This window comes from Coregonus clupeaformis, chromosome 24 (assembly GCF_020615455.1).
Source record: "Coregonus clupeaformis isolate EN_2021a chromosome 24, ASM2061545v1, whole genome shotgun sequence".
NCBI lineage: Eukaryota > Metazoa > Chordata > Actinopteri > Salmoniformes > Salmonidae > Coregonus > Coregonus clupeaformis.
The window spans coordinates 24,805,472-24,927,367 of NC_059215.1; the positions used below are offsets into that span (position 1 = coordinate 24,805,472).

The window sequence follows — 121,896 nt, forward strand, 5'->3', positions numbered from 1 at the left end:
CCTCATGTGGCTGGAGTGTGTCAGCAGTTCCTGCAAGAGGAAGGCATTGATGCTATGGACCGCCCGTTCCCCAGACCTGAATCCAATTGAGCACATCTGGGACATCATGTCTCGCTCCATCCACCAACGCCACGTTGCACCACAGACTGTCCAGGAGTTGGCGGATGCTTTAGTCCAGGTCTGGGAGGAGATCCCTCAGGAGACCATCCGCCACCTCATCAGGAGCATGCCCAGGCGTTGTAGGGAGGTCATACAGGCACATGGAGGCCACACACACTACTGAGCCTCATTTTGACTTGTTTTAAGGACATTACATCTACAGTGGGGAAAAAAAGTATTTAGTCAGCCACCAATTGAGCAAGTTCTCCCACTTAAAAAGATGAGAGAGGCCTGTAATTTTCATCATAGGTACACGTCAACTATGACAGACAAAATGAGGAAAAAAAATCCAGAAAATCACATTGTAGGATTTTTAATGAATTTATATGCAAATTATGGTGGAAAATAAGTATTTGGTCAATAACAAAAGTTTCTCAATACTTTGTTATATACCCTTTGTTGGCAATGACACAGGTCAAACATTTTCTGTAAGTCTTCACAAGGTTTTCACACACTGTTGCTGGTATTTTGGCCCATTCCTCCATGCAGATCTCCTCTAGAGCAGTGATGTTTTGGGGCTGTCGCTGGGCAACACAGACTTTCAACTCCCTCCAAAGATTTTCTATGGGGTTGAGATCTGGAGACTGGCTAGGCCACTCCAGGACCTTGAAATGCTTCTTACGAAGCCACTCCATCGTTGCCGGGCAGTGTGTTTGGGATCATTGTCATGCTGAAAGACCCAGCCACGTTTCATCTTCAATGCCCTTGCTGATGGAAGGAGGTTTTAACTCAAAATCTCACGATACATGGCCCCATTCATTCTTTCCTTTACACGGATTAGTCGTCCTGGTCCCTTTGCAGAAAAACAGCCCCAAAGCATGATGTTTCCACCCCCATGCTTCACAGTAGGTATGGTGTTCTTTGGATGCAGCTCAGCATTCTTTGTCCTCCAAACACGACGAGTTGAGTTTTTACCAAAAAGTTCTATTTTGGTTTCATCTGACCATATGACATTCTCCCAATCCTCTTCTGGATCATCCAAATGCACTCTAGCAAACTTCAGACGGGCCTGGACATGTACTGGCTTAAGCAGGGGGACACGTCTGGCACTGCAGGATTTTAGTCCCTGGCGGCGTAGTGTGTTACTGATGGTAGGCTTTGTTACTTTGGTCCCAGCTTTCTGCAGGTCATTCACTAGGTCCCCCCGTGTGGTTCTGGGATTTTTGCTCACCGTTCTTGTGATCATTTTGACCACACGGGGTGAGATCTTGCGTGGAGCCCCAGATCGAGGGAGTTACAGGTCTGTGAGAGCCAGAAATCTTGCTTGTTTGTAGGTGACCAAATACTTATTTTCCACCATAATTTGCAAATAAATTCATTAAAAATCCTACAATGTGATTTTCTGGAATTTCTTTTCACAATTTGTCTGTCATAGTTGACGTGTACCTATGATGAAAATTACAGGCCTCTCTCATCTTTTTAAGTGGGAGAACTTGCACAATTGGTGGCTGACTAAATACTTTTTTTCCCCACTGTAAGTTGGATCAGCCTGTAGTGTAGTTTTCCACTTTAATTTTGAGGGGGACTCCAAATCCAGACCTCCATGGGTTGATACATTTGATTTCCATTGATAATTTTTGTGTGATTTTGTTGTCAGCACATTCAACTATGTAAAGAAAAAAGTATTTAATAAGATTATTTCATTCATTCAGATCTAGGATGTGTTATTTTAGTGTTCCCTTAATTTTTTTGAGCAGTGTATATATATACAGTTGAAGTCGGAAGTTTACATACACTTAGGTTGGAGTCATTAAAACTTGTTTTTCAACCTACTCCACTAATTTCTTGTTAACAAACATCATGGGAAAATCAAAAGAAATCAGCGAAGACCTCAGAAAAGAAATTGTAGACCTCCACAAGTCTGGTTCATCCCTGGGAGCAATTTCCAAATGCCTGAAGGTACCACGTTCATCTGTACAAACAATAGTATGCAAGTATAAACACCATGGGACCACGCAGCCGTCATACCGCTCAGGAAGGAGACGCGTTCTGTCTCCTAGAGATGAACGTACTTTGGTGCGAAAATTGCAAATCAATCCCAGAACAACAGCAAAGGACCTTGTGAAGATGCTGGAGGAAACAGGTACAAAAGTATCTATATCCACAGTAAAACGAGTCCTATATCGACATAACCTGAAAGGCCGCTCAGCAAGGAAGAAGCCACTGCTCCAAAATCGCCATAAAAAAGCCAGACTACGGTTTGCAACTGCACATGGGGACAAAGATCGTACTTTTTGGAGAAATGTCCTCTAGTCTGATGAAACAAAAATAGAAATGTTTGGCCATAATGACCATCGTCATGTTTGGAGGAAAAAGGGGGTACTTGCAAGCCGAAGAACACCATCCCAACCGTGAAGCACGGGGGTGGCAGCATCATGCTGTGGGGGTGCTTTGCTGCAGGAGGGACTGGTGCACTTCACAAAATAGATGGCATCATGAGGAAGGAAATTATGTGGATATATTGAAGCAACATCTCAAGACATCAGTCAGGAAGTTAAAGCTTGGTCACAAATGGGTCTTCCAAATGGACAATGACCCCAAGCATACTTCCAAAGTTGTGCCAAAATGGCTTAAGGACAACAAAATCAAGGTATTGGAGTGGCCATCACAAAGCCCTGACCTCAATCCTATAGAAAATTTGTGGGCAGAACTGAAAAAGCGTGTGCCAGCAAGGGGGTCTACAAACCTGACTCAGTTACACCAGCTCTGTCAGGAGGAATGGGCCAAAATTCACCCAATTTATTGTGGGAAGCTTGTGGAAGGCTACCCGAAACGTTTGACCCAAGTTAAACAATTTAAAGGCAATGCTACCAAATACTAATTGAGTGTATGTAAACTTCTGACCCACTGGGAATGTGATGATAGAAATAAAAGCTGAAAGAAATAATTCTCTATACTATTATTCTGACATTTCACATTCTTAAAATAGAGTGGTGATCCTAACTGTCCTAAGACAGGGAATCTTTACTATGATTAAATGTCAGGAATTGTGAGAAACTGAGTTTAAATGTATTTGGCTAAGGTGTATGTAAACTTCCGACTTCAACTGCATATATATAGATATATTTTTAAACAACAGATTAAACACATTTTGGCCAAGGGATCCATGGAATAAGTTTAGAGGGTGTAATACAAAAAACTACAATACAAAATAATATTATTAATCTGTATGTTCTTAATCCAGGGCAACATATGGCCTGGGACGCTCACAGGGATATTGGTATCCACAGTATCAATTTTTCAACTATTTTTCAATATTTTTCAGTTGGTTGGTCATAGTAAAACTCCTTGTATGCTATTTTATCTCACTCGAGTTGTGTTCTAAGTATGATGGGGTCCCTGATAAATTTGCTATCACAAAAGGGGTGTCCCTTTCCCCAAAATGTTTGAGAACCCCTTGGTTAAACGACCTTCAGCGACAGCACAGGTTGAAAGATAATTGAAAGGTAGGTTTAAAAAGTGGAGTCAATCACAAGGGATAGGTTTTAAACGCCTTCTGTAGAGTAGGCTATGCATGAATAAGACTGCCAGCAAAGCTACTGAAAAGTGCTCGCTCAGCTTCAACTGTCTGTTTGATCTGTTTCCAGGCAGGTTCCCGTACGTCTAACTCAAGGACTTAAATATTTAATTTGAGGGAAATGAATAACATCCAGGATTCCTAAAATGAATTTTAACTCTGTCAGTGAAAGAATTATGAAAATGTATTCATGGAGCCAAAGTTAAAGGGAAATTAGAAATATTTTGAAATAATGACAATACATTGATACATTTTTATTTATCAAGATAGATATGCTTTTGTGCAACGAATTCTTATATCCATTATAAGGATCAATAGTTTTTTATGTTCAAGCTAGATATGAAATAAGTACCAACACTAAAAACTAGTTTTTTTTCTTACGTTACTTTTATATAAGCCAACAATATGCAATTCCTTAGGGTAAAGAGCCGCTGACCAATTGCCGCTGACAAATTGTAAATTCATCTTTTTGGCATTAAAATTCCATCAAGCACTCAGGAAAGTAAAGCTTTCCCAATCCCAAGACAAGCTTCAAGCGATTGTTATCAATGACTCATACTCTCATTATACATACCCCATTAATGACCATAGAGAAAAGAACTGGAACAAATAATTAGGCTCCTCACAGACATCCAGTAGATCCATTTAATGCAGTATTTTCCATGTAATGTAGGATGTTGTGAGTAGACATAAGCAATATAACCCACAGAGAAAAGATAGTAAAGGCAGTGTTGTCTATTGGTCACAAATGCTTTGATTCCTGTGATAACACAAAGCTTCCCATGCTGTGTCTGTTGCCAACCACCCACTCTGATTGCTGCCCAGCAGCCTGCAGTGATGTTTCAAATACACTCATTACTGGCTGACTCAGATGGTGACGATAACACGCAACAATATAATGTTTCTAACATCCTGTTATATGTATTATCTATCTATGAAAATATCAAATTAATAAGTATCGCTCCTCTCCCAGCCCAAGTCACAGTACGATCTTCAATCGCAATTATCTTTTGACAGACATGAATATTATTGGCCTATGGCTGGGTGTGAAAATTGAAGCAGAGAGAGGAGAGGCAAATAGACTGAGGTGGCATTTGACATGTGAAATGAGGGGAGCAGCTAGGACGGGTATGTGAGTGACCTCCATTCACCCTAATGACTTTATAAATCTAATCCTTAAATCCATGTCTGTGGCCTTCAGTAAGTTAATTCAGTCTGTGGGGCCTAGCAGCCTTACACAGTCCTCTCTCTTCCATGAGGGGTGAATTCCAAAGTCATATTTGAGGAGTTGTGTTAGGAAATAATTAATCTTTGAAAAACAGAGCTTCTACTAATAACAACAATGAATTTCACCCAATCATCAAAAAAGTTGCCTCAAACATGATCATGAGGAGTCCCAAATCATAGAGAAATATTGTTCTTAATTAAAAGGGCAATCTGCAGTTCAATCAATAACAAAGCGGGAACCCCACCACTGTTTAATGTTCTGATGGGGTACTACAGTTGAACTAAGCTCATGAGGTATTATATTCTTGAAGAATCAATGGGTCTACGTCATTGAATTAAAAGTACAAAAATGGAGGTACCTAACGCAGGTGTACCTTTTATTTAATTATATGTCTAAAATGGGCCTCAAGATCTCTTAAAGAGAGATAGATTAGCGGTGTGTTTTGTCTACAAAGCTAGGCTAATATGGGTGGACGTTCTGATGTCATTTCGTCACTACCAAAGAGAGATTAAGAGTGCCAGACCTGCGCCAACGAGCTTGAAAAATTCCCAAGCAAGGCATCATAGCAGTAGGTGTGGAGGACTGAAGGAAGTGACACCTCTGTGTGGTTTCACTGCTGTCTCACACATATTGGCGAAATCCTCATATTGCCTTCCATTGTCCAACCAGAGCGTTCACAATGACCATTCTGTGGGGGGCTTCCACTTTCTCCCAGCCAGTTCATGTCTTGCCAAAGGGGAAACAAACAGCCATTGTACTGAGGTTCTGCTGCTGGCTATAGACAGACCCTGTTTATAGACCCATCAGTTAATTGTGGTTTTGCCACAAGTATGACCTTACTCTTGAGTTCTGTTGAGATGATTGCCACTTTTCACAGAAAGGGACCATCACAACACATAGTTGTATCTTTGCTTAGCTGACATTTTGATTTAGGCTAATTGTATTGTGGTATTATTGATGTCCTGCTACAATATGTTAGGATACAGCAGTCTCAAACGGCTACTCTACTCCTGAAAGAGTAACCATGACTAACATAGTCATTAACCATTAACTTAAGCTCAGGTTCATTCAAACACATTACATCATTAAATGTATCCGGCTCCACAAGCCCTGTTGACACCTGATATCAATTCAAATGTGTATGTGACAGAGGGTGGCCTGTCCTTTTGTCTCCCATTCTAGTTTGTTAACCCTGTGATGATTACATGTTGAAATGTGTATGTGTCTTGTATATATTTTATAGCATTTGTATCTTATGTGTGAATTTTGCTGTGAAATGTTTGTCTTATCCGACTTGCCACAACTGAAGTTCAATCTGGGAAAAATAAAGTTACTCTATTCTATTCGTAGTCAGCAAAAGCAATTGGAGCACTGAGACGCCTTATCTTAGTGCTCATTCCGCTGTCTTTTGTCTGACTTATCTGATTGCACCACATCCTCTTAGCCTGTAGGGTGTTACCTTAATATGAGAGAAAGTGTTGATTAAATAGAGCACACACAACCCCCTTTGTCATTTGGAACCTATTCTCACACCATGTCATGCATGTTATAATTAAAAATCTACACCAGTCATGTGGGGTGAGGTGGTGACAATGAGGGCCAGGCAGGCAATCAGAGTAGGTTTGTGTCTTAAATGGCATTCTATTCCCTTTATAGTGCACTACTTTTGACCAGAGCCTATGGGCTCTGGTCAAAAGTAATGCACTATAATGGGAATAGAGTGCCATTTGTGATGCATCCCTAGTTGGCTCCTGGATGAAATGGATCAATGTTGTGTCTTTGATGAAGGTTGTGCAGTGTGAGAGTCAGCTCTCTCTCTCTCTTTCTTTCTATAGTGGGGGAAACTCAAATAGAAAACCATCTTTGTATTGGTCTGTATTAGTAACATGAACAAAGGATATTGGGCCAGATCCTGCTGATAGATGTGTTCACCTGCTGTGTTCTGAAGCGAACAAAACATCAAAGGTTGAACACAAAGGTAAAAGAAAGGTTATGAGAAGGAATATGGCCTCTCAGTAAATCATTAGTGAAGACAGGTGTGTGTGTGTATTTATTTAGGCCTGCTTTACTTACACAGATATTGTAACAGCTGCCCTATTCAGTTGTTTCATTTGATTTATCATAAACATTAGAGCTTCCTAGAACATTGCTTCTACATCTGCATTGCTTGCCATTTGGGGTTTTAGGCTGGGTTTCTGTGTAAGCATTTTGTGACCTGCTGATGTAAAAAAGGGCTTTATAAATACATTTGATTGATTGATTAGGAACTAGGCTATAAGCAAGTCTTATTGTAGGCCTAATAAAAAAAAACAAGCATATCATTCCCAACAATGCATCCCCTCCTCGCTGTGGTCCTAGTCATGACTGTGTCACCAGCCTGGGTGTCACTCATCCTACCAATAGAAGTCATTTGGCCCTCGCCCTCTGTCTGAGCTAAACTAGCTGCGAGCACTCCCACAACAACAGTATTGACGTCACTAGCCATCGGTCCAGTTGGATATGGCTGCAAAACTGCAAGAGAGAGCGAGCGGTGATAGAAGGGAATAGCAAAGCGGCGCTGGGGGCGGCCATTTTAGGAGTATCACGGTTGCCGAATACATCTTCTGAAATTGTTTTTCTTGAGAGAGCTATATATTTTATTATAGGCGAGGATATAAGAAGGTTGTTTTTATTGTCCCTTGTTGTCAATCGAATTTGGGATGCAGATCAGAAGGTATAAACATTTTGCATCCGTTGTCGGATTGGTCCTCGGACTATTATGTGCGGTGGAGGCAGCTAAAGGTAAGCCAAAGACGAGGGTTTATCTCTGTATTGTCTGTCTATATGTTCGGGCGAACGAACTCCTTCCATGTAAGGAAAATTAAGGCCAATGCTCTGTCTTGCCTACACATTGTTTACTATAAAAGGCTACAATTAAAAACTCAGATGATATGGCATTCCTAAAGGATGTATCTGGTCAACCTACTGATTGCCATAGCGGATGGATGTCGCTCACTACAAAGTAGGCTTTTCGTCTGTGTCAATGCATCACGCGACACTGTAGCTATTTGATCAAAAATGCAATCAAAACCAACTTAAATTGTTTCCATTTAGTATCGTCACTGTAATTTCAATTAGTATCATGAAATCATGAGGGGGCATTATATCTGTATGGATGAACGAGGTTGTTTTCCCCCTCTGCCTGACATCAATGCTATTTTGGGTGCCCAGCCATTGTAGGCTTATCTGCATAAAAACAATTCAATTTGCAAACACACACTTTGGCATTACATTTCATATAGCCCATAACTAAAAATGTTTTTTAAAAACTTATCAGAGACCATACTATGGTTATCCTCTAGAGCAGGGTTCTTCAATCCTGGTCCTGGAGGGCCGAAACACTTCTGTTTTTCATCCTCTCCTTCTAATCAGGGGCTAATTCAGACCTGGGAAAACCAGGTGAGTGCAATTAACTACCAGGTAGAAATAAAAAACAGAGGTGTTTCGGCCCTCCAGGACCAGGATTGAAGAACCCTGCTCTAGAGGCTTCCCCTTGTCTGCTTCTTTCACCTGTTTTTATTGTTCAGGGCCCGGTTTCACAAAAGCATCTTAAGGCTAAATTCATCGTGAACTTAGCCTTAAAATGCTTTTGGGAAACCGGGTGCAGAAGGCTACGTAGCACTTGTGTAACATGGATAATGTTTTTTTTAAATCTACTTTACCCCAAAGCCCTGAATTTAAGTGCTTGTTTAAATGCTTCAAACACATTGTTAGGCCTATTTAATTTTATTTAACCAGACAGATTTATTTGATTCGGTAGCCTAATAGTTTATCTACGCTGCAGGCGCACAAAGTCTGATCGTTGCTTGTTAACTACGCATTGCAGATCCTCCTCACAAGCACCATTTGTAGCTGGGTTTAAAAATGAATGTGTTATCATCACAGGCTTAGCAAAATCCCTATTATACTAATAGTACAATGCTGCAGGTGCATCAGCGGTCCTCACTGAAATGCCAAAGATATGATGGATGGATTAGACACAAGAAGAAATAGTTTGCCAACACTGAATGCCTTTGCTGCAGGGCAGTCCACGTCGCTCCAGTAGTTCAATATTGAAAGATGAAGACCTCTCAGTATCAATGTATAGGCTACATATCGACCTTTTTCCAGTGACCTCTCAATGTGAACGCTCCAAATGTAGCCTACTTTTCATGTTAAGGCACGTGCGCATCAGAACAGTACACAACATGCGCTGTTAGGCGCAACACTGGAGATGGAAATGTATCATTTTTTCCCACGGCACACCCATTTTCAAGCTCAAAACGACAGGCTCTGAGTAATAGGAAAACGTTCATATTCGTCTTCATTCTTTTAGCAAGGGTCATATCAATTTAAGATCCGAAGATGTCGTATAGTGAAGGCTCCACCAGCGACTCTTGTTCTTTGTGATAACTGTGTTGCCATGTCAGGTAGCTGAGGATGCATGACAAGAGGCCACCATTGAAAAGCAATAACGTCCTTTTCCGTGATTGCATCAAATTGTAGCCTATCCATGTGGTGACTAAGTAATTTAATTACACAGTCTAGACATGATTTGAATACCATGCAAATAACGGAGTAGCCTATTCAGTATTTGAGACAATAATGGATACATTTAGCTAAAGGCTAGTTTGTGCTTTACAATTTACAATTAGAAAATACAAAAGGTAGGCTATGCTTTTTCTTCCATGATTATTGATTGATTAGCCTATGTCATCATTGTAAATACTGATAAAAAATGTTTCTTTGGATTATGCTGTATGGATTAAGGTCAAGTGCCTTGCAAAAGTATACATCCCCCTTGGCGTTTTTCCTATTTTTTTGCATTACAACCTGTAATTTAAATTGATTTTTATTTGGATTTCATGTAATGGACACACAAAATAGTCCAAAGTGGTGAAGTGAAATGAAAAAAATAACTTGTTTCAAAAAATAAATAATGGAAAAGTGGTGCGTGCATATGCTATGAAGCCCCTAAATAAGATCTGGTGCAACCAATTACCTTCAGAAGTCACATAATTAGTTAAATAAAGTCCACCTGTGTGCAATCTAAGTGTCACATGATCTCAGTGTATATATACACCTGTTCTGAAAGGCCCCAGAGTCTGCAACACCACTAAGCAAGGGGCACCACCAAGCAAGTGACACCATGAAGACCAAGGAGCTCTCCAAACAGTTCAGGGACAAAGTTGTGGAGAAGTACAGATCAGGGTTGGGTTATAAAAAAAAATATCAGGCACTTTGAACATCCCACGGAGCACCATTTTAAATCCATTATTAAAAAATTGAAAGAATATGGCACCACCACAAACCAGCCAAGAGAGGGCCGCCCACCAAAACTCACGGACCAGGCAAGGAGGGCATTAATCAGAGAGGCAACAAAGAGACCAAAGATAACCCTGAAGGAGCTGCAAAGCTCCACAGCGGAGATTGGAGTAACTGTCCATAGGACCACTTTAAACCATACACTCCACAGAGCTGGGCTTTACTGAAGAGTGGCCAGAAAAAAGCCATTGCTTAAAGAAAAAAATAAGCAAACATGTTTGGTGTTCGCCAAAAGCCATGTGGGAGACTCCCCAAACATATGGAAGAAGGTACTCTTGTCAGATGAGACTAAAATTGAGCTTTTTGGCCATCAAGGAAAATGCTATGTCTGGCGCAAACCCAACATCTCTCATCACCCCGAGAACACCATCCCCAGGGTGAAGCATGGTGGTGGCAGCATCATGCTGTAGGGATGTTTTTCATCGGTAGGGACTGGGAAACTGGTCAGAATTGAAGGAATGATGGATGGCGCTAAATACACATAATTCACAAGCATTTCGCTACACCCGCTACAACATCTGATAAACACGTGTATGTGACAAATAACATTTGATTTGATTTACAGGGAAATTCTTGAGGGGAAACCAGTTTCAGTCTTCCAGAGATTTGAGACTGGGACAGAGGTTCACCTTCCAGCAGGACAATGACCCTAAGCATACTGCTAAAGCAACACTCGAGTGGTTTAAGGGGAAACATTTAAATATCTTGGAATGGCCTAGTCAAAGCCCAGACCTCAATCCAATTGAGAATCTGTGGTATGACTTAAAGATTGCTGTACACCAGCGGAACCCATCCAACTTGAAGGAGCTGGAGCAGTTTTGCCTTGAAGAATGGGCAAATCCCAGTGGCTAAATGTGCCAAGCTTATAGAGACATACCCCAAGAGACTTGCAGCTGTAATTGCTGCAAAAGGTGGCTCTACAAAGTATTTACTTTTGGGGGGTGAATAGTTTTGCACGCTCAAGTTTTCAGTTTTTTTGTCTTATTTCTTGTTTGTTTCACCAGAAAAAATATTTTGCATCTTCAAAGTAGTAGGCATGTTGTATAAATCAAATGATACAACCCCCCCCAAAATCAATTTTAATTCCAGGTTGTAAGGCAACAAAATAGGAAAAATGCCAAGGGTGGTGAATACTTTCGCAAGCCACTGTAACGTTAGCCTATAGAGGACCTTCAGCCCAGTACCAGGCAGTGTATGACTCTCTTTTGGCATTCTGTGTTTGGATAGTGCACCTGCCTACTTCCCAGCTCTTATCAGGAAAGCGACCTGTGAAATCCACATCTTGCTGTGAGCTTCTCTTTGTCTAAAGGTCAATTGCCTCGATGCAATGCATCAACAATAATTGTGTTCTGTTGCATGCTTGTGTGAAAAGACCATTTAAACAATTCGCATTGCTCATTCAATCAATAGATTTGTGTTTTTAACACTGTGTTGTTTCAAAGGTGTTTCTATTGTGTCCACTGGAAGGTCCTTTCTTGACTTATATAAATATCCTCAGAGTGTATGGGTATGATGCATTGGCATGATATGGCAAGCGTAGAGATCCAATGATGGCAGGCCTGGTACTGTCTCCTAGTAACCAGTTATGTTATTAATAAAGTAGGTTCACACATTCAAACGTGTCACTACTGTATGCAAAGAGAACACAAAGTACTGGCTTTTAAGGTCATCATTCCTAAGATTATATGGACAGGGGGAACCTGATCCTACATCAGCACTCCTACTCAGGCTGTTATTGAATAGGGGCCCAGACACCACTCTATCTGCAAGCATCTCTTGGTCTATCCTAATTTTAGGCGCATCCTTATTTTAAGTGGCCAAAATTACGTTTGCATAAGCCAAGCATAGCCAGTCTGTCAGCCTGGGGGACAACATGTGCCTCTTCCGCAAAAATATACTCTGTTCAAATTTCTGAGGCACTGGTCTTTCCTCAATCATTTGACTCACGGGGAGAAACATAGTTTATTGAAGGAGTTGTACACTTACATGATTGGAATGAATCCTGCTTGGATGGGTTTAGATTATGATTGATAATGGCACATTCATACTGTGGGATGTTTTCTAGCTTTCTGATGTTACCACACAAAGTGTATCCAGCCAATCGCTCCCCATATGCCTCCCAGTCAAATGCTTGGCCTGCCTGAGCAGAGCTCTGCATGATGATGCATGGGCCTCAGCCTCTATACACAGACAAAGAAGGCCGGCTGCTAGGATATCTCGGCAGCTCATTCATCATCCAATTAACAAATTGGGTTCCCAGCTTTCTGTTCAGTGGAGTTAACAAATGCACATATCATTATTATATTAAAGATCATGTGCGAGTGTTCCCAGGCCTGCTACTTGCTTTGCCTGCCATTCATTAGGGAGACATGTTGTTTTAACTTATTGATGCCTGTGGATTGTAGTCTACAGACCTAGCACTGATACAGAAGGTTGGTTTGATTACAAAGGGTAAGAGTGAAGACAAATTCCATGTTTTGTAAACGTGACAAATGCAAACCCTTAAAATGCATTTTCTATATTTTTTGAAGTTGTGTTTGAAATCGGTGGACAGGTGCACCTCAGAGGCCACAGGTTGTTTTAAACACCAAGGCCGGTTAGCCCGCATGGTCTAAGTGTGCTAATAGTAGTGGTCTTCTTATCACAAAATAGTAAGCAAAAAAGTCTGTGACGAATGAATGCATGATACACCAGGAATCTGTTGTCGTAAACTAAACATTTTGTGGATACTCGTATAGATAACAATACCCACATTTCCCCCCTATGATATTGTTACATTTAGTTGCGTACCATTGTTCAGCACTGAAACCAGGATTACAGGTTTGTTTTCCTAGCAAACCAAATTTGGCTGGTATCGATGGCATTATAGGTCAAATATGAAATATAAAGGAGAGAGATATTTACTGTTATTCTACTCTATTAATGAGCACAGCTCTTTGTTCCTGTACTAGGCCTAGGCTGTAAGGTTCGTTGAATGTCATTGCTTTCAGCTGGGAACTGGTGAAGAAAATGCCACCTACCACCAAGTGATTTTGTTTGGTATATTTTGTGATTTTCTTCAAACATCTATCCCCGTGACACAATTTCTTGTAAAGCCATCTATTATCAAACTACATTGCTGGAAGAAGCCCTGTATTAGCCTACAGTTTAAAGTGCATGTTCATTGTATGTAGGCTATACAGATGGTGTATCGAATATGGTCACTACTCACCAATTCCTGTGATTTCCCTCACAGGAATATCACCTATCTCCCTCAGATCACAACAAAACATTAGCCTTTTTTCCGTAAGATAATGATAATGCCTTGAATGGATTTCTCACCCCCTTCCTGCAAAACTATTCTTGCCATATAATGAGGCCCCTGTCTCAAAGTTAACTCTTGAATCGTTGCCTCATTTATTCATAGAATTCACAGTGGAACAAAGAGCTTTTGGGCCCAGAGTTGGAATTGGAACGTCACAATGCGGTCACTGTTAAAAGCCCCCCAAGAATACGCGAATGAGATCATCTTCAGAAAGTGCATAGTTTGAGCATTTCGATTTTCTTCAGTGTGCCATTTTTTTGCCAGAGAAAAAGACAACCAGTGACAACCAGCTTTAAGTAGGCCTGGTGGTGACTTTCTTTCGACTGGTCCCTTTGGCAGCTGAATCGAGTCAGTGACCTGTTAAGAATGGGTCATTCAATTGTGAATATTAAATCATTCTTCGTCACACTCGGTCAGCTGGCCGTGTTGTTGTGTCTACATTCACAGAACATACAGCGGAACAGCTGATGCATAGATTAACATAAATATGGCAGTCTGGGAATGTATGAAATTTAGATTTCATTCAAATAATTTATTTGCCATGGTAAAGTCACAATCTGTAGCTTTGTCTACAAATGTGAGTGTTTACATTTCCCCATTCCCATCCCTCAGCTTTCCAAACGAAGTGACAGGATCAGGCTGTTGAAATTGCAGATGGTGCGTTCAAGAAATTTCGGTTCAGTTACAACACTTTTAGGCTACATCAGCATGACATTTGATCATGGTGAACAGTACAGGAAATGTAGGGTTTTGGAATAAAACAAGCCAACAGAAACTCCTATGAAAGCTATGGTATTGAAGAATATAATCAATGGATTTTCAGAATGAATTGCTGAATGGAAAGCCTAAGGCGTCAAATATATTGACCGTAATGAAAAGAAAAAATGACGCCTCCTGATCTTGTCACTAACAATCCTTAACAGTGTCCTAATGATGAAACATTTACAGTGCTTGGTAATGGTGAAACCACAAGTTGCCATTTGTGGCCCTTGTAACATAAGCAGAGGTGTTTGGTTGTAATTTGAGCCATAAAGCAGAGGCACTGCCTTATCTGGTGTGGCATCTCTCGCCCTTCCCAGAGCTTCTTTGTTACTAGGGAGAAATATAGCCCTCTGGAGCTTTGTGTTTGAACACATGAATACCAGAAGCCGTCCTGGGAAACGGGTAACCAGAGAACCCATTTACCTGCTGCAGTCACACATCCACAGGTCTCACCGGCCTCCGCCCCAGTCCCTGCACATGACTGCAGACTCCTGCAAACTTTCACTCCCTCACTCTCACTGCATGGTCTCTTGTGTGTCTCTCTTTCTCACAGAGAGGTGATTGAGTTACATTCAAGCCCTCAATGCCCCCACCCTCCACCACCCACCTTCTCAGAGAATAATGGCCTTGTTGTAGCGGTGGATGGTGGTAGGGTTGATTGGTGGAGGGATGGGGGGGTGATTGTGATTGCTCGGTGGACAAACAAACGTTGTTGCCTGGTTAGGGTGCTTGATGAGAGGCTCTCCTGTGTTTTGTGTGAGCAGGGATATTTAGGGAGTGGGGCCCTGAGGCCTGGGTTTGCCCAGAGGGCTCTAGTGAAGACTACGACGGCTTCCCCAGAACAGTTCACGCTCTGTGGCGGAGGCGGCTTCTGTCAATAAGCACAGCAAACACAGAAGTGTGCCCCCAATGTTTTGGACTGTGGACAGATTGAGTCCATTGATTACCCCATGTCAATAGAATTCAAAGGTCCACCACTCCTCCGTGTTGTAGGTTAAGTCATGCCTCGACTTGAATTTGGATTAATCGAATACCATCACGTTTTGTCAACCTTGTCTGACTGGTGTTTCCACTAGATCATTTTACCTTAGACATAACACTAAAGGCGTCAGCATGCTTCAGTTTGGTGAACCGAACGAGTGTGCTCGCATACTCCCTTAAAATACCTTCGCATGAAAAACAAGAAAAAAGCGGCAATAGTACTTTTTGTCCATTTTGAGACGTCGTAGCCAGTCCCTAAAAATAGTCATAATTAATCTATGATAACTCAAGTGTCATTCTTTTAGATTTTTTTGCGGAGGAGATCTAAAGTCGCGCAATTTTGCATCTGACTAGGATGTTTGGTGCAGAATTCTCAAGTGAAACAATGTGCATGAGGACAAGTCGTCTTCTCGTTGAATGACTACAGGCACTTCATTGAAGAATGCCTACTGTTGACCAATTGGCAACGATGCGGCGTAGACTTTGACTACCGACTTCCGCTTGCCTTGAGAGAAAAAAATGTGTGCCCGAACCGCCGAAAAAAAACCTTGCCGAAGTCCAAAACATCATAATATATGCACAAACTGTTTTGGCTGGGAAGCATGCAGACGCCTTTAGTCTTTGAAGCAACACACACAGGAGTCAGGGCTGGTGCAAAGGGGGTTATGTGTTTTGTTTTTCTGAACATGCACCTGATTGCATCATCTCTATAAGCGTTCAACACATACAGTGTTTATAGAACCACTTGAGTCAAATACCGTGGAGTGTTCTAAAGTTGTGGGGAGAGCTGTTGGTTTCAATTGAGCTGGAATGCAATGGAACTCCATTTCCTTTTAGATGGGGAAAAATAAAATCTGTTAGCCATTAGATTGCAGCATGCACTGTATAGCTCCACCAACAACTACAACAGCCTAATTCAACTCCTGCCTGTTTCATTAGTACACAACAACCACTGAGGCTCCCATTACCATCTGATATGAGTTAATCTGATCATCACAGATTGATCATCTGATATGGTGATGCCGCAGTCAGGAGCACAGTGCTGTACTTCTCCTCTTAGCCCGCGGTGGCCCAGCGTTATTTTATCTGCTTAGGCCTGTTGCTGGGCCAATAGTAAAGGCTATGGACAATAGGCTAATGGACACGTGCAGAGCAGAGCGCTTCAGCAGTGAGACAGGGAGATAATGGGAGTGCATCAGCTCCCTGTTTAGAGGTAGAGATGTCACAGTGGTAGCTAGCATGGGGATACTACTTTGTGTAGTGTGTGTGGGCGTCCCATTGTAATGCGGGATTACCAGGGCCTATTGTGGGCCTGTAATTCTCACAGGAAGTATTTGAGCACAGTTAAGAGGTCAAACCATACTGGGATCTTTTCAATAAAGAGAATGCTGCTTAACAGGTCTGTGGTTTGTTGTGGTCCTTTTGAGTAGCCTACATTTTACTGCCCTGCCTCTTTTTGTACAGTACTTCTGTATTGGGAACTACTACCTGTATACACATTTGGAGCAGCAACTGATGCCATTTTCCCCAATGTTATCATACCATAGGATCAGAAGCTATCATTTTACTGTAAAAACAGTAGCACTCATTCTAAACAAACTGTGTGATTGTCAGCATGGTTGTAACAAATGTGCTGAGAACTATGTTGCTTGACAAAGACTTGCGAGGTCTGTGACCTGCTTCCGCCTAGAAGAATGCTCTGGTTGGACACCCCTTCAAATTAGTGGACTCTGCTATTTCAGCTACACCCGCTGCTGATAAGTTTATAAAAATGAGCACACTGCCATGCAATCTCCATAGACATTGGCAGTAGAATGGCGCCACCTTTCCAACAAGTCAGTTCGTCAGATTTCTGCCCTGCTAGAGCTGCCCCGGTCAACTATAAGTGCTGTTATTGTGAAGTGGAAACGTCTAAGAGCAACAACGCCTCAGCCGTGAAGTGGTAGGCCACGCAAGCTCACAGAATGGGACCGCCGAGTGCTGAAGCGCGCAGCGTGTAAAAATCACCTGTCCTCGGTTGCGACACTCACTACCGAGTTCCAAACTGCCTCTGGAAGCAACATCAGCACAAGAACTGTTCGTCGGGAGCTTCATGAAATTGGTTTCCATGGCCGAGCAGCCGCACACAAGCATAAGATCACCATGCGCAATGCCAAGCGTTAGCTGGAGTGGTGTAAAGCTTGCCGCCATTGGACTCTGGAGCAGTGGAAATGCGTTCTCTGGAGTGATGAATCATTCTACACCATCTGGCAGTCTGATGGACGAATCTGGTTTGGCGGATACCAGAAGAATGCTACCTGCCCGAATGCATAGTGCCAAGTTTGGTGGGGGAGGAATAATGGTCTGGGGCTGTTTTTCATGGTTCAGGCTAGGCCCCTTAGTGCCAGTGAAGGGAAATCTTAACGCTGCAGCATACATACATTCTATACTATTTTGTGCTTCCAACATAGTGGCAACAGTTTGGGGAAGGCTCTTTCCTGTTTCAGCATGACAATGCCCTCATACACAAAGCGAGGTCCATACAGAAATGATTTGTCGAGATCAGTATGGAAGAACTTGATTGGCCTGCACAAAGCCCTGACCTCAACCCAATCGAACACTTTTGGGATGAATTGGAACGCCAACTGCGACCCAGGCCTAATCGCCTGACCTCACTAATGTTCTGGTGGCTGAATGGAAGCAAGTCCCTGCAGCAAGGTTCCAACATCTAGTGGAAACCTTGACTGGTACTGTGTATAGACTCGGGAGAGGCGAAGGTTGATAGCCATGTGTCAGAGGATACACCGTACAACTGGCAACCCAAGTCAGCATGCATGCGCCCGGCCCGCCACAAGGAGTCGCTAGAATGCAATGGGACAAGGACATCTCGGCCAGCCTAACCCTCCCCTAACCCGGAAGACTCTGGGCCAATTGTGCGCCGCCTCATGGGTCTCCCAGTCGCGGCCGGCTGCAACACAGCATGGGATCGAACCGGGGTCTGTAGTGATGCCTCTAGCACTGCGATGCAGTGACTTAGACCGCTGCGCCACTCGGGAGGCCCAAGGATATTTTATCAGGATATTATCAGGCTACAATGTTTTTATTTGTTGGCTTTATGTAGGCTATTTTTACATAGTTGGCAATAGAAGTTACTTTGAGATTTGTATAATTTTTCATTTCAATTTAGGTACAATTTAGATTAACCACATGACAATGATTTTGGGATACGAATACCTTATTATAAATTAAACTGTTCCATGAAAATGTGCATATGAAAATCATAACTGGCATGCAGATCGGCAGAAATGGTAAGATAAATTGGCACTCGACATGAAAAAGGTTTAGACAGTAGCCAATAAGCTATTGTGGCTATTTGAGCATAATGTAGGCCTACCAACAAAACCAATGGAACAAATCCCATAACATTTTCACATGGAAATAGCTTTTGATTTCTATGATATAGCCGACAGTAGCCTATATGTGGTGTTCAATGCAGGCCTACATTGCATGAGACTTTTAAAAACTTAACTCCACATTGCTGACCTATACTTATCTATAACTGGGCTAATAACTCGCTAATTAGCAAAGAATATCAACAAATGTGCACACGCGGCTCTGCGCTCTGATCTGAACTAATCTGCAAAGCGCATTCACTCGCAGGTGATTGAAAGACCGCTCATGGGCTACCCCCGCCAATAGAATTCTACTTCATTGCGCTACAACAATATCACAGACTCAATCTTACAAAGTTAGATTTGTTTTGGTTTGTTGCATTGAAAAGGGGCTGATATAATGTTGATTCGATCACAGAAAAAACTTTGATCTATATAGTGCAAACTAATGGGGTGAACTCAGTGAAGTTCAATCTCTTGCTTCTCTGCGCGGCATGGCATTTCTTCTGCGCGACAGTCCTGGAGGATGTGCGCAGTTTAGAGAGAACATTACTTGTCAGAACACACAATGAAACCTGCATAGGAAGGGAAAGGCCTCAGCTCCCTAGCGTAGAGCCTTCACTCCTTTATTTAGGGGTCTTGCTAGTCGCTGAACTTGTGAGTGAATGAAGCAGGGCTCTTTGTCAATTCATCTCTCCTTGATTCCTCGCATAATCTCACCTCATCTCTCCTCGACTCCTTCTAAAAACACATTGGAGAAGAACGCATTAGGCGAGGGACCTTCTCCTCCAATATGGTTGGGTAGGAGCCGAGGAGATAGGATGCAAGAAATCGCAAGAAGACCAATTGAGATTAGCCCAGGAGCATCCCATTATAGGATTAGGCCTAGATGTCTGTAGGTTTACTGTACATGATGGGTAACAGGATTGCATACCAGGTACAGTACAGTGTCCTGTGCACTGCACATGCAAGTGTGTATGTCCACTGCAGGCTTTACATATTGTTGATATCACACATAACAGGTGAGTTAGTGGTGGGCTGGGGGGGCTTTAAAGTGGATTCATCCTAAGGGCCCTCTATGTCCACAGGGACAAGCCCGCATTTGCTCACAGAATGCTCTAGGGTTAGTGGACTGTTGTCCCACTGTTATTGCCTTGTCTGGAAGTGACTGTGCTATTTTAAAATCAAAGTTTATTGGTCGCGTACACAGATTTTCAGATGTTATCGAAGGTGCAGTGAAATGCTTTCTAGGGCAAATACGTTGTGCTCCAGTGTGCACTGGAATGCTGAAGCAAGCAAATGCATTTGTCTTTGTGAGACAGTGGGCCACATCAAGCCGTTTGGGATCTGAATTCCTCCTCGCTCTTGGCTTCGAGATAGTTAACCCCTACACATGCACATCATACACATTATTCTAAGCCATCCACATCTCCCTACCCCCATTTTATTATCTTATCTGTCTGGCTCCATGATTAGGGCCTAGACCCATTAGTTGGAGTTAATTAGCCTCAGTTGCATTGTCTATGTCTTGCAAAGCACTTAGAGAAGTCTGACTAACAGTAAGACAATTTGTTTTGGTCATGGGGTCTGCTAGTGCTCAGTATTTTTTTGGGGACAGCAGATTTAGAAAAATGCTGAGTAGATCATGTGTTAAAGCTTTTATACCAGTGGAGGCTCCTCAGAGGAGGAAGCTAGTGTGTGTGTGTGTATATATATATATATATATATATATATATATATATATATATATATATATATATATATATATACTACCAGTCAAGTTTGGACACACCTACTCATTCAAGGGTTTTTCTTTATTTAGTACATTATAGAATAATAGTGAAGACAGCAACTATGAAATAACACATATGGAATTATGTATTAACCAAAAAAGTGTTAAACAAATCAAAATATATTTTATATTTGAGATTCTTCAAATAGCCACCCTTGGCCTTGATGACAGCTTTGCACACTTTTGGCATTCTCTCAACCAGCTTCATGAGGTAGTCACCTGGAATGCATTTAAATTAACAGGTGTGCCTTCTTAAAAGTGAATTTGTTTAACACTTTTTTGGTTACTACATGATTCCATATGTGTTATTTCATCTTTTTTGTCTTCACTATTATTCTACAATGTAGAAAATAGTAAAAATAAAGAAAAACCATTGAATGAGTAGGTGTTTCAACTTGATATACACACAGTGCATTTGGAAAGTATTGAGACCCCTTGACGTTTTCCACATTTTGTTACGTTACAGCCTGAATCTAAAATGGATTAAATAAAAAATGTCCTCATCAATCTACACACGATATACCATAATGACAAAGAGAACAGGTTTTTAGAATTGTTTTCCCAATTTTATATAAAAAAACAGAAATACCTTATTTACATATGTCACGCCCTGACCTAGAGAACTCTTGTTGGTTGGGTCAGGGTGTGAGTTTCAGTTTGAGATCTATGTGGTTATATTCTATGTTGGAGATCTAGTATGTGTATGTCTAGTTTTGGCCGGGTGTGATTCCCAATCAGAGGCAGCTGTCGCTCGTTGTCTCTGATTGGGGATCATACTTAGGTAGCCTGGTTGCCTACCTTAGTTGTGGGATCTTGACTCTGGTTTGGCTTGTTTGTGTGTAGCCATTGTGAGCTTCACGTTACGTTGCTTTTGTTGTTTCTGTTGAGTGTTTTTATTTGTTCTAATAAACATGTACGCATACCACGCTGCACCTTGGTCTGACCCGTCTCTCAACGACCGTGACAACATAAGTATTCAGACCCTTTGCTATGAGACTAGAAATTGAGCTCCATTGACTCCTGTTTCCATTGATCATCCTTGAGATGTTTCTAAAACTTGATTGGAGTCCACCTGTGGTAAATTCAATTGATTGGACATGATTTGGAAAGGCACACACCTGTCTATATAAGGTCCCATAGTTGACAGTGCATGTCAGAGCAAAAACCAAGCCATGAAGTCGAAGGAATTGTCCGTAGTGCTCCGAGACAGGATTGTGTCGAGGCACAGATCTGGGGTAGAGGACCAAAAAATGTCTGCAGCATTGAAGGTCCCCAAGAACACAGTGGCCTCCATCATTCTTAAATGGAAGAAGTATGAAACTACAAAGGCTCTTCCTAGAGCTGGGCGCCCAGCCAAACTGAGAAATCGGGGGAGAAGGGCCTTGGTCAGGGAGGTGACCAAGAACCCGATGATCACTCTGACAGAGCTTCGGAGTGCCTCTGTGGAGATGGGAGAACCTTGAAGAAGGACAACCATCTCTGCAGCACTCCACCGATCAGGCCTTTATGGTAGAGTGACCAGACAGAAGCCACTCCTCAGTGAAAGGCACACGACAGCTCGCTTGGAGTTTGCCAAAAGGCACTTAAAGGACTCTCAGACCATAAGAAACAAGATTCTCTGGTCTGATGAAACCAAGATTGAACTCTTTGGCCTGAATGCCAAGCGTCACGTCTGGAGGAAACCTGGCTCCATCCCTACGGTGAAGCATGGTGGTGGCAGCATCATACTGTGGGGATGTTTTTCAGCGGCAGGGACTGGGAGACTAGTCAGGATTGCTGGAAAGATCAATGGAGCAAAGTACAGAGAGATCCTTGATGAAAACCTGCTCCAGGGTGCTAAGGATCTCAGACTGGGGCGAAGGTTCACCTTCCAACAGGACAACGACCCTAAGCACACAGCCAAGACAATGCAGGAGTGGCTTCGGGACAAGTCTCTGAATGTCCTTGAGTGGCCCAGCCAGAGCCCGGACTTGAACCCGATCGAATATCTCTGGTGAGACCTGAAAATAGCTGTGCAGCGACACTCCCATTCCAACCTGACAGAGTTTGAGAGGATCTGCAGAGAAGAATGGGAGAAACTCCCCAAATACATTTGTGCCAAGCTTGTAGCGTCATACCCAAGAAGACTCGAGGCTATAATCGCTGCCAAAGGTGCTTCAACAAAGTACTGCGTAAAGGGTCTGAGTGCTTATGTAAATGTGATATTTCAGTTTTTTATTTCTTATAAATTTGCAAAAAAATTCTGAAAACCTGTTTTTGCTTTGTCATTATGGGATATTGTTTGTAGATTGATGAGAGGAAAAAACAATTTAATCAATTTTAGAATAAGGCTGTAACGTAACAAAATGTGGAAAAAGTCAAGGGGTCTGTATACTTTTCGAATGCACTGTATGTGTGTGTGTGTGTGTGTGTGTGTGTGTGTGTGTATGTATGTGTGTGTATACATACACAAACAAAAAAACAAGAGTATGTGGACACCCCTTCAAATTAGTTGATTCTGCATAATAAAATTGGTTCATAGAGGCATTTTCGATATGTTCCCCCTTTTCTTAACTCTGGCTGACGTGGGTGATGTAGACAAGGATCACATGCGTAAATTGATGGGGTTATATCTGAGCCAAACTCTGCTCAAATTTGAGGATTACTTCCCTTCACAATGTGATCCACGCTCGGGAAAGCAGTGGATGTGTAATCCATCCACCAGCACTGAAGAGACTCACATCTTGTCACTGGTTCTTGAGGATAAACTATTGGAGCTACCTGTGACCAAGGCTTGCGCGCTCGTTTTAATGAGATGCCTTTCCACATTCTGGCTGTTCAGCAGTGGAGAATACCTGCTACTCAGTGAGATGGCAGTGAAGACGTTCATCCCCTTTCATTCTACCTACTTATGTGAGACCGGCTTCTCCTCTCTTGCTTCAACAAAATCTAAGTATTGCTGCACACTGGCTATTAAAAACACCTTGAGTGTCCCTCCTCCTTCTGTCCGAGGTTTGACCTGTTGGTGTCAGAGACAGGCACACCCGTCTCAATGATTAGGTGAGTCAAACATCTTGTACTATTATTTGTTTATAAAGATTGTTGTTACATTGTTTTTATTGACAGCCCAGGTAATGTGATATGACTAAATTATGTTTTTGTTTTGTCATTTATAGACAGACAGCCCCTGAAGACAGCCCATACAGACAGACAAACTAGACAGCCCTTGAAGACAGCCCATGAAGAAAGCACAGAGAGAGACACTGCCCATGAGTACAACACAGACAGACAGGCAGGCAGGCAGGCAAACAGATAGACAGACAAACCATGAACGAAGCAAAGTAAATAAATGATTCATTAATTTAGTGTAAAGTAAAAGAATCAATGAAAGAAAATGTTTTTATAAAGAAAATGTATATATTTCTTACCAAAGCGGTCCCCAGAGGAAGGCCATGCCTTGCTGGTCCCTGGCACAACAAAGTTTTGAGAAAGGCTGGTATAGACAACAGTACGACGTCAACGCTTAGGAAGGATGGGAGGTATTACCTGAGCGGGGCTGGGTCTGTCTATGAGTCAATATCTTACTGCGGCCTTGAAATATCAAGAGAGGGTCCAGGCTCCTAGATGGAGTCCATCATCTCTGTAGAGCATCTTTTGTTTCCAAAAAGTGTTGAAATTGTCAATAAAAGTTAAGCCAAAAGCGTGGCAGTACTCTTTAAGCCAGATTTGAAGTGCTAAGAGGCTACTCAACCTTTCGCAGCCGCTACCCAGCAACGGCACGGGGCCAGAGATAATCGGTGGCTTTTCAGAGCCTTTCAGGGTGTAGATCAGCTCAATAAAATCCTGTTTCAATTCACTTATATATTTGTCCTTATCAACTCATATCTGAATAAAAATGCAATAGGCTTTCTTTCCACACTCCAGAGTATCAGAGCGGTCTTGTGATCTGCTTTAACCGGTTAGCTGTCTGTAGAAAGTACCGAAGTTGAAATTAACCTATTTTTGTTTTTTATTAACAATTTATTCCTTAGTTGTTAGTAAAAAACAAAAATAGGTTAATCAAACTTCCATTTGATTTTCCAAACCCAAAACCCCACTCTGGTCTGTCGAGGCTGCCTCGCAAGGCTTTCCCGGAAGTATTGGCCAGTTGGAACTGGGTTTGAAAACTCTGTGGTAATAACAAACCATTAGCACTTGCAGGCACAAATAATTTGAAATGGTCCAATTAGTAGCTAATGTCAGGAAGTGAAATAACTGCCTCATTTGTGCAAATTGGGGCTCAATTTGGATGTTGTTCTTGCTGTCACGTGGCATCAATCTTCGCAGCCACTGCACAACAGATTTAAACACTCCTGCGATTTTAAAATGTTTCCTTTTTTTAAAACAATATCCCAAGTATACAGTAATTTACACACACTTAAAGCGCAGCTGAAACGAAAAGCCAACATCTCTGGTTGAAAACGGCCTATGTGACATCGATATGGGTCTGAAACATTTATTCTAGTGTCAAAAGTGTAAATAGGATGGGCTATCCAAAGTCTATCCAACTTTGCCACAGTCGCACACCAGTGGGATGAAGCTAATTGGCGAAAGAAGTTGTCTGGCTTGCTAGCCTAGGCTACTTTCAGACACATTACCTGGTTAGACTGTTTCAAGTTATCTAGAAGGGTGAACTGTGTACTGTTTTGTCAGAGTGAATGTGCAAACGCTTCCCATGTGCGAACACAAGAGACGCCCACATCAAAGCACGCCCCCAAGACCCAAATCTCATTCTCTGTCGCATTTCCTAATAAGGAGGAAGGAAACCGAGGCTAAATCAGTCAGTTCAGCCCCCCTTTAAGCGGGAAAAAAAGTTTTCAATTAAATTACGTTTTTAAGACAAATGCAAACTTCAAGGAGTAGGCCATTCAAGGAGTTGGTCTGATGGTCTAATGTGATGTCATCGACCTCCCCCCCTTGCTTGCACGAACAATGGAGGAGGAAGAGTAAAGGCCCATCCCCCACATGTGCCATGTCATGTCATACCTGGATGTGCCTTTTGTTAAGTAAATTAGGTGATAAATAAGGTGAAAAGGAGTGCCATTTTAACTGTGAGCGGATGATAAAGCTGTCTTAAGGGGCTCAACATCAATTTCACACGGCGCACTCTAAACGATGTGTTGAATTTCACACTTTAAATGGGATCGTTTTAGCTTAAGCACATTTTATAGAAGATGGGGGTGTGTGTGCGTGCGTGTGTGTGTGATTGAAACTAGTTTTCAATGACATACAGTGGCTTGCGAAAGTATTCACCCCCCTTGGCATTTTTCCTATTTTTCCTATTTTGTTGCCTTACAACCTGGAATTAAAATTGATTTTTGGGGGTTTGTATCATTTGATTTACACAACATGCCTACCACTTTGAAGATGCACATTTCTTTTTTTTGTGAGACAAATAAGAAATAAGACAAAAAAATAGAACTTAAGCGTGCATACTTTCACCCCCCAAAAGTCAATACTTTGTAGAGCCACCTTTTGCAGCAATTACAGCTGCAAGTCTATTGGGGTATGTCTCTATAAGCTTGGCACATTTAGCCACTGGGATTTGCCCATTCTTCAAGGCAAAACTGCTCCAGCTCCTTCAAGTTGGATGGGTTCCGCTGGTGTACAGCAATCTAAGTCATACCACAGATTCTCAATTGGATTGAGGTCTGGGCTTTGACTAGGCCATTCCAAGACATTTAAATGTTTCCCCTTAAACCACTCGAGTGTTGCTTTAGCAGTATGCTTAGGGTCATTGTCTTGCTGGAAGGTGAACCTTTGTCCCAGTCTCAAATCTCTGGAAGACTGAAACAGGTTTCCCTCAAGAATTTCCCTGTATTTAGCGCCATCCATCATTCCTTCAATTCTGACCAGTTTCCCAGTCCCTGCCGATGGGGAAAAACATCCCCACAGCATGATGCTGCCACCACCATGCTTCACTGTGGGGATGGTGTTCTCAGGGTGATGAGAGGTGTTGGGTTTGCGTCAGACATTTTCCTTGATAGCCAAAAAGCTCAATTTGTTTGGAAAGCTCAATTGTTTGGAGAGCTCCTTGGTCTTCATGGTGCCGCTTGCTTGGTGGTGCCCCTTGCTTAGTGGTGTTGCAGACTCTGGGGCCTTTCAGAACTGGTGTATATATATACTGAGATCATGTGACACTTAGATTGCACACAGGTGGACTTTATTTAACTAATTATGTGACTTCTGAAGGTAATTGGTTGCACCAGATTTTATTTAGGGGCTTCATAGCAAAGGGGGTGAATACATATGCACGCACCACTTTTCCATTATTTATTTTGTAGATTTTTTTTGAAATAAGTTTTTTTTTTCATTTCACTTCACCAATTTGGACTATTTTGTTTTTGTCCATTACATGAAATCCAAATAAAAATCAATTGAAATTACAGGTTGTAATGCAACAAATAGGAAAAACGCCAAGGGGGGATGAATACTTTTGCAAGGCACTGTAGCTTGGGGAGTCATGGCCCGTTTCCACATTTTAGGTTGCCACTTGTTTAGTTGGGAAAGAGTCTCCTTTGACCTTCTCACTCTCGGCTGCAAGAGTAACTAACAACTCCTTCTGAATATAACATCTCTTTTTACTCCCATCTAGCTGCAGGATGGATTGTGAGCAATGCTCAATTAGTATTTTATTGTTCTTTATTCAGGCAATTACTATCTCATCTCACTGTAAGTCACCACACGCCCCTTTCACATGTATGACTCATGTCTCTCACACATTGCAGAGCAACTTGATACAAGGTTCAGTAACACTGCCAGAGATGGTTAGCTCGTGAATGACCATGTTCTGCGGTGTCTGTACCAGTGGGCTGGCAAATAGGGTAGATTGCTTGCTGGTTTGAACATTCTGGACCAGCTAATGAAGTGAAATTATGTTACATGAAGTGAAAAATACATTTACCCACTAAGTTTCCATAGAATAAACACTATAGTTGTTTACACAAGACATCTATAATGCATTTGATAACAGTAGTGCTTCACATACTAGAAATAATGGCGTAGTGCTGTGATATAAAACAAATATAAGGCTATCCCATCTAGTTAGGACGCCCAAAAGTTAGGCTGTTCCAAATTATGGTGTGGTTGAGCAGCATGCCCACATGTGACCTAACTTATCCCTCTGTTGGGTTGTGATTCTGTGGAGACTAAAGCAGCTTATCTAGGTAGTCTGGTCTTGCAATCTGTCTATAGACAACCACCACACTTCAGGTCATGTGAGACATGCTGTTAAGGCGATTTCAGAGCTCCATCCATTCTGATTCACAGAAAGAGCCCAGCACTGCCAGCCTTTAAAAACCCCATTAGGTCTCCCTGAGCCATATATTTAGATTACACATTGAGGATACAAAACATTAAGAACACCTGCTCTTTCCATGACATAGACTGACCAGGTGAATCCAGGTGAAAGCTGTGATCCCTTACTGATGTCACTTGTTAAATCCACTTCAATCAGTGTAGATGAAGGGGAGGAGACGGGTTAACATCAACCCCATCGAACATCTTTGGGATGAATTGGAAAGCCGACTGTGAGACAGGCCTAATCTCCCAACATCAGGGCCCGACCTCACTAATGCTCTTGTGGCTGAATGGAAGCTAGTACCTGCAGCAATGTTCCAACATCTAGTGAAAAGCCTTCCCAGAAGAGTGGAAGCTGTTATAGCAGCAAAGGGGGGGACCAACTCCATATTAATTGCCATGATTTTGGAATGAGATGTTCAACATACACTACATGGACAAAAGCATGTATCTCTTGAACAGGACACCATTCAGTATTTCAGTGCGGTCTCATTCAGGTGCCTAAGGTTGAATAGCTCGTTCTCCAATGATTTGGTGGGGTGACATAACAAACAAATACCACAGGAATTTATAACCCTAAAATTGTATGGAAGAATGTAAAGAATATACATCACCAAGAGCCGGGCGTCATGTAATTTGATATTTTTTATGTGTTATATAAAGGGAAGACATATTTTTGTTGTCTCTCAGCTCTTTACAATATGAGTTCCTTGAGGGTGAGTTGTTAGTAATAGAAAAATGTAATGGTTGTTTCCCATTCCACCAATTACTATGCGCAACCAAATGTTTGCACAGAAGAAAATGTAAAAGCTAAATTGTGTTACATTTTAGATGGGTAATGGGATTTGCCAGTCTAGGCCACATGCAAAATGTAGGTAGGCACATTTTCACTAGGCATAGATACACTGCTACTTTGAACTACCTTGAAAAGAAGCATAGTGTTTGGTTTGTTTATATGTTATGGGCAACCTATGATTTGGTACTTTTGATTAAGCTGTTACTATACACAGAATGTAGCCACAACAAGACCGGGTCATTCTTACAGTGAGGGAAAAAAGTATTTGATCCCCTGCTGATTTTGTACGTTTGCCCACTGACAAAGACATGATCAGTCTATAATTTTAATGGTAGGTTTATTTGAACAGTGAGAGATAGAATAACAACAAAGAAATCCAGAAAAACGCATGTCAGAAATTTTATAAACTGATTTGCATTTTAATGAGGGAAATAAGTATTTGACCCCTCTGCAAAACATGACTTAGTACTTGGTGGCAAAACCCTTGTTGGCAATCACAGAGGTCAGACGTTTCTTGTAGTTGGCCACCAGGTTTGCACACATCTCAGGAGGGATTTTGTCCCACTCCTCTTTGCAGATCTTCTCCAAGTCATTAAGGTTTCGAGGCTGACGTTTGGCAACTCGAACCTTCAGCTCCCTCCACATATTTTCTATGGGATTAAGGTCTGGAGACTGGCTAGGCCACTCCAGGACCTTAATGTGCTTCTTCTTGAGCCACTCCTTTGATGCCTTGGCCGTGTGTTTTGGGTCATTGTCATGCTGGAATACCCAGCCATGACCCATTTTCAATGCCCTGGCTGAGGGAAGGAGGTTCTCACCCAAGATTTGACGGTACATGGCCCCGTCCATCGTCCCTTTGATGCGGTGAAGTTGTCCTGTCCCCTTAGCAGAAAACACCCCCAAAGCATAATGTTTCCACCTCCATGTTTGACGGTGGGGATGGTGTTCTTGGGGTCATAGGCAGCATTCCTCCTCCTCCAAACACGGCGAGTTGAGTTCTCCTCTGAATCATTCAGATGTTCATTGGCAAACTTCAGACGGGCATGTATATGTGCTTTCTTGAGCAGGGGGACCTTGCGGGCGCTGCAGGATTTCAGTCGTTCACGGCGTAGTGTGTTACCAATTGTTTTCTTGGTGACTATGGTCCCAGCTGCCTTGAGATCATTGACAAGATCCTCCTGTGTAGTTCTGGGCTGATTCCTCACCGTTCTCATGATCATTGCAACTCCATGAGGTGAGATCTTGCATGGAGCCCCAGGCCGAGGGAGATTGACAGTTATTTTGTATTTCTTCCATTTGCGAATAATCACACCAACTGTTGTCACTTTCTCACTAAGCTGCTTGGCGATGGTCTTGTAGCCCATTCCAGCCTTGTGTAGGTCTACAATCTTGTACCTGACATCCTTGGAGAGCTCTTTGGTCTTGGCCATGGTGGAGAGTTTGGAATCTGATTGATTGATTGATTGCATCTGTGGACAGGGGTCTTTTATACAGGTAACAAGCTGAGAGTAGGAGCACTCCCTTTAAGAGTGTGCTCCTAATCTCAGCTCGTTACCTGTATAAAAGACACCTGGGAGCCAGAAATCTTTCTGATTGAGAGTTGGTCAAATACTTATTTCCCTCATTAAAATGCAAATCAATTTATAACATTTTTGACATGCGTTTTTCTGGATTTTTTTGTTATTCTGTCTCTCACTCTTCAAATAAACCTACCATTAAAATTATAGACTGATCATTTCTTTGTCAGTGGGCAAACTTACTAAATCAGCAGGGGATCAAATACTTTTTTCCCTCACTGTAGGTCAGGACACTTGAACTTTAGTTCAACATTTGTTGAGTTCCTTATTTTGCAGTCTTCCTGTCAGATCAATTAATCTATTACCTCTCTGTCAGGAATTTCCTATCATGCCCCATGCCCGTCTCTGTCAGAGTCGGCCACAGTCATCGTGTCAGTGATGACATCACCAACACCGAGCTAGTCACTCTGCTGATTCCTGAGTGGCTCCATATTTACTTTAAGAGAGTGCGATCCCAGTATCCCTTGCTCGAATCAACGCAGGTTTCTAATCCAGCCCAAATGTGTCACTCGCTGCAGCTTTTTCTGCAGCTGCCAGCTAAAAGTGAATCCTGTCTGCAGCTGGGGCCGTGTCCCGGGCCAACAGACTAGAGCACAAAGCTCTAATGAGCCAGACTGCTGGTCCACACAGTTTCTGCTGGGACTCAAGCTGCAGGAGTCATTGGCCCGATGACAATGCTGTCAATCCTCATCCACTTACAGTCTGGCTAAGTCAATGTTTCCCCTACCATCACTTGGCATAAGCGGGCACTGAGCGATGCACCCCCACCTGGCTTTGGTGCTCTTTGCCGAAGAATTTGGCTTCAATTGGTAGAAACTGTGTCAGCACCTCTAGATTTGCTGCAAGGGCCTTTGCACAATTGTGTATGTATGCGTTGATGTCTTTTAGAAAAATACATGAGTTGTGTAGCAAAAGCACGGGCAGGCTTTGTTTACGGGACCATGACGGAGGTGTAGGTGGGTGGTAGAAACTCCCAGGAGGCAAGGTCCAGCCTAAAACTAGTCACAAGTTAAAGTACATTGTTTGAGCCCCATGTGCTCTCTCTCGCTCTCTTAATTCAAAGGACATGGGAAACAGGTTTACATTTCCAAAGCAAGTTGAATAGTTAATAACAAAAGTGGCATAAACAATCAGAAATTAAAAGTAAATATTACATTCACAAAAGTTTCAAAAGAAGAGACATTTCAAATGTTTATTACTGGCTATGTACAAATAGTTGAAGTACGAAAGGGAAATAAATAGACAGATATAGTTTGTATTTACATTTTTACATTTACATTTTTAGTCATTTAGCAGATGCTCTTATCCAGAGCGACTTAGTGCATACATTTTCATACCGGCCCCCCGTGTGAATCGAACCCACAACCCTGGCGTTGCAAACGCCTTGCTCTACCAACTGAGCTACACAGGGAGCAATGATGTTTGTTCTTCACTGGTTTCCCTTTTCTTGTGGCAACAGGTCACAAATCTTGCTGCTGTGATGGCACACTGTGGTACTTCACCTACCTAGTAGATGTGGGAGTTTATCAAAATGTGATTTTGTTTTCAAATTCTTTGTGGGTCTGTGTAATCTGAGGGAAATCGGTCTCTCTCAGTATCTCTGCCGAACTGAAGGTGTGTAGAGAATCCTGTGCCTGAAGGCTGGCTGATTACTGGAATGTCTTCAGGTGTGCCAGTTCAGGACTAGATGATTGGGAGAACGGCCCACAGTAGCCCTATAGTTTCAACTTTCGGGTCAGGCCGCGCTACTTTTAATTTGCCCTAAGGCTTTTACCTCTGTCCCTGAATCAGGTGCTTCAAAACCCTGTATGATTTTCTTCTAAAAATGCATTGCAGCTAATTTTCTCTCTTTCTCTCCTCTATAGTTAATAAGCACAAACCATGGATCGAGACGACTTATCATGGCATCGTAACAGAAAATGACGACAAAGTACTTCTGGACCCTCCACTTATCGCCCTGGACAAAGACGCCCCACTGCGCTACGCAGGTGAGAGAGGAGCGTTTTCTTCTACTCTATCCTGATAGGTCCTTTTCTCTGAACCCCTTGATTCATGGATTCTGTTTTTTATGTACCATAAAAGGCGAAGATAACAAATATAACCATTACAGATTCATTAGATTTAATCATTTGTCAATATCCTAAGTGTACAATGCTGCAAGTCAGAAGTTTGCTAGCGAGCAGATGTTGTAATTTATCGTTTTTCATTGGTTACTCATGCTTCTTTGCTCTTCATAAACTTTTCAGTAGCGAATTGGGGATGCAGTAGCTACACATGATACAATGTTAGGATTCATAGGGAATCTATTTACTTGACATTTCTATATGATCTTAAACCCAATTTGACCTCTGCAATATGTTAGTATGTGAAGAAGCATCAAGTTAATCTCTTTATTTTACGGCCGAGCTATGTCATCTGTGCTGCTTCTGCAAAGTCCAGTCATACACTCTACGTTAATCTACGTTAAGTGCACCACCCAGTTTATGTTCCAAATCTTGCCAGCGGAGAAATTGCATATTAGATTTGTTTTTACCACACAGTGGTACGCAGCTGGTCGCCATATCCACCATAAGGATCCTTTCATATCCAGATCAATCAGAAGTTTCCCTTTAATGTTTATCACAGACGAGAGGCACAATTAAACTGAGATGTGCCAAGGCAGCATTAGGGCACTTTTTTTAATCACACAAGAGATTGACTTTGGCTGCGGTTCAAAGCGCTGTGGCATTGGGAATAGCTTTTTTCCCCTCCATCCCATTCATTCTGTGATCTTCAGTACTCCCTACACAACTCTCCCATGTCCCTTGTTGTGCCCTTGCCCCTTTCTTTTTATCACACATTAAGTGAATTTACTGTACTTAATCAACTGAGATGGGTGTGCCGTTTTTCCTCAGAGAAAACAACTAAAGAATTCCACAAATTCTATTCCTGTTATATTCTAGACTAGAACTTGACCACAATGAAATGGTCTGTCTACGCCAAATTGTTAATGTATTTGATTTGAACGGCAGGGTGCACAACACAGCCCAATGCAAGGGTGGACCAGCCCAATAGAGAACTCAACGTGAAGAGGAATCAAAATGCCCATTCACTGCACAACGATGGGTTCCTCTTACAGTAGTAAATTGGAGTTCAATGGAGCGCTCTACGCTGTCCTTTCTTCTTTGTACGCCACTCACCACTTTGATGAGGAGGGCAGGGAAAGTGGACAGCGTGTCCCAGCAAACTGGCCCTCCCAGGAACCGACAATCTGGCCTCACGTGGCAGCCGGGGTGACTATCAGTGGCTTGCCAAACCTCGTTCTGCCAATCCCCCTCTGTGTACAAAGTACAAACAAGGCTCACTGCAGAGTGTCACGAACCGGCTCAAGTTCGTAACAAAAGGGAGACACGTGGAGACAAGGAATACTCAAAGTATATATTTATTAACTAAAGTAAACTAAATCAAATAACAATGGTGTGTGTAATCAGTAGTGTAAGTGAGTGTTTGCATGCATAAATGTAATATGGAAAAGTATCTGCCTGGAGAGAGTCTCCTCAATGAATGTGGAAGAGGTCCATTTATGCTGGGACACACCCGGCCCAGGTGTTTCCCATGTAGCTGACGACCCTCCCAACTCCGCCCACCGGCATCCTAATAAGGAAACAAGAGCAAAGAGAGAATACGGCAGACAGAGTGGGAGGGTCGTCACACCCCCCCATAAGACCGGGGACCAACAAGGACCCCGGACCAACGTACTCAGCCCCGCGTCCCAAACCGACAAATTGTACATGTTCACACCTCCACTTGCCCCACCCATCATCCTCCTCTCCAGACCTCAGCAACCTTTACACAGGAAGCAACCTTTAAGAGGAAAGAAGAACCCAAGACTAGGAGGGGACAAACAGGAAAGATAGAACATGACAAAATCAAACAATGGTCGGTCACATCAATATTCATGAACAGGGCGCACGAGAGAGCGCATCAGCAATCACGTTCGAAAGCCTGTTGACAATGAGAAGACCATACGTACACAGCCTTAGCTTTCAGCAAATCTGTCAAGGGAGCGACCACAGTAGAGAAGTTCATACAAAAACCACTATAATACCCAATCATTCCCAAGAAACGCATCAGTTCCTTTTTAGTAGTTGGTAGTGGAAAAGCATCAATAGCTACCACTTTGGCCGAACAGGACGCACTTCACCCTGCCCAACCACCTTTCCAAGGTATGTAACAGTCGCCTGAGCAAACTCACATTTAGCCAAATTTATCGTGAGGCGACCCGCAGTCAGACGTCCGAACAAGGCTTGAATACGGGACAGATGTTCCTCCCAAGTATCTGCATATATCACTACATCGTCCAGATAAACAGCGCACCCGGCCAGACCAGAGACAACCCTGTTCATAAGTCGCTGAAAAGTGGCAGGCGCATTACGCAGTCCGAAACTCATAACCGAATACGAGTACAGACCAAAGGATGTAATAAAGGCAGAGATTTCACGTGCCCTACTCGTCAGTGGCACCTGCCAATACCCCTTTAACATGTCAAATTTGCTCACAAACTTAGCTGCGCCGACTTGATCAACGCAGTCCTCCATCCGAGGAAGAGGAAATGAATCCGGCTTAGTGACATCGTTTACCTTACGGTAGTCCGTACAAAATCTATTTGTTCCATCCGATTTACTGACCAAGATACAGGGAGAAGCCCAACTGGAGAAAGAAGGCTCCGCTACCCTACTCTCCAGCATGCACCCGACCTCAGCATCCAGACAACGCAGTCTCTCTGAAGAAACTCCACAGAACCGTTGACGAATGGGGTCAGCATCTCCAATGTCAACATCATGTTCTATTAAGTTTGTACGTGTAGGTGTATCAGAAAACAACCCTGGAAATCTCTGAATCAAACCAACCATATCTTTCCGCTCATCAACAGGTAGATGAGTAAGAAGGCTATCTAAAATCTCCAGTGTCTCTGAATTTTTCAATCTACCCTGCAGTATGCAATCGTCAGGACCAGAAACATCTTCCTGCTCCTGCACAGACCTAGCATGACCAGCACTCAGGGAATAAACAGTATCAGCCAAAAGAACAGCCTTACCGTCCTCTGTAGACTCCCCCTGTTCAGTCTGAGGAACGTGCATAATAGGGTTTTAACAAATTTACATGGCACAGTTGGTTTGCTTTCCTCCGTTCTGGAGTGGCAACTAGATAATTTTGCTCAGTGTACTGGCGCACCACTGTATATGGACCTTGAAGCTTGGCTTGAAAAGGAGAACCAACAATTGGCAGCAGAGCCAGAACCTGATAACCTGGACTAAAGTGACGAGGCTCAGCTCGGCGATCATATATGCTCTTCATCCTGTCCTGTGAAGATGATAGCTTCTCTTTAGCCATTTCACCAGCGGCATACAAGCGTCGCCGAAAATCACCCACATATGATAACAGGGACTGAGGAGGCTCGGGGAGACTTCCAGTCATCCTGGAGAACAGATAAAAGCCCACGCACCCGATGTCCAAACACTAGGTCATTTGGGCTAAAACCCGTGCTCTCCTGTGAAACCTCCCTAGCTGCTAACAATAACCAAGGCAACCCCTCCTCCCAATCCTTTTCCATCTCAGTACAATAAGCTCTCAACAACGACTTAAGTGTTTGATGGAAACGTTCCAGTGCTCCTTGACTTTGGGCATGATAGGCGCTAGACAAGTTGTGTTTAATATGGAGTTGTTGGAGAACCTGACCAAAGAGATTAGAGGTGAAATTAGATCCTTGATCACTTTGAATGACCTTAGGGATTCCAAACAGTGAGAGAAACTGAGTCGAAGCTTTTAACACAGCCTTAGTCGTGATAGACCGGAGAGGATAGGCAGCAGGAAACCTAGTGGTCTGACACATCACAGTCAACAAATAATTACTACCCTTTCTAGAACGAGGCAGAGGACCAACACAGTCAATAATCAAATACTCAAAAGGTTTACTGAGTACAGGAATAGGGAACAGTGGTACCGGCTTAATAGCTTGATTAGGTTTACCAGTTAATTGACAGGTGTGACAAGTTTTGATGAAATCAGAAACATCCCTCTTTAATCTTGGCCAAAAGAAATGTCGTAATATACGATTGTAGGTTTTTCTCACACCCATATGCCCAGCAACGTCATTGTGAGAAGTTGTTAGCACCAACTCACGAAGCTTAACTGGTACCACCACCTGACTAATCGCCTCCCCCAGAAAACAACTACCATGAGACATCCACTTTCTCATCAGGACCTCCTCTTGGAGAAAATAGCCCTGTGCGACATCTCCCAACTGTTCCACAGGCACAATTTGGTCCCGCAACTCTTCAAATGTAGGGTCAGTCCGTTGCGCCTCGATTAAATCGGAGCGGGATATAGATAACGGGATAACAGGGAAAACAGTAACCGACTTCTTTGTGGTATTCTCGTTAGCCAGTTCCGTGACCAGGTCGTCATGGATCATAGAACGCGTCACTGCACACGCAGAAAACACCTCTGGGAAATTCTGCGCACTCTCATTAGGAATCCCTACAATTGACGGCTTAGTGGAAACCGCTAAAGATGGAAACGCGATAGGCCACACACGCTCCCCAGCCAAGTTATTTCCAAGGATCACGTCAATACCCTCAATAGGCAATGAAGGACGCACCCCCACAACAACCTCACCTTTCACCAGTCCACAATCCAACATCAGTTTATGCAATGGAACTGACAGTGTTCAAACCTATTCCCCTAATTAGAACACTATTCCCCGAATCAGTCTCCGCAGAGAAGGGTAACACAGATTCCAACACAAATGATTCAGAGGCACCTGTGTCTCTTAGGATCTTTACTGGCACTAGGTTCTTACTTCCTACCATAGACACAAAACCCTCCGTAACGAAAGGTAAATAGTCGGGATCAATGTAGCCCTTCACATGGCTCTGGGCATGAGACAATGCGTCAGGAGTGAACTGATGTGGAACAGGCGCTGCTAACGCTGCAGGCCTCGATTTACCATAAGCACCTGTACTGAATTTACCCCTAGACCTAAGAATCGGACATTCATTTTTCCAATGACCTAATTCTTGACAGTAGTGACACTCTTGACCAAAGTCAGTTTTACCACGGGTATCAGGCTCAACCCTAGTTGAATGAAACTCTGCCCGGGAACCGAAGTATCTCGGCGAGCGAGGCCCAAATCTCTGCGAACGCCCCCACTCACTCCGAATACGGGGTTCTTCAAAAACATTTTTGTGAGTCAACACATATTCATCTGCCAAAACCGCAGCTTCAGCGACAGTCTTTATTTTTCGTTCGTTAATGTACGTCGCTATACGATCAGGGATTGTGTCCTTAAATTGTTCTAACATAATCAGATCACACAGCCCTTGGAAAGTCATAACTGCAGAGGCAGAACACCAGCGATTGAACTGTGAAGATAATATTCGCGCAAACTCAACATGAGTCTGCTGATCATCCCTTTTTAAAGTTCTAAATCGTTGGCGGTAAGCCTCAGGGACCAATTCGTAACTCTGTAACACAGCCGTTTTAACCTTCTCATAACTAACACGGTCTGCTACACTAAGAGCTGAATATGCTTCTTGCGCTTTACCAGTCAGCACACACTGCAACATCAAAGTGCGATCAGAATCAGGCCAACTCCTAGCGTCAGCAACACGCTCAAACAACGAAAAGAATGTCTCCGGGTCCTTTTCATTAAACTGGGGCAACAACCGTAAATTCCCAACAATATCAAATGTGTCTGGATTACGACCAAAAGAGGAACGACCCCTAGGTAACTCTGGATCCCCTTCCCAGAGCAAACTCTCCCCTGAGAGCTTTCCTTCCCTAACCAACTCTAGTCGCTCTTGTTGCAGCTTGATTTTAGCACGCTCCATATCCTGTTTAAATTCCAATTCCCTTTCATATTTTACCCGATCATGCCCTAGCTGTAACAGAAGCAGTTCTTTCTGCTGTTCAAAAAGAAGACTACTATGACTAACCGATGGAGCGGTCATTGTAACATATCGGGGAGACAACTTGTCCTCAGCAGAGACTGCCCCAGTGGTAACATCCAGAATACCACTCTCCATCAAATTGGCCTTCAATATTAACCTAATATAATTTTTTAGACGTTTATCACTAATTTTAACCTTGTAGTGTTCAGCAACCTTCAACAGCTGTTCTTTAGTACATAATTCTAACAGTTCTTCTGATGGAAAGCGAATGAACTCGGCTACATTAGACGCCATAATCAGGAAAATAAATAAATATATATATATCATAATAATCTTGCTCAACCCCTCTGCTGAGCACACCAGACACAAGAGAAATGACAATCACACCGAGTACCACAGAAGAGAGCTGGGATATGGAGCTTCCCCAAAACCTACAATAACTCAACCCTAGTCTTCGTGCAGATTCGCGGTGGGTAATTACGCACTGTAGCCCGCTGGCAAGGAATTAAACCCCCCAGCACGCTGGTAGATTCCCCCAAGCCACGGATGTGCCCCCGAGACAACTGCTCAGTCCACAGACACCACACAAAAATAACAAACATTTAACCATGCCCAACGTATCCCAAAACAAAACACGTCGCTAAGCCTATCAGGGGAAAAAGCTATAGCTCCGGGTAGAAAATGTCACTACCCTACCCAATCTCCCACTGAGGTACACAGCCGATTGTACTCACCTCCTCAGACCGATGTCCCAACAGCGAGTCGAGCAAGAGTTTCCAGGCTGGGCTGGGACTGGAAACTAACCAATGTACTCTCTCCAACGCAGTACACAACCCAAAGGCAACCAATACTTGGCCTATCAAACGCAAACAAACTAACAAAATTTACAAAGAAAGACCCTACAGAATTGGACATTAACTCCACGTTCTCCCAAACACAACCAGTTCAAGATCCCGGACGAGCCCCCACTTGTCACGAACCGGCTCAAGTTCGTAACAAAAGGGAGACACGTGGAGACAAGGAATACTCAAAGTATATATTTATTAACTAAAGTAAACTAAATCAAATAACAATGGTGTGTGTAATCAGTAATCAGTAGTGTAAGTGAGTGTTTGCATGCATAAATGTAATATGGAAAAGTGTTGAGAGGTGCCAAAGCAAACAACCAAAAAGGCCACAAAAATACCACAACCAAAGTCAAAGTATCTGCCTGGAGAGAGTCTCCTCAATGAATGTGGAAGAGGTCCATTTATGCTGGGACACACCCGGCCCAGGTGTTTCCCATGTAGCTGACGACCCTCCCAACTCCGCCCACCGGCATCCTAATAAGGAAACAAGAGCAAAGAGAGAATACGGCAGACAGAGTGGGAGGGTCGTCACAAGAGCCACTGTACTCGATGGGCAGGACGCTGGATCCAGGGCTTGAATGTCTGTGTGAGAATGGTATGGTGCTATACGTCATTGGTGTGTGCATGCTTCGTTGTGTCAGTCTGTCCATATGTGTACATGTACGTGTGGGTGTGTTCACTGGTGCAGCGATGGTAGGTTTTTAAGCTGCAGGAAGCTTGAAAATGAGCACAGCAGCCATAGAAATAGCCAAGCCCGGAACTACATTACAGGGACACAATCAAGGACTCCTGTAGCATTTAGCCACAACAACATTTGGGTTACTTATTCCCTGATGTGACTGAGTAGTAGGGACATCTGTACTGGACATTGGAGTATGATGCAGTATGGACATTTTGCCTTAAGATGAGATCAATTCCTAATTTTATTCCAAGACAATGAGTTTATGACAGTTTAATTGATCTGGTTTGTTTGTCTGCTTAGTGTACCATTGATACCATTACCAATATCCCCCTGTTATTTTGTATGATTCCTCTTCCTTGAAATGTGATTAGTCTTGACAGGAACTCCTGCTGCTGAAGGGGGAGATGAGCTAGCCGAGCTCTCTGAAATCTGTGTCTACATCAGAAAAGGGGGCTGTAGCATAACACGCAGCAGTGCAGTCAGAACAGCTGCTGTAAGAGCCTCTGTCTTTGCCATTTAGGAAAACATTGGGTGAAACATATATTTGCGAAAAATCCTTTGACTCCCCCTTTGTGAATTTCATATTCTCACATATCCCTAAAACATAGAATTTGTGTTACCACAGAACCAATTAAGTCACAGATTGATCTGCTAAACATCCTTTGACTACCCCATTGTGGAGTTCACGTTGTCACATATCCCTCAGTTCAGATGTCAGCCTATTCTTACGAAATCCGCCATCGATGCCCTTTGTATTGCCGGTCAAGGGGCCTAGAATCAATACACATTGTGCTGGGATGAGGTCTTGTAGAAAATGTTGGGGGCTTGTAGCCAGAGCCGAGGGCCAAGGCACACAGGGTAGGCTGTGGGTGGAATTTCCCGCACCCCAGCTATGTTGTCATTAGGGCTGGGGAGAGCATGGGGTGGGGGAGGCCCAAAGCTTCCACCGCATGATTGGTCCTAAACAGCAGCCCCTAATGGGAAATCCATTTCTAATTGTCTAGGTGAAAAATAAACAGACAGCTCACCGCACGAGAGGCCAGGAACAGGTTGTAAACAATCAACCAAGCAGAACCGGCCCAATGTTAGCTGACCCAGGAGTAAGCTGTGAAGTTGTATCTCAATGCTCAGTGTGAAATACTGTACGTTAGCTTTTGGTTTTCAAGTAGCACATTTTCTGTGAATACAGTCTAATGCCGATGACATAAGATAGTTTTGATGAACTACGTTTTTATTCAGACTACAAAGTAATGAGTAAGTAGTAAGGTAACATAACTGCCTAACATGTCTGCTGAGATGAATGCTGTATTGTTATTACTGTGTCCAAACCTTCGGACATAGGCTAGTAAGCTACAGTATCATCCTAAATTATTTTGTTTTCTCTGGCATTCATCAGGAAATAGGGTTGGGCAGTATCCAGATTTTCATACCGTCATACTGTTTCTGTACCATACCGGCGTATACGGTATTATCAAATGTGCACACAAGGGGTGCTATTTAAAATTTTTATAATAATAATAATTGTTATTCTAATTATTTTTGACGCACAAAACAATTTAGGCAACATGGATCTTGATCCAGGAGGGGATTGAATGTCTCTGCTGTAACCAAGAAGCTTGATCTTGACATCTAGCAACTTAGCTAGCATGTTAGCAAACCAAATGCATAGCTGGAGCCCTGAGCTGGATATACAAAATGTGTGTATATATATATATATATATATATATATATATATATATATATATTTTACGGTATTGAAAGTCATATCGTAGATATTTCGAAAATACCCCGCTATACGGTATAAACAGTATATCGCCCAAGCCTACCAGGAAATGCAGAAATATTTTTCAGGTTATTGTTGCCTCTAAGCATGTCATGAGAAAAATTGTAAATCTTTGGGCAGTATAACCTTTTTCTGTAATGTTTCTTTGTAACCTCCTTACTTTTCCCCTAAGGAAGAGGGCTTTTTGGGCTGTGTATTGATTTGCACGTCAAATTTGAATCCAAATTCTCAATGTGAATGTGTATCCATATATGGCAAAAGTATGTATCTTGCCCTCTCTAACCTCTGAACTTCAACTTTTCTTCTGACTGACCTGGGTTGATCTTCTCTCCCTTCTTGTAGAAAGTTTTGAGGTGACCTTCACCAAAGAAGGTGATGATGGGCTCTTTCTCCTGCCTTGTGCTCAGTTTTTTATTATTAACCCACTAACGCAAACTAGCATCCACAGAAACTCCTGCCATGCTCTTTAATCTCCTCCCCATTTGTTATTGTTCAACTTTTACTTTTCTCTCACCCCAAATTTTTGGAAAATACAACAACTGGATGAAAAGTGTGATGTGGGGCTGCGTGTACTTAGAAATATCTGTGCATGAGACATCCATTGTAGTTTGCAGACCCTAACAGTATTTCAGCCACAATCAGGGAAAAGCTGCTAAAGTCAGGAGTTGGTCTCAAAGATGTCTAAATCATTTTGGCAAATTCATCATTAACAGTCAGCCAAGACAGATATCAAAACCAATTTGAGACAATTACTTTAAATGAAAAATTCTGCCTTAAGTTGACTATTTATTAAGAAAATACAACCTGGTGAAACCCATGCTAAATATTGGGAAATTAAATTGGCATTTGAATTTAGGTAACCCTTTTTTGATAATGACATTTTTGTCATAGTGTAGTATTATGTATGGACAATAAACAGCATGCCAATATTGTCTTCATCATTGGTGCTTCTTGAAAAAGAACCAAATTGAAAGAAATGTGCAGGTATGACTTTTCTTTTATATTAAAGATGATTTTCACATAATAACCAGGACTTATGATCATGATTTTGACCCACTGGCAATTTGTAATTTCTAGATTTTTTTCAAAGCAAAGTCGCTGAGATTGTTCATTTAAACTCTCGGTGCTGTGAGGTTTCTGTTGTTGCATCTTTTCCTTAGTGGAATACTTTTTTCCACCACTAATCTCTTCCATTAGCATGGCTGCAGTTGTCATTTGATGTGGATGTCAAGCAAGTTGATATTTCTAACCCCAGTTCTCATCCAGTACTTTTGTTTGACTACTGCTATTGTACTGGTTTGATCCTCTATGATTTCATTTTGTATTCATTTCTAAATAGTTTGGGGCGCGAGGCAAAATTGCACAGGAAGACTTCCTTCACTCCAAAATGAACTTTTAATGGATTATTTTAATTTGTTAATTTTGTTTTTCTTCACTGTATTAGGTTTAGTGCCATTTGATACCGGACCACTTTATCATAATCGTTTCACATTACTTCTACTGTAAACGTTTAATATTTTGATTTGGGTTTCCTTTTCTTTTTCCTCTGTTCACTCCTTCTGTTCTTCTGAATTATCCCTGTAATTTATAGCCTGACAGTGAAATACGCTGATTTGAGATCTTACTCCGATATTTGCACTCCCTCTCCGTTTTGGTTTGATTAGTTTAATTGCTGTGATGTAAAGTACTCCTGTGAAATGCCTGTCTACATCTTTCTTGGTTTCAACCTGCATGACTGAATGCGATGTGATCAGTCAGCCCACTATTATGCTAAATGTCCCCCCTCCCCCTCCATCCCTCTCCCCTCCCCTCAAGTACTCACCCATACAGCAGTGCTTCTGGCTTCCTCCACAGACACCCCCTGCCCCCAAATGTACAAATCCCTGGCTGCCAAAACCTTTGGCTGTTCGTTATTTAAGTGTGTGTATACATAGTGTTTTATTACTAATATGACTTTAGACTTCAAGAAGGAACTTTCCCCTTCTAAACAAACACTTTTTCGATTCTTGACCTGTTCAGGTGAGATTTGTGGCTTCAGGATCCATGGGCAGAATGTCCCTTTTGAGGCAGTGGTCCTGGACAAGTCCACAGGCGAGGGGGTCATTCGGGCCAAGGACAAGCTGGACTGCGAACTCCAGAAGGAGCACACCTTCACCATCCAGGCCTACGACTGTGGAGAGGGCCCTGACGGAGCCAACATGAAGAAATCCCACAAGTATGTCTGACTCTTGCCCCGTGGTGCCTCAGGGCCTCGTACTGGGACTAATTTGCAAAGTCAACACTTGAGTGCCATAGTGTGTGCAATTTCTTCCCACCTTGACTCGATTTTGTTCAATTGATCTGATCTTAGCGTAATTATGTGGGCAGGACATTATGTTGCTGGTGCCAGCAGTCCTTTCAAAATTCTATTGATGCGATGAGTCCATCAATCAAAATTCACCTTGCAGTCTATGAATTTGATCATTGCCAACATATTAAATCAAGTAAAGGTTGGAAGGAAAATGTGCACACTCATGGGGCATTTCCATACAGGATTTACCCAAGTGTTTTATCCAAAAGGCTCAGACTTTTCTGTTTCCATCTACGCTGGCCTGCACCCATGTCTCACTGGAACATGGCTCCGGCAGACCTGCTCTCACTTGGGGCCAGAGCCAGGCCACTGGTACTTTTCAGCTGGCATTTATACTGAACAGAAATATAAACACAACATGTAAAGTGTTGGTCCCATGTTTGTTGAGCTGAAATAAAAGATCCCAGAAATGTTCCATATGCACAAACATTTCTTTCATGTTTTGTGCACAAATTTGTTTACATCCCTGTTAGTGAGAATGTATCCTTTGCCAAGATAATCCATCCACCTGACAGGTGTGGCATATCAAGAAGCTGATTAAACAGCATGATCATTACACGGGTGCACCTTGTGCTGGGGACAATAAAAGGCCACTCTAAAATGTGCAGTTTTGTCACACAACACAATGCCACAGATGTCTCAAGTTTTGAGAGAGCGTGCAATTGGCATGCTGACTGCAGGAATGTCCACCAGAACTGTTGCCAGAGAATTGAATGTTAATTTCTCTACCATAAGCCGCCTCAACGTCGTTTTAGATAATTTGGCAGTACGTCCAACCACCCTCACAACCGCAGACCACGTGTAACCACGCCAGCCCAGCACCTCCACATCCGGCTTCTTCACCTGTGGGATCGTCTGAGACCAGCCACCCAGATAGATGATGAAACTGAGGAGTATTTCTGTCTGTAATAAAGCCCTTTTGTGGGGGAAAACTCATTCTGATTGGCTGGGCCTGGCTCCCCAGTGTGAACACTGTGAACTTTAACTCCTTCTCACAGAGCAACTGTTTTGATTATGTAGAGGTTGTTGATTCTGCTCTTCACAAGTCCTCACTGTCAGCCCTAGCTATGGAAACACAATATCCCTAGTATAACATAAGCGTGTATACAATAGTGTAACACGTTGTTACATTTGAGACAAGAAGATGAGTACTGTCGCCAATTTTAGAGGTCTCCCTTGCCCACATTGAGCTATCCTTCCTTACTATCCTTGAGTATGTTAGTATAATCAAAGTTATCCAGCTGTAATGCGACGATATGATAAATTGTGATCGGCTGCAATACAGCCATCCTAAAATGGATTATTGCACATATTACTTAGTTAACTAAGCAGAGACTAATGTAATTCACAGAAGCTTGTGTGATGGCTGTATCTTTTTGGTCAGTCAGTCTGTCGTCACCAGTTTAATTTTGACCCCACCAGGGCCACTGTCCACATCCAAGTGAACGACATCAACGAGTATTCCCCAGTGTTCACGGAGAAGTCCTACAAAGCCACGGTCATCGAGGGTAAGAAGTACGACAGCATCCTGAAGGTGGAGGCAGTGGACGCCGACTGCTCGTTCCAGTTTAGCCAGATCTGCAACTATGAGATCGTCACCCCAGATGTGCCTTTCACCGTCGACAAGGACGGTAAGGACCCCCACGTAGCTGCCCGACCCTGCCGCCTGCCAAAAAACGAACGGCTTAAAAATAGATCACAGAGCTGCGATTCTTATTGACCTAGACCACATTTTTTATTGATCTCGGCAAACAGTATGTCTGCCATTTTTAATTCAGCACTTTGCCTTTGAAGTGTAGGCTTGTACGTTGAAATGCCAATCTCTGTATTATGATAATCCCCTGCGTGTCTATATCCGATTTTAGCACTGTTTACTTTTTTTCTTAGCGCACCTGTAGCCTGTTTGCATTCCATCAACGAAAAGCTCAAATCAGCTCAATTCTTCTTCTTTTTTCTACACTCAGGCTTCATCAAGAACACAGAGAAGCTGAACTACAGCAAAGAGCGCATGTACAAACTGACGGTGACTGCCTACGACTGTGGGAAGAACCGCGCCTCAGAAGATGTGCTGGTCAAGATCAATATTAAGCCCACCTGCAAGCCCGGCTGGCAAGGTATCAAAGGCCCTGCTCTATCAGTAACTCTCGAACGGCTTCAGGAACTGTTTGTGTGTGGGACTCTGCAAGGCTAAAGTTTACAGTATGCCATTGGGAAGAGGTCATTCAACCCTCAAGCTTATCCTCTCTTAGCTAGCTTCAGAATCACTGCCTAATCAATGAACAGAGCATTGACTGCAAATGTCTTATACCATTATTAGTGGTGTTGCGTCTAAACATGTAGCTAATTTCTCTTCTCTCTCTCACGTTATGTTTCTCTTCTCTCTATCTCTCTCTCAGGCTTCAACAAGAGGATTGAGTACGAGCCTGGCACAGGCAGTCTGGCCCTTTTCCCTAGCATGCACTTGGAGACCTGCGAGGAGCCAATCACCTCCATCCAGGCCAACATCGAGCTGGAGACCAATCACATCGGAAAGGGCTGCGACCGAGACACCTACTCTGAGAAGTCCCTGCACAAGCTATGTGGTGAGAAACCCTAAATCTACAACGACAACAAAAACAACCATGATATACTGTAGCTCAGAGCATGTATCTCTGCCAACCAAGCAGTGTGCCAAACAACATCCATTCCTCGTAATGCAGTCCCATTCCAAAATAACCTACCCTCAGTGAAAAAAGTTGATTTGATTTGTTGACATTATGTAATTGTTAGCCGGGGAAAACAAGTCATCGCTTTTACCATCTATAGCATTGTGTATTTGTGTCTAAACCTGGCATTCGCTGTGTGTGATTGTCTCTCTCAGGCGCCAGCGCTGGCGCGGTGGAATTACTGCCTGCACCAAGCAGCTCTGCCAACTGGACGGTGGGTCTGCCCACGGACAATGGGCATGACAGCGACCAGGTGTTTGAGTTCAACGGCACGCAGGCCATCAAGGTGCCCGAGGGCGTGGTGAGCACCAACCTGAAGGAGCCCTTCACCGTCTCTGTGTGGATGAGGCACGGCCCCGGGGCCAGGGAGAAGGAGACCATCCTCTGTAACTCGGACAAGACCGGTACGCTACCCTCTACTTACTGTAATATATACCCCATAATGTGTGTTCAATTGAGCCTGTCTGGAGTGCCAGATCGATGGGGTTTGCACTTTTGGGACTAGCGCAGTTTAGGAATGTGAAAGAAAACAATTAGGCTTATGATTCGAACCCAGGTCTGATACCCCATCAATATACAGTATTTGTCCTCTCGTGATAGGACTTCAAACGTACTCCCAGTCCGAAATTCTGGCAACTTTACCAAAATTCTAGATTTTATTGAAGTCAGGGTTGGAGGATTCCAGATTTTCTGCTTATTCCATTTGGATACTGTGAATCTTCCATCCGGGATTTTTGGAAAACGTAGGACTATTGGAACGTTACCAGAGTCTAAGGCAAGCCTACCTTTTAACCCTGATCTGGTGCCCGTCCCACAGAGATGAACAGACACCACTACTCCCTCTACGTCCACAACTGTCACCTCATCCTGCTGCTGCGTCAGGACCCCGCCGAGACGGAAAACTACAAACCAGCAGAGTTCCACTGGAAACTGGACCAGGTGAGCTGCCACGCTTTTAATTTAATTTGTGTTAAAACGAATACATACACCAAGATGCGTTTGCATTTGATCGCAGAGGATAACACTTCAAAGCATTAATTAAAACACTTATTTTCGTGGTCTGCTTGGTCACCAGGACACAACAAAGACTGCCCCTTTTTCGACACCACACCTCAGGACAGTTTGACTGATGGAAATAGTAGTAGTAGTAGTTACTTTATTGTCGCAGATGGGAAATTTACTAGTGAGAATGTCCCAGAACCCAACAACAACCAATGATTTTCAGCTGCCTCTCAAAATCATAGCAAAAGTCCAAATGGTTTGACCATTAGCACAATCAGTTTGTCATTGCCATAACAAAGACGTTTATGAGGACTGTAGAACGAGAGCTTTGTAGAGTAGTAGGAACATATGCAGAATGAGCTCTTTGCCATGTCTACCTCATCATGGCCTCAACTAGGACATGGCTCCAACACAGTTAATATTTCATTGATTTCTTGCATCCTCTCTCCTTGCCTCATTCTCAAAATGTATTGGAGAAGAAAGTCCGAAGGGAGGGACCTTGGCCAATAAGGTTGAGAAGGAGGTGAGGAAAGACTAATTTGGTTGACTTTGACCTCCTGCCCCCCCTCCTCTCTCTCGCCCTCCAGGTGTGTGACAAAGAGTGGCACCACTACGTGCTGAACGTGGAGTTCCCCTCCGTGGCTCTCTTTGTGGACGGGACCACCTTCAAGCCCTTCCTGGTCACCGAAGACTACCCCCTGCACTCCTCCAAGATCGACATGCAGCTCACCATCGGGGCCTGCTGGCAAGGTAAACTAGCCACAAAGTAGCCTGGTCCCAGATCTGTTTGTGCTATCATGTCAACTCATTATCATGCCAAACATTTGGAGTTGACATGATAACTCAAACAGATCTGGGACCAGGCAAGACACAGCGGGAATGTTGGTGAAAATATATTATCTTAACAACAAAAATATATCCCTCATCAGGATGTTTTAAGATGTAATCCTTTAGCTACATGGCAATAAATACATGTATCAGCTAAGACACCAGTATTGATCTTTGAGTGGTTTATATGGTTTCAGAGGGTCTACTATATTGATAGTTACTAAGGAAAGAATGCTAGAAAAAGGCTTTCTGTTTGAGAATGAGTTTCTTTATTGCCAGTTTTTTTCATTGATAGACAATGGTAGTTCTTATGTTTATGCCTAAGGCGTATATGTAATTGTTCTGATATACTGTACATACAGTATTAACTCTTTCCCTGCTACCAGGATGATGCACTATGAGTATATGTGTAACATCAAACCAACCTCTCCTGATTCTCAACGCCTCCCCCTGCTCTCTTTCCCCCTGCTCTCTTTCCCCCTGCTCTCTTTCCCCCTGCTCTCTTTCCCCCTGCTCTCTTTCCCCCTGCTCTCTTTCCCCCTGCTCTCTTTCCCCCTGCTCTCTTTCCCCCTGCTCTCTTTTTCCCTGCTCTCTTTTTCCCTGCTCTCTTTTTCCCTGCTCTCTTTCCCTGAACTCTTTCCCTGAACTCTTTCCCTGAACTCTACAGACAACTCAGGACATGACAATGACAACGAGACAGTCTCTGAGCCTTCCACAGGTTGCTCAAGTCTTTCCCTTACTCCTTAATATGTGCCATTTGTCCATTTTGTTAACTGCATCATCATCATCGTCAACCCCGACTAGAATGTCTTCCACATTCTAGCTGCACGAGGACTGATTCTCTAACTACATTTCTAGCATGAGACAGTCTGCGTAAGACTGGAGGCAACATACTCCTGGACGCCTTTCTTTCTGTATCACCTTCATATTTGTATGATCTTTTCCCTCTTTCCTTCATAAGCCAATGCAGTATTCTCTAAATATCGCCTTCAGACAGTGCTCTCTATTACCCGATGCAGTATTTGGAGATGTTTACAGTTTCGGTGCATGACCTTGCGTAAGGAGCTGCGGCTCCAGAGTATCTGATGACAACAATGCACAGCGTGCGACACACCGATTCTGCTGCTGGCTGCAGGACAATGTGACCTTGAGAGAGGCGAGGCCAGATTTTTCGTCTGCGTTGCAGTGACGCAGCAGACCCATCCTCATGCACTACCAGGCGCATCAAGTCCCTGCACAATTCTCACCTCGCGCTTATGATTTTCACCTCAAGAAATGCGCCAGTATATTGCAATATGTTAACAATAAATCAAGAACCATAACTGATAGGATACATCCCAGCTAGGATACATCCCAGCTAGCACAAAACGATCTGAGAACCCGATGTTTCTTAGAGCTTGGGGAGAGCGTGGTTGTCCTATAGTTATTTTGCATACAACCTTCCCACAACTTTCTGGGAATAGTGCAGAATAGTTGCTTGGCTTTGGAACATTCTCAGCACATTTAAGGAACTTGACAAAAACACATTTATTTTCTTGGTAATTCGTTACTTTAACAGAACGTTTCCTAAAAGTTCAAACATGGTTACATTTAATATCAATTTTGGTAATATTCTAGGAATGTTTTCCAACTGGTTTGACATTGGGAACATTCTCAGATAGTTCAGAAAATGTTAAGAAACAATGTTCTTCTGTGGGAATTTCAGTCCTTCAGCATAACGTTCCCAACAGGTTTCCTCATGGTTGTATTTAAAGTCATGTTCTCAAATTATTCAGAGAATGTTAAGAAAATGTTCCATAAAAACCAAAAGAAAACCTTTGTAACGTTCAGAGAACGTTCTAAGAATGTTTTAAAAAAAAACGTACATTCTGTTCTCTGCGTCAACCAAACACACTCTATCTTCTATCTTGTTAAGTGTGTTGATCTTAATGAGTGCTTGCTTCCTTTGAAATGGGGCATGTTTGTATAGACTAAAATGAACAGCTTTGTATGAGTTTAAAAAACATGGTATGCTAGCCCCATGCTGGTGGCACAGTGGACTAATTCCATGGATAAAAAACAGAAGATCATAGGTTTGAATCTCACTGACAGCGTGCAATAAAACAAGAAATGTGTTTGCATGATTAATTCCTAAGCAAATTAATTTCCATGTGTCCTATCTGTGCTTGGAGTTCAGAACAGTTAACCCAAACTAAGCTAGCAGTGTTATTAAAAGTCTTATTGAAACATTCAGTGAAAGTTTTAAGGAAGTTATTGAAAAACTTTTACATTTCATTCAAAACATTTAGAGAATGTTCTCAGAATGTTATTTAATTACCTTAAAATAACCTATAATTTCCATTCTCAGAACGTTAATAAAACATCCCAGGAAAACTTTCAGGGAATCATAGTAAACCGTTCACAGAACCTCCCTGCAACCTAAAAATGAATGTTCCCAGAACAGGCAAAGAATTTTCTTCCGTTCTCAGAACGTAAAAAAAAAACGTTCAGTTTTACTGGTCAGGAAACGTATGGCTTCGTTCCCAAAACCAATGGGAAGGCAAAATCTTACGTTCCCTCAGCTTCCAAGGAACCAAATGTGCTAACTGGGATGTAAGTAAAATTTTAAAGATGTTCCTCACAACCGATTGTAGCAAAAGTATATTGAAAAACATAAATTATATTGAAATATCAAGAATCACCATAGCATTGTAGGATACATATTGGTCACATTATGAAAATGTATGTAAGATTATAACATGATCATTTGCAGTGAAGACATTGAACTGATTCCATGACAGCATGCTACCCCCCAATCCATTGTTTTTTGCACCATTAAATTGCAGATGTATGCATGTATGGCTGGAGGCCTGTATCAGCTCATCCGTCATCCATTCTCAGGCCTTTTAAGGGCACATATACTAACTTGCATGAGAGCGCCAGTCACGCGGCCTTCGCTGCACATTCAGATGGCATGCTTCAAACCGCCGGCCCAGAAAAGGTCAGTCTGCAGACTTATACGCCTGGCTGACTGTGTGTGTTCTGCTCCGCTCTTTGCTGGGTCCAGGCGGCAACGCTCGCATGTCCCAGTTTTTCCGGGGGAATCTGGCCGGCCTGATGATCCGGTCGGGAAAGCTGGAGAACAAGAAGGTGATCGACTGCCTGTACACCTGCAAGGAGGGCCTGGATGTGCAGCTGCCTGAGGAGGTGGCCTCAGCCGTCAAGGTGAGACGTCTAGCTATAGCCTGGGGGGCTGGAGGGGCTCTGGGGGGAAGTTTCCCCTATGTACAGATCTAGGATCAGCTTTCCCTCCCCCAATCCTAACCTTAAAGGGATAGTTCACAAAAATTACAAAATTACACATTGGTTTAATACCGTGTAAGCAGTCTATGTACAAGTTATGATTGCAATTCATGCTTTTAGTTTCCCTGGCAGTGTCTGGCACGTTTTGACTTTCGTTAGCTTCACAATCTATTTCTGATACTTTTTGATGATTTTGACATAATGCGTGAAAAATGCTAATATCGGTCCCATGACTTGAATGGGATTTCTGCCACAAATGCTAAAACGTTAGAATTGGTAAACTGCCAGGGAAACGAAACCAAAGCAGTGAACTACCCCTTTAACTGGGCTACAAAGTCCAGTGAATTTGGTATACCTCTACTACAGTCACATTTAGAACAATAAAACTTGCATGAAGTTATGGGACTAAGTGCCCAAAAGAGAGTACATTGAACATGAGTACAGCCCTAAGTCAAGAGGGGCTTCAGTCTTCTTGCAATGACTTTGATATGTGGCTGTTTTTCCCTTCTAAACTGAATGACTGTAACTTGCTCTGGATAAGAGCGTCTGCTAAATGACTAAAATGGAAAATCAACAGTTGGGGCTCACTCTGCCGCCATCACCTCTTCTCTCTCAGGTGGCGTTCAACCCCAACCAGTCGTCTCTGACCGTGGAAGGCGACGACATTGAGGCTTTCGACAAGGTCATGCAGCACATCTCCTACCTGAACTCACGCCAGTTCCCCACCCCCGGCATTCGACACCTCCGCATCTCCACCACCGTCAAGTGAGTGTCCCGTGCCATCAATAAACACTGGCCCAATATACGCTTTGGGCCAGTTTCCTGGACACAGATTAAGCTCTGGACTAAAACATGTATAGAGATTCTCCTTTAAGCATGCTTTTTAGTCCAGGACTAGGCTTGATCTGTGTCCGGGAAACCAGCCCTGAATGATATAATACATTGTCTGCGCGCCAGACCACTTGGTACAATAAGATAGCAATATGGCTACTGAGTTTGGCTGGTTAGCCAGGCTTACCAATATATGCTTTATGATATTATACATTTTGTGTCAGTGAAAGATGATAATATTTAAATGGTAAATCACTGACGTGTTTAAAAGGTGTTGCTTTACACTCAAATAGAGATTCAAAAGGTTATTTATTCAAAGGGAATTGAATAAAAAAAGGTAAAATGGAGGTTAGTGTGTACCTGTCTTTTCCAAAGTGAATTCAACATGAAAGGTAAGATAGTGGTGAAAAGAATGAAAGACAGCTTCAAGTGAACTGCAAACTGTTAAATCCTAGTTTCACAGTATAGCCAATCAAATGGTCCCCTGCCCTATTTGCATGCACTTAGAAAGAAAGAGGATATTTTTCTCGCATATTGCATGCAAACTGAACAAATGTTTATACTTAAAGATAAAAAGGCCAATTTGAATGTCATGGCTAATGTACTGCTTACATTTGACTGAAATGGACAAATCCACTGAAATATCAACTGAAATGGACCTAATCTGAAACCGTTGGCTCGCTAGGTGCTTCAATGAGGAGACGTGCATCTCGGTACCGGAAGCAGTGGGATATGTGATGGTGCTGCAGCCCGAGGAGCCCAAGATCAGCCTGAGTGGCATCGACCACTTTGCCCGCGGCGCTGCAGAGTTTGAGAGCCCTGAGGGCGTGACTCTGTTCCCCGAGCTGCGCATCGTCAGCACCATCACCCGCGAGGTTGAGGCTGAAACCGAGCCAGAGGCCACCGAGGCCACAGAGGGGGCAGAGGACGACCCCACAGGTACTAAGCCGTACCACCCTACTGTAGATCATACCTCCTTACTTTAAATAGTACCACCTTACTGTAGATCAGGGGTAGGCAGCTAGATTCTGCCGTGGGCCGATTTTTGTCGGAGCAAATGGTCAGGGGGACAGGGAATAATTATAATTTATACACTGCAAATTGACCACAACTAAGCCCAAAAAGAGATTGTATTTGAAAATAACAATAATTTCATACCTCAATTACATTGAGACACAATCTTTTTTATTTGTGGGAATACTTGGGAACAGATTTCCTAAATTAAACATTTTTTTGCTAAATTCCTGATGATTTTAGTCTTTTTTGACCCAAAACTAAAATGCAAAAAAAAAACTAAAAAAACCAAATGGAACTTGGGGGAGCCAAAACAAATAAAATAATCACTCTGTAGATTGTACCACCTTACTGTAGATTGTACCACCTTACTGTAGATTGTACACCCTTACTGTAGATTGTACCACCTTACTCTAGATCGTGTACCACCTTAGAGTTAAGGAGTGTTTCTAAACCTTTTAAGGTTTCTCAACCAGCAAGCTATGGTCCCTCTTCTTTGAAGTATCTCCTTAAATTAAAACTAGCACTTGAGAACTGACAAACTGTCAGTCAGCCAACCATCTCAGGGACCTGTTGGTATCATCCCAGGGACCGGTGGCAGTCTACGGATCAGAGGTTGGCTGTAGATACAGTGCCTTCGGAAAGTATTCAGACCCCTTGACTTTTTCCACATTTTGTTACGTTACAGCCTTATTCTAAAATGGATTAAATAAATAAAAATCCTCAGCAATCTAAACGCAATACCCCATAATGACAAAGCAAACACAGGTTTTTAAAAATGACAAATGTATTAAAAATAAAAAACATATTTACGTAAGTATTCAGAATCTTTGCTATGAGACACGAAATTGAGCTCAGGTGCATCCTGTTTCCATTGATCATCCTTGAGATGTTTCTAAAACTTGATTGGAGTCCACCTGTGGTAGATTCAATTGATTGGACATCATTTGTCTATATAAGGTCCCACAGTTGACAGTGCATGTCAGAGCAAAAACCAAGCCATGAGGTCGAAGGAATTGTCCAACGAGCTCAGGATTGTGTCGAGGCACAGATCTGGGGAAGGGAACCCAAAAATGTCTGCAGCATTGAAGTTTCCCAAGAACACAGTGGCCTCCATCATTCTTAAATGGGAGAAGTTTGGAACCTCCAAGACTCTTCCTAGAGCTGTCCGCCCGGCCAAACTGAGCAATCGGGGGAGAAGGGCCTTGGTCAGGGAGGTGACCAAGAACCCGATAGTCACTCTGACAGAGCTCTAGAGTTCCTCTGTGGAGAAGGGAGAACCTTCCAGAAGGACATCCATCTCTGTAGCACTCCACCAATCAGGCCTTTATGGTAGAGTGGCCCGACGGAAGCCACTCCTCAGTGAAAGGCACATGACAGCCCACTTGGAGTTTGCCAAAAGGCACCTAAAGGACTCTGACCATGAGAAACAAGATTCTCTGGTCTGATGAAACCAAGATTGAACTCTTTGGCCTGAATGCCAAGCGTCACGTCTGGAGGAAACCTGGCTCTATCCCTACGGTGAAGCATGGTGGTGGCAGCATCATGCTGTGGGGATAATTTTCAGCGGCAGGGACTGGGAGACTAGTCAGGATCAAGGGAAAGATGAACGGAGCAAAGTACAGAGAGATCCTTGATGAAAACCTGCTCGAGAGCGCTGGGGCAAAGGTTCACCTTCCAACAGGACAACGAACCTAAGCACACAGCCAAGGCAATGCAGGAGTGGCTTCGGGACAAGTCTCTGAATGTCCTTGAGTGGGCCAGCCAGAGCCCGGATTTGAACCCGATCGAACATCTCTGGAGAGACCTGAAAATAGCTTTGCAGCAACGCTCCCCATCCAACCTGACAGAGCTTGAGAGGATCTGCAGAGAAGAATGGGAGAAACTCCCCAAATACTGGTGTGCTAATCTTGTAGCGTCATACCCAAGACTCAATGCTGTAATCGCTGCCAAATGTTCTTCAACTTAGTACTGAGTAAAGGGTCTGAATACTTATGTACATTTTGATATTTACTTTTTAATTTTTTCAAATAAATGAGCAGAAATGTCTAAACCTGTTTTTGCTTCGTCATTATGGGGTATTGTGTGTGTGGATTGATGAGGGGAAAAAAAACTATTTAATACATTTTAGAATAAGGCTGTAACATAACAAAATGTGGAGAAAGTCAAGGGGTCTGAATACTTTCCGAAGGTACTGTAGATACTATGCCGTATATAAAGATACTATGGTACAATAGAATGGAATAGAATAATATTGTCCATCTCCAGAGATGGAAATTCCTCTTTTGCTCTGCTCCCAACACCCCCGAACAACACACCACAAACACACAGCACACATTTGGGAGGAGCACAGAGTCATCCACAGGAAATACCGCAGCCAAGATCATGGTTCAGGGCATTTCATTTGAACTCATAAAGTGGTTCTCCTTCCCTACAATTGCAGAGAGGGCAGATCCCAATTGCTTTCAATCAGAAATAATGGTTTAGGCAGGCCTGGATGCTCATGTAGATGCCCTTGTGTCCCTAAGGGCAAATCTGGAGGAGACCCCAATGCACTGGGATTAATTTTACTGGCTGAATTGAATTGGGTTGATATTGGCCAGACCCTTGTATATATCACGGTAGAAACAAGTAGATAACACACAGAGGATTAGGCCACCACTGGCAAGCTGTGGGAGGGATTGGAGGGAGAGGGAGGGGTTGTTTACTACACAAGCTTTATGGGAGGGGGCACTTGACGAGCCACGCCATCTGTTCATCTATTTGGGCTGATAAAGAACAAGGGAGGGAGTGCAAGAGAGAAGAGGAGGGGAAAAAATTTAAACAGAAGAGGGAGAGCGAGAGAGGGAAGGAACTAGGGAGAGAGAAGGAGGGAGGGTGAGAGAGATGTGGAAAGGGGAGAAAGGGAATGCAAGAAAGGAGGGGTAGCGATCTAGAGATTGAGAGAGATAAAGTGCCCTTGTGAAAAACAAGCCATATGGGATAAAAGGGCTTAGAGGTCAACTACCACTGTTACCTACCAGTACTGCTGTTCTCATTACCTCTGGTTGATTAACAATGTACAGGACATCATGGGCTGGTTTCCTAGACACAGATTAAGTTTTGCCCTGGACTGAAAAGCTTCATAGTAACCTTTTTATTTTCCTGATATTAAGCAGGTGGTTTCTTTTGAAATTACTATTATCCATTGTTACCACATAGTTTCTTAGTAAATACCATGTAAATACCACCTGTAAAATAAAACGTAACCAGCATCTTCAGTGGAGAATTGAAAGTATGTTTTAGTCTAGGACTAGGCTTAATCTGATTCTGGGTAACAAGCCCCAAAAGCTTTTTTAAGAAGCCCCACATGATAAGATCCGTTTCTATGAAAAGGACAAAAATACCTGCACATGTGTACCACATTTGAATAGTGACAAAATTCTCTCAAAATTCAAAATTCTTTATTGGCATGGAAGTGTTACTACATACATTTCCACTGCAAACATATAGAAACATTTTGAATCAATCTTCTTCCACCCTCTTTTCTCAGTTCAAGAGACGGTAGTGTCGGAGGAGATCATGCACAACCTGGACACATGTGAGGTGACGGCGCTGGGCGATGAGCTGGACGGAGAGCATGAGACCTTGGAGGTGGACCAGGCCCAGGTCCAGCAGCGCGGCCTGGAGATGACCTCCTCCAACCTGGGCCTCGTCCTGACAGGTTGGTCTAGGATGGCTAGGCTAAGCTAGACTAGGCTGTTTGGCTATGGTAGACTAGGCTATGCTATGCTAACCACGTAGCATTCAGTCACAGCCACACAGACGCAATGCATACTCTATGTATAATGGATATGCAAAGCATGCATTCATACATGTACAAACATATAGCTGCGCACGTGCACCAGGTGTGCATGCACACACATAGATGTACAGTGGGGAAAAAAATTATTTAGTCAGCCACCAATTGTGCAAGTTCTCCCACTTAAAAAGATGAAAGAGGCATGTAATTTACATCATAGATACACGTCAACTATGACAGACAAATTGAGAAATTTTTTTCCAGAAAATCACATTGTAGGATTTTTAATGAATTTATTTGCAAATTATGGTGGAAAATAAGTATTTGGTCACCTACAAAGAAGCAAGATTTCTGGCTCTCACAGACCTGTAACTTCTTCTTTAAGAGGCTCCTCTGTCCTCCACTCGTTACCTGTATTAATGGCACCTGTTTGAACTTGTTATCAGTATAAAAGACACCTGTCCACAATCTCAAACAGTCACACTCCAAACTCCACTATGGCCAAGACCAAAGAGCTGTCAAAGGACACCAGAAACAAAATTGTAGACCTGCACCAGGCTGGGAAGACTGAATCTGCAATAGGTAAGCAGCTTGGTTTGAAGAAATCAACTGTGGGAGCAATTATTAGGAAATGGAAGACATACAAGACCACTGATAATCTCCCTTGATCTGGGGCTCCACGCAAGATCTCACCCAGTGGGGTCAAAATGATCACAAGAACGGTGAGCAAAAATCCCAGAACCACACGGGAGGACCTAGTGAATGACCTGCAGAGAGCTGGGACCAAAGTAACAAAGCCTACCATCAGTAACACACTACGCCGCCAGGGACTCAAATCCTGCAGTGCCAGACGTGTCCCCCTGCTTAAGCCAGTACATGTCCAGGCCCGTCTGAAGTTTGCTAGAGTGCATTTGGATGATCCAGAAGAGGATTGGGAGAATGTCATATGGTCAGATGAAACCAAAATATAACTTTTTGGTAAAAACTCAACTCGTCGTGTTTGGAGGACAAAGAATGCTGAGTTGCATCCAAAGAACACCATACCTACTGTGAAGCATGGGGGTGGAAACATCATGCTTTGGGGCTGTTTTCTGCAAAGGGACCAGGACGACTGATCTGTGTAAAGGAAAGAATGAATGGGGCCATGTATCGTGAGATTGAGTGAAAACCTCCTTCCATCAGCAAGGGCATTGAAGATGAAACGTGGCTGGTTCTTTCAGCATGACAATGATCCCAAACACACCGCCCGGGCAACGAAGGAGTGGCTTCGTAAGAAGCATTTCAAGGTCCTGGAGTGGCCTAGCCAGTCTCCAGATCTCAACCCCATAGAACATCTTTGGAGGGAGTTGAAAGTCCGTGTTGCCCAGCGACAGCCCCAAAACATCACTGCTCTAGAGGAAATCTGCATGGAGGAATGGGCCAAAATACCAGCAACAGTGTGTGAAAACCTTGTGAAGACTTACAGAAAACATTTGACCTGTGTCATTGCCAACAAAGGGTATATAACAAAGTATTGAGAAACTTTTGTTCTTGACCAAATACTTATTTTCCACCATCATTTGCAAATAAATTCATTAAAAATCCTACAATGTGATTTTCTGGAATTGTTTTTCTCATTTTGTCTGTCATAGTTGACGTGTACCTATGATGAAAATTACAGGCCTCTCTCATCTTTTTAAGTGGGAGAACTTGCACAATTGGTGGCTGACTAAATACTTTTTTCCCCTACTGTATATACACATATTGTCGCTGTCTGATGAAAACCTCTTATCTTCAAAACAGAAACTTTTCAGGAAATTGAAAAAATGACCATATTGTCCACATACTTTTGTATATACAGTGGGGAAAAAAAGTATTTAGTCAGCCACCAATTGTGCAAGTTCTCCCACTTAAAAAGATGAGAGACCTGTAATTTTCATCATAGGTACACGTCAACTATGACAGACAAAATTAGAATTTTCTTTCCAGAAAATCACATTGTAGGATTCTTAATGAATTTATTTGCAAATGATGGTGGAAAATAAGTATTTGGTCAATAACAAAAGTTTCTCAATACTTTGTTATATACCCTTTGTTGGCAATGACACAGGTCAAATGTTTTCTCTACGTCTTCACAAGGTTTTCACACACTGTTGCTGGTATTTTGGCCCATTCCTCCATGCAGATCTCCTCTAGAGCAGTGATGTTTTGGGGCTGTCGCTGGGCAACACGGACTTTCAACTCCCTCCAAAGATTTTCTATGGGGTTGAGATCTGGAGACTGGCTAGGCCACTCCAGGACCTTGAAATGCTTCTTACGAAGCCACTCCTTCGTTGCCTGGGCGGTGTGTTTGGGATCATTGTCATGCTGAAAGACCCAGCCATGTTTCATCTTCAATGCCCTTGCTGATGGAAGGAGGTTTTCACTCAAAATCTCACGATACATGGCCCCATTCATTCTTTACTTTACACGGATCAGTCGTCCTGGTCCCTTTGCAGAAAAACGGCCCCAAAGCATGATGTTTCCACCCCCATGCTTCACAGTAGGTATGGTGTTCTTTGGATGCAACTCAGCATTCTTTGTCCTCCAAACACGACGAGTTGAGTTTTTACCAAAAAGTTATATTTTGGTTTCATCTGACCATATGACATTCTCCCAATCCTCTTCTGGATCATCCAAATGCACTCTAGCAAACTTCAGACGGGCCTGGACATGTACTGGCTTAAGCAGGGGGACACGTCTGGCACTGCAGGATTTGAGTCCCTGGCGGCGTAGTGTGTTACTGATGGTAGGCTTTGTTACTTTGGTCCCAGCTCTCTGCAGGTCATTCACTAGGTCCCCCGTGTGGTTCTGGGATTTTTGCTCACCGTTCTTGTGATCATTTTGACCCCACTGGGTGAGATCTTGCGTGGAGCCCCAGATCGAGGGAGATTATCAGTGGTCTTGTATGTCTTCCATTTCCTAATAATTGCTCCCACAGTTGATTTCTTCAAACCAAGCTGCTTACCTACTGCAGATTCAGTCTTCCCAGCCTGGTGCAGGTCTACAATTTTGTTTCTGGTGTCCTTTGACAGCTCTTTGGTCTTGACCATAGTGGAGTTTGGAGTGTGACTGTTTGAGGTTGTGGACAGGTGTCTTTTATACTGATAACAAGTTCAAACAGGTGCCATTAATACAGGTAACGAGTGGAGGACAGAGGAGCCTCTTAAAGAAGTTACAGGTCTGTGAGAGCCAGAAATCTTGCTTGTTTGTAGTTGACCAAATACTTATTTTCCACCATAATTTGCAAATAAATTCATTAAAAATCCTACAATGTGATTTTCCAGATTATTTTTTTTTTTCTCAATTTGTCTGTCATAGTTGACGTGTTCCTATGATGAAAATTACAGGCCTCTCTCATCTTTTTAAGTGGGAGAACTTGCACAATTGGTGGCTGACTAAATACTTTTTTTCCCCACTGTATAGTGTATGAGATTTTCATCAGACAGCGACAATATGCTACTTCTATAGGCTACTAGCAAAAATACACACAGTAGGCATACATGCACTTACACTATATATACAAAAGTATGTGGACATTCCTTCAAATTAGTGGATTCGGCTATTTCAGCCACACCCGTTGCTGACCGGTGTATAAAATCGAGCACACAGGCATGCAATCTCCATAGACAAACATTGGCAGTAGAATGGCCTTAATAATAATATAATAATAATATAATATGCCATTTAGCAGACGCTTTTATCCAAAGCGACTTACAGTCATGCGTGCATACATTTTTGTGTATGGGTGGTCCCGGGGATCGAACCCACTACCTTGGCGTTACAAGTGCCGTGCTCTACCAGCTGAGCTACAGAGGACCGTGACTTTCAACGTGGCATAGGATGCCACCTTTCCAACTAGTCAGTTCATCACATTTCTGCCCTGCTAGAGCTGCCCTGGTCAACTGTAAGTGCTGTTATTGTGAATTGGAAACGTCTAGGAGCAACAAAGGCTCAGCCGCGAAGTGGTAGGCCACACAAGCTCACAGAACGGGATTGCTGAAGCGCATTGCGCGTAAAAATCGTCTGTCCTCGGTTGCAACACTCACTACCGAGTTCCAAACTGCCTCTGGAAGCAACATCAGCACAAGAGCTGTTCGTCAGGAGCTTAATGAAATGGGTTTCCGTGGCCGAGCAGCCGCACACAAGCCTAAGATCACCATGCGCAATGCCAAGCATTGGCTGGAGTGGTGTAAAGCTCGCTGGACTCTGGAGCAGTGTAAACGCGTTCTCTGAGTTTGGCCGATGCCATGAGAATGTTACCTGCCCGAATGCATAGTGCCAACTGTAAAGTTTGGTGGAGCATGACAATGTTTCAGCATGACAATGCCCCCGTACACAAAGCGAGGTCCATAGAGAAATGTATTGTCAAGATCGGTGCGGAAGAACTTGACTGGCCTGCACAGAGCCCTGACCTCAACTCCATCGAACACCTTTGGGATGAATTGGAACACCGACTGCGAGCCAGGCCTAATCGCCCAACATCAGTGCCCGACCTCATTAATGCTCTTGTGGTTGAATGGAAGCAAGTCCCCACAGCAGTGTTCCAACATCTAGTGGAAAGCCTTCCAAGAAGTGTGGAGGCTATAGCAGCAAAGGGGGGACCAACTCCATATTAATGCCCATGATTTTGGAATTAGATGTTTGACGAGCAGGTGTCCACATACTTTTGGCCTTGTTGTGTATATGCTACATGCAAACCGTATACATTTTTCACCATTATGCATAAAAACATATCCTTCCTCAACCCTCCTGTCTGCGTTGTGCTTACAATGAGTGCCGGACCTGCCTTTAGCTACATTTTCCCTCCCTAATGCTGTACTTGACGAGCCTCCTCTCCCTGTCCCAGGCGTCAACACCATGGCCAACTATGAGCAGGTCCTGCACCTGATTCGCTACAAGAACTGGCACACAGAGGCTCTCTTTGACAGGAAGTTCAAGCTGGTCTGCTCCGAACTCAACGGCCGCTACATCAGCAACGACTTCAAGGTCGAGGTATGACTGAGCATTTACTGTCCATACCTCACCCATACGGCAACTGCTGTCACTTCTTCAGTATAGAGACTGATGGAAAAGAATCCCTAGTCACTGTGTTGGGGATATTAACCATTTTGTGAAGTAAACAACAATTATAAACAACAATTGGTGAAGTGAACAAGAATATGTTTGTTTTTTCCATGGAAAAGCTTCAGTAATACTTAATCAACCCTCAAACACACTTTGTGAATCTGTGATCTGTCTGTAACTCTGGACTCTTTCTTTGTTTCTCTCTCTCGCTTTTCTTGTGCGTGCATGTGCCTACCCCCAGGTCAATGTGATCCACACAGCCAACCCCATGGACCATGCTAACAATGCCATGGTGCAGCCCAATTTCATCAATCCAGTGCACCACGCCTCTGTGGACCTGTCCGGACACAACCTGGTCAACGCTCACCAGGCTTCAGGTACACTACTAATGCTAATCCCACTCATTAGCCTGTCTGTGCTAGTGAGGCCAGCGAGCGTATAAAAATGGTATATATGAAAAGATTAAGTAAAATTTCAACCACTTGTAAAAAATACTAAACAACCTTAGTACAGCTAGTGACCTTACCAAGAAATGTTTCCCTTCTGGTATAATGGTTTTGGAATGACAGTCACAGGGACCACATTTTGAGTCCTGGTCAGGGTACCCCCTTAACTACATTGGTGTCAGGAGTAGGATAACACCATTGAAGCCTGTCCTGGCTGAGTTTTAGGCACAGTTAATTTCTCAGAGGCATAGTTGTGCTATTTTTTAAAATAATTTGTGTAATAATAATAATGTGTTAGCTGAAATATATAGCAGTCTACTAAAGTAATCAGACCTATTCTTACTATAACAAACTGCTTCAGCTTCTATTCAGCTTTAATTTTACATTTAACAAATCTCCCACTACCATACAAATATTTGTATATAGCTGATATAACTTTCCTTTTCCATTTTTGTGGTAATGCTGCAATTATTTGGTTGTAATTTTGGGTAGAGCAGACATTTCCATATGTTTTTGTTAGCTGCATGTGCGACAACTCCACCAGTCCTACCGATGATATCATTTACGAAGATTATACCTTTTTTACATTTTACATTTTAGTCATTTAGCAGACGCTATTATCCAGAGCGACTTACAGTTAGTGAGTGCATACATGTTTCATACTGCCCCCCCGTGGGAATCGAACCCACAACCCTGGCGTTGCAAGCGCCATGCTCTACCAACTGAGCTGGTTGCATCACCGCCTGGTATGGCAACTGCAAGGCACTGCAGAGCACACATTTTCTTCATGAATTGTACTTTTTCTAGTTTAGTCATATTTATCTTACCTTAGTGTTTACTTTGCAGGCTGACAAGCATCTATTGAGATGCAATGTCCCATAAAGTATCCACAAAACAAGTTTTGCAGTCACATAATCAAAAAGGAAGGCTACAGCTAATCTTTTTTCCAAAAATTACTGTTTGTGATTCACAAATGAAACTTTTGATTCACATGATTCTATTCACCGTGATTGAACAGAATCCCAACTACTACAATGGCGAAGTGAGCTGTTGGTTTCGTCAAAACTAATAGATTAAAATAATCGATTCACATTAATCAAATAAATCATTAGAAAATGTAAAACAAAACAATAATTTAATGTGAGGCGGGGCATCCGTTAAACAGTAAATCAACTTTGTTAGGCTTTAGCATAATTAGCCTCTTTGGGCTAGCTGCCCTATATGTATCATAAGCACACAATCTACACAAGCCCTCTATTTAATAAAAACCGCAAAACGTAAGCGGGCGTGCTGTGCCAACAGTCTGTCTCAGTCCACACTGAGAGATACACAGCTTGAATTCAAATAAATATAGATGTAGTTTATATTTATTTAAATAATACAAACCTCCCTTTTCCCTATACGTGGAGAATGCGGTTTTGTGGCAATCCGAAAAGGCCTGGACACTGTTTTGGATTGAATAGTTATCCATAGATTTAGAATACCAGAAACACCAAAACTCTGTCTTTTTATTTCTATTATACACCTATCTTAGATTGGACAATTACAGATCCCCCATTTCCTCCCACAATATTTGCGGTAGATTATTTTACTAATCTCTTGTTAAAATTAATCCCAACCTCGTAATCAAACAACTAATCTGTTAAATGTTTTGCTCTGGAATAATACAAAATCCCTCTTGTAAAGGCCGGGCTAGCTTTTCCCATAGTTTTAAGTAAATTAACCAAAAGTAGGGCACATATGAAATATTTATCGGTTGCCTGGTTTTTAATTTTGGGATTACATTTGAGTGCCGTCAGTCCATCCGCGACATCTGGACGGCCAGGAATCTGAGTGTTGTAATCTCCAGTGCTGAGAGGGCTTAATAAACCATGTAGCCTACATGACAGGGCTAGTACATACTTACTAGTACATACCTATGTACTCGTGACCAGATAAGAGTGGAGAAGGTTGGCAGAGGACACTCAAAATCGAAGAGGAAATATACATCGTTATTAGCCAGGCGTAGACTGAAGAAACAATGCCAAAGTCAGGAAGGGTAATCGTACAACCTGGCTCCAATGCATAGTAATACCCTACTAAAAACCCATCAAGACTGTGAGATTACACCAGGGCCCGTATTTATCAAGTATCTCAAAGTTGGGAGTGCTGATCTAGGATGTCTATAATAATGGGATTCATGATGATCTTAAAAGGCTAAACTGATCGTAGATCAGCACTTCTACTCTGTGACACTTAATAGATGGATCCAGGGCCGACGGTCCTTCATTATGATCACACAATGTGACAGCGCAACTAAAGACCAAAAGGGGTTTACACCCAAACCCTCATGTGTTTGTCGTCCCCACAGTGTGTGTGTGTGTGTGTGTGTGTGTGTGTAAAAGCGGCTTTTGATTCTTTACAATGTGTAGATCCTTTTCTTCTTTCAACCTAACAATGATGGAAATCCCCATACAGTTTTTCAATCATAAAATCTCTTTATTTTACAATGTAAAATACATGAATACAGACAAACATAATGGTACATTACATTTAGCAGAAACAGAATACAAAGATGCTGAATTGAATTGTAGTGTACAAACATCAACAACAGCATAAAAACAGTTAAACTACACACTAAATATCTGAGATCATGTCCAGTTGATGAGGTAGTCCTCATATTTTATCATACAATTGATATACTTGGTGAAAGAGACAGAAGCATAGAGAGGGAGAAGGGATGCCTGATTTAGTTGCTGCTACTCTTCTAACCGACGCTGGGAGACTGGTTGAATTTTCATAGAGATGGACTTGAGGGAATCGCTGCTACTTTTCCAGTTGTACCTGGTGGAACCCTGGCTGTGCACATACCTCCACATATAGATACCATTTGGGTTGGCATAATGGCAGGCATTGTATCAAAATCCACCCATGAAGGTTACCACACAATTTGAAGAATGACCATCCTGGTCTTGGTCAAAGTGGAGAACTTTGATCCGCTGTGGTAGGTTAAGGAATCGCCTAAGAAAAAATGTGGAAACTGAGTTGAGTAAAATACTCATAGATTTTCCTCCTGAACCGCTTACTTGATTGACATACGTCTGTTTAATAAATCCTCTTAAGCGCACAGTCCCCGAGATCGGACACTAGAATTACTTTAAAAAATATGTTTACATGACTTATTTTATTGGTTTCCCACCATTTTATAAATCAGAAGACAGACATCCAGACCTTCCTAGGACCATGTAAATGTCCTCTGTCGAATACGCTTGTATTTGCCTCCCTCTGGTGGGAGGCTGCATCATTACACGATTTATATAACTTCACTGCAACGTTACGTCAAAGGGGCGGTCCTTAGGAAAACATTTATCCAGCTCGACTTCTTCACGGCACAGACATGGCAAAGCAATTGCTGAATTTGTATCGAGCAGGTGGATCTAAATACATTACTTTCATAGCTCTATGATAAAGAATGCAACCTACACACTTCCTTAAACCTAAAATAAGTAAAGAAGTAATTTTATGTGGAAGTCAAACATTTCTTTTACATCAGATGCAGACACATTGCATATGCTCAGAATGACAAAATCGAGCCCTTTACATAGCCCTTCTCCCCTTGTCTATAGGAGGGATGCACGCTGTTTAAATGGCCCAAATGTTGATTTAGACATTCACAAATTTAACAGATTTGGACTATCACTAATGTCATGATATGTTTGGTAAAGTAATAAAGAAGGTGAAATATTTTGGGTAGATGTTCCTAAAACAGATTATAACTATACTGACAAAAAATATAAACGCAACATGTGAAGTGCTGGTCCAATGTTTCATGAGCGGAAAAAAAAAAGATCCCGAAAATGTTCCATATGCACAAAAAACGTATTTCTCTCAAATTATGCGCACAAATTCTGAATGGCTGGGCCAGGCCCACCCTTGGCTGCGCCCCTGCTCTGTCATGTGAAATCCATAGATTAGGGCCTAATTAATTTATTTCCTTATATGAACTGTAACTCAGTAAAATCGTTGAAATTGTTTCATGTTGCATTTACATTTTTGTTCAGTGTAGTATGGTGCAGTTTCAGTAAGTAGCAGGTAAGAAAGATTTCAGACACGGCCATTGAAATGTGGCCTGTGGAACGTGTGGGGAAAAAATCGAACTTTCCAAAAACAACAACAACCATCCCATTTAAACCCAACAGCTCTCGCCAACTCTTCTATCCATGCACCATAAATCAAATCAATCTTTATTTAAAGTGCATTTAAATTCACAACACTCTTCACAGTAAAAGAGAGAACTAAAACAAGCGGGAAGAATAACATTGATAAACATGGGAACATAAAACAAACAACAACAATATAAAAGATATTGATTTAAAGACCAAGCTAAATAACAGTAAAGTCATTGATTAAAGGACAGGCTAAAAAGGCGGGTTATCAAATGTGATTTTAACCTCGACTGTGCCTTTTTGTTAAGTAAATCAGGTGATAAATGAGCTGAAAAGGAGACTGGAGTAGGACTTTAGGTCTTACCCTGCCCTAGAAGTGAATATAGTGTGTGCATGCGTGCATACGTGCGTGTGTGTGAGCGTGCATACGTACGTTTGTCCTTATACACACTGTGTGTATTGTCCCCAGTGGTCCCCAGCGCCGCCACCATCGTCATTGTGGTGTGCGTCAGCTTCCTGGTGTTCATGATCATCCTGGGCGTGTTCCGGATCCGGTCGGCCCACCAGCGCACCATGAGGGACACGGAGGGCGGCAAGGAGAATGAGATGGACTGGGACGACTCTGCCCTCACCATCACAGTCAACCCCATGGAGGTAATACCATATAATATAAATCATTTAGCAGACACTTTTTATCCAATAGTAGTACAAAAAATTATATACAGTAGTGCGTGCATTTTTATCCAAAGCGACGTGCAGATGTGCATGAGAATTGAACCCACAATCCTGACGTTGCAAGCGCAATGCTCTACCAACTGAGCCACACAAGACCAACAGAGATGGAGCTACAGATCATTAAAAAACAAATAGATACCACGGGCACACTTGTAATGCTCCAAGAAGGTTTCCTTCTGGTCAAAGCCTTGCACTGAAAGGGCCAATCCGAAGTTGAAACAATAACAAAGTGGCCACCCCGTCTTTGTTTTGGTAAAAAACTGAGGGATGGGCCTGGAGAAATGTAACCACACTCAAATGCATAGACAGAGCTATGGATGCAAGGACTGACCATCCATGGTATCAAAATGATAGATTTAACTACACTGAAAAAAAATATAAAAGCAACATGTAAAGGTATGGTCCCATATTTTGTTTAGTTTTTTTGTTTGTTAGTATTTTACCCCCTTTTTCTCCCCAATTTCAATTTTGTCTCATCGCTGCAACTCCCCAACGGGCTCGGGAGGCGAAGGTCGAGTCATGCTTCCTCCGAAACATGACCCGCCTAACCGCGCTTCTTAACACCAGCCCGCTTAACCCGGAAGCCAGCCGCACCAATGTGTCGGAGGAAACACTGTTCAACTGACGACCAAGGTCAGCCTGCAGGCGCCCGGCCCGCCACAAGGAGTCGCTAGAGCGCGATAAGCCACGTAAAGCCCCCCCAGCCCAACCCTCCACTAACCCGGACGACGCTGGGCCAATTGTGAGCCACCCTATGGGGTTCCTGATCACGGCCGGTTGTGACACATCCCGGGATCAAACCCGGGTCTGTAGTGACACCTTAGACCGCTGTGCCACTCGGGAGGCCCTTTGGTCCCATGTTTTATGAGCTGAAATAAAAGATCCCCGAAATTTTCCATACGCACAAAAAGTATATTTCTTGCAAATTTGGTGCACAAATTTGTTTACATCCCTGTTAGTGAGCATTTGTCCTTTGCCAAGATAATCCATCCACCTGACAGGTGTGGCATATCGAGAAGCTGATTAAACAGCATGATCATTACACATGTGCACCTTGTGCTGGGGACAACAAAAGACCACTTTAAAATGTGCAGTTTTGTCACACAACACAGTGCCACATATGTCTCAAGTTTTGAGGTAGCATGCAATTGCATTGCTGACTGCAGGAATGTCCACCAGAGCTGTTGCCAGAGAATTGAATGTTGATTTCTCTACCATAAGCCAACTCTGACGTCGTTTTAGAGAATTTGGCAGTACGTCCAACCGGCCTCAGAACCGCAGACCATGTGTATGGTGTCGTGTGGGGACGAGTAGTTTGCTGATGTCAACGTTGTGAATAGAGTGCCCCATGGTGGCGGTGGGGCTATTTATTTTATTTTATTTTATTTTATTTTTAGGGGGTAGATCAGCTTTAATATTGCAGATAGATTGTAACTTCCATCAATGTAATTGTCTGCATCACTTCCAATCCCCCATATGTTTTTCCCCCGCATATATATATATATATATTGTGACGTCACGAGAGGCTACACAGCTTTCAGCGGGATTGCTCAAGTAGTGCAAGGAGACAAGGTTCAAACAAAACAAGGATTTTATTATAGGTCTTGGGAAATTAACGAAAATATAACAAAATTCTGTTCTCTTGTGGCTCTTTAAGGGTTAACAGTTCAGGGATGTCTCTTCCACATCCAAAATCATAATTCTCACTCGCTCAGATAACTTTTCCCCAGCCTTACTGTAGTCCACGTTGCAGCTAGTGGCCAACCCAGCAAAAAGTCCTTCCAAATGTCTCTCCTGTATTTCCACAGGTGCATATATCCAAAGGTGAGTATTTCCCAAAGGTAAGTATCTCCAAATCCTTATATTCCTCATGGAAGTGGACGTGCAGCACTCTTGTCCTCCAGAGAGCCCAGGTTGGAGACTGTGTCTCTTCCCTTCCCAAACCTTCAGCTCATCAGCTCCTCATTTGTTTCAGCTGCGTGGGAAGATTGGCCATAGAGGGTTGGAGTTCCCGACCATACCAGCAGATGGAGCCATAGCTGTCTGGGTTTGCAGCCACCTCAGGGGGATGTAACGTCCCTCCAGGACACAGCCTCTCGTGACATCACACATCCCCCTCCTCGGGACCGACGTCCTCGTCGGGGTAAAGGCAGCGAAGAAGGCATCACGCCGGGAGAGGGCGTCCGCATTGCCGTGGTGCTTGCCAGACTGCTCTCTCTTCAACTCCTCCAACTCTAGGACCAGGGACTCAGCCTCCTGTTGTCTTTCCTTGAGTTTCTTACTGAACGCATCAGCCTTGGTTTTAGCAGAGTTTAGCTCCTGTTGAGCAGCTTTCAGTTCCTTCTCTCTCTCTGCCTCCGCATTCTTCATCTTGTTCTCCAACACCTTGTACTTCTCCGCTGCCTTCTTCTGGACCTCCTTACTACTGCGCAGGGTCTCCTCACACTCTCGATGGTCCTGCGCAGCCTCTCCAGCTCCTCCTGTTGCTTAGGAAGGAGCTCTGTTGGAGTTTAGCCTGGAGGATATCTAACTCTTCTGTCTTCATGTCTAACTGTTGCTTTAACAAACGATACCTCTCAGCGGTCCCCTTCAGACCAGACAGTTCTTTGTCCAGATTCTGTAGCTCCGTCTCTGTGTCGGTCTGGGCACCTGCCATCCCTATCAGAGCCCGGGCGGGAGTGAGTAATTCGGAGGATTGCACCGGAGCCTTCCCAGGATGAGTCTTGCCTCTCCGTTTCCGAGGTACTCGGGTTATCCTCTCCTGAGACTCTCTCCAGAGTGGGTAAAAGGCTGGGCAGTCTCGTCCAATTAGGACAGGGACGGGGAGGGAATCAACCACCCCCGCCGTCGTGTGTATGGTTCCCCGTGTGCTGGTCATTGTAAGTTCAGTAATGGGGTATTCTCTGGTGTCCCCATGGACACAGGAAACTGGGAGGACTTTCCCCGGGGGTCAGACACGTTGGGCCCACCAAATCCTTACGCACCAGGGTGGCCCGGCTACCAGAATCCAGTAAGGCCTCCACATCATGGTGATTCACAGTTACCGGGCAGGTGGGGGGGTCGATCTGGGCCGCCATCTACGACTCCCAAGAGCGAGGCAAAACGGTGTGTGGGTGCTGAGCTGGAGGACTCCGCAGTGGGCATAGGTTCATCGGCTGGTTTCCCACACTGCCAGGAGATATGTCCCATCTCCCCACACCGGTAACACTGTCGAGTTTCCCCCTCCTGGTGTACTCTTCTTGGACCCGCCTGGTTTCTGGCTCCCCCTGGAGCCGGGATAAGTCCTGACGTGGCTGGGTTCGAGACCTTGGGGTCCTTTGGACGGGTTCTTCCCATTTGTGGTGGGGCCGCACTCCTGGGGTCTTTTCGGGAAGCATTCAGCATCTCCGCTGTGGCCTGGTACTTTTCCACAGCTTCCACGGTCAGATCAGCCGTGGTCAAGGCCTGTTGACTGATGAACCGTTTTGCCTCATAAGGCAGGGCGCGTAGGTAACGATCCACCACAACGGCCTCCACCACCGCCGCTGCTGTATTCCTCTGCGGATCCAGCCATTTCCTTGCGATTCGGACAAGTTCATGCATCTGCGCCCGAGGAGGTTGGTCTGGTTGGAAGGTCCAGCCGTGAAAGCGCTGGGCCATACCAAACTTTGTGAGTCCATATCTGCTGAGGATCTCAGACTTCAGGGCATCATAGTCAGTAACCTGGTCAGGGCCCAGGTCCCGGACAGCATTCAGCGATTCCCCGGTTAGAAAGGGGGCTAACAGACCAACCCACTGTTGCTTGGGCCAGGCTTCCCTAGTGGCCGTGGCCTCAAATGCATGCAGGTATGCCTCAATGTCATCGGTAGCTCCCATCTTAGATATAAAGTCACTTGCCTTTATTGGGCGGGTATTTTGGACAACCCTCTGTCTCTGCAACTGCAATTCCTCTGCCTTCAGAAGGTTGGCTTTCTTTTGCTCCTCCAAGAGAGCCACATTTGCTTGCATCTGGGCTTGCTGGCCAGCAACAAGGGCTTTCAATATGTCCTCCATTTCAGTCGGGCGGGGAGCCTACGGCCAACTTGGAAAACTGGGTGATCAAACCTTCGGTATCCTCCTCTGACATGCACTATTAACGCTTGAGCGTGCCCGTATTCTCCACCATCTGTGACGTCACGAGAGGCTACACAGCTTTCAGCGGGATTGCTCAAGTAGTGCAAGGAGACAAGGTTCAAACAAAACAAGGATTTTATTATAGGTCTTGGGAAATTAACGAAAATATAACAAAATTCTGTTCTCTTGTGGCTCTTTAAGGGTTAACAGTTCAGGGATGTCTCTTCCACATCCAAAATCATAATTCTCACTCGCTCAGATAACTTTTCCCCAGCCTTACTGTAGTCCACGTTGCAGCTAGTGGCCAACCCAGCAAAAAGTCCTTCCAAATGTCTCTCCTGTATTTCCACAGGTGCATATATCCAAAGGTGAGTATTTCCCAAAGGTAAGTATCTCCAAATCCTTATATTCCTCATGGAAGTGGACGTGCAGCACTCTTGTCCTCCAGAGAGCCCAGGTTGGAGACTGTGTCTCTTCCCTTCCCAAACCTTCAGCTCATCAGCTCCTCATTTGTTTCAGCTGCGTGGGAAGATTGGCCATAGAGGGTTGGAGTTCCCGACCATACCAGCAGATGGAGCCATAGCTGTCTGGGTTTGCAGCCACCTCAGGGGGATGTAACGTCCCTCCAGGACACAGCCTCTCGTGACATCACAATATATACACACAGTGAGGGGGAAAAAAGTTTTTGATCCCCTGCTGATTTTGTACGTTTGCCCACTGACAAAGAAATGATCAGTCTATAATTTTAATGGTAGGTTTATTTGAACAGTGAGAGACAGAATAACAAACCAGAAATCCTGAAAAACGCATGTCAAAAATGTTATAAATTGATTTAATGCATTAATGAGGGAAATAAGTATTTGACCCCTCAGCAAAACATGACTTAGTACTTGTTGGCAAAACCCTTGTTGGCAATCACAGAGGTCAGACGTTTCTTGTAGTTGGCCACCAGGTTTGCACACATCTCAGGAGGGATTTTGTCCCACTCCTCTTTGCAGATCTTCTCCAAGTCATTAAGGTTTCTAGGCTGACGTTTGGCAACTCGAACCTTCAGCTCCCTCCACAGATCTTCTATGGGATTAAGGTCTGGAGACTGGCTAGGCCACTCCAGGACCTTAATGTGCTTCTTCTTGAGCCACTCCTTTGTTGCCTTGGCCGTGTGTTTTGGGTCGTCATGCTGGAATACCCATCCACAACCCATTTTCAATGCTCTGGCTGAGGGAAGGAGGTTCTCACCCAAGATTTGATGGTACATGGCCCCGTCCATTGTCCCTTTGATGCGGTGAAGTTGTCCTGTGCCCTTAGCAGAAAAACACCCCCAAAGCATAATGTTTCCACCTCCATGTTTGACGGTGGGGATGGTGTTCTTGGGGTCATAGGCAGCATTCCTCCTCCTCCAAACACGGCGAGTTGAGTTGATGCCAAAGAGCTCCATTTTGGTCTCATCTGACCTCAACACTTTCACCCAGTTCTCCTCTGAATCATTCAGATGTTCATTGGCAAACTTCAGACGGCCCTGTATATGTGCTTTCTTGAGCAGGGGTACCTTGCGGGCGCTGCAGGATTTCAGTCATTCACGGCGTAGTGTGTTACCAATTGTTTTCTTGGTGACTATGGTCCCAGCTGCCTTGAGATCATTGACAAGATCCTCCCGTGTAGTTCTGGGCTGATTCCTCACTGTTCTCATGATCATTGCAACTCCACGAGGTGAGATCTTGCATGGAGACCCAGGCCGAGGGAGATTGACAGTTCTTTTGTGTTTCTTCCATTTGCGAATAATCGCACCAACTGTTGTCACCTTCTCACCAAGCTGCTTGGCGATGGTCTTGTAGCCCATTCCAGCCTTGTGTAGGTCTACAATCTTGTCTCTGACATCCTTGGAGAGCTCTTTGATCTTGGCCATGGTGGAGAGTTTGGAATGATTGATTGCTTCTGTGGACAGGTGTCTTTTATACAGGTAACAAGCTGAGATTAGGAGCACTCCCTTTAAGAGTGTGCTCCTAATCTCAGCTCGTTACCTGTATAAAAGACACCTGGGAGCTAGAAATCTTTCTGATTGAGAGGGGGTCAAATACTTATTTCCCTAATTAAAATGCAAATCAATTTATAACATTTTTGACATGCGTTTTTCTGTATTTTGTTGTTGTTATTCTGTCTCTCACTGTTCAAATAAACCTACCATAAAAATTTATAGACTGATCATTTCTTTGTCAGTGGGCAAACGTACAAAATCAGCAGGGGATCAAATACTTTTTTCCCTCACTGTGTGTGTGTGTGTATATATATATATATATATATATATATACATACATACTACATACATACATACATACATACATACATACATACATACATACATACATACATATACAGTGCCTTGCAAAAGTATTCATCCCCCTTGGCGTTTTTCCTATTTTGTTGCATTACAACCAGTCATTTAATGTAATGGACATACACAAAATAGTCCAAATTGGTGAAGTGAAATAAAAAAAATTACTTGTTTCAAAACATTATTAAAAACAAGAAATTAATAACGGAAAAGTGGTGCGTGCATATGTATTCACCCCCTTTGCTATGAAGCCCCTAAATAAGATCTGGTGCAACCAATTACCTTCAGAAGTCACATAATTAGTTAAATAAAGTCCACCTGTGTGCAATCTAAGTGTCACATTACATTTTACATTTTAGTCATTTAGCAGACGCTCTTATCCAGTGCGACTTACAGTTAGTGAATACATATATTTTTTTTATACTGGCCCCCGTGGGAAACGAACCCACAACCCTGGCATTGCAAACGCCATGCTCTATCAACTGAGCTACATCCCTGCCGGCCATTCCCTCCCCTACCCTGGACGACGCTGGGCCAATTGTGCGCCGCCCATGAGTCTCCCGGTCGCGGCCGGCTGTGACAGAGCCTGAAGGACATGTTAGCCTCTAGTGGCACAGTTAACACTGCGATGCAGTGCCTTAGACCACTGCGCCACTCAGGAGACATGATCTGTCACATGATCTCAGTATATATACACCTGTTCTGAAAGGCCACAGTCTGCAACACCACCAAGTAAGCGGCACCATGAAGACCAAGGATCTCTCCAAACAGGTCAGGGACAAAGTTGTGGAGAAGTACAGATCAGGGTTGGGTTTTTAAAAAAATATCAGAAACTTTGAACATCCCACGGAGCACCATTAAATCCATTATTTAAAAAATTGAAAGAATATGGCACCACAACAAACCTGCCAAGAGAGGGCCGCCCACCAAAACTCACGGACCAGGCAAGGAGGGCATTAATCAGAGAGGCAACAAAGAGACCAAAGATAACCCTGAAGGAGCTGCAAAGCTCCACAGCGGAGATTGAAGTATCTGTCCATAGGACCACTTTAAGCCGTACACTCCACAGAGCTGGGCTTTACGGAAGAGTGGCCAGAAAAAAGCCATTGCTTAAAGAAAAAAATAAGCAAACACGTTTGGTGTTCGCCAAAAGGCATGTGGGAGACTCTCCAAACATATGGAAGAAGGTACTCTGGTCAGATGAGACTAAAATTGAGCTTTTTGGCCATCAAGGAAAACACTATGTTTGGCGCAAACCCAACACCTCTCATCACCTCGAGAACACCCTCCCTACAGTGAAGCATGGTGGTGGCAGCATCATGCTGTGGGGATGTTTTTCCATCGGCAGGGACTGGGAAACTGGTCAGAATTGAAGTAATGATGGATGGCGCTAAATACAGGGAAATTCTTGCGGGAAACCTGTTTCAGTCTTCCAGAGATTTGAGACTGGGACGGAGGTTCACCTTCCAGCAGGACAATGACCCTAAGCATACCACTAAAGCAACATGCAAGTGGTTTAAGGGGAAACATTTAAATGTCTTGGAATGGCCTAGTGAAAGGCCAGACCTCAATCCAATTGAGAATCTGTGGTATGACTTAGATTGCTGTACACCAGCGGAACCCATCCAACTTGAAGGAGCTGGAGCAGTTTTGCATTGAAGAATGGGCAAAAATCCCAGTGGCTAGATGTGCCAAGCTTATAGAGACATACCCCAAGAGACTTGCAGCTGTAATTGCTGCAAAAGGTGGCTCTACAAAGGATTGACTTTTGGGGGGTGAATAGTTATGCACGCTTAAGTTCTATTTTTTTGTCTTATTTCTTATTTGTCTCACAAAAAAAAAAATTTGCATCTTCAAAGTGGTAGGCATGTTGTGTAAATCAAATGATACAAACCCCCCAAAATCCATTTTAATTCCAGGTTGTAAGGCAACAAAATAGGAAAAATGCCAAGGGGGGTGAATACTTTCGCAAGCCACTGTACATATCATAAAAAAAAAAAAAACATTCCTTTATTACTTTCCAACCCCACCACCCCTCCCCTAATTGGATTAAACTAGTGAACAACAACGCTTAGGCCTCTACTTCCAGCTTATACATACTATATACATTTTAATGGACACAGTCAATTTTACAGTAATTATATTTTGTTTGTTTTTACTCCTGAACTTCCTCTACCCTCAACCTCTCCTATCATTTTCATGATGTCCATCCGGTTTGCCTCCACATGCCATATCCCCCAAACTATGCTATTTTCCACAAAAGTTCTCAACCTATATACTTATTATGGATATACACAGTATGTTTTACATTAGTTATTTTGTTATTAGTTGTTATTAGTTCCAACCTTAAAGTCCATTAAACCCCTCCCATCTATCTCTTAACACCACCCATATTGGATTTCTACTTGCCATATATTTTTCAACTGTACTGTGATGTTTCACAAAAGTTCTGAACCCTTCTATTCTCATTGTTTCTACAGATTGTAAATTGAAAATAAACATTTTTGCTAAAAGTATTATTATATTATTGATCAATCGACTATGACTTTTCAGATCACCCAGTAGTGCTATCTGCAGGGTTAGCTCCAGGTAAATATTGCAATCATTCAGCCATTCCTGGACCTGTGACCAAAAACAAGCTACAAATGGACAGTACCAAAACAAAAGATCTAATGATTCTGTCTCTTCGCAGCAAAATCTGCAGAGCTGGGAAGATTGTATCCCTCATATACATAACATTCTATTGGTTGCAAGAATTTTGTATAATAATTTAAATTGAAAAATTCAACGTTTTGAATCCGGCGTCGTTTTGCGTATCAGTTCATAAACCATCTGCCATGGAATCGGTACGTCAAAAATCTCTTCCCAACTATTTTGCAATATATATAGGTGTGACGCGTACTGAGTATACGAAGAGGCAGGACGCAGATGCAGGAATTAACAAGGTCAAGGTTTACTTAACAATGAGCAAGAAAATAACAAAGATAGAGTAAACGACACGAAGCTAAACAATCATTCACAACATCATCCAGAACAGTCCAGGGCTAAATAGAGGTGGTGATGAGATGATGAGGTGCAGGTGCGCTGGAGGTGATTAGGGTGCATTGGGTTTCCATTCCGGTGTTGCAGAGGTGGTGCGCTCAGACAGGTGGCTCAGTAGACCGGCGAATCAGAGCAACAGGAGGAGACGTGACAGTAACCTCTCCTGGACGCGTGGCTCCAGCCGCTGGACGTCGCCGGCCAGGAGGACGACCCCGAGGATGAGGAACAGGGCGGCAACGGTGGAAGTCCCGAATTAGGTTGGGGTCCAGAATGTCCCCAGCCGGAACCCAGCTCCTCTCCTCAGGACCATACCCCTCCCAGTCCACCAGGTAATGGACCCGTCCCCCACGGAACCTGGAGTCTAACATGTCCTTCACCGCATACGCCGGACTACCGACAACATCCAGGGGCGGAGGAGGCGTACCCCGGGGGACGGCATCCGCCAGAGGACCAGGAACGACTGGTCTGAGGAGAAATACATGAAAAGTGGATGAGACACGGTAGTGAGGGGGAAGGAGCAGCCGGTATGATACCTCATTTATCCGCCGGAGGACCTTAAATGGCCCCACAAACCGGGGGCTCAGCTTCTTGCAGGGCAGGCGGAGAGTGAGGTTTTTTGTGGACAGCTAGACACGATCCCCAGGCTGGAATACAGGGGCCTCACTGCGGTGGCGGTCGGCTTGGTCCTTCTGCCGACGAATGGCCCTCTGGAGATGGACATGGGCGGCATCCCAGACCTGTCCGGCCCTGTGGAACCACTCGTCGACAGCAGGCGCATCGGTCTGGCTGGGTGTCCAAGGGGCCAGGCCGGCTGTTACCCCAGGACGCACTGGAAGGGAGTGAGCCCCGTGAAGGAGTGAACGAGGGAGTTCTGGGCATATTCTGCCCAGGGAAGAAAACTTGCCCACTCACCCTGCCGGCCCTGACAGTGGCAACGAAGAAACTTCCCCAACTCCTGGTTCATGCGCTCCACCTGCCCATTCGACTGAGGCCTATACCTGGAAGTGAGGCTGGCTGTGGCCCCAATCTTCCCCAGGAAAGCCTTCCACACTCGGGAGGTGAATTGGGGGCCACGGTCCGAGACGATGTCCTCCGGAAGTCCATAATGCCGGAAGACCTGTTGGAACAGGACCTCAGCAACCTGGAGAGCAGAAGGAAGACCAGTTAGTCGCAAAAAACGTCATGATTTGGAGAACCGATCTACAACCACCATGACTGTGGTGAAGCCGTCAAAACGTGGAAGGTTGGTGACAAAGTCTATGGAGAGGTGTGACCAAGGTCGCTGAGGCACTGGGAGAGGAACTAGTTTGCCTGCCGGGGAGTTCCAAGGTGTCTTCGTTTGGGCACATACGGAACATGAGTTGACGTAGCAGGAGACATCAGAAGCCAAGGTGGGCCACCAGTATTTTTGGGCAAGAGAATGCAGGGTGCGCGTAATACCAGAGTGCCCTGCCGTAAGGGTGGTGTGCGCCCAGATCAGCAGGCGGTCACGGACACTGGTGGGTACATACACGCGCCCCGGAGGGGCGTTGGCAGGCGCTGGGTCCTCCTGAGCCGCCAGGCGGATGTCTTCGTCAACATCCCAAATGACAGGAAACGTGACAATAGGACAGCTGTCAATCCTTTGGTCCTTAAATGAAACTGGTATACTTTTATATTTATCACTATTTTCTTTAACCAATTATGGTCTTTAACGCAGGGCCGACAGACAAGTTCCTTACTTTTTCCCCCTTCCACTTTCCTTTTCCATTTTTGCGGTAATGCTGCAATTATTTGGTTGTAATTTTGGGTAGAGCAGACATTTCCATTCCAGTTTTTGTTAGCTGCATGTGTGACAACTCTACCAGTTCTACCTATGATATCATTTACAAAGATTATACCTTTTTTACATTTACATTTTAGTCATTTAGCAGACGCTCTTATCCAGAGCGACTTACAGTTAGTGAGTGCATACATTTTCATACTGGCCCCCCGTGGGAAACGAACCCACAACCCTGCCGTTGCAAGCGTCATGCTCTACCAACTGAGCTACAGGTGACCCGGCAAAAAAATTGTTTTTTATCAATTAGTATATTTGAGTTTAACCACGATATTTGTTGCATTATTTGTTCTGTCGTTTCTGGAGGATTAATTTGAAATTGGTGTGGCTATTGTATGGGCAGGCATAAGCTACGGACAACGAACACAATTGCATTTTATCGATGGCAATTTGAATGCACAGATATACCGTGACAAGAACCTGAGGCCCATTGTCGTGCCATTCATCCGCTGCCATCACCTCATGTTTCAGCATAATGCACTGCCCCATGTCGCAAGGATCCGTACACAATTCCTGGAAGCTGAAAATGTACCAGTTCTTCAGTGGCCTGCAGACATGTCACCCATTGAGTGTGTTAGGGATGCTCTGGATTGATTTGTACGACAGCATGTTCCAGTTCCCGCCAATATCCAGCAACTTCACACAGCCATTGAAGAGGAGTGGGAGAACATTCCACAGGCCACAATGAACAGCCTGATCAACTCTCTGCGAAGGAGATGTCGCGCTGCATGAGGCAAATGATGGTCACACCAGATACTGACTGGTTTTCTGATCAATTTTTTAAAGGTACAGTGGGGGGAAAAAATATTTAGTCAGCCACCAATTGTGCAAGTTCTCCCACTTAAAAAGATGAGAGAGGCCTGTAATTTTCATCATAGGTACACGTCAACTATGACAGACAAATTGAGGGAAAAAAATCAGGAAAATCACATTGTAGGATTTTTAATGAATTTATTTGCAAATTATGGTGGAAAATAAGTATTTGGTCACCTACAAACGAGCAAGATTTCTGGCTCTCACAGACCTGTAACTTCTTCTTTAAGAGGCTCCTCTGTCCTCCACTCGTTACCTGTATTAATGGCACCTGTTTGAACTTGTTATCAGTATAAAAGACACCTGTCCACAACCTCAAACAGTCACACTCCAAACTCCACTATGGCCAAGACCAAAGAGCTGTCAAAGGACACCAGAAACAAAATTGTAGACCTGCACCAGGCTGGGAAGACTGAATCTGCAATAGGTAAGCAGCTTGGTTTGAAGAAATCAACTGTGGGAGCAATTATTAGGAAATGGAAGACATACAAGACCACTGATAATCTCCCTCGATCTGGGGCTCCACGCAAGATCTCACCCAGTGGGGTCAAAATGATGACAAGAACGGTGAGCAAAAATCCCAGAACCACACGGGGGGACCTAGTGAATGACCTGCAGAGAGCTGGGACCAAAGTAACAAAGCCTACCATCAGTAACACACTACGCCGCCAGGGACTCAAATCCTGCAGTGACAGACGTGTCCCCCTGCTTAAGCCAGTACATGTCCATGGCCCGTCTGAAATTTGCTAGAGTGCATTTGGATGATCCAGAAGAGGATTGGGAGAATGTCATATGGTCAGATGAAACCAAAAATATAACTTTTTGGTAAAAACTCAACTCGTCGTGTTTGGAGGACAAAGAATGCTGAGTTGCATCCAAAGAACACCATACCTACTGTGAAGCATGGGGGTGGAAACATCATGCTTTGGGGCTGTTTTTCTGCAAAGGGACCAGGACGACTGATCCGTGTAAAGGAAAGAATGAATGGGGCCATGTATCGTGAGATTTTGAGTGAAAACCTCCTTCCATCAGCAAGGGCATTGAAGATGAAACATGGCTGGGTCTTTCAGCATGACAATGATCCCAAACACACCGCCCGGGCAACGAAGGAGTGGCTTCGTAAGAAGCATTTCAAGGTCCTGGAGTGGCCTAGCCAGTCTCCAGATCTCAACCCCATAGAAAATCTTTGGAGGGAGTTGAAAGTCCTGTGTTGCCCAGCAACATGCCCCAAAACATCACTGCTCTAGAGGAGATCTGCATGGAGGAATGGGCCAAAATACCAGCAACAGTGTGTGAAAACCTTGTGAAGACTTACTGAAAACGTTTGACCTGTGTCATTGCCAACAAAGGGTATATAACAAAGTATTGAGAAACTTTTGTTATTGACCAAATACTTATTTTCCACCATAATTAGCAAATAAATTCATTAAAAATCCTACAATGTGATTTTCTGGATTTTTTTTTCTAATTTTGTCTGTCATAGTTGACGTGTACCTATGATGAAAATTACAGGCCTCTCTCATCTTTTTAAGTGGGAGAACTTGTACAATTGGTGGCTGACTAAATACTTTTTTCCCCCACTGTATATATATATATATATATGTGTGTATATATATATATATATACACTTACATTCATTCATACATACATACATACATACATATCCTTTTTAAAATAAAAATATATTCCCCTTTATTACTTTCCAACCCCACTACCCTTTCCCTAATTGGAGTAAACTAGTGAACAACAATGCTTAGACCTCTATTTGTGCATGACACAAGTCATTTTTCCAACAATTGTTTACAGACAGGTTATTTAACTTATAATTCACTGTATCACAATTCCAGTGGGTCAGAAGTTTACATACATTAAGTTGACTGTACCTTTAAACAGAAAAAAAATTGCAGACCTGGTTCATCCTTGGGAGCAATTTCCAAACGCCTGAAGGTACCACGTTCATCTGAACAAACAATAGTACGCAAGTATAAACACCATGGGACTACGTAGCCGTCATACCGCTCAGGAAGGAGACGCGTTCTGTCTCCTAGAGATTAACATACTTTGGTGTGAAAAGTGCAAATAAATCCCAGAACAACAGCAAAGGACCTTGTGTAGATGCTGGAGGAAACAGGTACAAAAGTATCTATATCCACAGTAAAACTAGTCCTATATCGACATAACCTGAAAGGCCGCTCAGCAAGGAAGAAGCCTTTGCTCCAAAACCGCCATAAAAAAGCCAGACTACGGTTTGCAACTGCACATGGGGACAAAGATCGTACTTTTTGGAGAAATGATCTCTGGTCTGAACTGTTTGGCCATAATGACCATCGTTATGTTTGGAGGAAAAAGGGAAAAGCTTGCAAGCCGAAGAACACCATCCCAACCGTGAAGCATGGGGGTGGCAGCATCATGCTGTGGTGGTGCTTTGCTGCAGGAGGGACTGGTGCACTTCACAAAATAGATGGCATCATTGAAGCAACATCTCAAGACATCAGTCAGGAAGTTAAAGCTTGGTCGCAAATGGGTCTTCCAAATGGACCCCAAGCATACTTCCAAAGTTGTGGCAAAATGGCTTAAGGACAACAAAGTCAAGGTATTGGAGTGGCCATCACAAAGCCCTGACCTCAATCCTATAGAAAATTTGTGGGCAGAACTGAAAAAGCGTGTGCCAGCAAAGAGGCCTACAAACCTGACTCAGTTACACCAGCTCTGTCAGGAGGAATAGGCCAAGATTCACCCAACTTATTGTGGAAGGCTACCCGAAACGTTTGACCCAAGTTAAACAATTTAAAGGCAATGCTACCAAATACTAATTGAGTGTATGTAAACTTCTGACCCACTGGGAATGTGATGAAAGAAATAAAAGCTGAAATAAATCATTCTCTCTACTATTATTCTGACATTACACATTCTTAAAATAAAGTGGTGATCCTAACTGACCTAAGATAGGGAATATTTACTAGGATTAAATGTCAGGAATGAGTTTAAATGTATATGGCTAAGGTGTATGTAAACTTCCGACTTCAACTGTATGTACGGTACCAGTCAAAAGTTTGGACACACCTACTCATTCAAGGGTTTTTCTTTATTTGTGCTATTTTCTACATTGTAGAATAATAGTGAAGACATCAAAACTATGAAATAACACATATGGAATCATGTAGTAACCAAAAAAGTGTTAAACAAATCAAAATATATTTTATATTTGAGATTCTTCAAAGTAGCCACCCTTTGCCTTGATGACAGCTTTGCACACTCTTTGCATTCTCTCAACCAGGTTCACCTCGAATGCTTGTCCAACAATCTTGAAGGAGTTCCCACAAATGCTGAGCACTTGTTGGCTGCTTTTCCTCCACTCTGCGGTCCAACTCATCCCAAACCATCTCAATTGGGTTGAGGTCGGGTGATTGTGGAGGCCAGGTCATCTGATGCAGCACTCCATCACTCTCCTTCTTGGTCAAATAGCTCTTACACAGCCTGGAGGTGTGTTGGGTCATTGTCCTGTTGAAAAACAAATGATAGTCCCACTAAGCGCAAACCAGATGGGATGGCGTATCGCTGCAGAATGCTGTGGTAGCCATGCTGGTTAAGTGTGCCTTGAATTCTAAATAAATCACAGACAGTGTCACCAGCAAAGCACACCCACACCATCACACCACCTCCTCCGTGCTTCACGGTGGGAACCACACATGCAGAGATCATCCGTTCACCTACTCTGCGTCTAACATAGACACGGTGGTTGGAACAAAAAATCTCACATTTGGACTCATCAGACCAAAGGACAGATTTCCACCGGTCTAATGTCCATTGCTTGTGTTTCTTGGCCCAAGCAAGTCTCTTCTTATTATTGGTGTCCTTTAGTAGTGGTTTCTTTGCAGCAATTCGACCATGAAGGCCTGGTTCACGAGGTCTCCTCTGAACAGTTGATGTTGATATGTGTCTGTTACTTGAACTCTGTGAATAATTTTTTTGGGCTGCAATTTCTGAGTCTGGTAACTCTAATTAACTTATCCTCTGCAGCAGAGGTAACTCTGGGTCTTCCTTTCCTGTGGCGGTCCTCATGAGAGCCAGTTTCATCATAGCGCTTGATGGTTTTTGCGACTGCACTTGAAGACATTTTCAAAGTTCTTGAAATGTTCCGTATTGACTGATCTTCATGTTAAAGTAATGAGGGACTGTCATTTCTCTTTGCTTATTTGAGCTGTTCCTGCCAAAATATGTACTTGGTCTTTTACCAAATAGGGCTATGTTCTGTATACCACCCCTACCTTGTCACAACACAACTGATTGGCTCAAACGCATTAAGAAGGAAAGAAATTCCACAAATTAACTTTTAACATGGCACACCTGTTAATTGAAATGCATTCCAGGTGACTACCTCATGAAGCTGGTTGAGAGAATGCCACGAGTGTGCAAAGCTGTCATCAAGGCAAAGGGTGGCTACTTTGAAGAATCTAAAATATATTAAATACATTTTGATTTGTTTAACACTTTTTTGGTTACTACATGATTCCATATGTGTTATTTCATAGGTTTGATGTCTTCACTATTATTCTACAATGTAGAAAATAGTAAAAATAAAGAAAGATCCTTGAATGAGTAGGCGTGTCCAAACTTTTGACTGGTACTGTATATATTTGTTTCCTTGTCTGTAAACTGCTTTCAAGGTTAGCAAAGGAACATCGAATTAATATGTAAAATTGCTGAACTATTCATTTAACAAAATAATGGGTGTATTCAACAGCGTGCAGGTATTTATTTGCTGTTTACGACCAGAGCTCTAAAGTGCAACAATTTTGGTCACCTATGCTTATACATTTTTGCTGTGCGACTTAGAATGTTTATTTGGGAGCACCAGTACAGTTAGAAAAATAATTGGTGTAATGATTCCCTTGAATGAGTAGGTGTTCTTAAACTTTTGACCGGTAGTGAGTGTCTGTCTGTCTGTCTACTACCACCACCGTTCAAACGTTTGGGGTCACTTAGAAATGTCCTTGTTTTCCATGAAAACATACATGAAATGAGTTTGAATAGGAAATATAGCAAAATGAATAGGAAATGTAGTAATTGACAAGATTAGAAAATGATTTTTAATTGAAATAATAATTGTGTCCTTTCGTCAAAGAATCCACCATTTGCAGCAATTACAGCCTTGCAGACCTTTGGCATTCTAGTTGTCAATTTGTTGAGGTAATCTGAAGAGATTTCACCCCATGCTACTACCTGAAGCACCTCCCACAAGTTGGATTGGCTTAATGGGCACTTCTTACGTACCATACAGTCAAGCTGCTCCCACAACAGCTCAATAGGGTTGAGATCCGGTGACTGTGCTGGCCACTCCATTATAGACAGAATACCAGCTGACTGCTTCTCCCCTAAATAGTTATTGCATAGTTTGGAGCTGTGGTTTGGGTCCTGTTGTAGGAGGAAATTGGCTCCAATCAAGCACCGTCCACAGGGTATGGCATGGTGTTGCAAAATAGCCTTCCTTCTTCAAGATCCCTTTTACCCTGTACAAATCTCCCACTTTACCACCACCAAAGAACCCCCAGACCATCACATTGCCTCCACCATGCTTGACAGATGGCATCAAGTACTCCTTCAGCATCTTTTCATTTGGTCTGCGTCTCACAAATGTTCTTCTTTGTGATCCGAACACCTCAAACTTCGATTCGTCTGTCCATAACACTTTTTTCCAATCTTCCTCTGTCCAGTGTCTGTGTTCTTTTGCCCATCTTAATCTTTTATTTTTATTGGCCAGTCTGAGATATGGCTTTTTCTTTGCAACTCTGCCTAGAAGGTCAGCATCCCGGAGTCGCCTCTTCACTGTTGATGTTGAGACTGGTGTTTTGCGGGTACTATTTAATGAAGCTGCCAGTTGTCCGTTTCTCAAACTAGACACTCTAATGTATTTGTGCTCTTGCTCAGTTGTGCACCGGGGCCTCCCACTCCTCTTTCCTCTGTGAAGGGAGTAGTACACAGCGTTGTACGAGTTCTTCAGTTTCTTGGCAATTTCTCGCATGGAATAGCCTTCATTTCTCAGAACAAGAATAGACTGAGTTTCAGAAGAAAGTTATTTGTTTATGGCCATTTTGATCCTGTAATCGAACCCACAATTGCTGATGCTCCAGATACTCAACTAGTCTCAAGAAGGCCAGTTTTATTGCTTCTTTAATCAGCACAACAGTTTTCAGCTGTGCTAACATAATTGCAAAAGGGTTTTCTAATGATCAATTAGCCTTTTAAAATGATAAACGTGGATTAGCAAACACAATGTGCCATTGGAAGACAGGACTGATGGTTGCTGATAATGGACTCTGTACGCCTATGTAGATGTTCCATTAAAAATCAGCCATTTCCAGCTACAATAGCCATTTACAACATTAACAATGTCTACACTGTATTTCTGATCAATTTGATGTCATTTTAATGGACAGAAATTTATTTTCTTTTGAAAATAAGGACATTTCTAAGTGACCCCAAACTTTTGAACGGTTGTGTGTGTGTATATGTGTATATATATATATATATTAGTGCATTCAGGCCCCTTGACTTTTTCCACATTTTGTTACGTTACAGCCTTATTCTAAAATTGATTAAATTGTTATTTTCCCTTATCAATCTACATACAATACCCCATAAAGACAGGAAAACAGGTTTTTAGACATTTATGCACATTTATTACAAATAAAATACTGAAATATCACAATTACATAAGTATTCAGACCCTTTACTCAGTACTTTGTTGAAGCACCTTTGGCAGCGATTACAGCCTCAAGTCTTCTTGGTTATGGCACTACAAGCTTGGCACTCCTGTATTTGGGGAGTTTCTCCTATTCTTCTCTGCAGATCCTCTCCAGCTCTGTCAGGTTGGATGGGAAGCATTGCTGCACAGCTAGTTTCAGGTCTCTCCAGAGATGTTCGATCGGGTTCAAGTCCAGGCTCTGGCTGGGCCACTCAAGGACATTCAGAGACTTATCCCGAAGCCACTCCTGGGTTGTCTTGGCTGTGTGCTTAGGGTCGTTGTCCTGTTGGAAGGTGAACCTTTGCCCCAGTCTGAGGTCCTGAGCTCTCTGGAGCAGGTTTTCATCAACGATCTCTCTGTACTTTTCTCCGTTCATCTTTGCCTTGATCCTGACTAGTCTCCCAGTCCCTGCTGCTGAAAACATCCCCACTGCATGATGCTGCCACCACCATGCTTAACTGTAGGGATGGAGCCAGGTTTCCTCCAGACGTGACGCTTGGCATTCAGGCCAAAGAGTTCAATTTTGGTTTCATCAGACCAGAGAATCTTGTTTCTCAAGGTCTGAGAGTCTTTAGGTATCTTTTGACAAACTCCAAGTGGGCTGTTGTGTCTTTTACTGAGGAGTGGCTTCCGTATGGTCACTCGTACCATAAAGGCCTGATTGGTGGAGTGCTACAGAGATGGATGTCCTTCTGGAAGGTTCTCCCATCTCCACAGAGGAACTCTAGAGCTCTGTCAGAGTGACCATCGGGTTCTTGGTCACCTCCCTGACCAAGGCCCTTCTCCCCCGATTGCTCAGTTTGGCCAGGCAGCCAGCTCTAGGAAGAGTCTTGGTGGTTCCAAACTTCTTCCATTTAAGAATGATGGAGACCACTGTGTTCTTGGGGATAATTAATGCTGCTCCTGCCTCAACACAATCTTGTCTCGGAGCTCTACGGACAATTCCTTCGACCTCATGGCTTGGTTTTTGCTCTGACATGCACTGTCAACTGTGGGACCTTATATAGACAGGTGTGTGCCTTTCCAAATCATGTCCAATCAATTGAATTTACCACAGGTGGACTCCAATCAAGTTGTAGAAACATCAAGGATGATCAATGGAAACAGGATGCACCTGAGCTCAATTTCTAGTCCCATAGCAAAGGGTCTGAATACTTATGTAAATAAGATATTTATGTTTTTTTCTTTTAATACGTTTCTAAAATTTTCACATGCACACGAAAACTCGCTTTGTCATTATGGGGTATTATGTGTAGATTGCTGAGGATTTTTTAAAATCCATTTTAGAATAAGGCTGTAACGTAACAAAGTGTGGAAAAAGTCAAGGGGTCTGAATACTTTCCGAAGGCACTGTATAATAAAGAAAACACAGAAATAAGAGAGGAAGCTACATACAGGGTCAGTGCCAATACCAAATATACAATGTGCAGGGATACTGGAGTATTTGAGGTAGATGTGTACATGTAGGAGGGGATTAGGAGAAAGTGACTGGTATCAAGATAAATAATAATAGTAAACAGTATGGCAGCAGCATAAGTGTTGGGTACAGCCTACGCATCTGCTCATCAGGTTCCTCCACTTCTTTCAGATCTTTCTCACAATCACTTAATAATGTGTGAAAGACTGACCCTCTCCCTCTTTCCTCTGGTAGACTTACGAGGACCAACACAGCAGTGAGGAGGAGGAGGAAGAGGAGGAGGAGAGCGAGGAAGGTGAGGAGGAAGACGACATCACAAGTGCCGAGTCGGAGAGCAGCGAGGATGAGGAGGCTGGAGAGCCAGAGGACCAGCAGGGTGCCAGCAGACAGCAGCAGCTGGAGTGGGACGACTCCACACTCACCTACTAACAGACACGCACATATACACACACTCATACATTTTCACATGAACACGCAAACACACAATTCTCACACACACATGCAAACACACACTTCTGACACACACTCGTATATACACACACACATACACACCACAGGAGGTTGGTGGCACATGAATTGGGGAGAACAGGCTCGTGGTAATGACTGGAGCAGAAGGAGTGGAATGGTATCAAATACAACAAAACACATGGTTTCCAGGTGTTTGATGCCATTCTATTTGCTCTGTTCCTGCCATTATTATGAGCGGTTCTCCCCTCAGCAGCCTCCTGTGATAGACACTTCTCACACACACTCATATACATACACACGCTAACACACGACTCACACAAGTTCTCATCCTCACTACCCCTCCTAACCAGTGGGGGCACACCCTTACAGATTCCTTACCGAGGAGCCATGATGTAAAAACAAAACAAAAATCTCCCTTAAAAGCGATATATTGTCAAGGTTTCCCTGTCGTCATCTTAGTGGTGGTACTCAGTGTAGTATAGTAATCACCGGATCGCTGATTTCTTACTTTTTTAATTTATAATGTTTTATTCCCGGGAAAACTTGGCCTACATTTGCATTTTGTTTTGAGTTACCGTGAGGAAACAACCTTGCACTTTTGTTTAGTTTCTTTACTGATGTAAGGCTTTCAAAATGGATACTTTTTTAAATGTATATTCCTTACACATCCGTTTTCGATTTGTTTGCCGCTAAACGAGAGAAGCTTTGACTTTCTGTTCTTTTTTCTTTGTGTGCTTGAGTTGTAGTCCGAAGAGTGAAACGAGATGATGCTTCAGACACGTAGACCGCATATTTACATTTTTCTCCTTTTAGTGCATGAGGATATTTGAACAAGTCATATGTGTAGATCAATAAATTGCTTTTTAATATTTTGTAAATATGAAGAAACCATGTAATTAGTCAATGTGTTAGTGAAGGCCTAAACAAAGGGGTCCAATATCTAAAAAGACGCAGTACGTTGTGTAGAATATTTGTGTCACAAAGGCTATAGCATGTTGCACATTTTTTGGCAAAGCTGTTCCGTCGTACTTGTACAAAATGTCCGCTTCAAGAAGAGAAACCCAGACCCAGAACTGTACACAGATGTTTCTATGGCAAAGTGTTGCTCATTTTGTATTTTCATTTGCAAGGAAGTAGTTATTTCTTTGCTTAGTGGGGACAGGACTGGTCGATTTTGCGTTCGGCTCCTCACATGCTACACATACACAAGGGCGGGAGGTAGCCTAGCGGTTAGAGCGTTGGGCCAGTAACCGAAAGATAGCTAGTTCGAATCCCAGAGCCGACAAGGTGATCTATATTGTCGATGTGCCCTTGAGCAAGGCACTTAACCTTAATTGCTCCAGGGTCGCCGTTGATAATGGCAGACCATGGCCCCGAGACCCCACTCTCCGAGGGTGTTTCAGGGAGAGTTGGGATATGCAAAAAACAAATTTCCAATTCACACATATGAAAAGAGACAAATATAAGCACCCACCAAATTATTATTACTTTGCTTGACTTGCACAGGTGGCAATGCTGTACTCAAGGCGACAATGTATTTAATTCCCATTCTAGTCTGTTATTGTACAGAAGGTAATTTGAGGTCAAGATGATCACGTTCAGTAAACCACAGTCCGATGTAGCTAAAGGTACTAAGAAAACAGCCAGCTTCTGCAGTTTCGCAACCAATTGACGTTGAGTGTAGATGTTAATATTTCTAGGACCAGCAGAGAACTACACTCCATCTGCAGCTTCAAAAAGTCCTGCCATATTCCAGTCCTGCCGTGGCATCAAAAATATTAGAACAAAAACACGAACGAATCTCAACATACAGACGGAGCTGAGGCATGTGGGTAGTCTAGTTTAAGGAGGGCTCAGTTCAATACCACGGCTGTTGTCATTCTTTGGAAGAGAAATGAAATGCGAGAACATTTCAAAATATTTTTTCAATGATTTTTTTCATGGCATGGCTATTTAACCTGAAATAATAATAATATATTAGATGCATTTTTTAAAGGTTTTCTCATTACAGTTAAGCATAGTTACAGGATTTTGAAACCTTCAAATAAGTAATAACAAATGTGAATACATTTAAGTGACTGCTGACACATTGTTGTGATATGAGAACTCTTTAAAATTGAATCTTCTTTGTTGTTAGAATCTTTCAAATTAAATATTTTTTTGCAGTAGGCCACTAGATTTTATTGTACATGGAACTGTACTGTAGAGTTGTTCTAAGATATTTGTTTACATTTGGTAAACTTTTTTTCCCTCTGGTATTAGTATAAAACTTATACAATTAATTGAAACGATGTCAGATGTTAACCTCTATCACCTCTCAGAAATCACTGCTTGTTCATCTCTCAATACCTTTAAAAGAAACATGTGGTAAAGGATTTGTACCCCTCAAACAGGTTAACGTTTTCCACCGTTTTAGGAATCCAAATGAATGATGTACATTCTGCAAAACTTTCATAAGTATGTTTAATGGCATGACTTTGGGAATATTTGTCAAATTGCAAAGTAAAGGTGAGGCATGACAAAGTTGGAAAACTGTTGGAAAGGTTTATAAAGGAAGTCTTATACTTTGCATGTTAATCTATTTTTAGAGGCCAAATTACATAATGGCTCAAGTAACACAAATGTACCTTTTCATATAAAGTCATTTTTTGGAGACAGTTCCAAGTAACTTTTGAGGGTTTGAACAAAACCATATGTCTGAGCGGAACAAAACCATATGTCTGGAGTCGCTCAATCGCATTTCTGTTAGGTCCAATGTATTTATTATTATTGGTCATCCGTCAAAATGTGGTGAACCGTCTCCCCTTCAAAATGACTAGGGCCCAATAAGGGGGTCATGTTCGAGCTGGCCCAAGTTGGGAGTGCCTTTTGCCGATCACAGCGCATTAATTAACACAACTAACAAAACACTCATCCAAGCTCTTTTAGTTGTGGCAACTTTATTTTGTAACTATTTAATGCTAGATTTCTTACGGAGCTGGGGGAAGTGATTTAATTTAATTTTGTTGTAATAGTCCACTGCTAGTTTTATTAAAAGTTCATGTTTTACATAGGTGTCATGTGTTTATGTGTAGCGAAAGTAGGACCATATTGTATCCTCTATAGATATTGTACTGAATCATATTGAGGAAATCCACTTCTAAAAATATGTACAATATTAAAATGCTCTAGCCGGCATATGTGGGTATAAAGTTACCTATTTGTGTATAGTGAATGGTAAATTTGAACAGTGTATTATTGCCTGATTTTCAGACAAAGTTGTTGAGGGCAGCATGAAATTCACCAGAACAAGAGTATAATCCTATTCTCTCCAAATTTCTCACGCTCATTTTGTCACAGTCCATTGTCAATTTAACATTCTATCTGAACATCTCATCTCCCTCTAAAACATTTTTTTTATTGAAAAGTACAAATCAAACATACTACTGAACGGCCACCATTCCAAGGAGCCGGAGTTTACAACTGTTTGCGCCAGTCAGTTGAGCTTGGGCCTCTCAAGTCAAGTTCTGTGATACTTTTGATCAGCCCCTTGGACATTTTCCTTTGCATTGAATTGAATTAATGTCACTGTCCATCCAGCAGACATATAGGAGCTTTGGGATTCAAGGGGTGTTTATGTTGCATGAATCACTTCAACTGAAAACAACAATTTTGTGTATATTACATGTGGAACTGTGCGATTTGAGTGGGAGAGGGGACATGTATACTACTGATTCTCAGATTGTCTGTTTTCACAAGTCTACACCACTCAACCATTTTTGGTTTATTTTTTATCTTTGCTCAAAAATGGAAGGTGACAATATTTTCAGAACTGTTGAACGCTTCCTTTTGTGCTTGTTGGGGCTGCTCTCACTTTTCTACCAATTGAAAGGCAAATTGTAGTGAAGTTAATGCTTGCTCGTGAACAAAATAAAGGATGATGAGATGGAGTACAAATGTGTCTGGATTATGTTCTGTTCTATATTATGAGTTTACACTTTTAAGACTGGTGTCATTCTCTGTACTTGAGGTATGCTGTATCTAAATGCCCTTGCCTTTTCCCTAAGTGTGCACTTGCACACCTCAACATGGTGGAAACGTTCTCTAGCCAATGATTACACCAATACAATGGTTGTACATAAGAGGAAGTGTGCAAGTACACTCTTATGGAAAAGGATGCAGCCTGGCTCATTTTGAACTCTGTGAAACCATGACTGCTGCTTCAGCCAAAGGTTAGCTGCTGCTTCAGCCACGTGGAGTAATGAGTATGATTGCGTGTTTTCACATGCAAAAGTGATTACTTTTGATAAAAACGCTTTATCTGCCTTCCCAATGAAAATTCAAACATACATTTTATGGAAAAGAGATGTTTTGAAAGATGCACCATGCTGCATTGTTGACAATATTACCGGTCCATTTGAGCAGGGCTTGCCTCCCCCACCGGCTTTGCCCGGTTCAAATCCACTCAGTTACAAGAATGTCGGGGAATCAGAGCACTGGTATTGCTTACAAATATGATTATTTGGTCATGGTGCCCCCTGGTGCTGAAAGAACAGAACTACTGTATAGAATCCCACCGACTATATTTAATGAGACAGAAGATTGAGAAATTGAACTTTATATTAGGAATACAAAAATCATAAAGAGATCCAACTTAAACCACTTATGATTACATTTTTTGAAAGTATTTTGTAGTCAGATGTCAAGCAAACTACACAATACATCCAAAATGATGCATGTAAACTGACTTTAGATTGACATTTTCGGCCTCCTATGAATTAATTATCAGAGCTGGTTCAGGTTGGTGTGTTATGCAATTACATTTAAGCCCAGCTTTGCATCTTTAAACACTGCAATGGTTCATTTATTTATTTTGACATGAACAGTTATGCAGGAAAAATAATTCAACCCAAGAGCTGAAACAAAATGATTTAGCCATGAAGACAATCAGCATGAAAACGGAATTTAAACCCTTCAAAAAATGTCTGAGCCACACTTAACAAAAAGGATGACCCATGGACTGTCAGTGCAACTGTTCAAATTCTAAATCGGCTACTCTACTCAAAACCTCTAGTACCAAATGCATACCAAGTTTTACAATCATCTGAAAAAGAAAATAAATGTACAAAAGTTTAACTTGACTCTTTAAAAGCAAGTATGGTCTGAGTGCATGATTGGTTAAATTATCAATGATATATGGCCCTTTGTTATTGGGTGGAAACACTTGATGTTAAAACACAATCGTAGACATTGGACAACACCTGATTACCCTCTATACCTTGGTTTTCTCCACACCAGAACTAGCTAAAGCCATTATCTTGTCTTCTGATCCTGAAAAGAGTGAGATGCTGGTTAAGTAGTTTACATTGTTGAGGTTGGATCTCATGGTATAGTAACACGTAAAATAAATGAGAAGTGCAGTAGAGTTAAAGCTCACCGAGGTCTGCAGTGATTCTTTCAAATTGGCTGAGAGTTGCGGTCACATTTTCAGCCAGAAAAGTGTCGTCTTCGACTGTAAGCTGCAGGAAGAACAAAGAGAAATGAAGAGTGAAACTGAGGAAAGAACATTAATCCACACCATAGTCATAAGACACCTGTTATATTATGTCACTAAATGAAATGACAGTTAATGACATATATAGCATAAAATGTATTGAATTCCAGATGGTTACATTTCATTACATGTTATACCAATTACCATTCCATCATAGCAGGTTATCAAAATATTCAATGCCGCTTTCTCTTACAGTATTCATCATAAGTTTAAGTTAAATTAAGAAGGGATCACAGTACACTAGTACAATGGGCCTTTTACCTTCTCGCCCAGTTTTCTCAAGGCAGTGAGAATCTCAACCTTCTGCTGAGTGTACACGTCCCTCAAAAGTTTTCCCACCATGACATCACGGTCCATCTACAGAGAATTTCACACCATTAGGCTAAACCTTCAGGGGCGGTTTACCAGTAACAGATTAATCTTAGTCCTGGACTAAAAAGCTATTTCCATAGAGATTATCCATTGACCATGCTTTTTAGTCCACGACTAGGCTTAATATGTGTCAGGGAATCCAGCCCTCAAAGCATTCCATGAACTGAACAGGTTTTAGAATGTAAAGCTTACTTTTTATATTACGGTAAATGTATCAAATAATGTACAAACAATAATGTACATAAAATACATGGATGAACAGTGCTTCCAACCAACCTCTGCTAATCTGGTTCTCAACTGCCCCGGCTGCTTCTTGGCAAACATTCGGATCACCTCGGGGGTCTTGAAAGCTTGGCTGATGGCAGCCTGGATTGCCTAATGAAGAAAAATACAGTTCTACCATGTCATGCATCATGACAACATTATGGTTTGTCATTACCGTTATGATGTTATGTCACTCTTATGATATGACAGTGTTATGGCCCACAGAAATACATTAGATCAGGGGTGTCAAACTCATTCCCTGGAGGGCAGTGTCTGCAGGTTTTCACTCCTTCCTTTTTATATTTTATTTTATTATTATTATTGTAAAGAAAATTAGGGGGTAGATCAGCTTTAATATTGCAGATAGATTGTAACTTCCATCAATGTAATTGTCTGCATCACTTCCAATCCCCCTAATGTTTTTATTCCCCTCAAGAAATATATATATATATATATATATATATATATATATATATATATATATATATATATATATATATATATATACAGTGAGGGAAAAAAAGTATTTGATCCCCTGCTGATTTTGTACGTTTGCCCACTGACAAAGACATGATCAGTCTATAATTTTAATGGTAGGTTTATTTGAACAGTGAGAGACAGAATAACAACAACAAAATTCAGAAAAACATATGTAAAAAATGTTACAAACTGATTTGCATTTTAATGAGGGAAATAAGTATTTGACCCCTCTGCAAAACATGACTTAGTACTTGGTGGCAAAACCCTTGTTGGAAATCACAGAGGTCAGACGTTTCTTATAGTTGGCCACCAGGTTTGCACACATCTCAGGAGGGATTTTGTTCCACTCCTCTTTGCAGATCTTCTCCAAGTCATTAAGGTTTCGAGGCTGACGTTTGGCTACTCGAACCTTCAGCTCCCTCCACAGATTTTCTATGGGATTAAGGTCTGGAGACTGGCTAGGCCACTCCAGGACCTTAATGTACTTCTTCTTGAGCCACTCCTTTGTTGCCTTGGCCGTGTGTTTTGGGTCATTGTCATGCTGGAATACCCATCCACGACCCATTTTCAATGCCCTGGCTGAGGGAAGGAGGTTCTCACCCAAGATTTGACGGTACATGGCCCTGTCCATCATCCCTATGATGCGGTGAAGTTGTCCTGTGCCCTTAGCAGAAAAACACCCCCAAAGCATAATGTTTCCACCTCCATGTTTGTCGGTGGGGATGGTGTTCTTAGGGTCATAGGCAGCATTCCTCCTCCTCCAAAGAGCTCGATTTTGGTCTCATCTGACCACAACACTGTCACCCAGTTCTCCTCTGAATCATTCAGATGTTCATTGGCAAACTTCAGACGGCCCTGTATGTGCTTTCTTGAGCAGGGGGACCTTGAGGGCGCTGCAGGATTTCAGTCCTTCACGGCGTAGTGTGTTACCAATTGTTTTCTTGGTAACTATGGTCCCAGCTGCCTTGAGATCATTGACAAGATCCTCCCGTGTAGTTCTGGGCTGATTCCTCACCGTTCTTATGATCATTGCAACTCCACGAGGGGAGAACTTGCATGAAGCCCCAGGCCGAGGGAGATTGACAGTTATTTTGTGTATCTTCCATTTGCAAATAATCGCACCAACTGTTGTCACCTTCTCACCAAGCTGCTTGGCGATGGTCTTGTAGCCCAGGTCTACAATCTTGTCCCTGACATCCTTGGAGAGCTCTTTGGTCTTGGCCATGGTGGAGAGTTTGGAATCTGATTGATTGATTGCTTCTGTGGACAGGTGTCTTTTATACAGGTAACAAACTGAGATTAGGAGCACTCCCTGTAAGAGTGTGCTCCTAATCTCAGCTCGTTACCTGTATAAAAGACACCTGGGAGCCAGAAATCTTTCTGATTGAGAGGGGGTCAAACACTTATTTCCCTCATTAAAATGCAAATCAATTTATAAAATTTTTGACATGGGTTTTTCTGGATTTTGTTGTTGTTATTCTGTCTCTCACTGTTCAAATAAACCTACCATTAAAATTTTAGACTGATCATTTCTTTGTCAGTGGGCAAACGTACAAAATCAGCATGGGATCAAATACTTTTTTTCCCCTCACTGTACATACATACAGTGGGGAGAACAAGTATTTGATACACTGCTGATTTTGCAGGTTTTCCTACTTACAAAGCATGTAGAGGTTATCATAGGTACACTTCAACTGTGAGAGACGGAATCTAAAACAAAAATCCAGAAAATCACATTGTATGATTTAAGTGATTAATTTGCATTTTATTGCATGACATAAGTATTTGATCACCTACCAACCAGTAAGAATTCGGCTCTCACAGACCTGTTAGTTTTTCTTTAAGAAGCCCTCCTGTTCTCCACTCATTACCTGTATTAACTGCACCTGTTTGAACTCAGGTACCTGTATAAAAGACACCTGTTCACACACTCAATCAAACAGACTCCAACCTCTCCACAATGGCCAAGACCAGAGAGCTGTGTAAGGACATCAGGGATAAAATTGTAGACCTGCACAAGGCTGGGATGGGCTGCAGGACAATAGGCAAGCAGCTTGGTGAGAAGGCAACAACTGTTGGCGCAATTATTAGAAAATTGAAGAAGTTCAAGATGACGGTCAATCACCCTCGGTCTGGGGCTCCATGCAAGATCTCACCTCGTGGGGCATCAATGATCATGAGGAAGGTGAGGGATCAGCCCAGAACTACACGGCAGGACCTGGTCAATGACCTGAAGAGAGCTGGGACCACATTCTCAAAGAAAACCATTAGTAACACACTACGCCGTCATGGATTAAAATCCTGCAGCGCACGCAAGGTCCCCCTGCTCAAGCCAGCGCATGTCCAGGCCCGTCTGAAGTTTGCCAATGACCATCTGGATGATCCAGAGGAGGAATGGGAGAAGGTCATGTGGTCTGATGAGACAAAAATAGAGCTTTTTGGTCTAAACTCCACTCGCCGTGTTTGGAGGAAGAAGAAGGATGAGTACAACCCCAAGAACACCATCCCAACCGTGAAGCATGGAGGTGGAAACATCATTATTTGGGGATGCTTTTCTGCAAAGGGGACAGGACGACAGCACCGTATTGAGGGGAGGATGGATGGGGCCATGTATCGCGAGATCTTGGCCAACAACCTCCTTCCCTCAGTAAGAGCATTGAAGATGGGTCGTGGCTGGGTCTTCCAGCATGACAAAGACCCGAAACACACAGCCAGGGCAACTAAGGAGTGGCTCCGTAAGAAGCATCTCAAGGTCCTGGAGTGGCCTAGCCAGTCTCCAGACCTGAACCCAATAGAAAATCTTTGGAGGGAGCTGAAAGTCCGTATTGCCCAGCAACAGCCCCGAAACCTGAAGGATCTGGAGAAGGCCTGTATGGAGGAGTGGGCCAAAATCCCTGCTGCAGTGTGTGCAAACCTGGTCAAGATCTACAGGAAACGTATGATCTCTGTAATTGCAAACAAAGGTTTCTGTACCAAATATTAAGTTCTGCTTTTCTGATGTATCAAATACGTTTGTCATGCAATAAAATGCAAATTAATTACTTAAAAATCATACAATGTGATTTTCTGGATTTTTGTTTTAGATTCCGTCTCTCACAGTTGAACTGTACTTATGATAAAAAAATTACAGACCTCTACATGCTTTGTAAGTAGGAAAACCTGCAAAATCGGCAGTGTATCAAATACTTGTTCTCCCCACTGTACATACATACATACACATCCTTTAAAAAAATATATTTCCCTTTATTATCTTCCAACCCCACCACCCCTTCCCTAATTGGAGTAAACTAGTGAACAACAACGCTTAGGCCTCTACTTCCAGCTTATACATACTATATACATTTTATGGAAACAGTCAATTTTACAATAATTCTATTTTGTTTGTTTTTACTGTTGAACTTCCTCTACCCTCAACCTCTCCGATCATTTTCATGATGTCCATCCGGTTTGCTTCTATATGCCATATCTTGTGCTCTTTCACAAAAGCTCTCAACCTATAACCTATATACTTATTATGCTCATTATGGACACAGTATGCTTACATTATTAGTTATCTTGTTGTTATTGCTTGTTGTTAGATGTTATTAGTCCCATCCTTCAACTCCATTCAACACCACCCATCTATCTCTTAATACCATCCATATTGGATTTCTATTTGCCATATATTTTTCAACTGTACTGTGATGTTTTACAAAAATTCTGAACCTTTCTATTCTCATTGTTGCTACAGATTGTAAATGGAAAATAAACATTTTTGCTAAAAGTATTATTATATTATTGATCGATTGACTATGACTTTTCAGATCACCCAGTACTGCTATCTGCAGGGTTAGCTCCAGGTAAATATTGCAATCCTTTAGCCATTCCTGTCCCAAAACAAGCTACAAATGGACAGTCCCAAAACAAATGATCTAATGATTCTGTCTCTTCGCAGCAAAATCTGCAGAGCTGGGAAGATTGTATCCCTCATATACATAGCATTCTATTGGTTGCAAGAATTTTATATAATAATTTAAATTGAAAAATTATACGTTTTGAATCCGGCGTCGTTTTGCGTATCAGTTGATAAACACTATGCCATGGAATTGGTACGTCAAAAATCTCTTCCCAACTATTTTGCAATCTATATGGGACGGCTGTCAATCTTTTGGTCCTTAAATGAAACTGGTATACTTTTTTATTTATCACAGTTTTCTTTAACCAATTATGTTCTTTAATGTAAGTGCTCCTTCCTTACACTTTATTGATAATTGATTATTTAGGAACTGCCATCACCTAGTTGTCTAGGTTTTAATTGGACACACATTTAAAGGAATTAACAAAAACCAGCAGACCCTAGAACCTCCATGGAATGAGTTTGATACCCCTGAAGTATATTATTTATATTCATAGTATTCTACTTAATTCTAAGGTCTGGTCATCCAAAGTCCCTACCAGTTGCATTCCTCCAAGCTCATCCACCAGTGTCATGTTGCCTGTCACCATCTTCTTCAGAGACTCATTGAACTCACTCAACTGCTCCAGGGTTTCCTTCTTGGTCTCCTCATACTCTTCCTCATCTAGGTCTTCTCTAGAATAAACAGAGAGCCCTGGTAATGGAGGAACAATATCTATGGGTGTACAGAGATGTGCTCTAAATTCCATTAATGCTACATGTACAGTGGGGGGAAAAAAAGTATTTAGTCAGCCACCAATTGTGCAAGTTCTCCCACTTAAAAAGATGAGAGAGGCCTGTAATTTTCATCATATGTACACGTCAACTATGACAGACAAAATGAGGAAACAAAATCCAGAAAATCACATTGTAGGATCTTTTATGAATTTATTTGCAAATTATGGTGGAAAATAAGTATTTGGTCAATAACAAAAGTTTCTCAATACTTTGTTATATACCCTTTGTTGGCAATGACACAGGTCAAACGTTTTTTGTAAGTCTTCACAAGGTTTTCACACACTGTTGCTGGTATTTTGGCCCATTCCTCCATGCAGATCTCCTCTAGAGCAGTGATGTTTTGGGGCTGTCGCTGGGCAACACGGACTTTCAACTCCCTCCAAAGATTTTCTATGGGGTTGAGATCTGGAGACTGGCTAGGCCACTCCAGGACCTTGAAATGCTTCTTACGAAGCCACTCCTTCGTTGCCGGGCGGTGTGTTTGGGATCATTGTCATGCTGAAAGACCCAGCCACGTTTCATCTTCAATGCCCTTGCTGATGGAAGGAGGTTTTCACTCAAAATCTCACGATACATGGCCCCATTCATTCTTTCCTTTACACGGATCAGTCGTCCTGGTCCCTTTGCAGAAAATCAGCCCCAAAGCATGATGTTTCCACCCCCATGCTTCACAGTAGGTATGGTGTTCTTTGGATGCAACTCAGCATTCTTTGTCCTCCAAACACGACGGAGTTGAGTTTTAACCAAAAAGTTATATTTTGGTTTCATCTGACCATATGACATTCTCCCAATCCTCTTCTGGATCATCCAAATGCACTCTAGCAAACTTCAGACGGGCCTGGACATGTACTGGCTTAAGCAGGGGGGACACGTCTGGCACTGCAGGATTTGAGTCCCTCTGGCGTAGTGTGTTACTGATGGTAGGCTTTGTTACTTTGGTCCCAGCTCTCTGCAGGTCATTCACTAGGTCCCCCCGTGTGGTTCTGGGATTTTTGCTCACCATTCTTGTGATCATTTTGACCCCACGGGGTGAGATCTTGCGTGGAGCCCCAGATCGAGGGAGATTATCAGTGGTCTTGTATGTCTTCCATTTCCTAATAATTGCTCCCACAGTTGATTTCTTCAAACCAAGCGGCTTACCTATTGCAGATTCAGTCTTCCCAGCCTGGTGCAGGTCTACAATTTTGTTTCTGGTGTCCTTTGACAGCTCTTTGGTCTTGGCCATAGTGGAGTTTGGAGTGTGACTGTTTGAGGTTGTGGACAGGTGTCTTTTATACTGATAACAAGTTCAAACAGGTGCCATTAATACAGGTAACGAGTGGAGGACAGAGGAGCCTCTTAAAGAAGAAGTTACAGGTCTGTGAGAGCCAGAAATCTTGCTTGTTTGTAGGTGACCAAATACTTATTTTCCACCATAATTTGCAAATACATTTATTAAAAATCCTACAATGTGATTTTCTGGATTTTTTTTTCTCAATTTGTCTGTCATAGTTGATGTGTACCTATGATGAAAATTACAGGCCTCTCTCATCTTTTTAAGTGGGAGAACTTGCACAATTGGTGGCTGACTAAATACTTTTTTTCCCCACTGTATCACTTTGAGGAATCATATAAATATAATACATTGAATGAATCATTCTAGTTCTGTGCGTGGAACATCCAGACAACCCACATGATGTTCACAGTTAGAAATGACTGATGATGAGGGTACCTGCACTCTTCCAAATCTTGGAGCTGTTGCATCAATCTGTCTAGTTGCTCCTCCATGTTTTGTTTTAGTTTCCCAGTTTCTGATTTGCCACGAGAAGCCATGCTGCCACCCTGCAAATATCACATTTAGTGAGAAAACAGTTCAATTTCATGTATCACTTGTGGATTAACTAGCTAGTTACAAACACAACGGAGCTGTCTATCATTTGACAAGAACATTCGCTATTAGCTAGCTACTGTAGTTAGCTACCTTGTTACCACTGGCCACCAGATACATCTGTCTGGGCCAGGTTGTTTGTTTAGTGTAGTAGATTAGAAACACATTTAGAATAGAATATTCAAAATATATTGTCCTGTGGTTGTAGTTGGCTAGCTGCTGGCCTGGAAAAAAAAATCAAATAAATCCTCCTCACCTGATCGTTACAACAATAGAAATCGTCTCAACACAATCAACTTAGGGAAGAGGTGAACATATCTTTGAATACTTCTCCATGAAATGTGTTAAAAAATTCCTGTAAAAACGTTTGGGAGTGTGTGTGGGAGTTGTGAACGTAGCTCTTGTCCGTAGTCATGGATAGAAGGGATCCAGAATTTGTCCGAATTGACTTTTCGTAGCAGGTTTATGAGAAATGATGCAGTAGGTTAAATGTTGCAGGTTAGAAGAATTGGGTTAAAATTAGGAAAAGGGTTAGGGTTAGATAAAATGCAACAAAAATATATATTTTAACATAAATGTGACAAAAGCTGGATCCCATCTACACTTGACCCTTATTCCGTGGGTGCGGCCTTTTCCTTTCCGGTTATTTTTGTCTAATCAGATGTCTCTATTTTAATCCTGTCCAATCGAAGACCGAATAGTGATACGGGAAGTGCATTACATTTTAAAGGGTCGTTTTAGGTTCCTTATATCTTGGGAAAATCAAGCGAATGTTTTCAAGGATGTTTTATTGTCTATTGCCATGGCTTGTTAGTCAAAATAGGCTAATATTTTAGCTAGACGAACGAAATAGCCTTCAATTTCTATGTCGTATTGAAGACTTCCCGTTAAACCCCACCGAAGAAGAAGAAGAAGGTAGGGGTAGGGTTAGGTTTAGGTTTCTGAGTCAAGACGAAGTAGACGAAGTCTACGCCCCTTCGTCGGTGATTGGTCAACAGCAGGGATTCTTCAATGAAGTGTTTGTTGTCATTCAACGACAGAATACTATTTTTCATGCACATTTTTTCACTTGAGAAATACTGGACCAAACGTCTTAGTGAAATGTAAAACTAAGACCTCGTCGTCAAAATTAATGACAGATTTAACTTTGATTCTGACTATTTTGACGAAGTGTTGCTATATTTTGTTGTGTACAGTGTCTCTAGAGGGACAAATTGCCGTTTTTTGGGTCGGGTTTCAAGCTAATGTATTTTTAAGGGAGTAAACGAGGCACAGACGTTTGCTTCGGCTAGGAGCAAACCGAACCTTTTAGTTTGATCTTACGTATGGTATGTATTAATTTGTGGATGTCCATCACCCATTTCGTATGTTATGTTACGAATTACAGTTCGTATTATATTTAACTAATTGAAAACGTACAATGTGTTAAGAATTGCTTAACGTATGATATGTTACGAATTCTAGCTAGGCTAGGATTACAGTTAGGGTTAAGTTTAGGAGTTAAGCGTAAGAGTTAAGGTTAGGGGAGGGTTAGCTAAACGGGTTAGGGTTAGCTAACATGGTAAGTAGTTGAAAAGTTCCTGTTGCAACCTGGTCTCAGAGCATTTCGTATTGTTCTGTATGTACATTCGGCGAACTTTAATTACCGTAGTATGATATGTTTGCTATGGTTACATAAGACAGATTGTTACTTAAGGCATCAACGAAAGTAGGGTGGTTGGTTGAGGTGACTGGATGAGTGCATATAGCGAATGCCTAGCAACCCAAAGGTTGTGAGTTTGAACCTCATCACGGACAATTTAGCATTTTAGCTAATTAGCCACCACTGGGGCATTCCAAGGATAAAGTTACATGGTGCAGCTCTTAAAGCTCTTTCAGTTCCACACTTTCACTTTTGCAAGTCAAAAGTCCATACGCATACAGCCTCTTATACTTTGTAAGTCTTAAGTCCATAAGATTGATATCGTTATGCAGTAGGCTAACACAGTAATGAACACATAGACCTATGCTACCAACGTTCTATTTGCTCCATTCATAAGTCATATTTGTATTTATTATGGATCCTCATTGGCAGCAGCTACTCTTCCTGGGGTCCAGCAAAATTAAGGCAGTTCATGCCATTTTAAAAACATTACAATACATTCACATATTTCACAACACACTGTGTGCCCTTAGGCCCCTACTCCACCACTACCACCTATCTACAGGACAAAATCCATGTGTACGTGTGTGTGTGTGTTATCGTGTGTGTGTGTATGCATGTGTCTGTGTCTATGTTTGTGTTGCTTCACAGTCCCCGCTCTTCCATAAGGTGCTTTTTTAAATGTTTTTTAAATCTAATTTTACTACTTGCATCAGTTACTTGATATGGAATAGAGTTCCATGTAGTCATGGCTCTATGTAGTAGGGCGGCAGGTAGCTTAGTGGGTAAGAGCGTTGTGCCAGTAACCGAAAGGTCGCTGGTTCTAATCCCCGAGCCGACTAGGTGAAAAATCTGTCTGTGCCCTTAAGCAAGGCACTTAACCCTAATTGCTCCTGTAAGTCGCGCTGGATAAGAGCGTCTGCTAAATGACTAAAAATAAATAATAAAATACTGTGCGCCTCCCATAGTCTGTTCTGGACTTGGGGACTGTGAAGTGCCCTCTGGTGGCATGTCTTGTGGGGTATGCATGGGTGTCCGAGCTGTGCATTCAACATGTCAATACCTCTCATAAATACAAGTAGTGATGAAGTCAATCTCTCCTCCACTTTGAGCCAGGAGAGATTGACATGCATATTATTAATATTAGCTCTCTGTGTACATCCAAGGGCCAGCCGTGCTGCCCTGTTCTGAGCCAATTGCAATTTTCCTAAGTCCATTTTTGTGGCACCTGACCACACGACTGAACAGTAGTCCATGTGTGACAAAACTAGGGCCTGTAGGACCTGCCTTGTTGATAGTGCTGTTAATAAGATAGAGCAGCCTATCACATTTAAAGTAATGTAAAATGGAATAGTCACTGAATTGTTCACAAAGCTTTACAAAGGGCCTTGAAAAAGTATTCACCCCTTTACACAGTTTTTATTTAATTATATTGTCTGAAATACTATAAAATATAATAAATAAATTGTGCCAAAGGCAACAAAAAGTTGCAACGTATACAACATATACACATTCAGTAAAGAGTTTTGAAATCTAAACCCTTCCTGTCACAAATGTTTGTCAACATCTCTTTGTATTTTTCTCTTTCAGTGCTGAGACTGTCCTTAGTGAATAGCTCATATGTACAGTAATCAATGGAGCCTCAAGATCTAACCAAAGTGGTGCTGCTGGCTTGTGGGTCTTTCAACCCCATAACCAATATGCACCTGCGTATGTTTGAACTGGCACGGGATTTCCTGGAGGATACAGGTATGTCTATTGATAATCTGTCGTCTGTAACAGATTATGAATTTGTAAATCATCACTTTATTGTATTTTGTGAGTTTAGGACCTAATTCCTTAGACATTTGCATTGCTTCCCAATTATGAGAAGTAGGCCTAGACCTAGTCAAATAAGAGTGGTAGTATTTTGTATTTAACTGAATTTGTTTTGTCATCATGTGCTCTACTGTAGGCCCTATGTAGCTCAGTTGGTAGAGCATGGCGTTTGCAATGCCAGGGTTGTGGGTTCGTTTCCCGCGGGGGGCCAGTATGAAAATATATGCACTCACTAACTGTAAAAATGACTAAAATCTAAAAATCTACAAAATTAGCTGGCCCAACTCCTCTTTCTTTATGTCTCAGGAAAGTACATAGTTGTGAGGGGCATCATCTCTGCAGTGGGTGACGGCTATAAGAAGAAGGGTCTGATTGAGGCCTGTCACCGTGTAGATATGGCCAGGCTGGCCACAGACACCTCTGACTGGATCAAGGTAGACGCATGGGAGAGCCAGCAGCCTGAATGGGTGGAGACAGCTAAAGTGATGCGGTGAGTGCTGATCATTTGTGTGTGGAGACTGTAGCTCAGTTATTGAGAGGGGTTGTCAAATCTATTTTGATTTAGTGAGTTTGTGTGATACAAAAATAAAAAAAAAGCATTACTTGCACTGCGCAGAAAGACTCCGGCGTAACCGAGCCCAAGATGTGCTCTTAAGGAGCCTACCGTGACTACTTAAGGTCCAAGGACCTTATGTTATTTTCAGAGGTAGAGGGGCACTGGCAGCCAAAAACTAACATCTAAATTTGAATCCATTCTCAATTGCGATACGGTTCTAGAAACATAAAGCCCTTTAATTTCATATAATGTCAAAATAATTTCACAAATGCAAATGTAATTTACATTTTCGTCATTTAGCAGACACTCTTATCCAGAGCGACTTACAAATTGGTGCATTCAGCTTATGATAGCCAGTGGGACAACCACTTTACAATAAACATTTTTGGGGTGGGGTAAGGGGGGGTAGATGATTACTTTATCCTATCCCAGGTATTCCTTAAAGAGGTGGGGTTTCAAGTGTCTCCGGAAGGTGGTGAGTGACTCCGCTGTCCTGGCGTCGTGAGGGAGCTTGTTCCACCATTGGGGTGCCAGAGCAGCGAACAGTTTTGACTGGGCTGAGCGGGAACTGTGCTTCCGCAGAGGTAGGGGGCCAGCAGGCCAGAGGTGGATGAACGCAATGCTCTTCGTTTGGGTATAGGGACTGATCAGAGCCTGAAGGTACGGAGGTGCCGTTCCCCTCACAGCTCCGTAGGCAAGCACTATGGTCTTGTAGCAGATGCGAGCTTCAACTGGAAGCCAGTGGAGTGTGCGGAGGAGCGGGGTGACGTGAGAGAACTTGGGAAGGTTGAACACCAGACGGGCTGCGGCGTTCTGGATGAGTTGTAGGGGTTTAATGGCACAGGCAGGGAGCCCAGCCAACAGCGAGTTGCAGTAATCCAGACGGGAGATGACAAGTGCCTGGATTAGGACCTGTGCCGCTTCCTGTGTAAGGCCAGGTCGTACTCTGCGAATGTTGTAGAGCATGAACCTACAGGATCGGGTCACCGCCTTGATGTTAGCGGAGAACAACAGGGTGTTGTCCAGGTCACGCCAAGGCTCTTTGCACTCTGGGAGGAGGACACAACGGAGTTGTCAACCGTGATGGCGAGATCATGGAACGGGCAGTCCTTCCCCGGGAGGAAGAGCAGCTCCGTCTTGCCGAGGTTCAGCTTGAGGTGGTGATCCGTCATCCACACTGATATGTCTGCCAGACATGCAGAGATGCGATTTGCCACCTGGTTATCAGAAGGGGGAAAGGAGAAGATTAATTGTGTGTCGTCTGCGTAGCAATGATAGGAGAGGCCATGTGAGGATATGACAGAGCCAAGTGACTTGGTGTATAGCGAGAATAGGAGAGGGCCTAGAACTGAGCCCTGGGGGACACCAGTGGTGAGAGCACGTGGTGCGGAGACAGATTCTCGCCACGCCACCTGGTAGGAGCGACCTGTCAGGTAGGACGCAATACAAGAGTGAGCCGCGCCGGAGATGCCCAACTCGGAGAGGGTGGAGAGGAGGATCTGATGGTTCACAGTATCAAAGGCAGCAGATAGGTCTAGAAGGACGAGAGCAGAGGAGAGAGAGTTAGCTTTAGCAGTGCGGAGAGCCTCCGTGACACAGAGAAGAGCAGTCTCAGTTGAATGACCAGTCTTGAAACCTGACTGGTTTGGATCAAGAAGGTCATTCTGAGAGAGATAGCAAGAGAGTTGGCTAAAGACGGCACGCTCAAGTAGGTTTTTTGAGAAGGGGTGCAACTCTCGCTCTCTTGAAGACGGAAGGGACATAGCCAGCGGTCAAGGATGAGTTGATGAGCGAGGTGAGGTAAGGGAGAAGGTCTCCGGAAATGGTCTGGAGAAGAGAGGAGGGGATAGGGTCAAGCGGGTAGGTTGTTGGGCGGCCGGCCGTCACAAGTCGCAAGATTTCATCTGGAGAGAGAGGGGTGAAAGAAGTCAAAGCATAGGGTAGGGCAGTGTGAGCAGGACCAGCGGTGTCATTTGACGTAACAAACGAGGATCGGATGTCATCAACCTTCTTTTCAAAATGATTGACGAAGTCATCCACAGAGAGGGAGGAGGGGGGGAGGGGGAGGAGGATTCAACAGGGAGGAGAAGGTGGCAAAGAGCTTCCTAGGGTTAGAGGCAGATGCTTGGAATTTAGAGTGGTAGAAAGTGGCTTTAGCAGCAGAAACAGAGGAAGAAATTGTAGAGAGGAGGGAGCGAAAAGATGCCAGGTCCGCAGGGAGTCTAGTTTTCCTCCATTTCCGCTCGGCTGCCCGGAGCCCTGTTCTGTGAGCTCGCAATGAGTCGTCAAGCCACGGAGCAGGAGGGGAGGACCGAGCCGGCCGGGAGGATAGGGGACATAGATAGTCAAAGGATGCAGAAAGGGAGGAGAGGAGGGTTGAGGAGGCAGAATCAGGAGATTGGAGGGAAGAGGAGAGAGTAGCGGGAGAGAGAGGGCGAAGGTTGCGACGGCGCATTACCATCTGAGTAGGGGCAGAGTGAGTAGTGTTGGAGGAGAGCGAGAGAGAAAAGGATACAAAGTAGTGGTCGGAGACTTGGAGGGGAGTTGCAGTGAGATTAGTAGAAGAACAAATGTAGCCCTCTCTTCTGAGGGACCTGAGTTCATATCAATTTGTACCCTGTACCAGGGTTTAACACCTCATAGATACTTTAAAATGGGGATCCCCTCCCTTCAACATAATAAAATAAACAAGAAAAATGCTCAGTCCCATATAAACTCACGGTCCTGTGTCTAAGAATCCGTTCCAAGCTTTACTGGTGCGTGACCGAGGCGAAGCACGCGAATGGAAACCACTAGTCAACTGACCTGTGGCTGGCCCAATAAAACACCCTGGAACGGCCCGACACAGTTTCTTTTGTGAAACAAAAACAAAACAGTCCTCTTCAATTAAAACGGGACCGCTCAAACTATGAACTCCTCTCTCTTTTACCACGACCAGTGGCAACTCAGGACCATGTTAACACTGTCTCGCGGTTGAGAGACAGAAAGAGTAGCCTGTTGATGACAGTTGATCCTCTCAGTCCGAGAAAGTGCAAGCAACAAATCCCTCACAGTGATCGGGGATCCTCAACTAAATATTCATAATATTTACTACTTTTATTTTCACTGGTGAGCGAGTTACACAACTTTAAACTGCTTGAAACAACTAGCAAATGTTGATTGCTTGTATTTTTTGTGAGTCTTCCCTCGCACACTGTTCCCTAGCAACCGGTCTGTCTCCCAAATATGTCCCACAAGCAACAATGTCGGTACACAGTAAGTAATACAGTCTGTGCTAAAAAAACAAAACAGAAGTAACCAGGGGTTACATACACCCCCTCACAAATGGAACTTGGCCTCCCGACAAGTCCCAACATCTTTGACCTCAAAATCATGCAATCCGTTGATACACACACAGCATCGTCAATGTGTCATAGCTTGACATCATAAAAGTACACAGATAAACGTACATAATGTTTCATCCAAGAAAATAAAAAATACCTCCAATGAAAGGGATGCTTCTCAAAACATCAGCAGTACTTATAACCTTGTTACCCTTTTTATACAAAATACCCGTATACCTCGGGGTACTACAGTAGTGTTGTGAGGTGTACCTAACTCATCATAAGACAGCCTAACTACTGGTTTCACCACTCTCTTGCTTGGTGCTACTAGCCTTGCCAGTTCTGAGTGTCCACTGTGGATCTGGAGGGCTGAACAGCTTCCTCCTCAGGGTCCTTCTCCAGTCCATCTTCTGTGGCTCCTTCGGGTTCTGGGTTAACTGTGGCAGGTGCAGTCGGGGTGAACACTGTAGCCTCTGGATTTAGAAACTGCCAGGTGAGGTTTCTGAACTCCAAGGAGAGTATTGGCATCTGGGGATAATCAAATCCTTCCTCTGATTTGCTTTCCTCTGCCTCAGATCCATCCAACAGCAAGGGAGTGGAGACTGGCTCCTGGATAGCTGCGCTCCCGGTGGGCTGTTCGGTTCTCCTTCTCTGACTCTGTGTTTGGACTGGCCTGGCTGGCAGAGGCTCCATTAACTGGCAAATGGGCAGCAGGTGGTTTCGGTGAAGGGTTTTCACTGGTCCATGGCCATTTTACGGCTTCACCTGGTAGATGGGTAGGCCTGGGAGCTTCTTTGAAATGATGTACGGCTCCGGCTTCTATTGGCTATCTTGTGCTTTGGCTGGAGGTCATGGTGTGTCACCTTCTTGTCCACATGAGCCATCTTTGCAGCATTGTTCTGCCTTGCAGCACTTGGCTCAAGGTTGTAGGCCTCTCGGAGCTGGTCTTGGAGCTTGACTGTGTACTGAAGGTAGTTGCTTGGAGGGCTTCCATCAGGTCTCACTCAGAAACACAGGTTGACTGGTAGCCTGGCCTCTCTCCCAAACATGAGGTGGCATGGGGAGAAACCAGTGGAGTCGTTCTTCGTGCAGTTGTAGGCGTGCACAAGGTGAGCTATATGCGGGCTCCAGGTGGATTTCTGCTTGGAAACCAGAGTGCCAAGCATGTTCAGCAGCATGCGGTGAAGCGTTCCACCTGTGCGTTCCCTTGAGGATGACAGGGAGAGGTTATTGACTTCTTCACCCCACAAGGGTTAGCATTTGGTGGATCAGTCGGCTCTCAGTCTCTTCCTTGATCGGAGTGGACTCTTGTTGGAAGTCCATAGTGCACAAAGAACTTCTCCCACAAGACTTTGACCACTGTGCATGCAAGCTGGTCCTTGGTAGGGTATGCCTGGACATAGCGGGTGAAGTGGTCTGTAATTTTGAGGATGTTTCTGCTGTCGTTCTCCACTATCAGGAAGTTGATGCAGACCAGCTCCATGGGTGCATCAGATGTGATACATAAATGTATGCACGCATGACTGTAAGTCGCTTTGGATAAAAGCGTCTGCTAAATGGCATATTATGTGATGTTGACTAGCTCAGCGGCCCGTGGGGGTAGGATTTCTCAGTGCCCCGATGTCCCATATCGTCATGCAGTGACTTCATGACAGCATGGTGGTACTCTCGGGGAAGGACCAGCTGTCGCTGTCCAACAGAACTAGAGTTCTTGGGGTTCCTGTACAGCACTCCATCTCTCTGTGTGAGCATGTCCCATGACCTCACGAGAATGGCCTCTTCTGGGTTTGTGTTTCTGCTTAGGAAAGGTTTTCTTCTTGACCCCAGGGTCTGACTGACAGTGGTTATTACTGGGTCCCGGAGCTGTGCATGTTGCAGATCCTCAGGCAGGATAGGTCATCCATCTTTAGAGCAGTGAATGCTTCCGGGACAGCCTCGGCGGGGCCCTATGTTCATAGATGCACACTCTGAGATACTGTCTGAAGAGTCTTTGGCAGGCATCGCTTGGCAAGTGGCTCTGACTCGTGGTGAGGGGATTTCAACCCAGTCTCCATCCTCTTCAGCACTGATGTGTGGACGTCTTGACAGGGTGTTTATGTTCACTCGCCCTTGCCTGTACTATAACTTGAACTCGTAGTTGGAGAGAGCGGCCGTCCACCTCTGGCCTGTAGCATCCAGCTTGGCGGTGGTTTGCACATAGGTGAGGGGGTTATTGTCCGTGCGCACCAGGAACTTTGCTCCATACAGATAATCATGAAACTTGTCCGCCACTGCCCACTTTAGCCCCAGGAACTCAAACTTGTGAGCTGGATAGTTATTCTCTGTCCTGGAAAAGCTCATGCTTTGCATAAGCCACTGGTCTCCATCCCTCAGGGTACTCCTGGTACAGCACTCCACCCAGGCCACTCAGACGGGCGTCAATGTGGAGGACGTAGAGCTTGTCAGGTTCAGCGGAGGCGAGCACAAGTGAGCTGGTGAGGCCTTCGATGATGTTCTGGAAGGCTCTCTCACACTCTGCTGTCCATTGTTCTCCAAACAGCTCCTTCTCCTTCAGGTAGGGGAGGGGGAGGACTGGTGGTCTTGCCATTTTTCCTCTTGGGGGTGTAATCTCTGGTCATCTCATGGAGGGGTCTGATGACCGAAGCTTATTCTTTTCACTAACCTCCGGTAGTATCCACAGAACCCAAGAAACGACTGGAGGTCCTTGAGGTTTTCTGATCTGGGCAATGAGGTGAGTGCAACGATACCCTGGTCGGAGACGATGTGGCCCAGGTATTTCACTGAGGTCGGGCAGAACTGGCACTTGTTGATGGAAAGCTTCAGGCTTCCAGACAGTCCAGGACCTTCATCAGCCTTTCCTCATGTTCCTTCAAGGTTTTCCCAAACATGATGAGGTTATCCAGGTAGACCAGCCCTGCAAGGATGTTCATGTCGCTGACAGCCTTCTACATTAAGCGTTGACAGCCTTCTACATTAAGCGTTGAAAAGTAGCTGGGGATCCAGTGACTCCTTGAGGCATCCTCTGACAGTCCAAAGCGTCGTCCACCCTTGGCACAGCGTACTGGTCTGGAACGGTTCTTCTGTTCAGAGTGCGATAGTCAACCCACAGTCTGACCTGACCATTTTTCTTGCGGACGACGACGGGGGAGGCATATGGGCTGCGTGACTCAGATGATTCCCGCTGCCATCAGCTCTCAAGTGTTTCCAGACATCTTCATCAGCGGGCACCATTCTTCTGCACCACTCTAAATGGTTGTTCATCGATGAGTTTGAGAGTGTGTTCCACTCCACTTGCACAGCCCACACCCCATTAGTGTAAAGAAAACACTTTGTCCCGTTCCTTCAGTCTCCTTTTCAACCTTTCTTTCCATTGTGGGGGAACGGGGAAGTTGCCAAAGTCAAGGAGGTCAGGGTCGAGGGTTTCTTTACTGGTGACTTCTGTGTGGGCTATGTGAGCTACTGGATGTAATTCGGCCATCTTGAGTTCGGGTTGAAGTGTGACTGCCTGAGTGCTTTCATTCTTCACCCTTAGAGTTATGCTGCTGCCATCTTCAGTACAGAAGCTGGCAGCTCACTCCTCTCAGCTGGTTCCACTAAACCAGTGCAGGGCCTCTCAGCAGAGTTGAACTTCATGTAAGCCTCTGTTGCCTTCAGTCAGAGGGGGTAGAGTGAATAACTTCCCTGACACTCGTCTCACATATCCGATGGATCCATCCCTTTTGAGAATTTCTCTGTTGCTCGTGGTTTTCATAAGCTTGGATGAGCATAGGGTTAATTGGGGACTGTTCGTGGACACTGGAGCTCCTAAGCTTCTCACACAGCTTTCCCAAGACGGCAAACATGCTCAAGTTGGTCCCAATGAGCATGGAGGGGTTCCCCTGCATGGGGGGCTCAGGACACACAAGGGCAAGGGTTTCAATAGGCTGCTGGACGCCTACAGCTTCAAGGGAGAACTCAATGGTGATGCTGATGTAGCGTCATAGGGTAGTTGCTCTCACTTAGGCCCCACAAGGTTATCCCTTCTAAAGGCTGGAGAGGGAGGTGTTGTAGGTGTCTTTTTGTAGAACTGCCGGTGGATGATTGCCACTGTCTAGGATGACATGAAAGGGTTTTCCATTCACTTTCACATTAATGTTCGTCTCAGGTCCAAGGATACTAGGAGGAGAGAAAAATATCCCTGGTAGGGCCCTGGGCAGAGCGAGCCCATCCTGTACAACTAGAGCTCATCTGCACGGGGGACACGGTAGGCTCCTCTACTGTCCCCCTCTGCCGTTTCCCGACCTCCCTTGAGCATGGATGAAGCGTCTGTTGAATTCCACTACATTCTTTCCTCTTCTGACAGTTCCTGGAAGAGTGGCCATCTTCACCACAGTTATAGCAAAAGTTGTTTTTATTCCTCTTCGGCCCTGGACAGAAAGCTGGTCTCTCTGGACGTGGAGCTGGTCTATCTGAGTTAGATGAAGCACCCGGGGTCACCTTCATTGCAGCTATGGCATACTTCAGTTCTTCCACCTGTTTGCGGAGAGCTTTGATTTTGTCCCCAGCATCTGATGTTGGCTCTTTCTGAGGCTGGACTTGGGATTCTGTGAGAGTGTTTCTCTGCTTCTCTCTCCTCTTCTTCCCTCAGCTCTTGCAGTAGAACTGGAAATGTGGGCGGCCTCTCTTCTTTTTCTCAGTCGAAGATGCACCAGGATTTCAGTGTTGTACAGCACTCCTTTGATGATCTGGTCAACTCGTGCAATGTTGACCCTGGACTCATCGATGCCTCTCTTCACTTTGACCTTCTGAAAATACCTCTTTAGTCGAAGGAGGAAATCTGAGATCTTCCCTCCTGGTTTCTGTTGCAGGCCCTTGAACTTGTAGTAGAGGTCCTCCCCTGAGTCTGCTGTGCCGTATGTGTGCTCCAGTATGTTCAAGTAGTCTTCAACCAATGCATCTTTGTGGTTAGTTCTTAGCGCTGTAGCCACACTCAGGGCAGGGGCCTTCAAACTCTCGATGAGTCTCTTTCTCTTCTCCGGGTCGGAGCGGTGCCACTCTGGCAACATCTGGTTTACTTGTTCCATCCAGGAGTCGAAGTCCTCTTGCCCAAGGGGCATTTGGAACCGTCCCACTGAAAGTTGGCAGTCTTCTGTACGGACTGGTCTCGTAGTGATGCGTCATAGCTTCCTTCAGAACCTTCCCCATGGCTTCAATGATGTCTTAAGGCTATGGCTTGGGGTGTGACAAGGTTCTTCAGCTCGCTATCTGAGATCCCTTCTCTCATCATGAAGGCCTGTAGTTTCTGTTACTTCACTATGGGGCGCTGACATAGGAGAGAAAGTGGTGGTGGGTATTTGCTCAGGAGAGGGAGGAGCTACATTTCCTAGACCGATCAACTGCCACTTTATGCCCTATTCCTCATCTTCAACCACACAATGCAGTGAGATCCACAGGTCGTCTCAACTAGAACACTGGCCCGCTTGGTTTGAGGATGTTGCACACAGTTTAACTTTAAGCAGTCCAAACAACTCGAAGGCATCCAAAGCCCCTTCAATGTCGCATGCTCCTTTTCCACTCCCAAAACCACTAATGTCCTCCCACTTGCTCCACTGTATCAGCTTCTCCATATTCATCTCCATTCTCTTTCCCTCTGTGCTATTGGAACTAGCTGTTAAAATGAGAGGGTGCTCAATGGCATGATATCACCACTACAAGCGGTCATATTTACAACTTTTATTTTCACTGGTGAGCGAGTTACACAACTTTTAAACTGCTTGAAACAACTAATTAGCTAACGTTAATGGCTTGTAGCTTTCATGAATCTTCTCTCGCGCTTCACACTGTTCCCTAGCAACCGGTCTGTCTCCCAAAGATGTCCCACATGCAACAATGTCAGTACACAATAAGTAATACAGTCTGTGCTAAAAAAAAAAAAAGTAACCAGGGGTTACACAAAATATACACTTACTGTACACTGTTTTAACTGGCTTTATCACAGTTGCAGCTGACAGTATTTTTCAGTGACAACACGTTTCTGTCTGCCTTCTTCCATTACACACAGGTGTTCAGAGCATGCTAGATGGCTAATTAGCACAGGTGGTCCCTCTGTCTTCCGTCTGTCTTCCGTAAACACGTGCTGTAACATGGAGATATGGCCAAGTGGGAACACTAACTCTAACCCTATAAAGGTGTGTATCAATTAACTTTTTAGTTTTTAGAAAAATATTTCTCGCTGATATGAAAGATAAGTTCCTTATGCTTCCAAAACCGTACCGCAAGCGATGAGTGTTAATGTTCAGACTGAGCGTCGGGGCTCATAACAAAATCACCCATGTACAGAAGACGCCTTCGTCCAGTGACGTGTAATGTAATGGAACTGAGAGTCATGATCAAGGGCTATCAATGAGAATGACCGATGGAATTTTTTTTATAATTTTTTTTGTAAAGTGTATTTAAGTCAAATGCATCTTCAAAGGTCTCATTTCTCGATGGCCATACCTATTAGTCTGAGTACCAGTCTCTTTCATTCTACTCCTGGCTTTCCGCAAACGCAATGTTCAATATGCGCTGGATTTACAGCAGAGTTGCTAATTGGTTGTTGGAAATAACATTAATATTTTCCATGTGGAGCCTTGAAAATAGAACTATAATTTATAACGAAGTCAAAAACAAACATTTAGCTGTTAGCTAGGCAAGTTGTATTTTGAGGCGTTTTGTGGTTGGAATTGCAGTATGTATTATATATTATTATTATTTAGTTTGAGAATTTAGATGTGAGCTAGGAACTTTTGACAGACTGGTTTCATATATACAAATAAACGGTTGCTTCGCAAACGATACAAACGTGTTCTGTGGAGAAAAAAAGTGATATAGTTGCAATATTTGCATAATCATTGTGATTGGAGGATAGCTGTGAGGGTGATAATCCTCTGTCCTCCTCGAGTTCATTAATGATAGAATGGTCATAATTGAAGATGGCAGAAAGGCCAGTCACTTTGGCATGAAGTACAGGGAGTGGATTAGCAAAAAAGACTGGTACCCAGGCTACATACCTGTCACTTTAGTGTCAGAATGGTCATTCCATTTGATTTCAATCACTTTTTGAACGCACCCCTTTTGATTTGAACGAAACTACATACATATTTCCATGGTAGAAGTGGTCAGAAAGTGACTTTATGGACCTGAATGCCAAAACATTTACGAGATCGAGCTTCTCAAAGTTGACCCGTTTTGCATACCCCACCCTACCATGACACACCCATGTCTTCATCACTCGAAAAGATAGGCTAAACGGTTGAGTTTTATATTATTTAAAAGCTTACTATTTTATAATTTATTTTAAAAGATAACTTTTTTACTACCTTAAATGTCAATTATCTAAAACGTGTAAATTACTATTTTTACCCCGCATATACTGGAGCTTAGACCTTATTTTACATCACCTTAGGTGTTTGCGTTGTGCCCGCCATCGGTTGAGACACAGCATACTCTTGAATACAAGGTGGGTGTAATTTTAATCATAGAAATATAATTAATAGAATGAACAAATCCCTTCAGACCACTGCAATTTAGTATCATTGATACATTTTATTGACATTTTTACTTCCAAGTACTAGCACAAAGATCAGGTTTCCTATGGAAGATTGACATTCAAATTTAAAACAACTCATATATTTCCATTTAAGTCAACATTCACTGTGTGGACCTCCAATCATCTTTGTGCTACCATTTCGAAGTACAAATTTAAATTGTATTCCCATGTATTTAGTACATTTATCACCCAAAACATGACACCCACCCTGTGTTCAAGAGCATGTTGTCTCAACCAATGGCGGGCACAACACAAACACCTCAGATGTTAAATAGGGTCTAATCTACAACATATGCAAAAATGGAAAAAATCTGAGTTGACGTTTTTAGATAATTAACGTTTAAGGTTAAATTGTTTGACAACCCTGTTTGCAAGCTTTTAAATTATATCAAACTCAACCATTTATTTTCCAGTGATGAAGACATATACAGTGAGGGGAAAAAAGTATTTGATCCCCTGCTGATTTTGTACGTTTGCCCACTGACAAAGAAATTATCAGTCTATAATTTTAATGGTAGGTTTATTTGAACAATGAGAGACAGAATAACAACAAAAAAATCCAGAAAAACACATGTCAAAAATGTTATAAATTGATTTGCATTTTAATGAGGGAAATAAGTATTTGACCCCCTCTCAATCAGAAAGATTTCTGGCTCCCAGGTGTCTTTTTATACAGGTAACGAGCTGAGATTAGGAGCACACTCTTACAGGGAGTGCTCCTAATCTCAGTTTGTTACCTGTTAAAAAGACACCCGTCCACAGAAGCAATCAATCAATCAGATTCCAAACTCTCCACCATGGCCAAGACCAAAGAGCTCTCCAAGGATGTCAGGGACAAGATTGTAGACCTACACAAGGCTGGAATGGGCTACAAGACCATCGCCAAGCAGCTTGGTGAGAAGGTGACAACAGTTGGTGTGATTATTCGCAAATGGAAGAAACACAAAAGAACTGTCAATCTCCCTCGGCCTGGGGCTCCATGCAAGATCTCACCTCGTGGAGTTGCAATGATCATGAGAATGGTGAGGAATCAGCCCAGAACTACACGGGAGGATCTTGTCAATGATCTCAAGGCAGCTGGGACCATAGTCACCAAGAAAACAATTGGTAACACACTACTAAATGAAATCCTGCAGCGCCCGCAAGGTCCCCCTGCTCAAGAAAGCACATATACATGCCCGTCTGAAGTTTGCCAATGAACATCTGAATGATTCAGAGGAGAACTGGGTGAAAGTGTTGTGGTCAGATGAGACCAAAATGGAGCTCTTTGGCATCAATTCAACTCGCCGTGTTTGGAGGAGGAGGAATGCTGCCTATGACCCCAAGAACACCATCCCCACTGTCAAACATGGAGGTGGAAACATTATGCTTTGGGGGTGTTTTTCTGCTAAGGGGACAGGACAACTTCACCGCATCAAAGGGACGATGGGCGGGGCCATGTACCGTCAAATCTTGGGTGAGAACTTCCTTCCCTCAGCCAGGTCATTGAAAATGGGTTGTGGATGCGTATTCCAGCATGACAATGACCCAAAACACACGGCCAAGGCAACAAAGGAGTGGCTCAAGAAGAAGCACATTAAGGTCCTGGAGTGGCCTAGCCAGTCTCCAGACCTTAATCCCATAGAAAATCTGTGGATGGAGCTGAAGGTTCGAGTTGCCAAACGTCAGCCTCGAACCCTTAATGACTTGGAGAAGATCTGCAAAGAGGAGTGGGACAAAATCCCTCCTGAGATGTGTGCAAACCTGGTGGCCAACTACAAGAAACATCTGACCTCTGTGATTGCCAACAAGGGTTTTGCCACCAAGTACTAAGTCATGTTTTGCAGAGGGGTCAAATACTTATTTCCCTCACTGTATGTCTCTCATGGTAGGGTGGGGTACAGTGGGGAAAAAAGTATTTAGTCAGCCACCAATTGTGCAAGTTCTCCCACTTAAAAAGATGAGAGAGGCCTGTAATTTTCATCATAGGTACACGTCAACTATGACAGACAAATTGCGAAAAGAATCCAGAAAATCACATTGTAGGATTTTTAATGAATTTATTTGCAAATTATGGTGGAAAATAAGTATTTGGTCACCTACAAACAAGCAAGATTTCTGGCTCTCACAGACCTGTAACTTCTTCTTTAAGAGGCTCCTCTGTCCTCCACTCGTTACCTGTATTAATGGCACCTGTTTGAACTTGTTATCAGTATAAAAGACACCTGTCCACAACCTCAAACAGTCACACTCCAAACTCCACTATGGCCAAGACCAAAGAGCTGTCAAAGGACACCAGAAACAAAATTGTAGACCTGCACCAGGCTGGGAAGACTGAATCTGCAATAGGTAAGCAGCTTGGTTTGAAGAAATCAACTGTGGGAGCAATTATTAGGAAATGGAAGACATACAAGACCACTGATAATCTCCCTTGATCTGGGGCTCCACGCAAGATCTCACCCCGTGGGGTCAAAATGATCACAAGAACGGTGAGCAAAAATCCCAGAACCACACGGGGGGACCTAGTGAATGACCTGCAGAGAGCTGGGACCAAAGTAACAAAGCCTACCATCAGTAACACACTACGCCGCCAGGGACTCAAATCCTGCAGTGCCAGACGTGTCCCCCTGCTTAAGCCAGTACATGTCCAGGCCCGTCTGAATTTTGCTAGAGTGCATTTGGATGATCCAGAAGAGGATTGGGAGAGTGTCATATGGTCAGATGAAACCAAAATAGAAATTTTTGGTAAAAAATCAACTCGTCGTGTTTGGAGGACAAAGAATGCTGAGTTGTATCCAAAGAACACCATACCTACTGTGAAGCATGGGGGTGGAAACATCATGCTTTGGGGCTGTTTTTCTGCAAAGGGACCAGGACGACTGATCCGTGTAAAGGAAAGAATGAATGGGGCCATGTATCGTGAGATTTTGAGTGAAAACCTCCTTCCATCAGCAAGGGCATTGAAGATGAAACGTGGCTGGGTCTTTCAGCATGACAATGATCCCAAACACACCGCCCGGGCAACGAAGGAGTGGCTTCGTAAGAAGAATTTCAAGGTCCTGGAGTGGCCTAGCCAGTCTCCAGATCTCAACCCCATAGAAAATCTTTGGAGGGGAGTTGAAAGTCCGTGTTGCCCAGCGACAGCCCCAAAACATCACTGCTCTAGAGGAGATCTGCATGGAGGAATGGGCCAAAATACCAGCAACAGTGTGTGAAAATCTTGTGAAGACTTACAGAAAACGTTTGACCTGTGTCATTGCCAACAAAGGGTATATAACAAAGTATTGAGAAACTTTTGTTATTGACCAAATACTTATTTTCCACCATAATTTGCAAATAAATTCATAAAAAATCCTACAATGTGATTTTCTGGAATTTTTTTTCTCATTTTGTCTGTCATATGATGAAAATTACAGGCCTCTCATCTTTTTAAGTGGGAGAACTTGCACAATTGGTGGCTGACTAAATACTTTTTTCCCCCACTGTATGCAAAATGTCAACTTTGAGCACCTCTATCTTCTAAATGTTTTAGCATTCAGGTCTCATAAAGTTACTTTCTGACCACTTCTGCCATGGGCATATACAGTATGTACAGCAAGTTTTGTTCAAATCAAAAGGGGTGCTGTCAAAAAGTTATTGAAATCAAATGGAACGACCCAAAAGTAATTTAGTTGTGTGACATTTTGTAACCATAATAACAAGTTAATCTACTTTGCCATGATCCTTGCTTAGTTCCATTGGGCTTTATCTCCCTCGTGTCAATTGTATTGTCGTCTCTGTGCGCTTTAGGCATCATTATAAAGAACTGGTGACAGCGGAACAGAACAATGACGATGTGGACACTGCAAAGAAGAGGAGGATTGAGGAGACAAAGCACGCTTTTGAGGAGCCATCCTCTTATCACACAAGGAGAGGTAAAAACAGAGACATTCTCAACGAGCATTCCGAGACCACAAACAAATGCACACATTTCTTACTACCCAGATGTTACACTAGCTCTGCTTTGGAGAGGAGGATGCTGTGCTACACCCAGGGCAGGTAACACAACGGATTCATTGCTGCTATATTGTTTCGTACTATCAATTCCACTCAGATTAGTAATGACAATTTAGTAATTTGGTAGACACTTTTATGCGAAGTGACTTACAGAACCATTGACATTGGTAGTGACACATACTCATTATTTGGCCCATTTGGAAATTAAACCCACAACCCTATTGTTGCCAGCACCATGCTCTAACTCATTGAGCCGGCAATTGTTGAATACTACTGTCCGTCTGGGACATTACCAGCCACATAGGGTTTGGTGACACCTAGTGACACTTAGTCACACCGATGGGTATGGTGGAACAGCAGGTGATCTGCCCTGAGGTAATAAAAAGGAAAGGTACATGGTGCTGGTTACATGTTTTACCGGCACAGGCTGTCTCTGTAGTAGTCAGAACATTGTTGCCAACTTTTTGACATTGTCTGGCAACATTCCCTGATACCTGTCGCTTAAGTGTAAGTGAACCCTAAGATGCAAAAGTCCTTCTCAGAATTCAGGAAATTCACACAGATTTTTACTTAAGCCCACTGCTTCAGACTTTCTAGCTTAATGTGTATTTGTGTGTGTTTATATTGGAGGTCCGGTACAGCAGAAGACACATTTCAGTCTTGTATGGATTAATAAACTATTCTTCATCTGTCCGTGAACCCTTTAGACGACGGCCCTCAGCTGAAGCTCCTGTGCGGCGCGGACGTCCTGGAGTCCTTCGGCGTTCCCAACCTGTGGAAGCACGAGGATATCGCAGAGATCGTGGGCCGCTATGGCCTGGTGTGCATCACCCGCAACGGCTGTGACGCCCACAAGTTCATCCACCAATCGGAGGTGCTGTGGAAGCACCGCAAGAACATCCACGTGGTCCGCGAGTGGGTGACCAACGAGATCTCGGCCACGCACGTGCGCCGGGCCCTGCGCAGGGGCCAGACCGTCCGCTACTTACTGCCGGACCCGGTGGTGAGCTACATCCGGGAGCACGGCCTGTACAGTGCCGAGAGTGAGCAGAAGAACGCTGACGTCATCCTCGCCCCGCTTCAGAGACACACCGGCCCCTCCTCCAGCTGAGGTGGCCAGCCATATTGCCTGCTGCCGACCTGAATGCCTTGAGACCAGTGGAGGCTGGTGGGAGGAGTTATAGGAGTACTGGCTCATTGTAATGGCTGGAATGGAATTGATGGAATGGAGTCAAACGTGGTTTCTGGGGCCTCCCGAGTGGCGCAGCGGTCTAAGGCACTGCATCGCAGTGCTAACTGTGCCACTAGAGATCCAGGTTAGAGTCCAGGCTTTGTCGCAGCCGGCCGTGACCGGGAGACCCATGGGGCGGCGCACAATTGGCCCAGCGTCGTCCAGGTTAGGGGAGGGTGTTGCCGGCAGGGATGTTCTTGTCCCATCGCGCACTAGCGACTCCTGTGGCAGGCCGGGTGCACGCTGACACGGTCGCCAGGTGTTCGGTGTTTC

At 43.3% G+C, this 121,896-nt stretch overlaps 3 protein-coding genes across 6 annotated transcripts; 2 read left to right on the top strand and 1 right to left on the bottom strand.

Moving 5' to 3' along the window:
* Positions 1–7,358: 7,358 nt before the first annotated feature.
* clstn1 (calsyntenin 1) lies at positions 7,359–88,358 on the top strand. 4 transcript variants are annotated; one of them, XM_041846335.2, is made up of 19 exons: positions 7,360–7,685; positions 32,013–32,135; positions 41,734–41,763; positions 43,411–43,606; positions 45,164–45,372; positions 45,706–45,855; positions 46,138–46,323; positions 46,602–46,850; positions 47,264–47,385; positions 48,036–48,198; positions 48,944–48,994; positions 51,323–51,480; positions 52,175–52,323; positions 53,075–53,328; positions 56,936–57,106; positions 62,052–62,197; positions 62,511–62,646; positions 67,330–67,514; positions 88,087–88,358. In XM_041846335.2, exons 1-19 carry the CDS (start codon positions 7,604–7,606, stop codon positions 88,279–88,281), a joined length of 2,955 nt encoding a protein of 984 aa, XP_041702269.1. In that variant the 5' UTR covers positions 7,360–7,603; the 3' UTR covers positions 88,282–88,358. The 4 variants fall into 4 exon arrangements, with proteins under 4 accessions (XP_045063050.1, XP_041702269.1, XP_045063049.1 ...); XM_045207115.1 differs by lacking the exon at positions 48,944–48,994 and having other exon boundaries at positions 7,359–7,685; XM_045207114.1 differs by lacking the exon at positions 41,734–41,763.
* Positions 88,359–90,207: 1,849 nt separating this feature from the next.
* Positions 90,208–101,888, bottom strand: lzic (leucine zipper and CTNNBIP1 domain containing). The gene is made up of 7 exons (XM_041846334.2): positions 101,765–101,888; positions 101,353–101,462; positions 99,404–99,539; positions 94,502–94,600; positions 94,115–94,210; positions 93,737–93,818; positions 90,208–93,630 (listed from the first exon to the last, which is right to left on the bottom strand). The coding sequence occupies exons 2-7, from the start codon at positions 101,451–101,453 to the stop codon at positions 93,572–93,574; spliced, it is 573 nt and encodes a 190-aa protein (XP_041702268.1). The 5' UTR covers positions 101,454–101,462; positions 101,765–101,888; the 3' UTR covers positions 90,208–93,571.
* Positions 101,889–102,131: 243 nt separating this feature from the next.
* Positions 102,132–121,618, top strand: nmnat1 (nicotinamide nucleotide adenylyltransferase 1). The gene is made up of 5 exons (XM_041846333.2): positions 102,132–102,836; positions 104,741–104,899; positions 105,275–105,458; positions 120,186–120,310; positions 121,100–121,618. The coding sequence occupies exons 2-5, from the start codon at positions 104,785–104,787 to the stop codon at positions 121,501–121,503; spliced, it is 828 nt and encodes a 275-aa protein (XP_041702267.2). The 5' UTR covers positions 102,132–102,836; positions 104,741–104,784; the 3' UTR covers positions 121,504–121,618.
* The last annotated feature ends 278 nt before the right edge of the window (positions 121,619–121,896 follow it).

Coding starts and splice junctions, on each gene's coding strand:
- lzic (XM_041846334.2), bottom strand. CDS start 101,453: ATGGCTTCTCGTGGCAAATCAGAAACTGGGAAACTAAAACAAAACATG. Junction 94,601..99,403: donor AGCTTGGAGGAATGCAACTG/GTAGGGACTTTG, acceptor TTTCTTCATTAG/GCAATCCAGGCTGCCATCAG. Junction 93,631..93,736: donor AAGAATCACTGCAGACCTCG/GTGAGCTTTAAC, acceptor CACTCTTTTCAG/GATCAGAAGACAAGATAATG.
- nmnat1 (XM_041846333.2), top strand. CDS start 104,785: ATGGAGCCTCAAGATCTAACCAAAGTGGTGCTGCTGGCTTGTGGGTCT. Junction 105,459..120,185: donor GAGACAGCTAAAGTGATGCG/GTGAGTGCTGAT, acceptor TGTGCGCTTTAG/GCATCATTATAAAGAACTGG. Junction 120,311..121,099: donor CTCTTATCACACAAGGAGAG/GTAAAAACAGAG, acceptor TGAACCCTTTAG/ACGACGGCCCTCAGCTGAAG.
- clstn1 (XM_041846335.2), top strand. CDS start 7,604: ATGCAGATCAGAAGGTATAAACATTTTGCATCCGTTGTCGGATTGGTC. Junction 48,199..48,943: donor CATCGGGGCCTGCTGGCAAG/GTAAACTAGCCA, acceptor TGAACTCTACAG/ACAACTCAGGACATGACAAT. Junction 62,198..62,510: donor GCAACGACTTCAAGGTCGAG/GTATGACTGAGC, acceptor GCCTACCCCCAG/GTCAATGTGATCCACACAGC.